This window comes from Colossoma macropomum, unplaced genomic scaffold, assembly GCF_904425465.1.
Source record: "Colossoma macropomum unplaced genomic scaffold, Colossoma_macropomum, whole genome shotgun sequence".
Taxonomy (NCBI): domain Eukaryota; kingdom Metazoa; phylum Chordata; class Actinopteri; order Characiformes; family Serrasalmidae; genus Colossoma; species Colossoma macropomum.
The window spans coordinates 22,874,667-23,017,941 of record NW_023494790.1 but is presented as its reverse complement, the minus strand read 5'-3'; the positions used below and the strand labels follow the sequence as shown (position 1 = coordinate 23,017,941).

Here is a 143,275-nt window from a genome sequence, read left to right as displayed (position 1 = left end):
GCCTTTAAACAAACCCCCTCCCCTGTGCATTGTGGAAGGCTAAGAAAGATTCATTAAAAGTAAACATGAGCTGGGTTTGAACCCTGGCAAGATACTGTGTGTGAAAGAAGAGAAGGAGAAACTGAATCAGCCACCTGCAGCCACTCCCTCTAACCCTGAGCAAGAGCTAATGACCTCTACTCTGAGCACACACACACACACACACACACTTCATGAATGCGTGAATGATCTCTCATGCAATCAAATGAATTACAAAACAGTATTTAACCCAATACTTATTATTCAAATATTAAGCTTAAGACTATTAATTAATTACTATGAATTAGTTTGTCAGTAACTACTATACATTTAGGGATAGGCCCTCTATTCAGGTCATAAACATCAAAAAAGACACCTCTACAATGATGCTAATTTCTGCTAGTGCCTCTACAGGATTCTAGTAGAATGTAAGCGCTAAACCAACAGTGATTCACTGACACTTTTTTGGGAATTCTAGATTAAACAGACATGTGAAGCTTGTAAAATACATACGCTGTTCTATTTGAAGCCTATAACAGATATATTAACATACATTTGAACTTGTAGCAATTTTACAGTGACTCCTTCATTAAAGACCCCTGGCACAGAGCTACCACCATGTTTCCATTTCTAATTTCTGACTGAAATGCACTGGTCAGGCTATCACTCTTATTTACTGTCAATGATGTATCTAGGCCAAAAATGATGTTTTATCTTACAAAATCTCCCACCTGTTTAACTCCAAAGTGTGACTGGTTGATTCCTCTCTCACTTCTTAATAATGTTAGTACTTAATCTGACATGCTAGACCTTCATTCCGGCTCCTGAAGGCCTAACCAGTGAGAGAGATTGCTAGGCTGTATCTATATAAATACTACAGACAAAAAAATACAGATTGGATTTTTATTGGCCATTTCAAAAGTGTAATCTTTTTTTGTGTCCAACCAAAATTTAACAATGAAATAAGCACAGTATTACAATACTTTTAATACAACAGGCATGATGATTATATTAAATCCAAATTACCTAAATATTACAAAAATGCAATTTTTTTATTTCATACAAATCATTAGACCTTTTCTGAAGGCTTAGAAAGCCCTCAGGTTTCCTTATTGATGAAAGTTACATATTTATGAGAGTGAATAACTGAAGTGTGGGCCTACATATAGGCTCTGGGGGTTTAAGAGGTTAAAATCTAGCTGTAAAATGCAAAAGCCAGTATTTTGTTCCTGACAACTTAGACAAGTCATTCCCTTTTTAGAGACAACTTATAATTTATGTTGTGCAGAGGTGGACTTTCTGTGATGTAAAAGTATGGGTACAGTGTAAAGTGCACTGAGCTCTGGTGTGGTCGCATGAAAACAAGACAGTCCAAATCCGTGGTCCCTGACCCACCACTCAGAACTCAGAGCTAAAAGATTACATCAAGGTTTATTATTACTCAGAAATAGAGAGAGAGAGAGAGAGAGAGAGAGAGAGAGAGAGAGAGAGTTCACTTTTGTTGATTAAGAATCAAGGCTGAACTAAAAAGCTATGTTTTTGTCTGCATGTTTGCTCCTATGTTTACGTACACGTATTTATGTGGTACCGTCAGAAAAGTGGAGGACAAGGGCAGAACTGGTTGATGGTAGCTTAGCTACGCTGAGAAACACATGGAGAGAAAGGAAATGAGAAAAATAAATACAAAGAGATAGATAGATACATAGAGAGAGAGAGAGAGAGAGAGAGAGAGAGAATGAACTGACTCTGGGCCAAAAGGAACACAGTGTGTATTAGCCGAAGAGTAATCATAGTCTGACCTTCCTGCTATTAAGAGCATTAAAGGCTGATTCGGCAGTCTTTAAAGTGGAAACATAACATTGTCCTGTCTGCCGGTGTTTGCCCACGCACTACACATACTTACAGCAGCATTTAACAATCAGAAAAACACAGAAGAGAAGAGAAGAGAAGAGAAGAGAAGAGAAGAGAAGAGAAGAGAAGAGATCTGAATCAGTATCACAGAAGAAGAGAAAAGAAAAACAGAGAAGAGAATATAGAACATCAGAAGATCCGAATCATGATCACAGAAGAGAAGAGAAGAGAAGAGAAGAGAAGAGAAGAGAAAATGAAAGGACCTGAATCAAAATCACATCAAGTCACAATCAAAGCTGCAGCAGACAGCAGCGACTCCTGCTCTCCTCCACGCATCCCCTGCAACTTTCATTAAAGCTCCATTAGAGTAAAGCACAGCTCGTAGCACTGGGGCTGAGGGATTACTAAAGCTTCCATTCATGCTTTACACTTGCCCCTTTTTCATCAGCCTGGACAGGGTCCACATCCGTGCTGCTGTTTGTGTGTGTGTATGTGTGGGAAGGGGAGATGATGGCATGGACTGTGAGACTCTGACTGCCCCTGTGTTGTGTCCACAGCTGTGTGTCAGGCTGCTGACCCCCAAACAAAGCTCAGCACAGAGGAAGCCCTATCTGGCAGGCGTGATAGAGGACAGGCCAAGCCAAGGCAGCCACGCTGAAGCCCTGGAGATAAAGCCAGCAGGACAAAACAACACCGGCAAGGCCTTTGATAACAACCGCTCACTGGAGCCAGCATTGCAAGACACGCACCAACAGAGACCAACACACAGCACACAGCATTCACACTGACACTCTCTCTCCCTCTCTCTCTCTCTCTCTGTCTCTCTCTCGCAGACTTGGAGCCAAAAGCTGCATATGTGTAACAAATGAATGACCATGCACATCACGACAATTAGAACAACAATTAGCTTTGTCTCTGTATCTATAGATAACATGAGTAGCACCAGCTACAAATATAATTGACCCACCATGCTCTGCCCACAAATGCTATCTTTTAGCAAAAATCCTATTCAACTCCAGTTTAACATGCTATGCTACCCAGCTGGACTATGTTGTAGTAGCTATTTAAAACTAGGCAGGCTGGAAATGACAGTGAATTTCCACCAAAAAAAAATAAAAAACAAGATCTATTCCAAGGCTTTTTTACACACATGCAAATAAATATTTTACAATTAACAGTGCACTCAAATTTTCCATATTTTGACAGAAACTCAAACTCAGAGTGCTACAACTCTAAAATGAACTGAATTTTTTCTATAAAACCTGTCCACCCTAGCAGCAGTCGTCATGACAGCATGCATTTGTGGGCGGAGCATGGATTGTTTGCACTGTATGGCATGTTTGTGCCCACTTTATTCTGTCAGTGGTGCTAAGAGGGAACTGCAAAACTGAGATCATTCACTGTACAAAGAAAATCACTTCTTTCTGCATATTACAGTACTTGAAAACTGATCATGTGGCCTTAACGCAAAACATAGAGGGAATCATATAAATTGCTGCAGTCAGAACAAAAGCTTGTATCTCCAAAATGATAACTTTACAGGAGAGGCAAAAAACATACTTGACTTTTAATGTAAGTCAATGGAACCAGATTTTTTTTCCAAGCCATTTTGGGTCATTTCTTCTGGTCCATTCATTGAGAAACTTATACACAGTGTAAAAAGCAACAGGCATTTTCAGACTATGTCAAAAACTGAAAAATGATGAAACTGAAAAATGAGGTTTTGTTCCGACAGAAGCGATATGTAACAACATGAATAGTAAAACATCCTAATTCCGTGCTAATGACAAGTAAGGTAAGAAAGGTAGAAAAGCAGAGCAAAGTAAATGAGTGGAGAGTGTGTAGGGTAATGAAGATGCAGGGAGCGGGTGCTGATGTCATTGGCATTAGTTGGCCCTATTAGGGAGCTCTGTGCTGAGTGTCACTATCCAGCATTGCTCCTCATTAATCAGAGGGCTTGTCTTTCTTTCCTCCCTCTCTCTCTTACTCTTCCTCCCCCACACCTTCTCCCTTCTGCGCATCCTCTCTCTCTCTCTCTCACCCTCTCTCTCTGCTGTATTTAATGTGCAGTCACTGTTTACACCCCAGACGGCGCGTACAGCACTTTAATCTCAGCAGTGTGTACATGACATCAGCACTCTCGCCGGTGCATAAACCATGGCCCCGAGAATGAACACACACGCACACACACACACATACACACACACACACACACTGCCTCTAAATACTGCATGCACAGCACACCCACCTCTACTGTGCTGCCAACTATAACATTGTGCTCTTAAATATATCACGCTTCATTTTGCATAATAGTACAAACATGCTGTATAATACTCAGTTTTATATGCTTGTGCACACTGTGTAATACTGTAAGCAAATCATTGGCTAAATTCTGAGTTTCTCACGTGGATTTTATGAGCAAGGCAGGCCTACTTGGCTTTAGAAGCAGGAGCTCAGCTTGGCTCTGAGTGCCCTCGCCACCCTCCAGTGTAGCCCCTGCTTATGCCTGCACATGAATAATCACCAGCACATTCAAAATTAGTATAATCATAAGTGAATATCATAATCGTAATCGAATGCACGTTTTGGTCTGGAATGGATTTGGCCTGAATAGATCAGTGATATCTAAGATCTATCTCTCTCTTTTTACACACATACTTTCTCTCTCACTCACATACACACATACATACATTCTCTCTTTCTCACTAGCACACACACATACTCTCTCTCTCTCTAAAACACAGTCTCTCTTTTTCCTTCTCTCCCTAAACCACAACAATAGTCTGTATCTCTTACATACATACATGGTCTCTCTCTCTTTCTCTCTCTAAAAATACACATACATACTTTCCACTCTAAAAAATAGAAATAGTCACTGTTTCATACACACACATGCATACTCTCTCTCTCTCTCTCTCTCTCTAAAACACATAGTCTCCCCTTTTATCTCTCTCTACCCCACAAAAATAGTCTGTATCTCTTACATACATACATTGTCTCTCTCTCTTTCTCTCCCTAAAATACACACATACATACTTTCCTTTAAAAAAAAAGAAATGGTCTCTATCTCACATATATACATACTCTCTCTCTCTCATGTTCTGGGTGGGTTGAGTATTGAAGGCTGCTCTAATCCTGCACTAACCAGCACTACGGCTCTTAGAGCAGAGCACAGAGCTCCACAGCGCAGAGAGAGATTACAGCAGAGAATGACACCCACTCCACTGACCTACACACACACACACACACAGCTCCAAACGTGCTGCAGTGCTCTGCCGACAGGGTTTTACATTTTCCTGTGTATGTGTCTGTAGTTTTTCTTCAAATTAACTATTAATGTCTGATCATTTTAACAGGGTCTGTCTTTCTGGGACATGGTATGTGATAACAACACTGTCTGAGAACACATAACACACACAGGCTCTCTGTTGAGAGTCATGCATTCCTGTTCACTCTAAATCACATTCATTATGTTGCCATGCTGATGGTCATTGAACATGTTTGCTGCCTAATCGAGTTGACTGGGATCATTACTGGGCGCCTCATGACTGAACCTGGGCCACATCAATAGTGCACTGCTTCAAAAGCACCAGTGTGAGAGCCGCTGGACGGATCAGGGCTGAGAGGGCTGAGGTGGCCAAACAGGGGGATATTGCTTTGGTTCGTCCAGCTCTGTGTTTCAGCAGTACATTTGAGGAATAGATGAGGTGAAGAGCAGTAAAGGGGAAAGGAGGGGAAAGCATCACTTTATTGTGCTTTCATAAGGAAGCCTTAACTACTTTTTTTACATCACTGGCAGATGCCCTTTATATTGTGTGAACATTTCATGAAACTATTTCATGTTTTTTAAATTTCATGTACAAATTTTTGCAGAGGTTCTGCACAATCAAACAACCAATAGAACACTTCTTCACCCTCAAAGGGCAATTGGTGGCAGACAGGCACAACACACTAACGATAATGCAATAATAATAAATAATACAACACTTTTCAGGGGTTTTTTTTGCACTGATGTCTTGCAATTACATCTATCTATCTACCTATCTATCTATCTATCTATATATATATATATATATATATATATATATATATATATATACATATATATATATATATATATATATATATATATATATATATATATATATATATATATATACACACACACACACACATCGATCTATCTATACATCTATACATCTGTCTGTCTGTCTATAAGAACGTTATTTTCTCCTAATCGTTTTAAATATACGAGCTTTTCTATAACAGCGATGAAGTCTGATAATCTAAGTGGTCAAATACTGCAGGGTTTTTTTTCGGTTAAAATGCTAAATTCTGTGCTTAGACTGGACAGCGTGGTCATCGTGGTCACAGGGCTGCCTCTTCCTTTGTGCGCCGCCCAAAATCCTCCTACTGAGCGGAGCTGAGAGTCAGTCAGAGAGAGAGAGAGAGGGACGCTGCCGGCGCGACAAAACAAACATGTTCTTGCCAAAAAAATAAAAGGCAAAAACAAAAATAAGACACGGGAAGACGATAAGAGAGAAATGAAAGCGAGCGAGGAAAACCCAACGAGCAATCAAAGCGCGGGTGAAAGACAAAGAGGCGCGCGCCGACGACAGTTTTGTTTTAATCAGAGAACATGAGAATATTCGGATACGCGCGCTGGAGCAACAGTTGTCCCTCCCGAATTAAAGCGAGGCTGCGAGAGAGACAGAGAGAGAGAAAGAGAGAGAGAGAGAGAGAGAGAGAGAGAGAGAGAGAGAGAGAGAGGTGGTGGGGGGTGGGGTGAGTGTCCCTCGAGACTGATTAATATTGAATTCCTGATGCTAATCTTTGTTTTGCACTTTTTTTCTTTACTGGTGTCGAAGCTGACACGTCCTCAAGAAGCATGCCTTATGTATATTTAATGAAGGCTCTGCATTCATTTAGCTCTTTTCGTCTCGCTGTGTGGCGTCGCCTTCTCATGAGCGCGCGCGCTGCTCTTTAGAACCCGCATAGGCCTTCCTTTATATGTTTTACCCTCATTAGTTTGGAAGTCATACACACTGTAAACGCTGCTGCATATACATCTGTATTTTGTTCGGTTTCAGCCTCTGCAGAAATGTGATGGGACTGAAACAGAAGCGAGAGAGAGAGAGAGATTAGGTCTACGCTGCTACTTGCGGGCTAAGTTAGGTGTTAGATGTCAAGGCACGAGCCTCATCAGCTGACATCACGTCTGCGCCTGATTGTGATGTCATCACAACACAACAACACAAACAAGGGTAAACATTACCCTTATAACCTTGGTCAAGACAAGCAAACACACATACGCATGCACACACACACGTTCATTTACTTAATTTCCAGTCAAAGTTATTTATTTTCAGGAGATATTTCTGAGATTAGACATTAGATAGTCCACTTGCATACACTATTACAAATAAAGACTCTGTGCAGGTACATTTTTCATTCATTAAGGTACAAAAAATTTAACTGTACCTCAAAGATACAACAGTGGTTTTAAGGTCAAATTGTGTACCTTAAATAAGTTTTATAATAAATAATACGTTTTTTTTTTCCAATGAAAAATACATATTTGTACCTTTTCATAGCTTAATGTTTTAAAATGGAACAATAAAATAAAAGCCTGGAGACGAGACGGGGTGTGTGAAGTCAACATAATTTCAATGGATTATGGTACAGTTATGTTCCCTGACTGAAAGGTGCTGAGATGTATCCTTGAGAGTACCACCCCAGTGACAAGCTAAGGCGCTTCTCCTTCTGGGTCGCGGGAGGAGCTGGAGCCTCTCCCAGCAGTCATTGGGTGGAAGGCAGGAAACACCCTGGACAGGTCACCAGTCCATCGCAGGGCAGTGAAAAAACAAGAGTTCAAAAAGAAATTTTAAAGAGTTAGAAAACGTGACTTCTAACAACCATGCAAGACCTGGTAGACCACCAAAACTGTCACCATCAGATAAACAGCGCTTAAAACTTGCATCTTTGAGAGAGAGGAGAAAATGAAGCCTGTCCAGAGGTGTTTCTGTCCAACCTTCCACTGTGTAAAGACAATTCAACACTATGGGTCTGAAAGGAAGTGTAGCCGACAAAAAAAATAACATAGACAAAAACAAGAACATTTTGCAAACCAAACAAAGAAGCTGCTGGTTTTCTCAGAACAATGGACTGACCCCCCAGAGTCCAGACCTCAACATCTCTGAATGTGTTTGGATGACTTGGAGCAGCAAAAAATGCAACTTCTAAGACTGAACTTTGGAAAACGTTACATATTCACATATTTAATAGAGTCGATGCTGACAAGGCCTTAAAGGGCACGAGAAATGAGTGCACACATGCACACACATATATGTGTGTGTGTGTGTGTAAGAAAGACAGAGAGGAAGAGAGAGAGAGAGAGAGAGAGAGAGAGAGAGAGAGAGGGAGAGAGCACTCTTAAGCAGACATAAAAGGAAAACTCTGTATCACTCAATACAATTCTCTCTCCCTCCACACACATACACAGAGAGGTGCGCAGACCCCATTACTATAGCCGAGCTCTCTCCTCATCCTGAGCTTTCTAATCAAGCATTCCCTCTTCTTCCCACCAGTACAAAAGCTCTTTTAGCGTTTTGTTTTGCAGCCTGTTTAAAATGTCATTTCTCTCTTGTTATCAGACATCAAAGCCAGCTCGGAGGGCTTTTATTTTCTTAGCCAAATCCCAAAATTGTTTCTGATTTAGAGAGCTGGCCACAGGCCTGGCAGCGTTTGGATTTAATAACAGCACAGAGAGAGAGAGAGAGAGAGAGAGAGAGAGAGGCAGAGAGAGAGAGAGAGAGAGAAAGAGAGAGAGAGTCCCCCTCATGGTTATGGTTAAAATGGGCTGTGGTAGCTAGGTTCATCAGCAAAGTGTCAAAATGAAAAGTAGCTCACAGGATGTAGCAAGCAGCATGTGCGCATGCAGACACACATACACACACACACATACACACACACACACACACGTGTGCGCACACACAACACACTTACAAAAGAAAGAGATTGTCCTGCCTGAACAAGACTAATGAACGACTGGAAATCTCTCTGTCACACATGCACGGTCACACACACCCAGAGGAAAGTTTTTATTGCTGAAATGTTGCTCTTTGATGGCTCAGGAGACTTAATGGTGATTCTTCTCAATAAAGTCCTTAGGAGAAATAGCATTAGACAAAAAGGAGACGTGAGATGAGGCAGAGATGAGAGTTCTGTTACAGGTAAAGATGAGTGTGATTATTTTGGTAAATCTGAGCACGATTTTTAGTGAGATTTCTACTCAAACTCTAGAGGAGGAGACACGTGCAACAGTACTGGGCTCTCTTGCTCAGGAGAAACATCTGAGCAGCAGGAGACTCTTCAGCAAAAGTCTCCTTTGTCTCTCTATCTGACTCCACTGTCGTCTAGGAGAAACTACTGAGACATTAACGAGATCTCATTTTCATTTTCTCTCCTACACTGTTATAAATAAAGGTACAATGCAGGTACATTTTCGTTCATCAAGGTACAAACAATGTAAATGTTCCCTCAAAGGTACAACAGTGTTTTTAAGGTCCAATTGTGAACCTTAAATAAGTTTTCCCAGGTGAAAAGTACATATTTGTATCTTTTCATAACCGAATGTTTTAAAATAGAGCAATAAATAAAACGGGGTGTGTGGAGTCAATACAACTTGGAAAATATAATTTCAATGGATTATGGTACAATTTTGTTCCCTGACTAAAGGTACTGAAATGTACCCTTGAGGGTCCCACCCCAGTGACAAGAGCGGTACTGCCCCAGTGACAGTTTTGTAGCTTTATTTCTGAGAGTGTATGGGCATGCTCACTCTCATTCTATCTAGAAAAAACAAAGGCAAATGAATCTGAATGGGTCAAAATGTAGCAGAATTGGAGCGGTAAAGTATACATATTTCTTTCACCAGCTGTCCAAACAGTGCGACTTTCTCAAGGAAATGTGTGTGAAATATATTTTAAACAGAAGCTTAAAAAAATGACACAGAAATGACCAGAAAGTGAGAATTTAAATAAAAAAAGGGAAAGAAAAATTGTGGGGTGGTGAATTGATGGAATCTAAACAGCAGTGCAGATGAATGAGTGGAGCTGTTTTCATGTGAAAATGTGAGCTGATAGACAAACAGTGGAGGAGAGAAGTGTGTGTGTGTGTGTGTGTGTGTGTGACAGCTGTATAAATGAGCTCTGAAGCTCATAGCACCCCAGTGCACCGCCTCATTGTTGTGCTGATCCAATGCATGGCAGATGAACCCGACGTTTAAAGGGCCCATATCCTACATTTTTCTTATATTTTACACAGGTTTATGTATGAAACACAACTGTAATTCATTTTACATGACCATTTACTGACATCTCTTCACTCTTTTGATTTAAAGAGTCTGTTTTTGTTATACTGAATATGCAAATGAGCTCTATTTTGATTGCTGACCATGCACTGTGCTTCATTCACAAAGCAATCTGTAGAACATCTAGGCTAGGCTGAATATTCAGCGGTGTGCGAAAGCTTTAGGCATCTGAGAAAATTATATTTAAAAAGCTGCTTATCTGCTCAGAAAAACACTAACATTTGAATAAATACCAATAACATTAATGCAATAAGTAGTGATTTGTGTGTGTGTTTATTTATTTAACCATTTCCAGACCTCTCCTCATGCCAACCAGATTTTAATTCTAGTTGTCATCCAATACCTGCTTCAATTAATCAAGTGATGGTGATGGAGTTTAACAAGCTCATCTGATATAAACTACTTAAAAAAGAAATTCTTCAGTTTTCACTGTTTTATGTTTATTTGTGTTTATTCTAATAACATGGGCAAGCAAAAACATACTTAGTACCAAGATAAATGGTTTGAAAATAATGTGTTCAGGTCAAGACTTTTTTGCAATATATGTAAATCTGTTGGGTTTTGTGACATCACAAAAATAATGAATTCAAAATTGGTTGTTTTCAAAGCTTGGTTTGCATATAAGGACTGTCTGACTGGGGAGTGAACAGTACACTTTGAAGCATTAACAGTGTTTACATACTACATCAAAAATGAGATTTTCCATGATATAGGCCCTTTAAGGGAAGAGGAGTGTGTGTGTGTGTGTGTTTCCATTATTTCTGTTTAAGAAAGCTAGTTTGCATGTCAGTGTGTCAGTGCGTGTGTGTTGGAGATAAAGAGCATGAGCGAGCAGGAGAGGGATTCTGACTTGTGGTTTAATGTCTTCTGCTGGCTGTGTTCATTCCGTGCATGTGCATGCACGTGTGTTTAGCACATTTATCACAGCCAATGCTTTTGTATCACTTATATAAATACAAGGTGAGAGGGTGACAATTTTCAGATTTGGTGTGAAAACACCAAGGTCGTTAGTTAGCCTGTGTGTTTGTGCACAGACGTAGGGTGCTGCACACTTCAGAATCATTCCTCTTTCCCCTCTTTCAGGCCTCCTCACCTTCACTAGGCCTGGCCCACTCCTTCATGAGCTCAGCTTTACTCTAATTTACACTTTCTGTGTAGTACATCAAACGCAATGACCTATCATTGATCACAAATCTAGTCAATAATTAATCAGTATAAACCAGGCGAAAGTGTAAACATTGCAAGAATTAATATTTTGAATATTTTGTTGCTTTGCATCACTCCAAAATGGTAACTTTACAGGAGAAGTCAGAAACATTTATTACTTGTTACATATTATATATTAATGTACAGATTTTTTTTTCAGAATAATTCTAGACCATTTTAACTCAGATGAAATGTTCATATAATGTAAAAAGGTTTTCACTTGGAGGAAAAGAACAAAAACAGAAACAAGATTGGAGTAGATTTTGATCTGACAGTGATGGCATATGTTATGATATGAAATATTATATTATGATAATTGATATGTCTTATGGTTATCTATCTATCTATCTATCTATCTATCTATCTATCTATCTATCTATCTAGACTACATACATAGTTTTATGCAAAGGTTTTCCGTGTTCTAACTGTAAATAAGTCAATACATTCTGTACTTAAATAATAAACATTTTTATTTATTCATACATTTTGCATCAAACAACTTGAGACAAAAACTTCACACTTTTGCTCATGCTGCCACATTTTTATTCATGTATTGATCAGGGTTTCAAAACCACATATGTATATATATATAACTGAAAAAAAAATATATATATATATATATATATATATATATATATATATACGTTTTTCAGTTTTTTGACATAATTTGAAAGTACCTGTTACCCTTTACATTCTGTGCAATTTTATGATGAATGGACCAAAAGAAATGGCCCAAAATTACCTGGAAAAAATTCTGGTTCTATTGACTTACATTAAAAGTAAAGTATGTTTTTCCTTCTCCTGTAAAGTTATCATTTTGGAGATATGAGGATTTGTTCTGACAGCAGCAATATACATGCATACAAACATACATATATACATATATACATATGTAAAAGCTTGTATCTTCATTATTGCCATTTTTAATTTTTTGCCATAATTTGAAAACATCAGCTACCATTTACACTGTGTGACAGACAGACCAAAAGAAATGGTTCAAAATGTAATTTAAAAGGTTTTTTCCTTCTCCTGTAAAGTTACTTTTCTAGAGATATACTGTTTTGTTCTGTATATATATAATTTTGACAGTATATATAGTTAGTATATCGTCATTGTCATCAACGAATGAAATATTCATAGGGTATGTCTCCAGGCATTGCTGATGTGCAGAGGCATTATTTGAGCTCAGAGCCTGTGGTTGTACACAAGGCAGAGCAGAAGAGCTCTTAGTGTGCTGGGACACATGAAAGCCCCTCGCCAGCACTGATCATGTGTGTGTGTGTATGTGTGTGTGAGTGCTTAGGAGGGGGACTGTGCCCGGTTCTGCCAGCACAGCTCTGCTGAATCATCCTCCACACGTGTGCACATACACACACATACACACATGCAGAGTGCTCAGCTGGCAGGGAGAGTGAGTGGCGACGGAACGCGCCGGGCTCTGTGCTACCAAGCAGAGGTAATTGGGCCAGATTACCAACCAGGTGGAAACATTCAGTCTCTTTCTTTTTTTCCTCTACCCCTCCTTCTCTATTTGTCCCTCTGTCCCTCCCTTCATCATTTTTCTCACCGTTGTTTTGTCTCTTGGTGTGACCAAACACAAGGCTGATCCTATTTCTTGCTTTATCCATTCAAAACAACTATACACACGTTAAATTCTTCTTCAAAATGTGTATATGTATCTGAAGGCTTTAATCCTTTGGATTGGATGTAGACAAAGACCCAGATAAATATAAATCATTCTGTGATCTTAATCTAATTATACTACACATTTCCACTCAAACGAATATATGGACAATGTTATCTGAACATCAAATGCAATTGCAGTTTACACCAGTATATTTTCAGTCTGTAAGTCAAACACATCTTAAGTGTAAGATGCTTTCAGTTGACAAAAAATCCTATAAACCTTGCAAAACCAGTTTTGAAGGACAACTGCTTTTCTTCACAGCCCTTTTCTACACTGAATAAAGAAGACACAGACCACACAACAAAGAGAAAGGGAATGAAACAGAGATTGGAGAGAGAGAGGGAGAGCTGTAAGCATGTAAGCAGACTCATGCCAGAACAGCGCACTAATTTAAACTACAAGCCCTATCAAAGCCTGAGGGGCTGCAGGCCGCTCCCCAGCACAGACAGCAGAACAGAGCAGCAGAGGAGGAGCAGGAGGACGAGTGCGGGAACAGAGCGGACGATCAGGAGGATCACTCACACACGACTCGGAGCAGAAGAACTGAAAGAAAAAGCCAAGCTGAGCTCGACAGGGTAAAGCTCTGCTTTTACATACACATGAATGAAAGTTCGCAAAGCCTGCACGGTCACACAATATCCCTCCCTTCAATAAAATAAAGACCGTGGGTGGGGGGGGTGAGGTATTTGCACGTGAGTGTATGTGAGAGAGAGAGAAAGAGAGAGAGAGAGAGGTGGTGCTTCTTAATTTAGAGTAAAGCTCAAGGTTCACTGCTGTGTGTGTTGTGTGTTTTGTGTGTCTGTATCTCTACCTCACCCACACTCTCACACACACACACACATACAGCACACACTGGTCCTCAAAGAGCATCCCAGAATGCTCTTCTCATTGATTTTCAGAAATATTCAGGGTCTTTTAAGCATTCCTTCCACCAACCATGTCTGTGCTCTCCAGGGAGGCGCACGCATGTGTGTGTGAGTGCGTGTGTGCGTGTGAGTGTGCATATGTGTCAGAGAGAAAGAGAGTGCAAATGACAGTGAGAAAGGGGGGGAGCAGGACAGTGACTTTTAGCACGTTCAGCACTGGCATAAACCAATTATGACACTGTATGAACCCTCCATAGCAAGAAGAAATCCCTCAAAGTAGGAATGTATGCATTTGCAACAGCAGGGAAATTTAGGTGTAGACTGTGGCTGTCCAGAAAAACAGTTGTCTTTTAAATTGTTTGAAATTTTTGTGTTTAATCGAACAACAGAAATGATCCAAAATTGATTGAAATAAAATCCCTACACTGACTTACATTTTTGCATCCTTCTGTAAAGGTAATATTTTGGAGATACTTGTTTTTCTTTTTTTGGACAGTGATGAAATGTTGTTAGTGCATGTAGCCCTTTTTTCCACCCATCTCAAGGAAAATCTGTATTTCTTTTATTTATTTATTTTAAAGAGTTTGATGTAGTAAGTAAAATGATTACACTTTCAAAACATGAATGAAATATATTTCCATACATGGAAATTAAGCTGCAAAAACAGGCCACTTTTTGTGATGTCATAAAAACCAGTGTATTTACATATAACCATCTATTCAGCCTAGAGCAGGGCAGCCAATAAGAACAGAGATCAGTCTTAAAGACACTGTAATGAAAACAGACAGTTTAATTGTAAGGGATAAATAAAGAGAGGTTAGAAACAGTCATGTACAATGGAATTGTTCTATTTGGTGCATAAACTCACACATATGTCCTAACTGGATTTGAGGAAATGAAATAAAGTACAAGAAAAATGCAAGATATAACCCTTTTAATGAGGAGTTCTTTTACTGAATTCAAAGTGAAGAAAACACACTTCAATTATAGCTTCACTTGGGTGGCCAATTTCCATTTCTGGTCAAACTAAACTATGAATAAAACAAGTAAACTTTATTGCTGTTCCAGAATTTAGCCATTTAAACCAAGGTGTGACCTATTTCCATTCCACGCAAAATGTGGAAGCAATCTGAAGCACTTGTTATGAATTACAATTTGCATGAATTGCAATTAGCATTAAAAAGATGCTCAGAGTGATTAGAGGATGCCTGCATTTTTTGGAAAGAGGTTCTGATATTTAGAAAAGAGCTGCACTGAAGCGGAGTCTGAAGCCTCTGTAGAAGAACAAAACACCCCCCCACACACACATGCATGCATGCATGTGCACACACACACACACACGCATAGAGTAATGATGCACCTGTACAGCATGAGCTGGCGTCCGCCTTCAGGCAGACGTTACAGACATCTGCTGAGGAGATGGAGCTGAGGAAGAAGAGTGTAAGGGAGGGGGAAAAAAGAAACAGGAGGGGAAATAATAGAAAAGGCATCCCACTGTACATATTATCCCCACACAATAAGAAAAGCAGCACTATTTGATCTGCACATGAGCCGAAATAGGTATGGCAGTGCAACAAAGTCAGCCTGGTGCTGCTGTTTAAAAATGGATTCAGGAAGACGCTGATATCAAAAAAAGGGACAATGGGCTAGCACAGCGCATTAAAACTTAACAGAAAGCAAACGAGAGAAACCAACGTTTGCTCAAGAGTGACCAGAAACGAGATGTGTGTGTGTTTTTGTGGAGTTTGCTCTGCTCGCTTTATGAATTAGACTGAGGTATTTGCGTGGGACAAACAGAAAGGATTTGGAGGCCCCAGAGGGAGCCGATAGAGCCCCATCAAGCAGAGCTCGCGGCCATCTGACACCTACCGGGGCATTCACAAGCGGCAGGGTTACAGGGCCTATAGGGCATTTCTGCTTTTAAAGGGCCCATATCATGGAAAACTGACATTTACTCACTTTTTTTAATAAAAGGGGTGCTGTAGAGTTACACTGTTAAACTATACTTTGGTAAAATTTCAAAACATACCATTCACCCCTGCCCCCCATCCCATCCCCACCCAGTCCACATATGGAAACGAAGCTGCAAAAACAGCCTGTTATGAAATGATTGCTTTTGTGACGTCATGTTGAAGTTACACGGAGTTTTTCAGCCTGGACTGTGAAGAGTCACAATACAATACACAATACAGCCTGGGCAGCCAGTCAGAACAGAGCTCATTTACATATATCACTCTTAAAGATACAGTAACAAAAACAGCTTGTTTAATTCTGAGCTAAGAGAGGTCGGAAACGATCTTGTACATTTGAATTATGATTTTTTTTTTTGACACAAACTCACATAAACTTTAAGGAAGACAAAACAATTGAAGAAAAAATATCATATGGGTCCTTTAATTGATACAAAGCAGTGTAATGTAGGAGAAAAGTTATGTAGTGAGTTCTCTAACACTCATAAACTGATGCAGCTCCATAACTGAACCAGCAATGAGCCAAGACGGTAAAAGGAAAACTATAACGGACATGAAGTGTTACTGTAGTACAGTTGAGCTACAGTCCCATTAGAGAGATCGACACACAGTCAGTCCAGCACGATGAATACAAAGACAACAAAACACACAATACAAACAGAAGGGCTTGTTTGGGTTATACTGTCCCACTCCACCAGAATGCCAGAAGAGAGGGGCTTCAATCTTTACAACAAGAAGAAAACATCTCACTTTCATTTCATATTCGCGTTATTGTACGCACACTTTAGAAAGCAAACATTAAGGAGCGTGAAAATTTTAAAATGCAAAAAAATACGTTGTGTATAAATTTAATTTAGCCTAATTAAGACACACATTTCCACTCAATTAAATACAACACAGTCCACTGACTCTGCTACGGCGATATAAAATACAGCTTCAGTTAATATAGATACATTTTCAGTGTTATTCAGTTCAGTTCATTATCAGTCATGCAGCCCACCTGGTTCACTTTGTAAGCAAATAACACGACCTTAAATAAACGCTGCGGAACTTTAAAACTCACATTTACAAAGTAGCTCGATGCAGCTGATCCAGAGATATTCATTTACAGCGAAAGCAGAAAAATAAACTACAGCTAACACAGCAGTTCAGCAGATGAGATACCGAGAAGAGAATGTCACCTTCCATCAAAACATATAACACAGGCTCAAAAAACCAAACCTAAAAATCGATCTGTAAAGCTGAACGAAACGGGTTTAGCGTTATTTATACTAGCCATCCAATTTTTGTCTCCTCTCAGAAGAAATATTAATCACACACATGAAGCCTGCGATCAGTTAAACCCTCAGCCTGTAACGCTTCCATTAAAGAGGAGCCTGAAACATCACGTCACATCACTCCGTCGGAATCTCTAAACGCCTGAGAAATTAAAAAACAGTGACACAGCTGTAACGAGCGGTGGAGGAGTGCAGGCTGGCCCCAAACAGAAAAGCTTCTCTCCTTTTAAGAAAAATAATGGCCTGTGTCTGCACTGCTCTGTGCATTTACATCTGATTAATAATGAATGTGATTTAACACTCGTGCCCATAGCCTTTCTGTGCGCGCACGAGGCGGACTTGTATCCTATCAGTGCGTATAAAAAACCGAGGCTGAAATGCCCTCGTGTCCCAAAAGCACTCGCAGTTCAGAGCCACAGCCACTTGTTAAATGTAATGCAGGCCATTCACACCCCGCCACACAGCGCTCAACACACACACACACACACACACACGGGATTTTCTGCTGTTACAGAAGCCTGTATTACCAAATCACACACACACACACACACACACGACTGACCCTAATCCTGGACACTCTACGATGAACTATAGCCTACGGCGCGCGCGCACGCACAAACACACACACTTTCTGCCCCATACACACTCCCCAAACTTGTGAGCGGTGTGAAGGCGCCGCGGCAGCGATAAGTAAAGCGGAGAGAGTGAAACAAAGGAATCGTTCCAGTGTGCACACAGCGCAGGAACATACGAGAGAGAGGAAGGCCAAACAAAGAGACAGCGCTCCCCTTAACACAGCAAAAGTACGACAACTCTAACATGTGGGGTTTATGAAGAATGCAGCACTGACGCTGACTTTTCACCAATGTATCTTAGAAACGCTAACTTGGCGTAACACAACTACACATGTTCATATGTTCAGGCGTCCTTACTTGTAGCTCATGCGTGAAATAAATATGTAACTGTATTTATTATATACACACAACACACAACCAGACGCAATTATATATATATATATATATATATATATATATATATATATATATATATATATATATATATATATATATGTATGTATATATATGCGCACTTCTGAGTACGTAAAGTGGTCAGAAGTGCGCAGTGAGACCATTCTCAAAACAACAATGACCACAATGCTTGACTACATTTTGCGTTCCAGTACATAACGCGCGTGTGTGAAGCAGAAGCAGAGGCAGCAGCAGTGTGGACAGACCTGAGTGTGGAGGCACAGGGAGGTGAGGGGGGTAGTATTTTCCAGGCTGGAAGTGGCCGGGGTGCTGCGGGGCGCTGTGTGCGGCGGCGCGGTGCAACAGCGGACTGCGCTCAGCCAGCACATGCGGCGGAGGAGCGAAATCCCGGCCCTCCATCCCCACAACAGCGTCGGATAAATCCCAAATCCAAAGGGGGGCAGGCAGAAGGCCGAGCTGCTGCTATAATCCCGTTAGGAGCTGCGTCTAGCTCTCGCATTCAGCACGGCTTTTGCTCTGACGGCCGGAAAAGGAGCGCGGCCCGCTCATAGTTTCTGCAACACAAAGCACACACACAGAGTCTTAGTCCCAACTGCAGAGGAAAGTGGAGTAAAATTCAGAGACGTGCACACGCATGATGAAGCACCCGCGCGAAGAAGTCGGTCGCGTGCTGGGCTGTAGGAGAGTCCGGCACTGGGCGCAAAGAGTCGCGAGCGCGTGTGAAATGCAGGCAGAAGAGAAAACGAGAAAACGTCTGCTTTCCTTTCTCATATTAGCTCAGCTGAAGGAGGCAGAAATGTAACAGACACAAACACACCCCCCACATACACACGGTTACGCAGGAAAATCAGTCACGAGCTTCAGGTGATTTACACAAAGGTGGAGCGGATCAATTTTGCAATTTCACAGAAAATATCAGAAGGAATTGTATCAATAATAATAATAATAATAATAATAATAATAATAACAACAACAACAACAACAATAAATATTCAGCTTTGGGTAAACAGGTAAGACTATCAATTTATCAATGGACAATAAAATATTGTGGGTAGATTTAATTTAATTTCTATCATATATATATATATATATATATATATATATATATATATATATATATATATATATATATGATAGAAATTATGATAGTAATTTATATATATATATATATATATATATATATATATAAATTCCAAGAAATTACTTTTATTTACCCACAATATTTTCCATTGATACCCTTTACTCTCTTAACAACAGCTTGATGGAAGCACAAATCGCCAAATCTTATTTGCAATTGATTTGGTCAGTCATTTTCTGTTAAAAGACCGTGTTGGTGTGAATTGATCTCTCCTCATTCTGTCTTCTTAATCCGGGTCTACGGGCGAACAGATTAGGCCTCGTCATCGTCACCTTTGGCCCTCAAATCTCAAAGTTTACTAGATCTCGCGTATTAACTGAAAACGACATTTCTTACGTAGTTATACTAACACTATTACTGTAAATCCAGTCAGGGTACCTTTTATACAGTAAGGCCGAAATTCACCGTACAGTGTGGATTCTGTACCAAAAACACTGTGAACTCACTCCAGCAGAAGCAGTGACTGTGGAGGTGAACCTGCCTTTATCACAGCATCTCAGATAAGGCAGCAAACACAATGGCAATGAGCTGCATCACAGACTGAACCTCTTTAGCATGCCAAGCTAAACGGTCAAAAAATGAAAGGAAAACACGTGCAAGTCTTCAAAATATATATGACCACAATAAGAGTGCAGCGTTGAGCGATCGGCAGGGTAGAAAAGTCGCCAGTGGTTTGTGCTGGAGCTGTGTCTGCTGCCGAGGCTTCTCCCATTAAAACAGTTGCACAGCCGGGATAACACGAGATTGGAAAACAGCGAATAGTGCAGCTCTGGCGGTTTCAGTGGCGATAAATGTGCTTTGTCCGCTTTTAGACGTAAAGAAGAACTACACACGAGCAAACAGAAACGAACAGGCATAAACAGCGATACACATCCCTATTGTTAGGAAGCCCAGAGAAGACGGCACTACCCTGATTCCTCAATGACAGCGAGATCCTGTAAAGCTGAGGCATAAAGGAGATAGTTCACCCTTTATGATCTGACTGTGGTGCTCTTTTGGGCAGTATTGGAGTGAATTTCGGAGCCACGTTTCCCTCGTGTTGGGCTCGTGTTGATCTCGAGCTGAGAGGGTAAGAACAGTGGTCTCTAACTGCTGTCGAGCAGTCTACATGTTCAGTCTACATGCGTATTCTACTGAAATCAGCCTGGAAAACAATGTGACTGTACGCGGTGGGAGAGGCAGAGTGTCACACGCTCAGACTGCACATCTGTGTGAACGACCCGCTTCTTTAGATCGCAGCGAAAACGCCAGCAAACGGTGGAAGCAGCAGAACAGTTCAGTCTCCGTGTAATACAATGTTGAACAATACACGAGGAACTAAACACGACCGACACTGTAGTCCTTTAATCCAGCGTTTAGAAACTACAGTTGGTTGTATACAATGGAAAAATGTACAATCTACAAACACTGAACTCGGTCGCAGTCTGATTATAGTTCAGTCTTAAATTCAGCTTGTTCATTATTATTTATTCTGTGAGGAAACATACTCGACAAAGTTTTTTTCTTACAGTTTGCTTTTACATGACAAGTCTAACTGTAGTTCTGCAGTAAATGCAAACAATCGCAGGCATCACGAGACGTACAAATAATCAACTGCTATTATTATTATTATTATTATTATTATTATTATTACGACTGTTATTGTTGTGGCTGTTAGTAATAGGCAGCTATTTGAAGCATGAAATGAATGGCTTAGATAAATTTCTTCCTTCGCTTATACTGTCATCATCACAGCCTCACAGACATTTAGAATAAAATCAGATATTCTACGAGGAAAAAACAATATAGTAAGAACAGCTGTTTAAAGCAAATGTTTATTATTAGACATTGAACTGTATACAATATAAACGAATTACTTACTGGTAAGTTATTCCTTGCATAACAATAAATGTTTAAAAAAACATAGTGTAAAAAATGCGTAAAAGAAAGCAGAGGCAGATTCTTAAAAAAAAATAAAAATAATAATAATATTAAAAAAGCATGGAAACGGTTACATCCTAGTTTGTTGAGTGCAGTGTGTGCGGCTGAAGTTCGCTGATGCGCCGTACTGAAGCGAAGCCTCGTCCATCCAGGCTGAGGCTCTTTCCTGAGTCTGCTAATGCTACTGGAGGAGAAGGAGGGAGGGGTGGTTGGGTGTGGGGGGCAGGGAGGGAGGGCAGTAGGCTCGCCCATTGGTCTAATACCCACACGGCAATAAGCTCGTGCAGCGCGCCCCAGCATAAACATGGGCTCTGATTGGCTGCTGGCTGGAGCCAATGGCATTTCAGCTACAGGCAGCTAAACAAAACGGCGGGCGCTACATTCAAGCTCTGCAGTAAAGCTCAGTCCACAGCACGACCACATGGCTCTCTACTACTCTGCGTATCTCTACAGCAAAGCAGCTGCCGAACTGCTGAATACACTTTTCTTATTGTAATAGAAGCCAGCACTGGAGCTGCTTTAGAGAGTGACAACATATTGACAGCAATTAAAGAAGGTAGCAGTTAACTTTTCCTAAGCAGGTCCTAAACAATACTAGAAAACAAAAGGATGGACCTGACCCTCTGAACAAAACAGACAAAGGTAACCAACACATTCTGTGACATCTTTTGCTTGTTCTTCGAGAGAAGACAAGTTTAAACCCATAACTGGCTTTGTAAAACAGCGAGCACGCTTTTCAGATCTGGAATAAAATAAAAGGCTCAAACTGACATAACTTGATCCACAGTTACAAAATACATCAGACTGAAAGTACGACAGTGCATCTCTTCACTGAACTGCATATTCAAATCTTTCTCGGTTCAAAGGCACAGAAAGGGTTAAAATTCTGGGCCTCAAGCTGGAGAGTGTTTGATTGGTTGGCATGTTGCCAGAACGGTGTCAATCATGGAGTGTAAACAAGGCTCTGATTGGCTGCTGGCCAGTCCGCACTGGGCTGCCTGAAAAAAGCAATTACTGGCCTTGCGGTTTCAAGGCGGCCCAGAGCTGGATGATGAAAGGAGATAAGGAGGGGCGGTTTCAAGGCCTCCCCCAGGCCAACCCAGCTGGCCCCAGAGCTAAAGCAGAGTCAAGAGTGACTTAATCAAAGGGAATACGTTAAAAAGGGGGAAATTACATGTTGTATTAAATATAGAGTCTAGATGCGCGGATTAATATAGCTTAATACAACAGCAACGCAATAAAACGAGCGGACAGCGCGAGGAACTGAGCGAACTCGAGGAAGAATATCGGAATATGAGTTTCGCCAAAAAACGCTGGCGCAAGCTACGAATGGAGACCAAAGAGCCGACCTCCAAATAAATGACCGCACAGGACGGAGACTTTTTTGGGGGGTGGAGGGGGGGTCTCGTTGCTCGGCCTAATTAATGTATTTTCTATTTGATAAACGGACATTTCTCAACTGTAAGTAGTCTGCATGGTGTTTTCAAAAGAGTTTTTACAGGAAAAAATTGTTTAATGTTTAATTTGTCAGTTTTACAAGAGGATGTTGCGTTTTAAAGAAATTTAGCAGAAGCAGAGGCTCAAATATTTCCTCTATTATTATTATTATTATTATTATTATTATTATTTTTATTTTTATTTAGTAGCAGTAGTAAAGGTAGTAATAGTAGTAGCAGGCCTCTAACCTGCATTGTGTATCGCGTACAGGGTGCAGATAAATGGAAATATTATAGGCTGCACACAAACCTTGGACTGTGTTCAAAGGTAATTTAGCCTACACTAAATGTTTATACAGTAATTAATTTTGGCTGTTCAGTCAAACCATTTTCTCTTTGCTTTACATTCTTTTAAAGTTGGATTAAAGAAGCAGCACTTTGAATGAAAGAGATAAATGCTGTTTAAATCGCCTGATCTGTTTTCTATACAAACGTTAGTGGACGGACAGATTTGAAGAAAAGAATAACGAAGAATGACAACTTCTTTATTTGTTATTTTATGTCCCCTCAGTCTCAAATAATCACAACATTAAAAAATAAATAAAAGCATTTATATTATTCAAACGAAGTAGGAACTTACCATGTAAAGCGCGTGTAAAACGTGCTCAGAGCTCAGTGGTCTACACGTCTATTGTTGCCCCCGTGTGGGACGACAGCAGTGGTTTAGTACTAACTACACACACACACACTCCTAAACCTGGACAATCTACAACTTAAAACGAGTCTAATACTGGACTTATGGGAAAGCAAGCGAGTACACAAACTCCGCATGTGGATCACAGAACACACACACACACACATACACACACTTTCCTGTGACAGGAGCCTTTCATTTACTTTCGTGTTCATTTACTTTGAAAGGCTTGAGAGCAAAGCACCGGCCAAATCTATTAAAAACAATATATAATAATAATAATAATAATAATAATAATAATAATTATTATTATTATTATTATTATTATTATTATTATTATTGTTGTTATTATTATACAAAACAATTATTTTTTTATTAGTTCTTTATTGGTTCCTTTAAGCAGACTAAAAGGTGGGTGTGGGCTTCGTGTTTTGGTGGTGTACGTAGAGCAAAACCCACGCGCGTTCTCTCTCATACACACACACACACTCACACACATACACACTCACACACACGCACCGTGTGCCAGCGCGAGCTGCCCCGCTGTGGGACGCGGGGATAATTAATGCGGAGTGACTGATTGCTCTTGAAACAGAGCAGTCCCACCAAGAGCATTGTCCAGGCTCAGTGAAGCGGCCCTGATTGACACTTTCCCTCCATCTCCCAGCCCCGGTCAAACTACCGGAACGGGCCGTTTGTCACCAGCGCGGGCCAAGGGTGCTGCGAGCCCCAGTTATTGTTATAGGCCGCGCTCGCGAACGCACCCTGCACTCTCACACAGGCCGAGATCCCCTCTGTCCGCCTTCGGCAGAGGACGCCGGGAGAGAGTCGATTGGCCGCTCTGATGGGAAAGCACCAGAGCAGCTAACATGCACATGCATGCACACACATGCCCATGTAGGTTAGAGGCCGCACTCAGCGCTCAGCGCCAGGCTGACTGAGGAGCGGGTATCTTTCAGGTGATCAAGAAACAGCAGTTTCACTGGAGATGAGCACGAAACTTCATCATCCTAGCCTAATAACTGTAGTTCACCTACGGGCGAAATAAGCAAACCGCAGAAACTACAACTCCAGCGTGCATGAATTTCATAGCAATTATTATTAGCAGTAGTAGTAGTAGTATTATTACTGGTGTTTTTCATTATTATTATTATTATTATTATTATTATTATTATTATTCGTGCTAAAAATGTTTTGAGTTTAATAGTGGCATTACATTATTATTATTATTATTTATTATTATTATTATTATTATTATTATTATTATTATTATTACAAATGTTGCTGTTAGTAATAGGCAGCCATTTGAGGCATGAAATGGACGGCGTATACACATTTCTCAGTCATCCTTCGCTTATTACTGCATCACCGCTTTAGACTTTCCTATTAAATTAAATTTAATATTAGTAAAAAACAGCTCTATAAATATTAGATATAATTAAATAAGCAAAGTAATTCAAGTTGACCTCTAATTCTTCCTAATATCATAGCTTTTTATCAGTTTTCAGCGTAGTGTTCTTTTCAGAGAGTTTAAGAGTCCTTGTTTTCTTTGTAAGTAGAAGTCATTTTTGATATCTTACAGGTTCGTATAAAGTGTAATAAAAAGGTCTCTGAAACACTGAATTACTGAGTTAGGGTGACTCCATGGCCTTGTGTTGTTGGTCTTCACCACTTGTTTTGGGTCTCTGCTGCTCATCCTTGCAGTGCTGCGTAAAATGGCCATTAGTGGTCAGTAGTCACGGTATGAGAAATCAGGCTTGGGAGATGAGTGTCACAAAATGTATCTATAGCCTGTACACATAGGCCTAATTCAAATGTTTTTCGCCATGTTTTTTTAAACGTGGGTGCATAGTTGTATGAACACGTGTCAAACTCGGTACAAACTGTGTATAACTTTAAGGGCGAGATCTCACTGTGAAGAACAGAGGCTGCATTAAAAGACTGGGTGCTTTCCAGTACGTTGCTGCTCCACGTAGCAGAAGTGTGTAAAACGCAGACACTAGGCTGTCGTGTGTAACCGAAAGGAAGGGTTACGGCCTAATGCCACGCATAGATCTTCACCCGAGCTGGTACACAATAAAGCGTGTTAGCTCTCATTTCTAGTTACAAGGTGGAAACTCGGTGCACTAGGGCTGTGTGGCGGCGCCCTATTAGAGCACTTGACTTAATTGAATAAGCATACGCGCCCATGAGGGAGACTACAGCCCAATCGCCATCTATAATTTCCACAGAACTGCGTTTCCGACGGCGAGGTTATCAATAGGAAAACCCATCTGTGTCCAATTAGGCCGAGTATGGACTCAGCCCCATAAATGACACGAACCTCCCTCATTACGACCTGTTTTATTGAAAAAGCTAAAAGTCCAACTAAACGGGGCTAAAGAAGTGTAACAGAATACACTACACATATGGGCTATGTTGGTTTGATTAAAAAAGACGTTCGTTATCGTCTTTGTATCAATGTTGAGTGATAAAGGTGTTTGGGATAAACTAGCAACAAACTGTAGAATATGCAGCGTGTAAGGAACAGCGTGTGAGGAAGCATAAAAGAATAAAAGAATGTGTGTGTGTGTGGGGGTATATATATATATATATATATATATATATATATATATACACTCCATGTGAGGATCTAAGAAAGATAGAGCAACTTTAAACCTTAAGCAAGAAAACTGAATGATAAACGGGTGGTGCCATTACGAGTTAAAGTCGCTGCCTAAAGCTGATCGATTGCATTTACATTGAGATAAAAGAATTTCTTCTGCCCCACACTGCTTTTATTTATTTATTTATTTATTCATCTATTTATTCTAGATTAACTCATTATCGATTTAACCTGTTATGCATTAATATGAACTCACGTAAAATTATACTATCCCATTTTTATGTCGCTGAACGTAAAATCCACAATGTAATCAGATTCCACATTGGAGGCCTGAATTATTTCGTATTTTTTTATTACTTTACATTAGTCTTAGCAAATGGGCACAGACGTGACAGTCCTAAAGCACGCCTATAAAATGATCGTGCACTATCTGCTTTTATTGATTTTATTTTTTTTATTTTTTTTATTTATTTATTTTTCCGCCATGTAAGGTATTGTGCTGTTTTACATTGAGTGTATGCTTTTGTGGAGACCTGAGCTTCGTATCACTGTTTCTTAGCTGTGGAAATTCTATAGCGAGCCTTCAGCCGCGATCATGCTGTTGTCAATCAGCTCCACATGCACATCGAGCCTACAGAGGCCTAATGTGAAAACCCGAGTCAGGCACTGGCTTATAAGAAAAGAGCGGATTAACGACGCGTTTCGATTGGGGGTCTAAACAAATTCAGAGTCTAGCAAAGCCACAACACACCGCTGATAAAAAAAAATACCACTTTACAGCACGTGTTTCACGCTACAGTAACCGCGCTCTGGCCTTGTGAACCAATAACCTCCAAAGGCACAACAGCTCATGATTTACCTCGACAGAAAACTTCCTAAAATGGTGACGGCAGAAAACTCTGCATGCAAAACTACCGTCAGAAGATCAAAGTGTGTGTGTGTGAATCGCCGTGTCTTTCTGTGAGCCCTAAGGTGTCCGTTTCAGCATCGATTATTTATTAACGCTGCACGAAAACGCCAAAATGTCTTAGCAGTGTGTGTGCAAAAGTTAAAGAAAGTTTAACCCAAATGCAGAGTGAGGCCGCTACGGCCATGAGACTGATTTGCTTTTCTGATTAAATGGACTTCTGATTAAACCTAAGAGCGTGGAAAAAGCTTTTAAAGTGATCTCAAAAAGCTCCATAAAGAGTGCAGAAAAACCTGGTCTTATGGCCCAAAATCAGTCACCGCTGAAAGGAAAATACTGGGGAAATATTGCAATATGACGCAAAGCATGGGCACTGTGGATTTAAAATACTGCGATAAATGCCTAAAATAAATGAAATCTATTTAGTGTACGCTAACCCACACAGACTCTCAGATTTACGAGTTGTCCTTAGAATCTGACACAATTCTTCGTCAAGCAGTAAATAATGCGCAAAGTGGGTTCATTTCCATGAAACAGTGCTTTGTGGCATCACTTTTTCTTTCTGAATATATTCATCACACCTGCGTAAAAATGACACAAGCGCGTGAGCCCGGCTTCACAGAACACAGCATTCTTCTCTGAAACACTCGGGCTAATTCTGGGCGATTGCGATAAATCAGAATGTGAAGAGTAGAAAACACCTACCTATAAAAACGCCAATCCGGACAACAAATCCGCTCGAACAGAACAGAGCAGAACAGAGCAGGAGAGGGGCTGCCTATTGATTTACGCCGAGTGGAGCAAAACGCAGAAAGACGCCAATCCCGCACATTCAGCTCTGATAATGAAAAGCCTTCTGAAGTTCTCCCTCTCTCTCTCTCCCTTACATCATACTCAGAGCCGAAAACCCTCAGTGTTTAGAAAAGAAGTGCTTCAGTTTATGTTCTTGGTTGTATCATTATCTCTAAGTCAGAAAAAAACTGTGCTCGGCCCCTCTTCTAATCGCCAGATAACAGATGAGTTGGGTTCTGTGCGCTGCTGTCGCTGTTATGTAGTCTAGTTCAGAGCGCGAAGCGAATCCGTCCGAATAGAGCCAACTGCCTCTTCGAGCCTCTATAATCACAAATTTATGGCTGGATGACGCGTCCTTGTCTCCCACAATGGAGCTCAGTGACATTAAACAGAAAATTGATGGAGATACTAACGAAATTTAATCTCTTTTCTACATGCACACCATTCCGTTTGGTCTGTTTTTAGTGGAGGGCGCACACGTACATTTCTAAAACATACCACCACTCCCTGACACACCTTATGCTGTTATTATTTTTTTTCCCCTCGCAAGATTGCTGTAGTGAACAGGACCTTGGAAGGGGCTGCGACCCCCTTTCTATCTCTCCGGGGAGACCTGGGACGCATTCAATCACTTCTGCTCCTCCATATTGGACTTTTCAGTCCCTTTTAAAAAGACCCCACCTTCATCAAGCTAACCGCGGTAGCCTAAGCGTTTTTCTCTCAAAATGTACACGCGGACATTCACCCAGCACGAGCGACTCCCTCACTAACCATCGCGCTGTTCGAGCATTCGACGCGTGGCGGAAAACTTCGAGGCTTTGGGCACCAAAAAACCTCATAAGGTCACATTCAAAGCAGTTCTTCTTGTTTTCAACACGCTGTAAAACATACTGCCGTACAGGACAGACATACGTTCTTGTTTGCTCGTTGAAAGTCTCATCAGAAACGGTTAGCACAGACAGAAACGTTAGGATCACTAGTAAAGACACCACAAACACATTTTAGCTTCGAAGAACTGTTTACTCAAGCACTTACAGGTTTACCTTGGAGTAAAAATATATATCCATTACAACAGACACTGGTTATCCTTAAATAAAAGCAATGCCCGTCTCTAACAGCAGGTTAGGAAAGAACTCGTATATTTTTACATCCAAAATAGGTGATTTGCCTTGAAAGCGAGGCGTGTTTTTCCCACTCTTCCCCGGAGCAAAACTCTGGCCCCTCCCCCATATCCACGAGCACCGCCCATCGCGACTGACGTCACGCCATTAACCCTTTCCCTCCCGGTTCACTCCATGACCGAGAAAGAGCTCCGTTAGCCGAGAGTTTAACTCCCTACACACTTCAGTGCTGCGTTATTTCATTCCACTTGGCTTCAAAGTGCCTGCAGATCGTTCACGGAATATTACAGGAGAAATTAAAGTTAAAGAACACAATTTAAGTTGTGATGGGTGTGGGCCGTGGGCGCACTTTCTTTCTTTTTTTCTCAAGATTTCAAGGCACAAGTGAAACGGTAAAACTTGCCTTGTGCAAAGGAAGTGCACAACGTTCCCTTTTAGTTCATTCTTCGGGGTCATTAGGCTACGGCGAGTCTGGCACATTTACGAGGCCCGTGCTTCACTGAGTTTCCAAGTGCCACAGGCTCCAGAGGCTAAAAAGTGCACTGATGGTAAAATAGTGAGAGGATAAAATGGCCATGTAGACCCAACTGTAGCTCAACTGAGAACAAACATCATGTGCTATATAATGGACATGAAATTAAACCCCACTCTGATTAGACATACAAGGCTCTGAATTCAACTTCAAAAAGCACCAGTGGGTGGGCAACAGGGACAGTCTAATGCCTGGCATTATTTCTATCCTTCTGCATTAGAATTTGGCTCTGACTCAGCCTCATTACTCGCAGTGACCTAAAACTACCTGCAACAATGTCAATATAAACAGCATCACTGTAAGGCCTGCAGTGCCATAAGACACAGCAATCATTTGCTTAGGAAACAAATACTCTTAATGATTGTGTGTTTTGGGTGCTTCCATGTTTGTTTCCTAAACGGCATCTGAATGTGAAGGGTTACAATGTGTGTGCGCCCTCGAATAATTAACACCATTGTCTGAGTTAAGTGCAGCCAAGGGGAAATAAAAGCTTCAGTATAAATAGACCTATCCATACTCGCTGCACATAAATATCCTGACCATTGACCCAGCCCCTGTTTCTTTTCAGTTACTTATCTGTGTTTTTCTATTCCCAGTTTGTTTGGGTGAGTTTTGGCCCCTTTTTTGCAACATGATGAAATCAAAATTAAAACACTTTTCCTTAATTAATGGACAAAGTTTCTGCAAAACTCTCCATCCACACAGTGTTTTTGTTGGCCCTCATTTATATTGTTTCAGGTCTAAGATGCCTGAAGTGATCTAATAAATGTCTAAACTATTCAAGGGAACAAGTCCAGGCGCTGTCCGGCCTGTCAACCCAGAGAGTTTGATCCTTTTCCGTAATGCAGATTATAAAATAGCATACATTTCTAGAAATTCTAATCAAAAACTGACAGCAATGGTCATTTTAAGACCCTTAAATAAAACAAGACTGATTCACAGATCCCCCCAATCCTCAAACAAACATATCACATGCTATGAGAGTAACCTAGGTCATGCTAGAGAGATCACAGCAAAGCCTTTCTGTTTAGTCCAATGTGATCACAGCTGTAATCTGTTAGAAAAATACGCCTTAAAACTTTTCTGCCTTCAATCTGCACTCCGATAAAATTGCATACTCCTGAAAGGTGAGCCGGTGGCCAAAACAGCAATGGTTATACATTAGAAGGTAGAAACCTTCTGTAGACCTGCCCCGGTCACATGAGCAAGCTGTGGGTTGAGACAGGCCTATGCATACAGAGTACCTCTGGGAAAGCTGCTCTCCTCTGCCTGTTCCAAAGTGCTGAGAAATGCAAAACCTGTCATGTCAGGTGCGCCAAGAGAATAAAATATGGTGGCCAGCAATTTCTTGTGCAAGAACTGAATTTTTCATCTGAAACAAACAAACAAAACCTGCAGAGAGGCTTATGGTGTGGAAGCTGCCTGAAAGATTGCAGTAATGGTGCAATATTCAGTAGATGCAAACAAGTTTTCATTGCTTTTGCAACTACTTTGTAAGCAGCGGTCGAATTGTTTAAAAAAAAAAAATCAAGAGGTAAGGTGGGTTCAAATGACTCCCTGGCAGCAGGTCGCTCATGATCTGTAGCTATATCTCCTTTTTACACAGCGCTAGTCTTACACTGTGCATAGACTTCTCATTTCTAGTTTATAGAGAACAAAGCATATGCTCATTGTAATTCTACAGTCATTGTACTTTTTCCACAATGAAAAAAGTGTAGACTATTTCCCCTTAGTGTGCACACTACTTCCTCTGATGGTTAGTTTGACATGAAGAACTCCTGCCAAGTTAACTTGTGGAGTAAATTTCAAATATGGCTTCAAATTAAGTTAGACATCTTGGGGTTTATCACATGAGGACTGTATCTTGAATATATCAGGGTAGATCACACTCATCCAAAGGGGATGGAAAGAGTGGATAGTAGTTTTATCACCACCAGGGAGGATCTTTTATTTATTTATTCACTAGGAGATGGCAACCCCGCCCCCAGAAAAAACCTCACTGCCTGTTTATAAACCAGTAATTTCTATTGATTCTTCCAATTTGTTTTCTATTGATTCTTCCAAATGTTTTGCATAAGTTAATCATTGAGATGTAAACAAAGTCATTCGGAGTGTGAAATGGTGCACTGTAGAGAAACTTACCAACTCTGATTTCTTTACAATGGAGGTAAAAGGAACCAGGGATTCAATTCATAATACCTAACAACTGGTGAAGCTAAACTTGTCTTCCAAGTTCATATATGTAATGCTGATAATAGTAAAACTGAAGTTAATCTGAAAAAATACATTTTCTTTAGATGCTATTTGCCTTACATCACTCTGTATAGACCTCCCTGCCATCAATGTATTTCAAAAATACATTTTAGGCCAAAACCATCTTTCAAAATGATCATAAAACAATGTCTCAGATATCAGTGAGGTAACTTTTAGAGGTAGAGCTGAAAAATTGATTGTTTATGTACTGAAATTGTAGTTTGAATGAGCTGCAATTCTATTATAGACTATTTTAACAACAGCATTGTCTTAGCAAGCCTTAAGTTGGGAAAAACTGAGCTTATATCACAGAGCTCGTGAACAGCCTGTAGATGAGTTAGACCAATCAGAAGCAACTGAACACTGATGTACATGACAACACCACCACAGCTAACTGGAACATTAAGTTCAGTGTTTAAGCCTCAAGCTAGAAAAAGTGCATATGCTGGTCTTCACAGCCAAAAACAGGCCTGGGCCCTAATTTAAAGACAATAATCTCACCTTAAATTTCAGCTACAAAAGAAAAAAAAACACAATTATATATTTTACCCAAATCATTCAGCCCTATTTAGGAAGCATTAAATGCTTTGGATATCTGGTTCCTATCACCACCACTATGAACAATTCTGACTCTGTAAGTTTCTCTAGAATGGAGCATTTTATATCAAACCTCTCTAAATTACTTTTTACATCTTCACCATTTAATTATGCAGAAATTGAAATGGTGAAATCCCTTCAAGAGGTGCAAGATAATCTCTATGAATGCTTACCCTTGAATCTTACATATACTTATATCATGAAGAAAGAATGTCTTCGGTCACTACAATTCAAAACCTCTGACATATCAAAGTGAGCGGAAGGTCAGCGGAAACGAACATTACATCTGAATTTATTGTAAGGAAGACAGAAAGAGGTCCAAGTCTTATACTCGCATACATATGCATGAGGCGTTAGATGCTAAAGTACAGAGAAAAAAAAAGAAAGCAAACAGAGACATCTCTTTAAAAACTCGATGGCATTCACTACTCTTTACATTTTTTTCCAGGGTTTTCAAATAAGCCCTTTTATTGCAGCTGTTAAATACAGCAGCTGGGAGCAAGAGACAAGGTCTGTATTGTGACCACCCGGCCGATTCTGACGCACTTACTTTTTGCCCCGGCTGCTAAAAAACTGCCCTCCTCACATCTGCAGCGCCATCACGTGGCAGGGCAGGCAGCTCATGTGATCCCTGGCGCAGTAGCTGTTGTTGTTGGGGAGAAAAAGGGAAGTTTGTGAGGGCACCAGAACACAGCTGCAGGGTTGGGGAGTACTTCAGTCAAGTGGTGGATCTGCCCAGTCAACAATGAACCATCTCTTTCTCTCTCTCTCTTCCCTCCATCACACTTTTTTTGCTGACTCTTATCTATCTCCAGGCCCTGGGCATCTTAAAACAGAAAAAAGCCAGACAAAACTAGTGTTCACACAATGCGTTCACACAATGACCTATGCCAAGATCCCGAGACCACGGCCAAATCAGTTTTGTGAGAACAATAAATAACCCATTTGTACGACTCCATAAAGATACCATTTGAATCTCGTCATCTGTTCATCGTTCCAAGAATGACTTTAAGCGTACATTCTCCCCATCACCTAAAGCACAGGGCAACAGACAGACAAGAAGGATGACAGTAAAGCACAGTATTAGAGAGAAATGCAGTAGCTGCAAAGTGCAGCTTTGGCAGTGCAGACATACAAAGTTTCTGGGAAACCACAGCATGCAGTTTATTGGCCTAGCAAGGTGTAAAGCACATGTACATACAAATGTCATTATCTTAACACAGTCAAGTAAAAGACATCAGAGTGCCCTGACCTTAACTAGAATCGGAAACTTTATTCATAAGCATGTCAACAACTTACCCTTCGAATGACAGTATTCTTTGTAAAGACTGCTTTATGTGACATGGATTGGTTACATTACATGACGAGTCAAATTAAATACATCCTGCAGGGGGGTGAAATTATGGCTTTCATTGTGCCTCCCTGTTCTCTGCAACAGGTGGCCTCTCCTTTAGATTAATTCCAAATCCTGATGGCTGTTTTACCACTGAACAGGAAGCCCATGAGTGATATTTCATAGGGAAGGCTTATAAGGTGCCCAGACATTGAGTTTTACTGGTTACAAGAGCAAACACCGCCCTTGGCAAAAGGTAATAGAGCCATCACACTCACACACACACACACACACACTTGCACAGTTACTCCGTAACCTGACAATGTGAGCTGGAGATAAAATTTTAGTACCCATGGTCATAATGTAGCAGTATTGCTAGAGGCCTGTGGACGTCTGTACACTAACGGATACATGGACGGATGCATCCTCACCTTCCACTGTTCCCATTTCTCCCCCAAAATTCATACAACTGTGTCACTATAAACCAAACCCATAAGTACACATGGGATAAAAATCTAAATACAGAAGCGGTAATGTGTTTTAAACAGTTTAGGATGAAGAAGAGCATGAGAGCACAATTTCATTCCTCAGCTTCCATTCAAAACCTCTATTGTGTAAAGGTCAAAAGGTCACTCAGCTCAGAATGACCAGTATTAAAAAAAAACAGTTATTGGCATGAGTGGCTGAAAACATCAAACAGCATAAATTAGGTTACAGTGAGGATGACTTCTTTCCTGATTCACTACCTCATCCTCTACTCAGACAGAGAGCTGTTTATGGCTCTTAAAGGGAGACCTTGTAGGTTGCTGCAGGGATTCTGCCATTTGCTTGGGGGTAAATAACGATATTCCTAGGAATTAAATGAATGTCAAATGTCCAAAATGAAGACAAGACTGAAAATGTTTAGTATACAGGAGTGTTATAGTTAATGTACCAATACATTTTTAACAGAAAGGCCTATTACAGGCCTATTAATTATTTGGTAACTACTAGTAGTTATAAGAGTGAGAACCTGAAGGGGTTAAAATACAACACAAGCGTTATTTTGGCATTCTCCATGATAAAGTAAAAGTTAACTTTGGGTATTGCCTAAATGAATATGCATCTCAAGCTATTAATTAAGATTTATGGTGACATTTCTTTAAATAATAAAGACATTGAACACAGGGAGTATATTACATGAGGACATTATATAGCAATGCTGGCAAACTTTATAGTATTAAAGCAAATATAAGAAAGAAAAAACTAAAGAAAGAAATATATTCAATGTAGATCTTTCCTCATAGTTGTAAAGGTTGCTGATTAAGCAGTTTACAGTGGAGACACCTCCGGTTAATCTCATCTCTCTCTCTCTCCAGTGGGACGGAAACGCGCATTCAGAGTGGGTACGTCAAATTATCAATTGTCATGTAGTTGGTGACAGACGGGCTTGGAGAAAAGCAGATAAACCCGGGCATCGAGTAATCACCCCTCTACGGAGTTAGCCATTAATTCAGGGTTAAAGTCTATTTGCATTTAGACAAAGGCAGATCGCCCATCCATCACCAAGTTGAGGGGAAGAAGGAGGGGTAAAATACTTCTCTTGTTGTCCTCCTGGGTGCGTTTACATAGGTGCGAGCTAGAAACCCCCAGAGTTCCTCATTTGAAATTCGACACTTCACAGAACATTTCTCCAAAAACCAGAAATATTACTCCACATTCTTCTGCCTATTTCAGGGGAAAAGGAGGCCGTGTAGCCAGTTTCTCATGTTGGAGGTGGTTGTGAGGGACATTTTAAGGTGAACTTGTCCAGATTTAAGGAGTTTCCTGAGTGCAATAATTAAAAAGAAATAAAAAAGGGAGCAGGACATTTTGTACTACGCAGACAGATTTAAACGCCAACAATAGTACATGAATATGAAACCAATCTCTTAGTGTGTTATGGACATGAGCTTGAAACATTCAACTAAATTTAGTGTACTAAAGGCTTAAGAACGTGTTCTGATTGGTCACAAATAATGTTGTATAAAGAAATGTATATTTGTATGAATATATTTTCATTACGTGTGATTTTCATACTTTTATTCACAACCATCTTTGGTATTTCTATTGGTTTGTTAAAACTAGATCTAATATGATTAAAAAAAACACTTTTAACCACGTGGTTTGATCGTGTCCCTCAGATTTGCCCAGGCGAGCTTTAATAAGGGCGAAATTTAAAACATTCAGATTGAACTTGACACGCAGAAACAGCATTCTGTACTAAGTATCTGTGATACAGCGGTGCTGCTATTGGAACTACATGGCAGTGGCTGCTTGCGTGTCTTGCATATGCAGGTCCCCCTTAAATGTGCGCAGTGTTTGGTGGGAATTCCTCGTAGCGCTTTTTTTGTGCAGTTGGCCAGGGGCTCCCTCCCTCCTGCCTCTGCTACCCCTCCCCCCTCTGCACCTCCTCGCAGCGTGGAGATCCCCTGCCCGCTTCTGCCGAAGCCCTGCTGGCCGCAGGAGCGGCGCGTTCGCGGCACTCCGCACCAAACGGACGACGCGGACGCGGCGGATGCGCGGCGTAGAGGACAACAAGGCACACGAGCCGCACATCCTCGCGTGCGGTGGGCATCTAGAGCAGAAAGGTGCAGCAGAAGCAGCTCCATCAGCCCTCGGGAGAAGGGGGAGGGTTCTGGAGCTCCGTTTTCCACTCTTCAGCTCCAAAAGACCGATAAGGACGCGGGCTGCCGTCATTAACGACCATCCAGCACATATTAGAGCGCGTGATGTGAAGTTGCTCTGCAAGAAAGCTGCTTACTGCTTCTAAATCAGCTCGCGCTGGCTCTTTTTTCTCCAAATTCCACGTGGAGATCTCCGTCGTGCTACGTAAGAGCCAAGAAGAGCTGCAGAGATTTGGCGCCACTTTCAAATCTGAGCTCGGCTTTCAGTCACACTCAGCAGAGAAGGAGAGAAGGAAAACAGATGAGAACCCGGCGCTTTTCGCTCAAAAAAAGAAAGAAAGAAAAAGAAAGAGTATTCGCAGACAGGACTGTTTATTCTCTAGGAATCTGTGTTGGAGATTGCGAGAAGGTGGGCTAAACCTTTTAACATTTAGACTAATCAATAAATAATTCAGCCAGACTAACCGATAAATAATTCATTACATTATTTATTTATTTATACATTGTTTTTTTAGGTTGTAATTTGATGTAGCTGTAATTCTCATAGAATCATATTGCAATAGATGTAATAGGGCAAAAAAATCTATACTAAATTCAATAATCTTGGCTTTGTTGAGAATCCACTGTGTGATTAATTCAGGCGAACAGGTAATATTTTATAGACAATCTTTTTTATTTTTTAATGACTGTAACTAACCAGATTATTTACCACATCGTTATTCTATGTTCATTATTATCATTCTCACTTTTCAAAAGTGGTTGTGTATATGCATAAGAATTCTAGATTCCACTTTCTTCACTTCTTCGTGTTGATTTTCTTAAAATTAATTAATTTTGTATTTTATTTACGTTATGTTACGTTATATTTATTTTCATTATGTTAGAGTCACACTGAAAATTATGTTTTGTAGTACCATTCAGTGCATCATTTAGAGAGCAAACCATACTAAGGCCCGGGGGGTGGGGGTGGGGGGGTCAGTCTCTAAATCACTACACATTTAACCGTTTAGGACGCTAAAGCTCCCGTATATGCAGAAACTAAAAACTCCAAAAATCGCACTGATAAATGTAATGCATTTGTAGTCATGGTTACAGTCTGCTTTACGTGCTTTAACTGTGTCTAATGACTCTGATCGTTCAGGCGATAAGAAAACTGTTCCGATGCTCCGTATCGAAGGAATTTCATGAAATATCAATCTGCACAATGACAATCAATTTTCTATAATTGTGAAATATCACAGTTTTACCAAAAGCTGCTTCACTAAATGATGCATTCCTATCTGAATATTAATTTTAAGCGCATTCACTGCATTCATTTGGCCCGATTCCATATTAGCAACGCATCATGCATCTCTGTTATACAGTGACATCAGTGCTCTCCTCTCTGTCTGCATATGAGATATGCAAAAATAAAAATCCTTATGAAATGCATGTTTTGTCGGTGAATTTTTTTTTTCATTTTGATCACTGTTCCGAAAATCATGTAGATAGGTGGGCGCTCTTCTGGGGGGGGGCGCTTACTAACACTAGTCACTAAACAGAGTGAAAGGCTACGAGGCCAAAGCAAATCTCCGTTTTTATTTTTGTATTTCAAACATTATTCTAAGACAAAATGAGATGCGAAGGAATGACTAAAATCTAAAGCTGAATATTAAAATTTCTTAGATTAAGCAAATACTGTAGATCTGTTTGATTTAAAATTTAGTACACATCAACAGGCCACATTAAAATAATTAGCTAAAAATATTACTGTAATTAAAGCGATATAAAACTGTAAATTCATGACAAAATTAATAGGACATTGTAAGGATCCTGTTTTGCGCTCACAATGAAAAAAAAAGAGTTATTTGTATCATTCTTTCAGTTTGATCTGGGAAATAATCATCAGGGAGAGTTTATGTTTATGGAGTCCATTATAGACCAGCTGTCATCAGAGCACGCAGAATAAATTTAATGTATAGAACTTCAAATGTGGTAGATTAATTTCACATGGACAAAATAAAATATTAAAAATTATGTATTTCTCTTTACTTTGGAAATTATTGTGTTGATGTAATATATTTAATTTGTGAGGAAATTATGTGCACACTTGAATCAAGTAAATTCAGTGCATGACTTATTTCTCAGTGAATTATCAACCAGTGGCGAAAATGAGGCTACAGTATAGCTGCTCTCAGAGAGGCTTGATCTGATACAGACTGCACAAAAAGAAATAAGAAATTCTCTCGTAAAATACGAGTCACAAGTATTTCAATGTGACCGTTTAAAAATAAATACATTGATGATAATAATAATAATAATAATAATAATAATAAAGACATATACGACTCTGACTAGTATTATTATTATTATTATTATTATTATTATACTATTTAGTTTTTGTCGATGCGCAGCGTCCACGTGCTGACCACACCAGGCCCACTGAAAGCTCGTTATCGCGATCTAAAAAAACGATATGCAAAGCTCTGGACCCACTTCTTGAAAATAAGACCAAATGCTCAGGTAAACCACACAGGCCTGTTCACTCAGCCCGCCTGGTCCTCGGCTGCCGGTCTCATGTTGGCCTTAAGCTGGAGCGCAGTGGAGAGGCGCTGCAGCGAGGCGCCCACTCTGTGAACTTAATCCATCCTGACCAGAGCAGGAGGGGGAGCTTTGGAGAGCGAGCAGGAGGACGGCCATAACAACAGCACTAATAATCCTCCAGGACGGAGCCAAATGGAAACTAAATCAACACAGTCGCATTAATAATTTCATTAGGCCTTGTTATGGTTAATATGCGAGTGTAATCTTTTAGAATCCCTCATGGCTGCACAATTGCACATTTCCTGCTCCGAGCTCGACGCGGTGCGCTATAAGAGAGAAGGCAAGTTTACAGGCCGCGGCTATGGCAGCCAGAGCAGCGGCCAAACAGTGGTTTCCACATGTCTGATGGGCAGGAGCTTAGCCCTGGCAGAATTACAGTGAAGAAAAATGGAATAAAACATATTTGGGATATTTACAACCTTAAAATATATCCGTCTACAGCCCTTACGTAAACCCCAGTCTTGGCAACTGCTGGGGAACGTCGACTATTTTTTTTACTACACTAATGTGTTTAAAACGACGTTTTTGTGCTTGTAGCCTACATTTTTCTAATAATCCCCGCGTTTCACACATTATCAATTGGAGACAACCTGTTGGTCCGGTTTTCCGGACGCTGTGAGCTCCAGCGAAAAAAAAAATATTTAGACTAGGACTAGGACTAGGACACTTCATCTACAGCATGTTCTTCAAGGAACCAATAAATGACCAATAAATATCTCCAATAACAATAACCATGTGGGGGAGAAAACGAATAGAACGATCGCGTATAAAATACCAAAAGCTACATTCACAAAAAGATGGAAGATAAAAACTAAAAACAGCACGATGCTAAAATGCCACAGCTTAGTCTGTCAAATAAAATAACCTTGCCATGAATATGAACGCGGGCATGTAATGTATTTGAAACGAAGAGGAAGGTTAGGGTAAGACACGCACGGGTCAACTGCGTGGACTCTGCTGATGGGCTTTTCACGTGTAGAGCGCATCGCTTTCACAAACATGTAGACCTGCAGTTGCAGACTGTTAAAAGTGGAAAAAAAATTTCTGGCCTGGTCATTAAATCCAGCAGTGCTGGTACACCTCCACCACTCTTACAGTACGGTACAGTGTGATCATCGCCCTGCGCTCAGCCCCCCCAGGTGAAGTCACACTGCAGTGCAGCCCAAAGCACCCAACACCTTCATACTCTGTATGGGGCGTTTTACAAGAAAGTAGGGTTAGCGTAGATATGCGCTTCTGTCATAGCCCTAATATCACTGAGCTCCTCGACGTTAATACGATTCCTAGCGTGAGTTTTGCCAAACTCTTTCCAGGTTTAAGACAACATTAACCTGTTGTTGGGCCTGTAACACCTGAACTTTAGTGACTGAATATTTTTTTTCTCTCTTTATAAAAGCTCTTGCAACTAAAGTCGAGGAAATGTCCCTTCTTTTGACTGTCAGCTCGCCCCATCGTGAAGCCCTGCTCCCAGGACCGAGTCCTCTCTCGCCCCCCTGCGGCAGCCGCATGTTCCGCCTGCAAAGAAATATAATGGAGCCCACCGTGGGGAAAGTGGAGCCGCCATAGCATTTGGCTGCGTCGTGTATCTGCACATTTTTACTTTATTTTGAAAGCTTTTTTTAAATGAACAGTTTTCCATGTAGTGTGTCTGAAATGCTGCTATTATTGTCCCTATAATCAATAAAATGTATCGCACCGTGTAGTCTTATGCCTGCTTAAGTTCAAAAGCTCGACAGAGATATAGAACTACGGAAACGCAAAAATACAAAGAGCTTAAAAACTGAAGCAACAATTATGGCTTATAATGTGGCATTTATGTCCTTTAAATATGCTGGAGATGCACGTTGGGACATGAAGAGAAACTGCATATTGCCTAAGTGTTTTGCTGGAGAGAAACAGTTAGCAAGTTAGCATCCGCTTAGCCTATACGCCTCAGTTATTTATGGAGGCCTAACATCTGAGCTCCACCATCTTTCGCCTGGGTTTTGTCGACTTCCTTCTAGGTTTAGGTCATCCTTAGTTTATCACTGTTAGCCTGTAACTCGGATTGTCCTCCCAGAGTCTGCTAAAGCAGATAAACAAGGAAAAAACAGTAATTCAGTCCAGTCAGATTCACTTTCGCAGTCATCTTACCTCGTTATGCTTCGGCATGCATTAGTTTTATGGGCAGTTAAGTTGTTCAAAGCGAACATGGGTCTCAGTTTCACCTCATCATGTGAATTTTTGCTCCTGGCATAGGTGATATGTGGAATTGAAAGTCTGGGCAAGTGAACCGATAAAGTCTATAAGAAGGTGCCACAAAGAGTTCTCTGAGGGACGCCATAGTAGAACCACTTTACCTAAAAAAACGTTTGAAAAACAGCTGCGAGTGTGAAGAACCTTTCAAAGGATTTTAAGAACCTTCGCATAATATGAAGGTTTTTTTTTACCAATTTAGGGGTTCCTCCAGGGACCTTTACATTATGTGGAGGTTCTTTAAACTTCATAAGGGTTATTCAAACTGACATATCTCATTTACAGAAATGGTTCTCTACAGAACCTGGCTTGTGCAAAGAATCCCTTTTCACGCCTTCATTTTTAAGAGTGTATAACTCAAATATTTTGATATTTAGCAAATTATTGGCGGTGACAACACATGAAATATGAACTGAAACAGTATAGAAATTAGCACAATATATTGTGATCATATACATCTGATACCTTCTATTAATAATGAATGCCCAATATAATAATATTATTGTAAAATTGATTTTCTTGCTCAGTGTAACATAGACTCACCAGTGTGTCCAGACAACATCATAATCCTTATTTTTAACTTACTATTTGAGCTTTAATGAAATCAACACTTTAAAGCAACAGTCAGATACATCACGTTTTCAAGTTAAAACAACAAACCATTGTTATGGTTTATAGGGCTAGATATAACTGAGAAAAAATCTCCATGTAAAGAAGTCCTAAGAGAGTTTAATGAGTCAATAGGATTATAGAATCTAATCCTAATATACACATAGCCTATATTTTAAGTTTAAATGTATGGTTTAAATGTTGATTATTTTTGAACCGTTATGTCTAGTGCAACAATAAAAAAAAGACAATTTTCATAATTACTAACAACCCCAGTAAAGCCCATCTAAGATATAGTTTTGCTTTGGCTAACCATGAAAGATGAACGTACCCTGCTGTAAGTGCGTTTGAGGCTTGAGCCTCACCATTATATTATTTTAAACACAGGCTGGACAGAAGAGGAATGCAAGTTTAACATGATAACCTGTGTCGGTTAGGGTTTTATGTGAAAGCAGTATTGATTGATGGCCAGTGATGAACTGAGGCGATGATATTTCTTGCAGAGATTGTCTTTGGTGCTGCCCTGCCTCAACATTTCTCTTTTGTGTCCATCAGACTGCGTGAGGCTCTGTATGGAGTATCTTGCCGTAGCCCTAATTTATGCTGGGCTGGATTCCCATTTAAGACCCCTGCATTGAATCCCACAGCAGATGTTTTGACAGTAATAAAAATAATTTGCAAAAGATTATCACATATGAATCTGCTATGCCAACATGGATACTATTTCCTCATACCATCATATACTGTAACAAATCTCAGGCATCCACGCTGAATGATCCCTGTGCTGTAATGCATTTATATTGGAGTGTTTTTTACATTTCCTGCTTAAATGCACTGTTCTTCTCTAGTACCACCATGTTAGAGCTAATACTAATATTGAGGTGGCATATTAAGGTACTTTTTTGTCCTTGCTGCTCTTCCAATATCTACTTAAGTAACAGTTATGAGTGAAGATTAGAAAAGGTCAAACTTGATTCAGAAACTCAGGCCCAGTCTTTCCTCTGGAGTAAAGATGCTGCGCTGAGTGGGTGTTCCTGCAGTGTTTAAACACTATTCTCACTTACTATGCACAATAAAGGCTGAGTATGATTATTTTTCTGGATAAATAAAGGTTTGGTGTACTCTTAAAACTAAAGGTGCCAGATGTGGAACTCTGCCACCATAGAAATAGAGAAAGTTAGGTTCTCTTCACTCTTAAAAAAGATGGTTCTTTAAGGGTTCTTTAGTAAAATATATATATATATATATATATATATATGTATTATATATGTATATATAATATATATAGATGTAAACTAAGTCATTCAGAGCAGGCTTGGTATAAAATGTCCCATTTTAGAGAAACTTTGGTAAACTCTATTTAAACAGAAGATTTTTCCATGCAATTGAAGCCCCAAACGTCCAAAGTGCTTAACACCTCTCAAAGCTCCCTCACACCAAACAAACATGTTGTTGTTTTACAATAAAACTTATAATTTTTTTAATCCATTCATGGCAAAGATGTATCTGCAGTGTGTTGTAAGGCAGATTTACCATTATTATACCATAATCAACATTCCATGTAATATGTGTGGGCTCACTGGTCATTTTGGAAATAAAATAACATTTGTGGCTTTTCTCAAAAATGAGAAATAGAAAACAGCACAATTTCCAGGGTTGTTAAAAAAATATTTGATCGCTGCAAAAAATAAAAACTTGAGATGGAAGTGTCTCATGGAATCGTGTAAAGAGTTTTAGAAAAATAGAAAAAAATTCCATCATCAGCTTCTCCCTAACAGCTGGTAGGGAGGTAAATGGCCAGGCCTGTGATTTAAAGGGCTCTGGGCTAAACTGTGCTCTCTGGGCTCTCTGCAGACAATACCCCACTGACGTGTAGGCTACCGGCCATATCTGAAGTCTCAGCCCCCTTCCTCTGCTCTTTGGTCTGCTAGCACCACCTCCAGTGGCCCATGGCTATGACTGGCAGACAGAGGCACAGGAGAATTCAGTGGAAAAGCTCTCTCGCTCGCTCTGTCCCTCACTCTCAGTGAGGAATGAGTATTGAATAGGGGTGGGACGGAGAGTTTGAGAGTGCAGGATCTGTGGGGGTAGGGAGGAGTTGGATTGGTGCTTATTTAATTGGCTGTCGGACCTCCAGCATTTCCACAAAATAGGATGAGCCCCCTCCCTTACACACACTTACCCCCAACATCTTTTCCACCTAATGTAATTACAGGTCCCGGGCTTGCATCACGACGCATCGACTCAACATGCATGCGAAGAATAAAGAATAGCGCAGCACACAGCACAGCAAACCTGAGTTTAACCCTCTCTGCTTCCAGCAATATGACATTTAGGGCAAGCGAAGGTGCCATTATCATCTGAAGTGCTGTCTCAGTCCTGAGGCTGGCCACGTCTCAAACCAATACGCATATGACCTTTGGACTGCTTGGTTTGTATCATATAAGAAATGCTAACATAGATTTGTGGTGTGTGTAGTGGTGGGGGAGCTGAGACGGAGATTACGAGGCAAAGAAGCTTTTCCAGCTCATGATGTTTCTACTTTTAAGAACTTCTTAATCATGTCTCAGTCAGCTTCTGTTGAGGTAAATGTATGTTCATTAGTGCATTGTTCAGACAGTTAATTATTTCATTATGGTGAGACTTCTGTTGCTCTACATCAAGAAATTAGCGTTCATTATTAATAATATCTCAATGGGAAAAGATGCTTACATGAAGTTATAGCCTATTTAAAGCCACAATCTGGGAATTCAGACCACACTGAGTGACATCCCTGCAACTGGATTTTCTAAAGACCTGAAAAGAAGAGGTTTGGGGGGGCGGGGCAGTGCTGTCCTTAAATTCTTAAAAGAAAAAAATGACAACAAATCAAAATCAAATAAAAATATACCTACAAATATACTGTCTAATTGAATGAACAAAAATATAAGACATTTGATGTGGGCAAAACTCTTTACTATAATTCTGACATGTATGGAAAGAACACAATGGGTTTATTGACACTCTTTGGACTGACTGATTATATTTGTTTATTTCTGTGTTTTAACTGTGACTGCCTTCTAAGTGTGTAAAGACTGAGGGCTAAATCCTGAATAATACAAAAATGAGCTTTATCTCATATGCAGTGGTAGAGTAATGCTCCCATTTCATCTTGACATCAATCTGAATATCATCGTTGTTCTCATATATTTAATGAAAATCGAACTACATCCAGCGAAGCAACATTTTTCTCCTGGCAGCATCTTAATGGGCCTTAAACCCTCATATTTCCTCAATATTATGAGATGCAACCTGGCAGGGAGAGGCTCACTAGGGGGCAGAGTGTATTTCCATGGACATTTTCTCTAAGCTCTGTCCCAGACACTGCAAATAAAGGGTTGGAAAAGTCTTGCCTATGAAGTGCAGTAAGAGATCAAGGGGGCAGGTGTGTCAGCCCCAGAGGAAGGAAGGGCTTTGGGGAGAGCAGTGAGGTTCTTCGTGGAGGAAGCGAAGAAGCAAGATTGGGGAGGGTGCAGGTACACACTTAAAAATAATGTTTCCTAAATATTTCTTGGCTTGGATGGATGGTTCAAGGAAAAATCTTTACTTAGAACCATTACATTAAGGGGAACTCCATCTGTTTTTCAAAATTTCTGCATGTTTAAATGTTTACATAGCATTAATGAATAAACAAAGTCATTTAGAGTGGTTTAATCTGAACTGTTGCATTCTAGAGAAACAAACCAAATCAGAATTCACAGTGGTGGTGATAGAAGCCAGACGTCTAAACTTAAAGAAAGCTATTGCATGAAATGGTTGCGAATATGAGAAATTGTGTTATGAAAAAAGGTTTCATTCTTCAATATATTTATTAAATCCATTGGCAGAGAGATATGGGTGTTGTAAGGTACCATTATTTTTTCTGATTTACCCTTATTATGGCATACTGAACATTACATTTAAAATTTGGTTCACTGGTCATTTGGCATAGTAAGTCAAATACACACACAGACAATTCATAAACCACTTATATATATATATACTTTTTTATCACCATTTTTTGCAGATTACAGCTAACTACAGCTTTGTACCTGGAACTGGAAAACAATATCATCTTGTCTTTATTCAAATAAATAATGACATGAACAGGAAGACTGATGGGCATTAGGAAAAGAGTCATGTTTTGTATGTACAGTGTCCTGTGTTGAATAAAGTAATTCGTATGTATGTGTTAGTGTTTATGTGCCAGAAGCAGCTCATATAGGCCTAAGAATGGACAAACCAGATGTTAGAGCAGAAGGGGAGGGGGTGAGGAAGGTCATGCAGGCTTCCTCTCTCGTCCTTTGAGTCCCGCCGAGTCTTTAGCCTCATCTCATTCTCATTCTCCACCCTCTCCGCCTCCTGTACACACTATACGGTGTTTATGAGTGTGCGTGTGTGTGCGCTGTGCCTCAAAGCACACAGTAGCCACAGTTACACGTGCATGTGAGGACCTGTGCTCATGACTGGAGTCTGCTCAGCTGCTGTAGTTGATCACGGGCTGTTTACTGAGGGTATGTTCACAATCACTGAAGGTACTGCTTGTAAATTCACCTTTTGTACAAGATACAAGAGTTAGATAAAGACAGAACATGCTTATATTTGCCAGAAACAATGCTTTCGTGCTTTATTTTATAGGACTTCAAACCAAGAATTAAAAAAAAGAAATGTGTTTAATTACATTTAATTACCAGGAAGGAAGGGCTTTGGAGAAAGGAGTGGGGTTCTCAGAGAAGGAACAGTAGGAACGAGATGGGGGAGGGTGCAGGTACACTCTTAAAAGATGCAAGGAAATGTAGAGAATTTAGAGGAAAAAGAAAAAAGATCCACACTCTTACAAAATTAATGTGTCAAAAAGGGACTAGTAGCAATCCCATAGAAGAAAGCCTATAGTTCCCAAACGTTTTAATGGATGTAAAGTTAAGGAACTAAAAATGTATTTTTGATGAGGCATGTGAGCACGAAGAACCTAATGACATTTAATGTTAATTAAACATTCTTCCTAGAAGCATACATCCAAGCTGAGAACCATTTAGAACCCTTTATTTTTGATAGTTTGGACATCCCTGGAACAATGTATGGAAAAAAATTGGAAGATGAAAAGCTGGACAGAGCTTATGTATCAAAGTTAGTTCTGCGATACCTAGCCATGGAAGCCCTTTGAAGGCTCCCCCTAATGGTGTGATAGCACATTGCAAGCTTATCAAACACTGAGCCACAGTTGATCATCAGATGAAAAGACACAGGAGGTCTAAATTTGTGCCTCCTCTATGCCCAAAATCTGGCCAGCAGTAAAGAGAATGCGCTGGTGGGAGCCCCCATCAGGGCTAAGGAACAACATGGGATGAATGGGTTATCATATGCTTAAGGAGCTGGAATAGACTGTTTGAAGTGCTAGATATGGTCTGAAGAACAGGGCCTCTATTGAGCCTAACTGAACCATGTGCAGGACATAGATAACTGCCAAGCAAAAGGGAACTAAATTCCTGTACAAGGTTATGATTAAAAAAGTGTGCATAGTGAATGTCAGAATTTGTTAGCTCTTTTAAAAATGGAACAGCCATTGCTCATGCTTTTCTTGTTTTTTTTATTATTATTATTTTTTGTTTGTTTTATTGTACATTTATCCATCTTGCATGGCTTGTTAAATATGCTATAACCAAGATTGAAAAGATAATGAGGCTTTTGGTTCCAGATTGTGCTAGTTTTGTATGCGCTGAAAATGCATGTTTTTTCCTGATATTAGAAACAACCAGATATGCCAAGATAACATAGTTGCTAAAGACTTTGATCACATTATGACTGAAGTATTATTCAACAAAACTCTACATTCTTGCGCATCCTTGACTAACTTTTTTATAATATCACAACTTTTTGGGGCCATCTTGCTCACATACTGGAATGTACGTGTCTAAACTGAGTGGAGCGTGCCACATGGTGACATACAGGCAGACCTCAGCGGTAAACAGTAACACCTGCTGTATGTATAATTCATACAAGACACACATCCTCACCAGACCCACATACACAGACACACATCCATACATACATATACGGAAGATGCAAACATCTGCAAGGGATTTGTACTGTGAATTGATACCCAATCATAAATAACGTGAACATTCGAAACTCATTCGGTTGGCTGGCAGTGACCTAAGAAGGGCTGAGAGGAGCGGGGTTTCTTAAATGGAACAGAGAGGTATAAATAAGAGGGAGGAGGACCCTCAGAGCAGAGCTGAGTGACTCCAAATGAAATGGAAGATGATCTTTATATGGCAGCTGGTTTGTTTAGAACTGGAGGGAACTCAGTCCCACCCCCCTCTTCATGAAAGCAATCATGAATACTCAGTGCTGCATTCAAACAGCCCTGCTATCCAATTAAAGCTTCTGATAGCAGCGCCTTGGAAAAAGAGAAAGATATCCGTAAGTCACTAACTTGAGGGTCATTAAGAGGCATCACTTTTTATAGTAGCGTTTGTTGTTCTGTCATGATAAAACGGGATGCTAAAGGAATGCTATCCCAGTCCCCATTTATCAACAAGTTTGTTTAGAAACTGGTCTCAGAAGAAGGTAAGTTAAAACATAAACATTCATGTCTCTGTAAGCCGATCAAATGTCCGTGTACAGAACACACTTTATGTTGAAGCGTATATTTCAATTTCCGATATGTTTCCGAGAACTTTTCAAGCTGTGTATGTAATGTTGTTTGTTCATCCTGACCTGACAACATTTAAATTGTTTCTTTCACAAATTCAGCTCACCAATAAATACAATTCTGCTCTTATAGCTATGCTATTCACAATATGGCATTTAGGATGAACCCTGAAAAAAATTTAAGTCAAATGTGTGCATTGGTTGCACATAGAATGAAGTATACCACATCAACACAACTACTACTACTCTTTCAGTTTACTTCTTTTTGCAAGAACTGTATTAATGTTATATTTCACTGCTGTTGGAACCAAACGTCTTATCTCCATTTTTATTGTTTTTCAGTTTTTGACATAATCTAAAAATGCCTGTTGCCCTTTACATTGTGTGTACATTTCATGATGAATGCACCAAAACAAACGGCCCAAAATGACTTGGAAAAAAGTCTGGTTGCACTGACTTACATTAAAAGTAAGGTAGGTTTTTTCCTTCTCCTGTAAAATTATCATTTTGGAGATACAAGGTTTTGTTCTGACAGCAGTGATTTGTTATACATGTGCAACCAAAGTACACTCTTCATACACATTAGACCTTTCAGGGTACCTAAAGGGTGCATCTTCAGTACCTTTAGTTAGGGAACATAATTGTACCATATTCCATTTTAAGTTGCATTGACTCCATACACCCTGTCTTGACTCCAGGCATTTTATTTTATTTTTCTACTTAAACAAGTTATGAAAAGGTAAAAATATGCTCCTTTCCCCTAAGAAAGTGAATGTAATGTACCTTGAAAACTCATTTTAGGTACACAGTTGCCCCCTAAGGACCATGTTGTACTTTTGACGATACATTCACATTGTTTATACCTTGTGGGGCTGAAATGTGCTTGGACAGTAACCTTTTTCTGTACATATTTAATTCAAATAAATTCAAAGCAGTGAAGATGACTTATAAAGCCACAAAGCATTTTGTTAGGTGTTTTTTTTATTGTGCACAAATTACAGGTTGTACCAGTTAGTAGATCTAAGCTGCAGACCATCGTTGGACATAGTGAGTCAACAGTCACCGATTTAAATGGGATAGAAAGAGACAAAAAATGGCTGATTGGGATTCCTCTGAACACTGTTAAATTCATACACATCCATTCTGTTTTTAGGATTTCAAGCTATAGATTGCTGCTGTTAAAATAAAAGCTTTTTGCAGATTTTTTACAAGCTCACTTTATATCCTCTGGGCATTTTATAGCTCAGGGATCAAAAAATAAGCTCTAAACACCTTGAAGTGATTTTTTGAACACACTTTTGTGATAATTAGGCCAAAACTGTGAAATGCCCAGATGTTTTCCTTCCCTTTTGAAAAGGGGGTTGTTTTGGAGAGGTTTTCTCACAACAGCAATGATATTACGCATATTGTAACACACTTTGGATAATGACATGATTCAGGCTGTCCCGATACTGAGAGATCTGGCTGATGGAAAGCTCTCTGTAGTCTCACCTGTTTCCCTAATTACCGTAGCGTCTTTCGACCTATTTGAAAACAGATTTTGTTGCTTGCTTCAGTTGCATCATCAAAGATTCCTTTCTTGCTGAGCGTTTAGGCAGGTATCTCGTGGGGCAGCAGTCATATTCCTGTGGATTTTAGTTCAGCCTGGGCTGTGTGGGCTTAAATATTTTGACAAAGCATTCTTTAATCTGAATCAGCTTGTTTATGTTCTCGCCTCTGCAAAGGGAAACATACAAGAGGAGTCGCTTTGACGAGATTGCATGTGTTTCTTATCAAGGCATCCAGACACACACATGCCCAAACTGCTCAGAAGGCCAGACGGTGCTGCTCCCCCTGCCTGTGAGAGATGGAGCTGTTGCTATATCTGTACATTAGGCCAGTGTTTGTCAAACCTTGTCCTGGATTCGCCCCTCGCTTGTACAGTTTAGTGTTTTCCCTGCCGTAACACACCGGATTCAACTCATCGGCTCATTAACAAGCCTTTCCTCACCTGAACTGAGTGTATTAGAGAAGGGAAAGCAATAAATTGTGCAGGTCAGGCACATTCCAACATTGAGAATTACTGCAATAGCCTTTTCAATGGATTAAAGTTACAGGCTTAATCTAAACTCTTAAAAATAAATGTGCCAAACATTGTTCTTTAGAGTGATGCCATATGATATGCCACCTTTGGTTCCCTAAAAACTTTTCAATAGATGGTTCTTTGAAAAATCATTTTTGTAAATAAGAAGAATCTCACTGAGAATGAAGAACCTTTTAAAAGTTTAAAGAACCTCCACATACTTAACTAAGCAGGGCAGAGTCATTCCAACATCCAGACCCACTGCATTAGTCTGTTCCAAAGCAGTAAACCCATCAATTTTAGGGTCTTACATACAACCTACGCTTTAAATATCAAGGTACCCAAAAGGGTTTTTGGAGCGATGCCATAGAAGAACCACCTTTGGTTCCCTGAAGAACATTTCAGTGGATGGTGCTTTGAATAATCATGTTTGTAAATGAGGAGAATCTCACTGAGAGTGAATAACCTTTTAAAAACCTCTACGTACTAAACTAAGCAGGGCAGAGACATTCTTACAACTGCTGCATTAGCACATTCCAAACAGTAAACTCAATAGTTTTAGGGGCTTATATGGAAACTACACTCTTAGAAATGGAGGTGCTTTTCAACAGACTTCTATAAAGAACCAATTTGGTAAATGACTCACTGAGAATGAATAATTTTTAAAAGTAAATGCACAAGTTCCAATTAAAGTTTCTCCTCAAACTATATGACCATGGCCAGTAACTATTTAGGAACCTAATCATAATACTCATAATATCATGATTCTTAATGTCTAGATATCAACACATCTTTTTCGTTTTCCAACCGCTCCCTCTACCTACATAAGCTCTTCAAAATCTTTCCTGTTCTGCTTTTATTTTCCGCTCCCTCCCGTCCTCCTTCTCTGGTCAGCGAGGCTTTTGCTGTGTTTCTATCAGTAGCTGACTGGAGGCAGGTGGAGGGGAGCCCATGTGCTTTCCATTTGCGCAGGGGGGCTGAAACGGCCGCTATTAAAACCAAATGCGCAACCTGTGGCTCGTGCATGCAGCAGGCAGCGAACCAACACACACTCGCGCACACTTTACACACACACACATACCAGCGAGGAGCATGGCGAACGAAAGCACTTCAGATTTATTGCTTGGAAATAAAATGATTGCCTGAACTCTCAATGTAGACACAGGCAAAAGCTCTGCGCAAAAAGCTCGGCTGTTTGAGGAGAACAGAAGGCTAGAATGTTAAAGTTCTTCTGGTCCAGCGCTGGAAGCTCGAAGGCTGGGGTGAGCGAGGGGCCAGCCTGAGGTCACCAGTGAGGTTCAGTAGAAAAAGAAAAAAAAAAGAAAAAGAGAAGTTTATACAAGCGAGTGAAGTTTCTGTGCTGCAGCCAGAATGTCTGCTGACCACACTGCATAGCTTGAGGACATGGAGGCTGTGATTAGAGCAGAGCTGCTAGGGCAGGGCCGGGGGTGAGGCTGGTCAGGTCGAGTGTAAGTACACCCACATGTTCCTGTGCTGCATGTCCCTCTGCCCAGTGGGCAAATTCACCCTACCTCTGACATCCCACAAGCCCTCTCTCACCCAACACTCTGACCTCACACTGCTCATTATCATGCCTGATCCTCACCCGCCTTCAATAAGCCCCAAATAGCCCCACTGACTCATTACGATTCACTTTCCTCACCATTAGTGCAGAATGTTGTGGTAGAAATGGCCTATGTAGCACCGGGGCAATTAAGTTTACAACTTTAAATGACACAAAGAGGAGAGGGTGGACAGCAGGGGTACAGTTGGTAATGGATTCCACAAGAGGAGCCAGGTTGTGTGGCAAAAGATACCGACCTCTGCAGATGACCGCAAGTCCATTTGTCCTGCAGTATTATTCTCAATATCAGTTTTAGGGAGCCCCTGTATGTTTCCAGTAAGAGCACACATAATTCAGCTAATGCAGTTCACAAATGGCTTGATAAGAAGCTGACATGTTGGATTAAGTGCTTTAGAGTAGGACAAGCTGTGCAGTACATTGCAGTTAACTGCAGGTGGGTTGAGACATTGTACCTTATGTCTGTTTCCCTTACTGTCAAAATCACAGAAGTTTTGAGAGAAAGCTGTGATGTGTCAACAACACTAGGTTTAAAAATCTTATTATGAAAAGGTTTACGTGTATGGTGAACTTTATTCACTTGTGCCATTTTTCTATCTTTGTAATTATAAAGGTCTAAAGTAAAAGTTACGCCATCTGACTAGCTTGGAAACTTAATGTTGCTTAATTAAGTTTGATTTGTATTAACAGTTAGACATGAGTGATAATGAGGATCTGAGTGCAAGTTGTATTTGCTTTTTTTACAAATATGCTACATTATAGACTGAAAATAATCAGAAAAGAGCCATTTATGTATTTATTTGAACCCATTTAATCCCATTGATCATGGCACCATTTAACAAGAAGGCTACTCTTACAAAGTGTTTATGATTGGTTTAAAATTTGTTTGTTTATGGTTATTAATTAAGTCGTAAACAACAGGTCAACAGTGAGCTGTTACATCTGATGAATATAAATATCTGATGAAGCTAACAGGTATAATGCTGACTGAAGGAGAAGACAAAGTAAGATTAGTACACAGCAAGGTCTGAGGTTTAACAGAATAGAATGTGGGCTCACTATTTGACCGGCAACAGGTCACTGCTGCCCTTTTCATTTATGTGTTTTACCTGCTTCTTAAAGATTTTTACAGTGTTTATGACCTCATTTATAATCATGAATAAATTAATTCTTAAACAATTCACAAATCCTTTTTATGGTAGTCTTATTGTGAAGCTTTGCCCCAGTTACAATTGTGACAGGATTTTTGATTTGGCTGTGTCCAAAGTTTTGGACGTGCTCGAATATGATGAGCCAATACGGACTACAGGCAATATTTACATCATTATATCAATATGTTTCCTCAGGTGTTTTTATTTTAATGGTTCACTGTTTATCAATTCAGTTATATTTATTTTATTTTATATTATTTTTGTAATTGGGTTTAATTGATTAACTACCTCAAATTTTCCAAAACAATCTCTGTAAAAGCATATTGTTTTGAAATGAAGCTGTCTCTATTCAAAATGAAGGAGTATATCTGAATACCTGAACAAGGTCTGAGCTTTAATGAGTTAATTATGTATGTATGACCAAGAAAATGTAACTCATCATTCCCTACTGGTTTATACCAATATAAACATACTATGAGTTCACATTACAAATAACGCATGTCTGTGCATGTGTTTACTGTTAGAAAGTGAATGGTAACTTGCAACTTACTTAAAATATTTGTGTTAAAGCATTTGTGTATTTCTAAATCAGAGTATATTTATATTTCACTGCATGCAGCTAGCCTTCCGCCCAATGACTGCTGGGATAGGCTCCAGCTCCCCCCGCGACCTAGAAGGATAAGCGGCTTAGAAAATGTGTGTATGTGAAGGGTTGCATTTTGCTTCTACTCAGGTCGCTTCTTTCCAAAGTTATAGTATTTCTACTGGAATATAGTTTTACAGTACTCTTCTATTTACTTTGCCTACTTTCAGGCAAAAGTAGTTTGTTGCCTTTATTAGCCTGTGGCTGTATGTGGTCAATTTCCTCAGCACTAATTAGCCAGTGAAAGTGTGGTTGGTAAGTTGCATGGTTCAGATGGCACCGGAGAAAACGGATAGCTCTGTCTCTTTGTACCCATGTCGATGCCTGCTCCCTGTCAGGGACAGAGAGAGCCACCCACACTTAACCCTGCACTCAAATATTTACGTGCACTGCAGGCGTTTTTCCTCCATTGTGTGGTTTCCAGCTCAAAGCCGTGCTGAAAAATGTGGCCTTGGCGCGGGCTACACACGGCAAAGCAAATAACTACCATTACAGAAAACAAAAGAGCGGCCGGCCTCTTTCAGGACACTTCAAAAACAGGCCAGGGAGGACAGCGTAATGACAAAGGGAAAGCAGTTTTATTCCATAACCACACTGGCCACCTCTGCCACACTCCTGCCCAAAGCTCCTTACCCTGACCCTGCTCCATCCACCAGGCTGTCTCCCACAACAACCAACACACATCACACACTGCCGTTCACTCTCCTCACTCATGCCACCCTGAAAAAAGAGAAAGCATTACAGAGCTAAATTTCAGACAGAGGAGAAGAAAGCGAGGGAGAAGACACTAAGGAGAAAGTGGGTCCAGGGAGGGCTGAGGGAGCCCACAAAGACTGCCCTTGATCAGGCCAGTGGAAGAATAAAGCACAGATTGGGAAGACAAGTGCAAGCTTTCATGTGGATGGCTGCTGTCTGTATGCAGGGCACTCACTCGTGCACAGTGCTACGGCCATTCATTACACGCAAGCAAATACAGATACCACATATAGACTCATACAGTACTTTACATCAGGGTTTCCCAACCAGGGGTTTGCAAATGCCTAGGGGTTTGTGGTGGCATTGCAGGAAGTCTGTAAGATGGATGAAAATGTCACTGTCCAATTATATTAAATGTGAAATATTTTGTACAAGTTAAAAAATATACACCACCTCAAAATAGTAGTGGGCGGTATGGGCAAAAATATATATCATGTTACAATTAAGATTACCGACGGTTTCGGGGTATATCATGTTTTGGTGTATTTCTGTAATCAATTAACAGTGGCTTATTATTCTGGATGTTCTTTCACTTGTGAAAAGAACCATATTCAACTGGTTAATGTAAAATGTTTTTATTGGGTGAAATAGTAAAAAAGAAATTAACAATATATAGGCAGATGTCAATATTGCTTTCCAACCCTAACGAGATAAAGGCGAGTGTATGTAAAGCCCACAGTGGCTTCTCTGAGCCTGGCAAAAATTATGCTAAATGTTGTTTTACATCCGAAGGTCATTTGTCTCATTTGTGTGTCCTTTACACTCAAGCTATGACCGTCATGAGATGCTGCTGGAATTTAGTAAATATGAAGTTGCAAAGCCTCTCAGCTTGTAGGCCGAGACTGTGGCATCGCCTGAAGCAGCTGGCTAAGCCAGGAGCGCCATACGCAGTGCACACGGAAAGTCAGCTAGTCTCCATGCTAGGCTAATAGCTTACAGACTAAGAGAGTGACTTTTCCTTCCACTCTCTACTTCCTTCCCCTCATTAACCCCTTAAAATCCCAGGCTTTTTACATACTAAGGCTTATTATGCAGTTACCACAGTTACTTCAATGCAAACTGGTTGAGCTATTCTTAGGCTATAAAAGTGTGTAATAAAACTGTTGGGCCTGCTGGTAGGCCCTGGCTATTTGAGGGGTTTAACTAATTAACTCATTACAATCTGATGTCTGCTCCTTTGACAACAAACTTGACTAACTTATCTCAGACTGGAACTCACCACACAAGAGGTGAGGGAATCAGCATGTTTTGCACTGTTTGTACATCACATTATCTGCATTTATGTACATACCAGTATAACGATAATCACAAAACTAATGCCATAAGAAGATTTTCAGCTGGTATACCAGTCAACAAGTTTAGTTCCAATCAGTAGAACAGTTGATTCTTGTAGTCGGCATGCTGGTTGAAGTAGAGATGGGCAGGCGTGAAGACCTGAGCAAATCTGACAAAGGCCAAATCTTTATGGCTGGGCAAGGCTAGGCTATTGGAGTGCTCTCAGTCAGCAATGGTGAGTACCTCCAGACAGTGGTCCAAGGAGGGCCAACCAGTGACAGGGTGTTGGGTGCCCATGGTTCATCAACGCGCAAGGGCAATGAAGGTTAGCCCTCCAGTCTTGTCCAAACCTACAAAATGGCTACTGTTACACAATTGCAGAGTAGACAGATCGACCCTGCTAACCACTGTCCACTGTCAAAAATGCATACAATGGGCATGCATGTGTCAGAACTGAACCTTGGAGCAATTGGGGAAAGTTGTTTGGTCCAATGAGTGCCATTTTCTTTAATATCATGTTGCCAGGCAGGTACACTGTGGGACGAAGACAAGGCGGTGAGGGAAGTGTGATGCTTTGGGCAATGTGCTGCTGGGAATCTCTGGCTCTAGCCAGTCATATGGACAGCAATTTGACATGTTCTACCAACCTAAATGTTGTTATAGACCATTACGGACCAGATACACACCTTCATGGCAGTGGTATCCCGTGATGGTAGTGGCCTCTTTCAGTAGGATGATGTGCCCTGCCACACTGCATACATTGCTCAGGAATGGTTTGAGAAACATGATGAACAGTGGCACCCTGGCCTCCAAATTCCCCAGATCCCAATCCAATCAAGCATAAGCAGGATGTGCTGGAACAATCCGCAGCAACTCCACCTTGCAATTTACAGGACTTAAAGGATCTGCTGCAAACACCTTGGTGCCAGATACCACAGGGTACCTTAAGAGCATCTCAAGAGGTCTTGATGAGTCCATGTCTCTGTGGGTCAGAGCTGTTTTGCCAGCACTCAACAGAATGTTAGGTTAGGTGGTCATAATGTTTTGGCTCATCAGTGTATATAAACCTATTCATTCTACAGCAATTTAGCTCCTCTCATTCACAGTTAAGCTCTAAAGAGCGTTTCAGCTCTTAGTGCTTTTTAAATAAATCACAGCCAATCAGAACAGAGCTCATTTGTGTTATATTAGTCTTAAAAGCACAGCAACAAAAAGTGCCTGTTTAATTTTAAAGGATAAAGAAATATTAGAAAATGGTAATGTAAAAATAATCATGATCATGTTTGTTACATAAACATACGCAAATGTTGGAAGTAGACCTTCCAGTGATGGAAGTAGAGGGAAAAGAGTAAAATACAAGAAATATGTAGGATATGGGCCCTTTAAGTGTCTGATATGTTTGGAATATTTGAAAGCTTTCTAATCAACACATGAAGAGACCTTTGGAAACTATGGTAACCTGGCTGTAGGACTAGTTCATTTAGAAAATTTGTTTGCTTTAACATTACCCTACTTAAAATCTCAAGCAGTAGTTAAGGCCAATAATTTAGGTTGAATTGGTTCAGTTGACGCTAAAGGTTGCAAACCTTTGCACTACAGTATCCGAAATCTGATAGGGAATTGCTAGTTTTGTGAGTACACAATATATATACTGTTTTTCTGCAGGAAGTACAAAAGTAGCATGTTCATAAAAAAATAATTACCGTGTCTAAATTGTATTTATTGCTATTTTAAAAAAAGACATTTCCTGTTTAGTGTAGCATAATGTGTTTTTCTTTGGCTAACCCCAACCCTCCAGCCGCCAGCTGTCCTATAGCAATCTCCTCACATTTCTGAACGACAGAACGAGGGAGGAGGAGGACACAGAGCAATAAAAAGTGAGAGTGAGAGAATGAGGGAGCACGAGGAGGGGGTCTGAGATTCCAGTGTACTGGGAGCATGTGCGGGTGACTGTGAGCGCTGCGAAAGGATGCCGAGAAAATGGATGAATGTTGATTCTAACCTGTCACCACTGTGTGGCCATTCGGGCCAATATAAAATCCCTGATGTGTCTTTGATTCCTGCTCACTTCTACTGCTGGCTCGCTGTGAATGGGGAAAGGGGGACAGGCAGAGATTACAGTGAGAGATATGTAAACTATGCAGAAAAGGGAAGAGAGTGTGCGCCAAGGTTTACATTGCGAAAGAGAGAAAATGGACCAAAGGAGAGGAGAAAACGATTTATGGATGAAAGAAGAAGAGCAGTGCGGAGTGTGAGAAGTGTGAGCTGGTGCCAGTGAGGACAGTGCTAGTGCAGGGAGCAGGAGACTGTGGCCCTGCCAGCATGTCTTGTTTGTTGGTAATTAAGTAAGTAGAAGTTTGTGTCATCATGTGCCAGTGGGCCGTACACCAGACCTAGAATAATCCCAGCGCACATCTAGCAACTATCAGTATCTTTACAAAACCCACTTATCCAAGCTTTTTCATGATTCTGATAATGCTACCATTTTATCAGAAAAATAGAAGTGATAATATATTACACAAAAAATTTGTAGAGACAAAAATCTCTGTGATTTTACTTCCTGGGACCCACTTCAATACTTATATAAACATGTCCACACCCACTTCGATTTACCACTTAGATGTGCGTCACACCTACATTACACAAGTGGCCATTGCAGCAAAACGAGAGGAGGGGACAGTGAGGAGCAGAACAGAACGCATCACCCTTGGCAAGGTTAGCCTCAGTGAACTAATCGCATAACCATGCAAATTTTTCCAATGCAAAATGTTACTTTGAGAAGTTTGAACATAAAATATGTGAGCACCTGCTTTGTCTGGCTATGAACTTTGGTGTAGAGCCATAGTTTTGTTATTGTTAGCCGTGTAGCCTTTAGTATGCTAACTAGCAAGCTAGCTGAGTAAAGTGATGAAGTTGTGTCAGCAGTCATAAATAACAGAAGGAGTAGTTTGCAACATTAAGCCTTTCAAATTGAATATTATGGTTTTGAAATATTGCATTTTAAAGGAGTTTATTGCCATGGCTCATAAACATGTTTGTCCACCATTTTTAGGGAACATGCATCAGGTCAACATGATTTGGAGGCAGGTTCTGCTGCTGAACTTCGCACTCATGCTCACTTGGTCATCACCACAGTAGGCAATGATCACTAATATCAGTACTTGATCATTCTATTGAATTGGTTTAAAGTCAGAGTTGAAAACACATTTTGGACTTTTACCTGATTTTGACTTTAGGCTAAAATCCTTTGACTTTCAATGGCCCTATAGCTTAATTATGGTTTATTAAAACAAATCATTTAACATTTTGTTTTGTCATTACCAATACAATAATGATGCCTCAGAAACTTTACCAAATGTTTTGATAGTGATTGTTTCGGTAGTGACAATTTTAGCTAATTTTGAGTATGACTCAAAAAAATACTATAGTACATGACTAGCAAACACAGCTTTGAACAAAAACTCATAATGTTTTTGATTGAAACACAAAAATGTTTACTTAATTGCAGGAAATATGCATTTTGGTAGTGACAATTCTTAGGATTACAGACTGATTTTCAGACTTGCGGACACATTGATTTCAAAACAATGAGATCTAACTTCTCACCATGTGGCCATGAGGGACAGGGATGCAGCCTCACTTCCTGCTCCAAAATGCAGGGCTGTGGCTAAAATGAGGCTCCATATACTATTTATGTTTCAGGAGTGATATGAAAATATGGTGTTCACTTTGAAAAAGAACATTGAAAAAATTGCAATTTTTTTTTCACAAGTTGAAATTTAGGGGTTAGACTTTGAGACAGCCACCTCCTAACAGGAAGTACTCTATAAATGACTATTGTGTATAATTTTAGCTTATTACTATTTCTATTAATGCTTTGGATTAATCCTTGCAAATATCTAAGATCTTAATACTTAGTTGTTTTTTTAATAGCTTTTTTTGACTGTAGGTCTGCAGTTTGAACTATATTGGTAGAAGGGTTCATAGAGTTAAGCACAGACCATACTTCTAAATGCACTTAAATGTATTAAGCCATGGCAGTGATAAATCAAAATGCCAGTGTTCAGGCTAGTTGGCCTTTAGCAAGGCAAAAATTAAAAGCAACATCGTATTCTTATTCATTGTCAGTGCAATGTATAGCTGCCAGATCATTATGATGAGGTATGACTGAAGACATCTTTACATGTGGTCTGTAGTGACGTTTTTGAAAATGTTTGGACAGGTTTCCACTGCAAGCTATCATATAAAAGATTCAAAAAGTAGTGGGGACAAAAATGTCCCCAGAGTAAATTAAGCCTATGTCTGGCATTAGCCCCAAGCCATATACATACTGTTACTTCATTGTACATAGAAAGCCATCTATCTCCACCCTTCGAAGGAGAAAGCATAACTCAGGAGTTAGCAGTCCATAAAAGTTTAGGAGTGTGGTATGCAAATGTAGTTGAGGGATACATTGAGTGAAAGGGAAAGAAGAGAGTGGGGTATTCCTGAGCTCCATCTGTTCCTCTCAGTCAGAATGAAGGAGAGTCAGGGGCTGGAGTCAGGTCACTCTCAGGGCAGCACAGCTATAGACAGCATCCAAAAGAAATTCATCTGTAGTACAGGGACAGGGGGCATGAGATGTCTACATGCATTTCCCCTCACTCCTGACCAGCTGTAGGCCACGCTTCATGATGAAGAGATGCTAAATTGTGCTATGTAAAGGTCATGACAGCGTGTCTGTTCATTCACATTAATTGCCTGTACTCTGGGCCTCCCTCACCTGGTGGTCACTTCCTGCACTTGATTACATACATGATAATCTCTTGGTGATTGAAAAATGACTTAGGCAGTTCTTGAAAGAAGCAAGGCCAAATAGAGCGAACTAACAGCAGAAATAGCTCTAGTGATGAGTGGTGTTGAGGGTTCTTCCATGGTAAACAAATGGGTAAAGTGAGCTGAAATCAAAGTATTTTTATCATAACATTATGCTTCTAAAAAGTTTCATCCATAAAGTCCTCAAAGATCTCTTATTTCCAAGCAATCCAATACCTCCTCCACATACCACCACTGCACAGTCATGAGATGCCTCCTTTCTTTACGAAGGCCCCCCACCAAGGCCGTATATAAAAAAATTGGTCGGATGTTGGCATTCACACACACAACCATGCTTCATGGAGAGATTTTAATAGGAGCGACTCTACACAGGGGCTCTTTTTGCGCTTGCTGCAGGTAACAGGCCCAGCCATTGACGCCGCTCTGCATCCCCAGTGGCTGATATATGGTGGGCTTGAAGAGCTAGCCGTAAGCAAGCTGGGGTGGAGAGGCTATATAGATCAACCCATCAGCGCAACTCTTGTCACCTCTCCTTTTTTATGAGTTTGTCTTTTTCTTCAAAAATTTATGGTCAGTTTTTTGACTACTTCATGGGTGTTTAAGTGGGGTTATTTTAGCCTAAATCAGTATGAAGACCTAATTGAGATGCACTCACAGTCCTCATAGTTGGAGGATATGGGGGGGAGGTGTTTAAGGTATGGAAAAGCACAGGAGGAAGGAAGGAGGGAGGAGGAAGGAGGGAGGCCTTCAGACCTGTAAAATAGCTGCCTGTCAGGCACAGACGCCTGCCATGTCTGTGTAGAGAGCTCTTTAATGAAGAGAGACATTTCTGCTTTCTTTGAAATTAAATTTCATCTGCACTTTCTCACACACTTTCCCTTAGCGCAATTGCAGATAAACAACTGATAAAAGGACCAAATAACTAATCTGAAAAGAAAACAAAGTTCCATTTTAATTAACCCCCACCCTTGTGCTCTTAAGTGGCCAGAATTATAACTGTCAAACACTGCACTTGAATGCACAATTTTCCCTATACAATAACTATCATTTGTGGAAGGTTTGCTGGCCAGTCTAAAAGCAGGATGAATGATGTGGAGGATTGAGTTGTACCAAATGGTGTAAATGTCACACTGACACTTTTACTGTCCAGTCACACATGCCAAGGAGATGTGCTATGCCTGAGTGTGACTTTAAGAAGACAAAATCATGTCAGCCGTCTGACCCTTGGTGAATAATATCTCTATGACTCTGTGGCTTAGTTCTGTTCATGAATAGTTTATGGAACTCTACTTGAAACACACACAAAGAAAACCTCACATGAAAAATCCCATAGGGCCTAAACATTAAAGGCCCCATATACTACATTTTCCTCATGTTTTATTTTTTTTCCCTGAGGTCCACTTATTTGTGTAGATTTATGTACCATAACAGATCTATTTAACCCGATGCAAAATCAGGGCTATTTCTGCCATGCTGAGTTCATGTGGTTAAACAAGCTGTTTTTGTTACTGTTACTTTAGAACTGATATATGTAAATCATCTTTGTCTTGATTGGCTACTTTGTATTATGCCTCATTTAAAAAAACTTCAGGCTGAAACACTACTTACAACTTCAGTGTGAATGGGTGGGGCTAAACTGCGTGAACTGATAGGTGGATAAGTATAAATGTATTCATTTGAGTGACATCACAAAAGTGACAAATTCAAAGTGGGACTTTTTAAAATCTTAGTCTCTGTAGGCAAGGCAAGTTACTTATATAACACCTTTCATACACTGCAATCATTCAAAGTGCTTTACAAATGAGAAAATACAAAAACAATTCAAATAAAATTTAAAAAGATGTAGGTGAATAGAAATGAAAAATATTATTAAAACATGATTATGAACAATAGATTAAATTAAAAATCGAACAAAAAATTCAAGTGCCATTACAGAACAGAAGTGCAGTAGATCTAGCAGTGTTTTAAACTGAGCTGAAAGCTTGCTCATATGGACTGCATGTACTGCAAAGTGAATGTTTTGAAACTTAAACAATGCCAAACACTATATCAATCTCTTTGGTTTAAAAAATAAGGAAGATTCAGTTTATTATAATATGGGCCCTTTAAATTCTAAAGTTTAGGTTATTAAATTGAGCACTTATGTGATAAAATATGCTGGGATGCACCAATAAATGTACGACACTTTGCTATTATGCATCATAACCTGTTAGATAAAATCAGAGAGTAAACAGTCTGGTTTATGTGAACAATAATTCGGTCATAAATCAGTTGTTTCTACTATGGTTTTATATAACATCATTTTTTTTCATAAATCAGTTGTTTCATCTCTGGGCCTTGACTGATCAGAACCCCTTGACTAAGATTATAGTGCCTTTGATTGAATTTGGTGCTAACATTCTCTCAGGCCTCCATAATAAATGGTACTGACCTTTGGTTGAATGGCATACCACTCTTGTTAAAAAAAAAAAAGCCTTTGTTCCTTTTATTCATGATTATCAACATAATAGCCGTTATCTGAAGCCCTTTAGCACTGCTGATGGTTACGAGAGAATGCTTTAATAGATTTGAGGAGGACAAAGGTAGGCAATGTTTAGCTGGACATGTCAGTCTTTTTGTGTGCTGAGAAGTCCTGCATTAAAACCCCCTTTCACAGGCCTGGTTGATGTGTAATTAAATGTGATTACTGAGGCAGTTTGTGTGTGTCCTTTCTGAGGTCACACACACACACACACACACACACACATACACACACACACACACGCACACTCTCTCTCTCAGGGGTTGCAGCAGGTTTCATCCCCCTTCCTTAGGTTCCTGGGGGAGTCTGTGAGGTTTGGTGGCTGATGGGAAATTTTGTACATGCCTTAGCTCACAAAGACTCCCTTTCAGTCGCGCGCATGCTTGACCTCTCACAGTTCAGCGCTCTGCTTTGTGCTGGCGTGACCCCGCACTGACCAGGGGTTTCCCCTGGAGGTCAGCAGTTCAATCGGGTGCCTGTGTCTAATTTCATCCCAGCTAGAGTGTACCCCTTGAATCTGCACAGCAATCTGCCCCACTGGTCCACAGTCTTGCCCCCTGTCTCCCCTTCTGCTGCAGGGACCTAATTCCAATCTTCAGGGATTAGGTGTGGAGTGACAAGACCCTCCAGCCAATAAGCTGAATTGTCAGTTTGGTTAGGAGGCCAGTGATACACAATAGCCAGACTTTTCCTGTCTCCCATCTAAACCTGCCCCCTAAAAACAGCCAGTCTCAAATCCTGTCCTCAGAGACTTCGTTAATGCCTGGTTCGTGCACACTGGTCACAACCTCGCTCCTCCGGCCGAACCACTAACAGCACAAGAGAAGCCTGTGGGCCGGATTCCACAAAGCTCCTGTTGCAGATCAACATCCCTCATTCCTGCTTCCCTTTCCTGCTCAAATCTCTTTCCAAATAAAATAACATCATGTTTGATCTGTGCAGAGTTAAGCAATGACTGACAGACACCATGATCAATTGTAAAATGTATAATATATTAGTAGAATGTATATAAAAAAATATGCATTCTGCAAATTATAAATTCTACCATATTCGTATAAGATGCAAGGTCACAGGACTGACAAGTGTACTACTGACTGTGTAAAGAAAATGAACATGAACTCTGCAGCTGCTTTGCACAGAACAAGAGGTAAATAAGTAGATTCAATGCAATTCAGTTCAATTATGTTTTATTATTTTTTTTTTTTATCTGTAGCCCTTTTTTACCTACCGAACTTGTCCCAAAACACTTTCTAGAGATCTATAGGTCCAAAATCCTAATGAGCTTGCCGAAAAAAAAACTGCCTAAGAACATGAGTAAGACTCCCCTGCTAGGAAAACCAGCACAGACCAGCATGGCAGGTCACCAGCAAAACCTGCATACATTGTTTCTTGCATGCTTGTATGCTTGTCAGCAGCAATGGAAGTTATCAGGCTGATCATCAACAAAACCAGCATATGTTGTGCTTTGATGCTGGTATGCTGGTCAACCAGCATGTCCATGCTGGGGTGACCAGCTAAACCAGAACCAGACCAGCACTAGACCAGACCAGCTTAGACCAGCACAAAATGCATGCTAGTTGATGCTGTTTTTTTTCAGCAGGGTCATGTGAGCCCATCCTTGTAGTTAAGTACAATATTAAAAGTAAAGGCACCAAATGGAACCAGAAGGCATTCTTGGAAGCAATGCCATAGGAGAACCACTTTTGGTTCCTTAAGAACCTTTAAGTTAAAGTTGAAAGAACCTCCACATAAGCTGGGGTGTCTAATCTTATCTGCAAAGAACCACTGTGGTTGCAGGTTTTCATTCTAATAAAGCAAGCAAGCAAATAAATAAATAAATCAATAAATAAATAAAGACCCTCTCACTTTTTATATAAAATACTTTGATGAAATAAGTAAACATTGTTAAAGTTTCAAAACATAGCTTTCTGAGATGTCAGAAAAACCAACACACCTACATATCTGCCTGTTCAACCTACAACAGTTTAGCGTGTTATTAAGTGTGTTTTAGCACAGACTGCTTTTTGCATAAGGCAGAATACAGTGCAGCCAGTCAGAACAAAGCTCGGTTAGCGGCTTTATAACATGCATAAAACAGTCTGTAGAGAGAGGTTGGAAAATTGATGAAAATTAATAAACCGCTTAAATGTCATAAGTTAATTTAAAAAATACACAAAAAACACGAAGATACAGAGAAATGTCAGTGTAGACAGTGTAGCCCATCAGAATTCACATTTTATTCCTCCTCCTGTCCACAGGGGGCAGCACATAACGGAAGCCTGTCGTGTGTACTTCCTGCTTTCGCATCAGAGAAACTGAGTTTGACAGGGAAGAGTGAATTTTCATAAGTTATTCCTTCTGTCGCGGATCTGTCTGAGCTGAGAAAAATTCCGGAACACACTGAAAACATCAGCGCTGCCGATGGTGACCTCGGACATGAGGGAGGTGAGAGTGAGGAAGAGCTACGGGCCCAAACTTCGGCGGTAGCATCAGCTGTCGTGGCAAGCCAGGTAAGGTTTACTTAGTCGTTTACTTTTAAACACAAAACCTGAACATACTAGGTCAAAATAGCAATGTTTACAAGCTATTTATGTTATGTGAGAAGTTTTACAGAATGTCCACTCATTACAGCCTCAATTTATGCCTCCACAGTGTGTCAGTGTGTCTCACTGTGTCCACTGTGTGTGTGTGTGTGTGTGTGTGTGTGTGTGTGTTTCTGCGTCCACAGAGCGCCACGTCACTGAACTAACCCGTGGAGACCAAGCTGAAAGAGAGGGACCGGACTGGCCATATTATATTCAGTATTTAAGTTAAAGATAGCAGACGCTGACCATTTCTCCTTCATCATTCGGATATAAAAGTTGTAACCCACTGAGAGCAAAAATGACGTCGTCTAACTGGGGTTTAATCATGAACGTTGTGAACAGCATTGTGGGTGTCAGTGTGCTGACCATGCCCTTCTGCTTCAAACAGGTAAACAATCCATCATAACGGACAAGACGTGGGAAAATGGTCTTTCTACAGTCTTACGGTGCAGGTCCATATGCCGGACTCTGCCATATGCTTATTTACCCACGTCTCATACTTGGGTGGTTATTCTGATATCCCTCCTACAACAGGTTATTTAGACTAGATCAGTATTTGTAATGAATTTGCCGTTATTGTTCCCCATGAGAACGTCTTTTCCACAGATCAGCACAGAGACAAGGTACATTTATTGACTGTGCACAACATAGAAAGTACAAACATATAGTTGCACATATTCCATATCCAGACAGTTAGAAGACAGTTGGTATCATACAGTGAACAGGACTTTCTACATTTAAAAGGGGATGTCATGTGTGATGATAGTGGGAGTTTATTGTTAAGGGCATTTATGGAAGATGGAATGAAACTTCTTCTGAAACAGGCCTAATAATAGTGCTCTATATCTTGGACCAGATGAAAGAAGAGTGAAGTATGGGTTTGCTGGATGTTTAGGATCTTGTGCCATAATGTGGGCTTTGTGAGTGAAGACCCTATTATAGAGCTGGACCATGCTAGGTGTGGGAAGACCTGTGAGCTTGGTCTTTCATTTGTGGCCATAATTTTGCCTTGCTTCTTTTATAGGGTAGTTCTTTTTTTAATACCAACTTAGCTTCAGTAATTAATATTAGACTACTGATCTACTGGGTTTGAGCTTATATGAACAATGAATAACCTGTGTGCATCTGATCGCTCACTTGCATTAACAGTCATTTACTCTGCTTGTCTAATTTCTTTTTTTTTTATATAGTGTGGTATAGTATTAGGCACTCTGCTGCTTTTCTTCTGCTCCTGGATGACCCACCAGTCCTGTATGTTCCTGGTCCACACAGCCAGTAACACCAAGCGCAGGACGTACGCCGGACTGGGTGAGAATGATAAATGCAGTGGTGACCTTTTGAAAATGACAGTTGGCAACGTGACTGTATTGATTTTGTCTAGCATGACTATTACACTGCTTATTTATTTATTTTGTTTTATTATTCCTTGGACTGTAATGATACAACAGTTATGAAATGAGTATTTTTTTTCCTTTTTTTTCCCCACAGCTTTTCATGCTTTTGGTAAACCAGGGAAGGCTCTTGTTGAATTAAGGTGAGATATTGCTGCCTTTGGAAGAAAACTTTGGGTGTTTTTTTGTTTTGTTTTTTTTTGTTTGTTTCACAGAATATGAAAATGCTAGCTGCCATTTGCACTGTGTTCAAATTTCAGGACAAATGGGCCGAACATTTTGTCACAACAGGGGCATTATATTATTTTGAATTAAATATTTAATATCCATTTTCCGTTACATTTTTGCCATTCTCTCTTTTTTTTCTCTCTAGTATGATAGGCTTAATGCTGGGAACATGTATTGCCTTCTATGTCGTCATTGCAGACCTGGGGTCCAACTTCTTTGCTCAGCTATTAGGTTTAAAGGTAAGCAGTGCTTGGAGACTAAGGTGAAAGGAAGGTTCCATTAGTTTACGTTGTATCTGATGATGAAAATAACAGTGAATTACCTTTAGTTTTTTCCCCCCATAAATGTGCTGTTATTTTCCTGGCCTGACTGCAGGTGTGGATTGACAGTCTGTACTAATGTAAGGGGATATCTCTTTGTTTGAAATGTATGATGTATACGATTCCTCTCACCCCCCCTCAGGTAACGGGCAGTTTCCGTGTCGTGTTGCTGATTGCAGTGTCGCTGTTCATTGTGCTACCTCTGAGTCTGCAGAGGAACATGATGTCATCTATCCAGTCATTTTCAGCCATGGCACTGATTTTTTACACCCTCTTCATGTTCACGGTGAGTCGCCCGCTGTGTTATGTGCTTTATAAAAGCCTCCTTTTCCATAACCAAGACAGCTGAAAAGTTAGATTTTACCATAGCTACATAGATTAAATGGCATTAAAATGTTAAGAACTGATCTGCTTATTGTAATTCTTTTGAAAGAAATTTAGGATCATTTAGTTAAAGAAATACTTAAAGAATATATTACTATATAATATTACAAAAGTGTATGTGTGTGTATATATATTTAACAGGTTGGTAATGATAAAGACAGCACTGATTGTAATGGAAATTGTTATGATGTTAGTGTAACTATATTTTGTGGTTATTAAATTGCAATGTGTCACTTTTTTGTATTTCAATCCAGTCTGACCTTTACACTCCTTCTCTTTCTGTTCTGAGTGGTTCCATCCGTGGTCCAGTGTGTTTTGAGATTAAGCATCATACATATTTGCTGAAGTACAATATTTCCTAAAATAAGTTTCAATTGGCTGCTGTTGGCAGGAATAGAACGTTTTAATCATAGATGTGAGTATTTGCCTTTGTGAGGGTGCTAATTTTTGACAGGATCTCTTCACATTATGGCTGCCATGCACAATGTACTGATGCATAGTATTGTTTTCAGCCTGTACAATCTTGTACTGCCTGTATAACACACATTACATGTTCATGGCGTAAGCCACTTAGAATGTCTTGCTTTTTACTGCAGTGACCATGTCAGCAGGTTACAACGTTCACACAGGCTGCATGAGCAGAACATCTGTGTGTGCACAGCAAAATACAGTGAACAAAGCTATGAAAACCAATGAAACAACACAAAAAAACAAATAATAAACATCACAACATGAGTTATACAGTTCATGTCGTTATCAAGCAGAATGCTAGTTAAGTATTTTGTGCTGCATTTAGACCGACTTTTTTAACATGCCCTTATCCAATTGGCCTCGCCATGTCTCCTTGGGGAGTCCTCGATACCATCTTAAGGGCTGTTCCATTGTTTTATTACCTCAACTGAAGTGTATTCAACGAGACAGAGTAAACAGATGTTGCTTTCAGCAGCAGAACTTGACCAGAAATCACAATTACACTACAGCCTTAATTTCCTGACCCAGATTATTATTTAGAGGTGCACATATTTGTGATGTAATGATCTTTTCTCTATAACCGAGTGTTTCAAAACACAAATCACCTTCAGCTCAAATGCTAGGTCCTTATGCATTGAGGGACATGATGATGCCCCTTTTACTCCCACTCAAACCTCCCTAGTGAAAAACATTATGCTTGTATTAGTGCAAGTTACTCTAATTTTCAGCAAAATCCATCACAAGCTAATGAATGTTTCTCTGTCACAGCTAATGCATCTGTTTCATTTAATGTAATGGCCTGGCCTGGCATAAATGACTCATAATTCAGCCTTGATAATGGTTTAAAACTGCTGTAATGTGCCCTGGCGGTGCTGCCAACTGCAATAACAGCGCTGCTACACTGTTTTTACAGAGTTGTATTTGATACTTAATGTTAATGTCATAACATTTTTATGTCCTCAGCGTAACAGTCACATAATAATTTGACAGATTTTAGTGTCTTATGTTTTAATGCCTAGATTCAAACTGTGTTCGTAGTTGCTTAATAATGTGTAGGCACCTGAGCCGGCTCCATGGGGCGTTGAACCCTTGCAGGCCTCTGTCGGCCTGGCTTTTAACCCTCTAACCAAAATGTGTCTTCCCTTTGCCCTCCTTTCTGAACCACCCCACTCCCCTCACGCTCTGCTTCCCTGACGGGCGCTGCCTTGGCTGCTTCTAGATAGTGTTGTCTTCTCTGCGTTACGGCATTATCAGTGGGTCATGGGTGGAGCGAGTGCACCTTTGGCGCATCAAGGGGGTGGTGCAGTGTCTGCCAATTATCGCCACTACCTTCTGCTGCCACCCGTAAGTAGCCCACGCCCTGGACTGGAGCGCACTACCGTCACGGACTCAACCCGATCATTGCATTACCTCAACTCCCCTCTTCTCTCTTCATTTTCACTAAATCAGCTGTGTGTGTGAATGTGTTAGTTTCATGTTTTTGTGTGTGGCGTGTGTGCATGTTTGTGTGTGAAATATTTGAACCATTTTAACACCCTCCCACCGCAGTGAGGGCCTATGACTTGCTTAAGAGGGTTTGTGATTGTGGTTCAGTGGACAGCAGATATTCTGAATTTTTAAGGGAAAGTGGTTACTTGCCACAAAGGGTTAATCCTTTATCTCCTCTGACTTTTCATTCACTCATTTCATCTTTTTATCCTCCTTGATATCCTGCGTGCTCCTGAGATTCAGTATGTCCTTATTATATTATTATTCTTATCTTTGTGTCATCAGGTTGTATGTAAGTGAAAGTCCTCAGAGTGTGTTAGAAGGCTTAATTTAAAGACTTTTTTGTCAGTCTTGGCAAATGTAGAGCTGATTGCCAGTAGATGACCCCTATCTGTATAGGCCCATCCGACTGTCAACCTGGGCAATGCAAATGCAGTTTTAGTGGTCACTGGCCGTAGTGTGGAACAGTATTCCATTAGCCTGCCATTTCTTTTAGCTTCTCTTTGTCACTATGGGTTTCCTTTCTTTCCATTGGCCAACCCAATGGCCTGGTCAAAGGTCTTTCTCCCTCTCTCCCTCTCGGCCTTTCTGTCTTTTTGGGACGTGCTGTAACCCTGCTGCTCTCCCCTCCACCACAGATGGTGCTCTCCTCCTTCAAACACGGCCTCCTCAGTGGCCTGTGGCTCAGCAGGGTCATTTACGTACGCTGGGACGGCGTCTTTCGCTGCATCCCTATCTGTGGCATGGCATTCGCCTGTCAGTCGTAAGTACTCCCCTACCCCCCTGCTCAATCTTCCTCTGCCTGTCTCCCTGTCAGGTAGTGAGGTTGTTGTTGCCTCAAACAGAGGGACAGATAGACAGTAATAGAGGTAATAGGGCTCCATTTTCATTGTGCAGAATGGCCCATGTCAGTCATTTAGTTTATGTATTTTTGTATTTAATTTTTTTTTCTAAGACTTATCTCAGAATTTGTTAAAGGTATGACATAAAACAGTCAGCTGTAAGCTGCTGGTGTGTCAAGTGTTTGCACTGAGAAAATGGACCCCATCTACTAGCTGGGACTGTGCTAAACTTCTCCTGCAAAATTCTTCCCTTTTGATCTCTCTCTGTCTGTGGGATATTATAGTGTGGCACTAATGGTACTAACTTTCTCACTGTGGTAAATGATTTTTGCTAATGCTCTCTCATGACATACTTCGACACATCAACTTTAACAAACCTCAAATGATGTTCTAGGTTCTTTTGCTTTTTGTGGATCATGTAAAAGAAAGGAACCAGAACTTTTGAAAAGGTTTTTGTTGCTCTTTGCTCATTAATAGCAAGAAAAAACAGGATGATGACGTAGTTAAGTATAATTGTAATATCTGTCCACTAGGGGTGTACAATTTATCAATAGCCAATATATTATTTGTCAGTAAAAAGGGGTGCAACAATGCATCATGACATTATGATATTGCAATGCAAAATTTCAGATGTAATAATGCACCATAGTTAATCATAGCTGTTAATGTTAATGATGTTCATCATAGCTCTAGTCATTATAGTCGTCTTCATTTTCTTCTATGAGCTTTGTTTAAGATATCATGAGAATTGTAGGCTGGGTCGGTAAATGAGAAAATGTAATTATTTTTATCAGTTCAGTATTGGAATTACAGCCAATAATTCTTGTTAAATTACTATTCTATTTTTTTGTGCAAATGGATAGTGGATAACTAGTGAAAAATGAAGAAATGCAAAAAGATTGTCGGTTATTGATATCAGCAACAGTAAGTCTTAATTACCAGTTGTTGTTAAAATTCCATATCTGTGCACCCTTATCTACTTTTGTTTTTATAGTTATGCATAAACTAGGCAATTATTGGTGGTTACAGCAGTTTATAGATGTGATGACCTGTTCATCAGCCACATGATCCTGACCTAATCTTCATAATTAGTGTGAGACACAGCTGTTTTTTAGTTTATGTGGGATTTGTGACTGTGGATTTTAAGTCATCGAGGTCCATGAAAATCATCATTAGGATCTTTATCACGAGCTTCTACATTTTATAGCAACAACTTTTTTCCTTGTTTTGTAACTTTTGTGTGTGTGTGTGTTTTCTTCTTCTTTTAAATCTGAATTTGAACATTTTGTTAAGGAGATGTTAAAGGCCCAGGGAACCTAAATATGTGTTTTTTTTCCTAAGCATTTTAGTCTTGCTATTGTGGAAACAAAATGTGCAAGTACAAGGTATGTACTGTCAGTAACTTTCCAATGTGGATGTATTTTGCTAAAATTCTTTTTCCATGTAAACCTCATTTCTAATCTTGTGTCACATGTACATAAGCAGTAACCTCACCAATCACAAGGCTGTGTGGGTTGTCCTACTCACACAGCTTTAACAAAACTATGTTCCTCTGCAGTTTCTCTGTTTGAGTCAGGAAAAACTTGCAGAGTGAAAGCCACCAACTAAGCGAAAGCTAGTCTAGCAAACATAACTGAGCTGTCAAGCTGTCAGTCTCCATCTGCCTGTCATTTATCTATTCGTATATTCAGCTATCCACTCCGGCATTCCCTAAATGCACATCCGACAGGCAGTGCTGGAGTGAATAGCTGAATATGAAAGTGCATAAGGACGCTACCTCCATGTAAAAGCTGGATAATGTTTTAGCACAGCAGACTAGTGTAACACCATCTGTCTGTGTAGAGCGTGTTTCACTCATTTTCCTCCACTCGCACTGTTTGCTTAGTTCAGCTTCAGTGGGAGTGAACTGAGGGCTGTCAATCACAGGTGCTCATCAGAACTTTCTGACAACACCCTGACAGTTCTCATATAAATCTGATATGTGATTTTTAAGCCATGTTTTATTTTATTTCTAATTTGTTTTTGTTTTGCTTTTTTATTTAAACTTTGCTGGATGTTTAGACTAACACTGACTAACTGATTTTGGTATGATGCAAACGTTTTTAATATTTTACTTCATGTTCCCTGGGACTTTATCTGAGACTGCAGTCAGCCATGTTGTTATTTGAAAGGAAGAGCCATTTATTCATCCATTCATCTCTCACTCACTCCAGTTCTCCATCTGCATGTTCTCTCACAGCCAGCTTCCCTCTGTCAACATGAGGGTATGTGTGTGCCTGGTGCGTGGAGAGTGTTTGGGTGTGAAAGGTGTGTCAGAGTTTCTGGATGCTGGAGGACTGTGTGTATTAGTGAGGGTGTTGGGGTGGAGGAAGTGTAAGTGGTGGATTACAGTGTTAATGAGTACAGTGATGAAGTAATGCGGCTGACTGTTACCTTCTAACGCTCACTCAGATGGTGATGAGTGATGCTTGGCTCTGGCTCTTTGGACAGTGGTCAGAAAGTGTGTCACACGATGCCACTTAAGCCAAATCATTATTGGAGCGGCGAGCCTCTGCCATGTGAGGACATTTGACTCCTAATCTGACCACAAAACAGCCCTTTCAGCACCTTCACATATACTTCCAATTAGCTTTACTTACACTAATATGCCCCTTGTGCCACATAAAAGATCAAATACTGCTTATTCGAAACCTCATTTTCAAGTGAAATGAGTTCCCTTTTTTCCATTCTTACCTTAGTGGATCCTTACTGTACCTTCCATTCTTACCTTAGTCTCAAGACAGTAGTTAGATACACCGAGGTCAGTAAACCTTAACTGACTCAATGGAAGTCATTTTTTATTATACACAGTAAAGTCCAGATTTTAGTACTATGAGGTGTTAGCTTGGCACACAGAAATGATGTTTAATGTGTAAATACCACTGTAATGTGTAAACACCATAATGGTGTTATTTCTGTCATAAAATTGTCATGACAGCTTATGGAAAGCCTCAAGTAACAGTTTTCAGAGCAGGTGTCATGATCATTTTAGTAGTATCACAAAATAATTACGGTGTCAACACTTTTCCATTTCTTATAATATAGACGCTCTCAGTTCAGTGGCATTTTGGTGTATGAAATCATTGCTGAAATGCACAGACCCAGCCCACAGCCTGTAATTCTGTAAAGGGAGGTTTTACTAGGTCATTCTCCATGTCTCATAAGAGATAGTGAAAGTCTGAATGCTGTGCTTGTAGCATGGCTGTAAAAGCTATTGATTGTCAGTCCTACTCAGCCGAAGCCAGTCTCTCTCCTCTTTTCTCCTCCCTCCCCTGGTTTTTATTGCTAGTGGGCTCCAGCTATGAGATTGGCTGGCCTTTGGCTTCAGACCAGGCTTTGGCTAAAAAGCACATAACACAGTGCTGTATATTCCAATAAAACCGAGAATGGGCTCAGACTATGTCTGAGAGAGAGCAGCGAGTGGGTGAGAGAAAGAAGGCCCAAACAAAAGCCCAGGCTGCCAAGAAACTTTATAACGTTCTAAAATCTGACTAGCACTTGTCGCTAATATATAGCCATTGTAAATTCCCCATTTAATGTTTCATTGGCCTCCAGTTTTATTGGTTGTCCTGATGACACATATGGATTTTTTGTTCTTTTTGTGACTTTTTTTGGTTCTCAGAGATAGCCAGCTCTTCATCATTTGCCCATTCTACCCTTCCCTCCTTTTATCCATTTTTCCATTTTGCCTTTTGTGCGTCTGAAATAAATGATGAGCCTCTCTATCACTTTCTTGCTTCACTTCGTTTCTTGCATGTTTTCCTTTCCCTCTAGTGCTTAAGCTCACAGTTCACTAAGTAGAGTTTGTTTTATTTGAAGTGGATGTATGTAACCAGATTTTTTATGACTTCTAGTATTAAGATGATTTGTGATCACATTAATTCTAAAGCGTAAAATACGATGCATGTCATTAATGATCCTTCTCCCATAATGACATATTGTAAGAGAGCTCTGGAGTTCTGAAGTGTTTGAGAGGATGTGTGTGCGTTTTGTGCAGAATAAAAGCTCCTCTGTTTTATAGGCAGGTGCTGCCAACATATGACAGCCTGGATGAGCCCTCAGTCAAGAGAATGAGCACCATCTTTACCTCTTCTCTCAACGTTGTCACCACCTTCTACATCACTGTAAGTATGTGTGTGTCTGTGTATGTGTGTGTGAGTGAGAGAGGGAAAGATTGATTTATTTTCCTTTTGTTTCATTTTGAAGGTTTAAAATTTAGGCCTTCTGTGTTCATTTGAATGTGCAAGGCATACTTATTTCTGTTGTGTATATACCTTGTATTTACAGTACTTTTCAAACTGGTCTTTGTTTTTACTCTGATGCAACTTGCAACACAAAAATGTGGACTGTCTAGCGATCCGTTTGAGAACCACTGGTATGTGTGAAAATGATGTGTGAGAATTGTCATGGGACAGGGTTGGAATGATTAGGCTGACAGGTTGGTCCAGGAGTGATTTCAGTCATATTTCTCGTTTGGAATGCTTTCAAATAAAATGAATGTTTGAAGCAGTGCACAGACATGAATACATGCCCCTCTGTCTGTTCTAAGGGGTCCTTATTTGAACTCTTGCAGAAACCAAACCACTGTCAGTGATCAAAACTTTGCAGCTGGGTGCATCGTATAAGAGTGACGTAGAAAGGGTGAGCGGAGCGGTTATGATACACACCCACACACAAGTGACTTTTAAATTCTAGGGAGAGAGATATTAGGGGATTATTTTGTTATAAAAAATAATCGAAATTAAAAATAATATGTGTATCGTGCACCTTCTTTGAAAAGAAGGTTGACTTTAGGTGCTGAACTGAACATGTGCACGGTCCCTCTGTCACTTTTGGCCCTTGACTAAGGGAGAGAGCAGAGTAGCAGGAGAGAGAAGGAGTGCCAGCATGTGTTCACCTCTTGTGTCCTGTGATTTCCATCTAGTCCTGCAGGTGATTAGTCTTCTCTGGCTCTGTGTGTCAGCTCCATAGTGCACATTGATACCCTGAAGCCTCCTGCCTTTTCAGTGTAAACAGAGAAAATAGGTAAAGTGAGGATGACTGGATGGATCTGAATGGCATTGTCTCCCACTCCATAAACATCAACCCACTTCATCAGTCGCAAACGCCACCTTCCTTTAGTCCTTCATAAATGTTTTCAGGAGAGCTGTGAGCGGAATGCTATTTAAGATGCTGTCGGATTGTTCTTTGTCCCTTTCTCTTTTCCAAACGACAGAGTGTAAATGTTACCTTGAGAGCTAATAGTGCTTTCATGTGTTTTTCAGTTAGTTTGTGCACATTCCCCCTTTTATATTTTATAGCCTCTCGCTTTCTTTCCCTGAACAAATGCAGGGAAAAAGGGGGGCTGTGTACAGAGTAGCAAGGGAGCTTTGTGGCGCTCTCAAGGACTTCTGTCTGGTGTTGTTCCTGGAGGATCCCTCTATTTGCCTCTGTGGATAGATCAAGGCCAATTTGTGGAGGGAGGGTCCTGCTGCTTTTTCTCTTTACTGTGGGGGAGTAGGGGCCAGTGGGATCAAAAAGACTTAGGGAAAAAAACGTGTTCCCTTACATAGTTTTCCACCATTGTTTTGTCAAATAAACACAATTTTATTGCGCCATCTGGAGAGGTTGAAAGGTCATCAGAAATGCCATGACAAACTGAAGCTTGTGATGCTGTGTTGGACATTTAGCAGTTTCTTACCAAGGCCACCATGGAGATATCGGTCAGTAGCCATGCAGGAATTTTTATGTAGAGATAAAAAAAGAAATTTGGTAGTCTTTGCTGTTTCTGGCATTTATTTATCTATTTATTTATTTATTTATTTACAATTTCTGCCTTTGCTTCTTTCCCTGTACTACAGGTGGGATTCTTTGGCTATGTGAGTTTTACAGACACGATAGCTGGAAACGTGTTGATGAATTTCCCCTCCAACCTGGTGACAGAGATGATCCGAGTGGGCTTCATGATGTCTGTGGCGGTCGGCTTCCCCATGATGATCCTGCCCTGCAGACAGGCTATCAACACCATGCTGTTTGAGCAGCAGGTGAGACTGGGCCTCATCATCAACTCTCAACAGAGGAAACAAAACATATTATATAGATATCAAGAATATAAAACGAGTATGACTCCAGTATACACTAACACAGTGGTAACGGCGATGGTGTTTCTATTTTTTACTGTATATAAATTCTTTACTTTCTAAATATTTACAAAGTATGATTTTCTTTCTCACCCTATAAAAATAGGCCACATCCTCGTGTTTCATGGGATTTGTTGTTCTCAAATGTCAGGTCAGATGGAACCATAAGTTGAGCATCGTTTGTGAGACAGCACCCATAACTCGGCTCTTCAAAATCAACATAATGGTTAACCACGTGTAATTATGTCTAAAACTATTACGGTGTTTATGGGCCAAATTGCTACATCAACAAGTTGTTTACGGAAAAACAAAATATGCAGTAATGTTCTGTTACATGTATTAAGACACACAAAGTGTTAGAAGCAACATGGCTCCTGTTGTTTTGTTGCACCATTGCCTGTCACACCAACAAAACTTTGAAAGAGATCAACACTGTGATAGGCACATAGTGACAGGAAACCATAGAGCACATAATGGTTCAGTTCATTAAATCGTAGTCCATAGATTAATTAATTTGAGAAATAATCATTAGCTGCAGCACTTTATTATCACTTGACCACCTTACAGTTGTCTTTGTGCCAGAAAACTTTTGGGAAAAAACAAAAAGCAGGTCACTGAAGATTGTTCGTCGTGAATCCTACTGCATATCTGAAAGTATCTGACAGAGCCAGTCTTTTTATCTGCTGGTGTATGATCATATCTTCTGATCCTTACCTTCTTGGTGGATCTTACCAAGTCTAGTGTGGCTACTCTCAGACTCCAGACAGCACGTGGCTAGCCATGCTTGGGGCAGTGATATAAGCCGTTAGCCAGCCGCTAGATAGAAGACAGATTCAGGAGGGAAATAAAAACGTGGGATTGATGATGAGAGGGAGAAAGCTCCTCCATAAAGCTACTGAGACACTGGCTCTCAGTCTTACTGCTGCTGTGCTGAATCAGCTGAGATGCCACCACATAGACACAGGCTACAAGTTTTTGTTCAGTTGATAAAACTGTTACTTTTAAGCAGGTCACTGAAGATCAACGTTCATACTAAATCCGGAATCCTCTTGTATGCGTCATATCAATGTTTTACTGCATATGTCTGATCCAGAAATATTTGTTCAAATATTATGTAAATTTTTTAAATTAATTACTGCTTTGGTGGTTTATCCTGTCTCTTGTTGGTGTTTTTCAGCAAAAGGATGGCACGTTTGCTGCTGGTGGATACATGCCACCCCTTCGCTTCAAGAGCATTACACTCTGCATCGTCTTCGGCACTATGTTAGGGGGTATCTTAATCCCAAATGGTTAGTGTGTGCATACAATAATATGTATGTGCCTTTGTTTGTGTGCCTAGCTACTTGTTTAAATTCCTTTACCTCCAGTTTACTCAGTTTGACCTTAACGGCACTGTCACTTATGCTGATGTCACGCTTCACTTTATTCCATTCTTTAAAATAGCTCTCCATCAGATGCTCTGTCACACCATCTCCTCCCTCTCTGCAGCATTCATTCATTATCAGTAAAGCGGGATAATAAAGACGTGCATTTTTAGGCAGAAGATGGTCTATGTTTTATTCATACTTTGTGGAGATTGGCTACTCTTGGCATGGATTCTGCTTGGCTCTGTGGACCCAATTAGGCTAATAGTGTGGGAGAGGGTGAGACACACAAAGGGGATTGAAAGGGGAGGCATAGCTCTGTCCTCCATGATGGCTCTACTGCCGCCAGTGTCCTCATGGCCACAAATCCAGCCATAGGGAAACAGACACTGCAGGGCATAAATTTGAGTGAAACAATATGGCTGCTCTTAGGATGAAAGATGCGTAGCGGGCCCTGTGCCCAGCCCGGCAGTGTGAGGGCAGCGTGGGGAGTAGATGGCAAGAGGTTTGTGGAGAGAGCAATGAAAGTGTGGTACAGCGAATCAAAAGATTAGATGTTTTCCACATATAGGACTCAGTGTTGTTTAAACAATACTAGTGTTTCATTTTACAATACAGCACTGCAAAAGTCAGAGACTACCCTTCATTTATTTTCCAGTCAAAATGGCCATTAAGTAGCATCAAGATGAAAGTAGAAAGCATATATTTAACAGAAAATTACACAGAACTTAACAACTAAATACAGTTTTAAATGTTTCAGTATTTAGTGTGACTGCTTTTGCCTTTATTACAGAGAGACATGCTTTCTGTTTTTCACATAATCTTTCAACACCTCCAAAGTTCAGTCTTAGAAGTTGGTTGCATGTTGTGCTTTTCATGATCCGTGTAATCCCAAACACATTTAGTGATGTTGAGGTCTGGACTCTGGGGTGGCCAGTCCATTGTTTTGAGAACACCAGCAGCTTCTTTGTTTGATTTGCACATTTACACCTCTTTTGTCTGTTTTTTTTTCTGAGTAACAGCTTCTTGACAGCTACACTTCCTTTTAGATAGTGTTGTCTTCTCACAGTGGAAGGATAGACAGTAAAACTGGACACTCCAGTTTTTTCCCCTTATTTTCCTTTGACTTTGCTCTACATTATGCAAGTAGATTATTTTATGTCTAATCTCCTCAGAAATATTTCCTGAAACATAAAGAACTTGTACTCAATGGCTGTTTTGACTAGAAATAAAAAAAATGAAGTCTCTGAGTGTTGCACAGTACACAGTATAATATATATAATATATATCATTATTACATTTTATAACATGCGGCATAATAAAACTGTATGTGTTTTTCAGTGGAGACTATCCTGGGTCTGACAGGAGCCACAATGGGCAGCCTGATCTGTTTTATCTGTCCTGCTCTCATCTACAGGAAAATCATGAAGAACGGGCTTATAGCTCAGGTACTAAAGAAGCACATCAGTGTTCACGTTTGTCTCTCTGTAGATACTTATGAACGATTAACATTGTATGTTGATTTCAGATCGGTCTAAGAGCCCCATTTAAACTGTAATCAGTCAGTACAGCTTTGATTGAAACTAAAAGCATCAGAGCGTCACTCTCCTGCACTGCTCTGTAGGAACTGATGGAGCAAGACAGTTGGGTTTTTCAGCCTACAGTGAATTCACATGGCTTGCATTTTGCTGTATTGGGCTCATTGAAGCAGGAGCAGAATATGAAATGAGAATGTTTTAATATCTCCGCATAATCTCTGCTATTGAAATGAGGAAACAGTGGGTTCACAAGTGTGAGAAATACGTTTACACAGCGGCTGCGTGTGTACTTGAGCTTGTGCACATACATACACATATACCAGCTACTTTTTTAATGACTTCTTTTTAATGTATATTGTCATTAGCTTAGAGGTGCCCACAGCTGTTGACTTTGTGTTTGTGTGAGAGTGTAGCCAGCGTCTGTCTTATTGAGTGCCTGAGGCTGATCTCCATCTTTAGCTTTAATTACTCAACTCCACAGAAACAGACTGATTAAATAAAACTGAGGTCCATCATATTGTGTGTTAAATAAACTGTCACATTTCTGCCAATATGATCCTTCCTATTTTGTCCATTGCCCACATTTTGCTCAGGAGGTGTGGTCACTAAACAGGCAGCAATGTGGCTTTCATCGTTATTCAGGGCAGTCGTGCCGATGTGACAGCACCATGCCATGGGCGTCACAGACCGATGGCCACTCTCTGTGCCTCCAAGATTGCCCAGTGTCTTTGCCCAGCCAGTAGAGTCTGCCCAAAAGGGTGGTACTCCTAATTTGGGGAATACACAAAAGAGAATTGGCAATTGTTGTTTTTTTCCCCCTCCATAATGGCCACAGCAGATGTTTGGGTTGGCATGAGAGAGTAATGCCCCCCTGCCAGGATAGTGCCCCTTTTTCATGCCAAGTGGCCTGAAGCGTCTTATGCCACCGGTGCTGAAAGAATGCACACAGAGCCAGGGGATATCGAGCTGGTCAAAACCTGTTTTAATAGATTTCACCTCAGTTCTAAATGCTATTTGTGAATATAAATAAAACATGAATAATGAATACAGTGGCCTTTATTGAGCCTGTGTCTCATAGTATTTAGTGTTTAGTGACTAAATTAGATAAATGCTATGAAAAGGAAAAGGTTCAGTTTTGTATGTATCAACATTTTATGTTTATCAGCTTTCTCTGATTCTCCCTCTTTTTCTGCCTCTGTTTAGCTAGTTTTGTGGGTTGGCCTTGGGATTCTGCTCTTGAGCACCTTCACCACTTTGTCCATCTCCAGTGAGACGACACAACCAGGTCCACCTGCTGTACCCCCCAAAACAATCGACAAACAGCCTGGCTTTGCTGTGAAAGAGCTGCCCAAACATCTTGGTACGTCTGTGCTATGGAGGGAGTGAGAGAAAAGGGACAAATGTAGAGAAAGAGAGAAATGGAGAAAAAGTGCATGGTGTGTAGAGAGTGCAGGATGAGCAGAAGTAGGCCTTTCAGTGGTGGTGTGACCTGAATGATGCCCTTCAAACCTGAGCGCGCACCGTCCCACAGCAGCAGCGAGACGGCCGCTGGCGTTTTCCCGTTCTAGCTCCAGTCAGGGGAGGGGGGCAGGAGGGCATCCAAATACAGGAGAGGGCAAAGGAAATGACGAAGGGACTCAAAATCCCCCCACTGTATAACGGGACAAGGATCGTAAAGAAAAAAAAAGTGCACAAGGGCAGTTCAGACAGCTTTATGTCCCAACAGCCCTTTTCTTTGCTCTCTCTCTCTCTCTCTCTCTCTCTCTCTCTCTCTCTCTCTCTCTCTCTCTCTCTCTCTCTCTCTCTCTCTCTCTCTCTCTCTCTCTCTCTCTCTCTCTCTCTCTCTCTCTCTCTCTCTCTCTCTCTCCCTCCCCACCTCCCCCGTCCCCCTCTCTCTCACTCACTCACCGCACCCCCTCCCTTCCCCCTGACTGACACTGGCATTTATCACTGAGCGGACACCCACTTCCACACCTGTTTCCTGTTTACAGCGTGCTGGTGAGGGCAGCTGTGCGGAAACGCAGGACTCAGGGAGTGAGTGAGTGAGTGTGAATGGGGGAGTGAGTAGAAAAGCCTGCAGCCAAGTAGAGGTGTGTCTGCAGGCGCAGGACTGCACAAACCCATGCTCTGCTTTTCGCTGTCTTACTGGCTCTTGTTCTTGCTCGCTTTGTCCCCTCTGTTGTTTTAATCTCTTCTGAAGCCATGATGGATAGAATGGATTCCTTTGGAAGTGTGGTTTATCTTGACTGTGGCTCATGTGGTGTTTAATTTTAGTAAATCAAATACAGCTTAATTAAATCTCATTTCATTTTATTGCATTAAGTAAATCTCATGAGCAATGTGGCCTTCCGAAAGTATATTATTCTTTTACATCCTTAACAACGAAGGTGCCAAAAATGGTGCTTTGGAGTGCCATAGAAAACCACTTTTGGGTCTCTAAAACCTTTCAGTAGATGGTTCTTTGGAGAACAGTTTTTTAAATGAGATGTGAGAGTGAAGAACTATTTTTAAGGTTTAAGACCCTCTACATAATGTGAATATTCTAGGAAGAACCCTTTTAATTGCTTAGTTTTTTAGCCACTGAAAATGGTCAAAATGGTGCTTTCTGTTTTCGAAAGAGAAAAAATAACAATTTTGACAAAAAAAGAAATAATAAAAATAATAAGCCTACAACTAGGTGTCAAAATTGAATACTTTACAAATAATTTAATGGTTATAAAAAAAAACATAGTGATTCAGCAGACAGCACAGAAATGTTTGAACAGTTTGTACGGCAGCAGAGCAGCTGTGTGAAACCATTTCACAGTTTCTATGAGGGACGTTAGACAAGCGATTTGTAATCACTGTTTCCACTTGAAAACATCTCTGCAATATTCAGAATACAGCAAACAAAGCAAGTGAAAAGTCCCTGCTAGCACACCAATGCTGTCTTTCCCCTTTTTTTTTTAAATGAAGAAAAAAATTCACAAATGAATTTGTGCTGAAGTGCAAAGTATAGCTAAAAGCGAAGAAATTCATTGGCTTGGATGACCAACCGTTCTCTCTTGTCAAGGACATTTAATTTTGTGGTGTATACTGTAGCCTACTACTGTAATTATTTTAGTGAGTTTATTTTATGTAAACTGGTTTTGTTTCAGTTTTCATCCCAGCAGAATTTTCATTTTGGTGCAGCACTAAATACTACAGAACCTTTACATTTTGTGATGCCTTTAAAAGTTTCTTCACATTCACAAATTAAACCTTTTTTTGGGTAGCCAGAAGTGTTTCTTCTATGGTATTGCTCAAAAATCCTTTGTGGCACTTTTTTTGTTTTGTTCTGAGTTAATTATTCAGAATGTCTATATTTTTTCATGCACCTGTGTCAATAATGTGGTGTGTATGAATCAAACTGATGGAGCTGAAATATGTGGTATATTATACTGTGAAGAAAACCAGAGCTATAGGATAAAGGAAGGTGCGGATAGTGTAAATATTCAAAAGCTATTTTGCTCAAGACAAAGGCAAGGTTATATGGAAAGCACTATGCATCCATCTATCTCTTATCTCCAGGAGAATTCCAAATGCAGTGCCTGTGCTCTGTGGTCACTCATACTCTGCTGCCCTCTGCTGATCAGTGTTGTGTGAATGACTAGTCTCTCTACTCTTTGCTGTGAATTGACTGTGAAGCGATGGACAAACAGGGTTCTATTCTGAAGTTTCAGCCATTTCTTTAGGAGACATGCTCAATATAAAAGCCATTGTGATACGCCAAAATGGTGAACAAAAAGCATAAGCTAAAGGTTTTTGGAGCTGCATTATTGACTGTGCTCTCTCTGTTCAGCTGAAGAAAGCCCAGTGGCTCCAGTGCCAGCAGAAAGACTGGACAAACTAAATCCTGCTGTGGACCAGGTCCCACTCGCAGGGCGAGAGTTGGGCCCAGAGGAGAAGGGCCCGGCTGAGCAACCACAGATTAAAGGGCCTATAGAAGTGGAAAAGAAAGAAGCGGTACAGTTGGAGCGGCCTGAAGCAGGTAATGCAGTGGAATTAAATGACTGTAGACCTCTTACATCAGTCAGCTGTTTAGTCCATGCATTTAGGAGCTTTTAGTACAACATACATTAAACATATTATAGTAAATGAATATATCATTCTTTTTCTTTTTTTTAATTATTTTTATTTATTTACTTTTTTTTACATTTAAGTTATTTTTGCTTTTAGATCACACCAGGTTTATGTTTGTAGTTTTGCTTTCCATCTATACCTCTTCCTTGTATCAAACTTTCAAACAAACCTTTATTTAGATCCAGGCAATATTCTGTACAGACTAAAATATATTGAAGATGAATAAGAAGAGAATAAAAGTAGACTAAGAGAAGTTTAATTTTAAAGATGGTCCACATCTTGGAAAAACTACATTTTCCTCACTCATTTTAAAGTAAAACTGTTGTAGTATGTAAACATCTTTAAAGTTTTAAAACATACTGTTCACTCCTCAGTCCATGCAGTTCATATAAGGCAACTGAGTTGTGAAAATGATCGGTTTTGAATGAATCATTTTTGTGGTGCCACGAAAAACCAATGTATTTACATACATATGGTCAAAAGTATTGGGACACCTACATTACACCTACAGGAGCTTTTGACATCCCATTCTAAATCCATGGGCATTAATATGGACTTGGTCCCCCCTTTGCAGCTATAACAGCATCCACTCTTCTGGGAAGCTTTCTACAAGATTTTGGAGTTTGTCTGTAGGAATTTCTGCCCTTTCATCGAGAAGAGCATTTGTGAGGTCAGACACTGATGTTAGACGAGAGGGCCTGGCTCATAATCTCTTATTCTAGTTCAGCCCAAAGGTGTTTGATGGGGTTGAGGTCAGGGCTCTGTGCGAGCCAGTTAAGTTCTTTCACACCAAACTCACCCAGCCACGCCTGTATGGAACTTGCTTTGTGCACTTGGGCACCATCATCCTGGAACATAAAAGGGCCTTCCCCAAACTGTTCCCACAAAGTTAGGAGGAACACAGTTGTCCAAAATGTCTTGGTATGCTGAAGCATTAAGATTTCCCTTCACTGGAACTAAGGGTAGGCCAACCCATGAAAAACAACCCGATAGCATTATCCCTCCTCCACCAAACTTTACAGTTGGCACAATGCAGTCAGGCAGGTAATGTTCTCCTGGCATTTGCTAAACCCATACTCGTCCATCAGACTGCCAAATAGACAAGCGTGATTCGTCACTCCACAGAATACGTTTCCACTGGTTCAGAGTCCAGTGGCGTGGTGCTTCATACCACTCCATCCAACACTTGCAGCTGCTCAGCCATGGAAACCCATGCCATGAAGCTCCAGCACAAAAACTGTGCCGGATATTAATACCAGAGGAGGTTTGGAACTCTGCAGTTATTGAGTCAGCAGAGCATTGCAGACTTTTATGCACTACGCGCCTCAGCACTCGGTGACCCCGCTCTGTAACTTTATGGGGTCTGCCACTTCGTGGCTGAGTTGCTGTGGTTTTTAAACACTTACACTTTTAAGTAATACCACTCACAGTTGATTGTGGAATATCTAGGAGGAAAGAAATTTTGCAAACTGACTTGTTTCACTGGTGGCATCCTATTACAGTGTCACATTCAAATTCACTGAACTCTTTAGAACGACACATTCTTTCAGAAATGTTTGTAAAGGCAGACTGCATGGCTAGGTGCTTGATGTTATACACCTGTGGCAATGGAACCAAATGGAATACCTGAATTCAGTGATTGAGAGGTATGTCCATATAGTGTATATTTGCTCATTCAGCTCAGGAAAGTGTAGTTCCTCCCATTCAAATTGAAGTTAAAAGGTTCATTGAGCCCAGACTGCTTTTTGAATGAGACACAATGCAGGGCTGCCTGTCAGAACATAGATCATATACACGTTGTTGCTGATTTGAGAAAATAAGTTGCCCTTTACATTGTGTGAAATTTCATGATGAATTGACTAATAGAAATGCTCCAAAATTGCTTGAAATAAAATCTCTTCAAATTAACTTACATTAATAGTAAAGAACGTTCATCCTGTAGCGTTGCTGTTTTGAAGAAACTTGTTTATCTTTGAAGAGTGACAATATTAGTCTTAAAGGCACAGTAAAAAAAACAAAACAAAACAACCTGCTTAATTCTATAAAGTGAAGTTGGAAAATTGTTATAAATTAATTATGTATAAATGAATTATTGTTGGTTTTTGTACATAAAACCTCTCAAATGATCTAAGCTGACCTCAAGGAAAATATAGAATACAAGAAAAACTAACCTTATTGAAGTGTTGTTCAATACCAGTCTGAGAGGTTTCTGGTAAGCTTTAATGAGCTATTTTCAATTGCACCTCACTTAGGAAGGTAGTAATCACTCAAACTCAAACTACTCAAACACTATACTGACCCCACAGGTAGAATTATATGGCTAACATCACTTCACACAGTATGAATGAGTATTATTTCAGGCTAGATTTGTTACAGAATTGGATCAGATAATCTAGCATTTTCTGCTAATATTGTTCTGCTATTGATACCCACCCTTCTGTAATCAGAATGCCGACAAAACTAATATTGAAATTGACAGATTAAAATGAAATTAAGATATACAGATACAAATATCCCTTTGCAGAAGTTGCAGTGCCTGATGGAGAGGCCCATCGCCATGAACCACCTGTCCCTCATGATGAAGTAAAGACAGACGAGCGTAAGAACAAGCAGGAGCTTGAGGAAGAAAAGAACCAGCCTGTTATAGAGGAACAGGAGAAGTTAGCCCAGCAGGAAGCCGGGCAGGTACCAGAGATCCCACAAGAGAAGGCAGAGGTGGTGCCTAAAAAGCAGGAAGGTGTAGAGCACCGTTTGGCCAAGGATGTGGTTGATGAGGCTAAAGAGATTGTAGAGGAAGAACAGAAGCAGCCGGACCCAGTGGTGGTGCGAAAGGACTTAAAAGATCCATCTTTAGTGAAGGAACAACAAGCTAAGAATGAAGCAGCTGCTGATATGAAATCAGAAGAGACCGTTAAAAAAGCAGTTGAACCTGAGCCGGGAAACAGTGAGTACCTTTGATCATCTTGAATTCAAAGTCTATCAAGTATTGTTGGTGTACATTCTTAGCAAGGACCTGGTATCTTATCCCGTACTATTTGTTCTGAAAAGGCTTAAGCACACTCAGGGTTTGAGATGAGCTTTTTGACCCCATTCACTGATTCACTGTACAGAGCCTGTGGCTGGGGTCCCTGTGCCTGAGGTGCATGATATGGCTCTTGATCAAGAGCATAAAGAGGAGAAGAGCCAGGATGGGAAGGATGGAGACGGAGACAAGATGGAGGGTAAGTGATTTTGTTATCCAGCTGAGAGTTTACTAAAGTCACAGAGATGTGGCCAAACCCTCAGTAATCTGTTTTCTATAATGCAGAACTATGCCTGAGAACAGAAAGCTAATGTAGCTTAGCGAGCTGGCGTTACTGCTGTTTATGTATAAAGTGGCTTCTGACTGTTAAGCCTAAGGCCATAAGTTGAAGTTTCTGTTTTCATAGTGTTTCATCAAAGCGTCAGTGGCAAAAAGTAGCTGTGTTGCTTTTCAGTGCATATGCTACCAACAAAAGCTGTCATTCTCTGTGCCTGTATTTTTATTTTTCCTCAGGGTGGGCATAGCTGTGTGTGTGTGTGAGTTGAGTGAGAGTGGGTAATTGCGTGTCTGAGTCTTCTTTTCCCATTCTCACATGACCTTATACAATAAAATTAGTCAGGACCCGCCAGAAAGAGGCCTTTGTGACTCAGGGAATGGAAGAAGATGTCTGTGTCTTGCCTTAAGATATTCTGACCCTGTTTACACTTGGCTGTTTCATGCGTCTTGAGAATCAGGATTATATTCAGATAGGGATTATCCACGTATGCAGGTGTAAAGTGCACCCAAGACACGTTTAAAACAGATTTAAACCTAATCACTCAATCCATTTCAGGAAGCTGCATTTTAGCCAGATGTTATACAAGTGTAATCCATCTCTCCAAGCCCCATTCGACAAACAAAATCCCTCCTTCAGCTGTTTTCAGGGAAAAAACACCCACGGACTGCTTTACTTCATTATTCAGTATCTGCATGGTCTGTGACAGGTGAGGAGTAATACAGAAGGCTAAACATATTCTAGTAAACGGTGGTGTAAATTAGGGCTGATAACGTGAGCAAAATTTGTAATTGTGAACATACTGATAAATATTGCAGCTACTGTTTTTTTATCCATGAAGAGGTCTGGCTTAAGGCTTGAACAAGAACAACTAGGAATTACACAGGCAATTGGTTGAAGTATATGAGCTGATTTGCATATTATGCACCATACACCAGTCAGATTTCAATCGGACTAACCGGAGGTGTATTTGATTACCAAGCATAAATGTGGTTACAGTCTTATCAGGTAACAGTGCAGATACAAGCCACTTGAAACGAACAAGTGTAAACAGCATTTCGTTTTTTTTTGGGGGGGGGGGGGGGGGGGGGTGTCTGTGTCTGTGCTTACACATTTGTGAGGGTGAGTGATTAATGAATTGTTTAGATTTAGATAGAAGTTAATCCACTTGCAAAAGAAACAGTAAAGTCTAAGAAAAATAAGTGAAAAAACATGAGTTTCCAAAACTGGAGGAAATTGGCCTTCTAACAACTGTGTAAGATCTGGTAGACCACGCAAACTATTACCATCAAATAAACAGCACTTAAAGTTTTTGTCTTTGTGAGAGAGGAGAAAAATCAAAGTCTTGCAGATCTGAAAAAATCAACAGGTGATCCTGTCTATCCTTTTTTTCTGGAAAAAACCCTGAAAAAAAGCTCCCAAAAGGAGTGTAAGCTTAAATGAAGGCTAAGGTGGACATACTAAATATGGAAAATGTGATATTATATTTAGGTGTTGAGGCTTCATTGTAATTTTCTGTTGAATGTTTTCTGCTTTTGTTACTGATGTTGAAAAATGAATAACTTGTACTCAATGGCTCTTTTGACTGGAAATCAAATAAATGAAGGGTGAACTCTGACTTTTTTCTTTTTAAAGAGAAAGAGTTTGAAAGTATTTGTGTAAGTATATAGTTAGAAGTTAAACTTGCACATCTTGCACTGCTGACTTGCTGTAACCTCCACTGGTCAGTAGGCCTTTCCTTCGTTTTTTTTGCTCTTCAAGCTTCAAACAATTTATGCTGTTTTTCTGAAGTCACTCCAAACTGACCATGCATCAGCATTTGGTTTATCATGATGAAATATCATGTAAAAACACAGTGAATCTTATTTCTCTTTTCTCTTGCTTGGCTTGTTTTTTTTATTATGGCACTCTTTGCTCTGTCTGTTTTTCTCTCTTTCTCTTGCCCCACTGCTCTGTTGTGCCACGGACTTCTGCCACAGTGATTAAAAAGATTGTTGCAGGTATGAGTCTCTCTTTCCTTCTAGCTTGCTGTTATCTTTCTCTTTGTCTCTTTTTCCTTTGATGTCTAACATACAGTCATGCTTTGACATTAACAGTCTACCTTAAGACCCCTGCTGTTAATAATGCTCGACTTCCTTCCACAATCTCCTTTCTTTTACTTCTCTGTAGTTTCTTGTGTAGGGTACTATGGATCTGGAGAATCCAAAATTACAAACATGTTGATGTGATTTTTAAATTGTTTTTCCATTTGTGGTAGAATCCCTGAATTCATTTGTCATGTTTTGACAGAATCCCAGATATCAACTGGTGTCCATTTTTGCAATGCAGATTTGCAAATTCCATAAAGATGATTTAGAGTGACAGACATGAACAACCTCAAGTTAACTGCACTCAACTTTAAATGCAGAGTGAAAATAATAATTGATTTTACCCAATGAATCAGCTCCAACTATCAAATCTGCTGTCTGCACTTCTAATGACTGATCATGTAAATGCTGGCCCCTGATAATTGGGATATTTTAAATGTCTCTTTCTGCAGAGGGGGTGCTCGACCATGCCGTGTTGCTGCAGGTGATCAAGGAGCAACAAGAGCAGCAGAAGAGGCTGCTGGACCAGCAGGAGAAACTTCTGGCTGTGATTGAGGAGCAACACAAAGAGATTCATCAGAAGAAGGAGGAAGAGGATGAACCCAAAGCTCCTGGAGGTCAGTCTGAAACCTAAAATACTGTTCAGTGCCAAAATTGTTATCGTTTTCATTCATTGTATTGAGCACCGCATCAGTTGAAACTTTAATGGTGTCAAAATATGTTATGAAATTTGAGCAATCCTGAGTATGTTTGTCTGGATCCGGTACAATAACCCATCATGTTCTGTGTTTAGCTGAGGCTGCAGCAGAAGTGGGTAAAGGTGTGCAGCAGCAGCCTGATCTAATGGAGGGAGCAGGGAAAGTGAAAGCTCCAGAACCAGGCTCAGAGCACCATCAGAAACTTGCACATGTCCAAGAACAGCAAGCTCCTGGTGGGAAAAATGCAGCAGAGGAGCTCGACAAACCTGCTCAACACAACCCAGCACAAGATGACGCTGTGGTGAATCAAAAGCAGGAGAAGCAACCTCCCCAAGGAGTGCACAATGTGGGTGTTGGAGAAGCACTGCCTGTAGATGGAGACTCGCAGAAAGAGCTGGGTGCGAGAGGGGTTCCACTGCGCCAACATGAGCCTGACCCTGCCAAAGATAAACTAGAAAAGCCCAAAGATGACCTGGAGCAGCTAAAGCCTGAAGATATTGCAGCAGAAGAGGAGAGAGTAAGACAGAGGCTTGCCCAGCTGGAAGCTGAGAAAGAGAGGATAGAGAAAGAAAGGCTGGAGAAGGAGAAGATTGAGAAGGAAGTGCAGGCCAGAGTGGAGAGAGAACGGAAGGAGAGGGAGAGACAAATGAAGCTGGCACAAGAGCAAGAGCTGGAACGTGCTCGCCAAGAGAGAGCGCAGTTAGAGAAAGAGAGACTGGAAGCAGAGAGACTACAGAAAGAGAAGGAGAAGACTGATAACGAGCTTGTAAAACTGGCTGAGAAGGAGCAGAAGATGCAAGAGCAGATGGAGAAATTGGCCCAGATGCAGCAGGTGATCGACGGTAAGCAAGATGCCAATCAGAATGAGGTCAAGGCTAAACAGGGACATGCGCCTGAACCTCTGAAGAAAGGGGGCAGGGACCTGAAGGAAAATTTAGTTCCTGAAGGACAAGAGCCTCAGAAAGATAAGAAGAGCAGAGAAGAGGGAGACACAGACCTGAGGAGGAGGCGCAGGGCGCTAGGGGCTGAGGAGAGAGGGGTGCCGGGACTCGAGCCCTTGCTGGAGCTGGGAGGGTCAGACCTCCATGCAGCACTAGAGGGTCAGCTGTTGGCTGGAGCTGTTGTCCAATCCCGCCAGATTAAACAGACTCCACAGAGCCAAAACACTGAATAGGAGGAATACAAATAATGTCTTAAGCACAGATACATGCACATGTAAACACACAGAGACTTCTTTGGTCCAGTTTTTTCCAGTTTTCGGACCCATTATATCTCTCCATCTTTGTCTCGTAGTAAAATACTTTTTTTCCCTCCAAAGATACAAATCTTTCATCAACAGTTCCCAGTGCAATATTAAAATGTATACAGTAAGTTAAACTTAGTTCAAGACTGAAAGGTATTGTCAGTGGAGCATGCCCACTAAAGGATTTACTCCACAGCCAGGCAGAGGTGGAACTTTCTTAGTAATTATACTTTTCAAGGGTTCTGTCTGTGCTTTACTTTAGTAGGTCTGCTTGTGTTAATTTAAAAGTGAAATCTGAATTTTTACTTACATTTACACACATTCTCTGATACACATTTTACAGAAAAAGAAAACAGCCCTACAATAATATTTTGCTCACTTACTCCAACATAAATGGACATACTGAGGATTCCTGTTTACGTGGACCTCAGAAGTCATGTCATCATTCTGCAGTCAGTGTCCTGCCCATATACGGTAGTTTTTCTCTATGGGACAAATCAATGGCATGTGCCCTTTGGTAAACAGTAATGTTCCTGACTCAGTACGTTTTGCCAAACATACATTTATCCTGTGAATGTCACTTGATCCTCTAAATTACAAGATCATTAAAGAGTCGAAAGATGACTATTACAACATCCAAACTAACACTGCTGTGCATTGAACTGACATCATGCATAAGACTGGCAACCTCTCAAAAAAATACCCCACACAACCATTAAGTGGGAGCTGTACATGAGACAAGAGGTATCAGGTTTTGAACATATTTCTTTACCACAAGATGCCTTGACTCAGTGTTCCTAATACAGGCATGACTCTGACTAGACAGAGGTCTATTATCTTTTGTGGAGTAACAAATCTGTGTTTTTCCAAAACAACATTTTTATGGTAAATGACACCAAGTGGGTATTTGTGTCAGGGCCTGTGTTTTGATACTTTTGACATTGCTGATTATATACCAGTTCTTGGTACTTGTATACTCTACGTTCATCCTAAATAATAACCTTGGGTCACATTGTCTTGAAGTTAAGAGACTTTGGATATGAAAGAGGAATGAATCACAGAGATATCCAGCAGCTTGGGGTCAGATGAGAGTCATAAACTAAGCATTTCAGCAAACCTTCTGATAAACATGCTTAGTTTTACATTTAGTGGTAGAGGGTCACTTTGACACATGAGAAATTTTAAGAACATCTACCACCATCTCAACTAGGCTTTGTAGCTGTCGGCAAAAGCATCCAGTACATATACACCTATGCTTTCTTCTGCTTCTGTGCAGCAGACGTTCTGCACTAGACTAAGTCATGTCCTAGAACAGCCCAGTGGTTGCGGGAACATTATTACACTCTTACTGTAAAGGTTGGGATGTATGTTCAGTAGTATATTCCATCCAGTTGCCTTTATTTCCTCCAAAGATTTGAATCCATCATTGTTGCATTATTTATATGAGGTCAGGACTTGTTACTTGTTACAAATGTATGTAAAACATTCTCTGAAGTGAGATATAACTGAGTGCTGGAGTTGACTGTTTATAATCCATATACATTTGATTACTGGACCTAACACTGTAAAAACACCTAAGTTGCCAGCTTTACCCTGTTTAAGTAAGTTGTTTTGTGGAGATGGTGAGCTTGCTTTGAACCTAAGAGTCATGTGAAAGGCAGTATTTGGAAGGCTGCAAAACAAAAAGTAAAGGGGTTTCCTCATATGCTGCCTCTTACAGCACTCCGTTCAATTGTGGCTCCAACATTATGGACATTAATGTGCACACAGATGAGGGCTTATAACTTTAAAGGAGATCAGCCTACATGAGGTGCCTGGGTCTTAATTACACAGCTTGAATAAAATTGTTTTCAAATGCTTGGAGCACTTTGCGAATGTTCCTTTAATAGAAGGTTATACAAACATAAATGTTACATTACAAAAAAATGTCAGTGAAGTTTTATGAAATTCTATTTTTGTAGACCTGAATGTTTTATAATTTATTTTTCTCCTTTTCAGGATGGCTGTGCTCAGTACAAATCAGCTTTCCCAACTGTCAGTAGTTATTTTGCTAGTTATAAATATTGTAATGTAAATGTCCAACAAATATAAAGCTAGTGTATCTTTATTCTTGCTGAACAGAGTTTGTCATTTGATGTTTAAGTTTGTTTCTTATTACAAAATGTATTTTTTCCTGTGTTGGTGTTTTTTGTTCACAAGACCTGAAAGATACTGTGAGGACTTTTTTTCTATAGGCAGAGGTTGAAATTGGACCATTTTAACAAATACAATTTCCATTTTGTTTGGGTTTAATCAGAAGTGCTCAAAAAGTGTGCAGTATATTTCATGGTCTGGTTCTACATTCCTTGTTCTTATCTACAAATGTTTCATGTTCCCAGTGCCTTGTGGGTCTGTCACACCCACACTGAGTGTTCTTGCTCCTCCAGGCTATGCCTCCTATAACTTGTGGTTTTATTCCTTCACTGAGTGTACTCTGAGTGACCCCAGTGTGATTTAAATGCGAGTATTTTTGTTTAGTCTGCTTCAGTCACTCTGTTTTAACTCTTCTACCCGTTGTCTATTTATCAAACCTGATCTTTTAGATACCTGCAGGAGTTTTGATAAGGACAGCATGTGTTTGGATGCTCGACTAAGCAAGACTTTTGTTTTGTGGAGGATATAAATGACATTTTTCACTCAAGCAACCTTCGAGTGGAAATATTGTTTACCACATCCCACGTGTTTCAGGAATAAAGTTCTGTGTAAATAACTCATGCTTGGAGTTCTTAATCATATACTCTACATGTATTATAATGCTGCCTTCAACTGAATAGCAAAACTAGAGAAATGTAATTGCTTTTCTCTGAATTGTTTGCTGAAAATCTTAAATGTGTTAATTTCATTCTTAAGAAAAAAGTTATGAAAAATTGCTATTCTTCAAATAACTTCTTAAGAACTCTATTTTCTTAAGAATAATTCTAAGAACAAGTGGTATTATTGAAAACATTGTTCTTAAATGTGATCTCAACCTTACAATAGACTATCGTATTTTGCAGGAATGATTTTTTTCCTCTAGTTCGTTTGCTATATTTTAAACATGCAGTTTGATGTATTTCCTTCATTTTGCTGCTCTGAGTGGATTAAATAATGGAAATAACAGTTAAAAGAATTAACAATGTATTTCGCTGCATTTATGTTAAGCTGTAAAATGCACCATAGAATGCATAAGTAAATGAAGATTTTCCTAAGAAAATCTTAAGGAACTGATTATCCTAAGAGAATATTTGAGAACATTTTTTTCAAGAATTGCACTTAGGAACATTCCTACAAACTTCTTAGTGTTTGTCTCAAGAACCTTCACAAGTTTTTTCTTAAGAAAGCGTTTGTGAATCCGGCCCCAGATTACTGTAGCAATTCCCCCCTCAACAAATGTTACACAGTACTAAAATCATGCAAGTCACCCATCCAATTATTTGTAGGTTTTCCTTTGAAACATAACTCTGAAGTATATTGATTCAAAGGATGTGTACTGGAACAAACTCACTGTCCAAGAATCATTCTTTAGTGTCCTAACATTATCTGTACACACTTAAAAAAAGATGGTTCTTCAAGGGTTCTTTAGTAATGAAAATAGTTCTACATAGAACCATGATCACTCAAAGATCCCTTCGGACGATTAAGAGTTCTTTGCATCGTGAAAGCGTTCTTCAGATTGACAAAGAATGTGTTGTAGATGGTTCTATATAGAACCTTCTTGAACACTCAAAGAACCCTTTGCATGATGTGCTATAGATGGTTCTATATAGAACCTTTTTGAAAAGGGTTCTTCTATTGTTACTGTCAAACCTGTAACAATAGAACCCTTTTCAAAAAGGTTCTATATAGAACCATCTACAGCACATCATGCAAAGGGTTCTTTGAGTGTTCACGGTTCTATATAGAACCATTTTCTTTACTAAAAAACCCTTGAAGAACCATTTTTAAGAGTGTCGAGTTAGATCTTAGATAACTGCAGTACAACAAATATTAGAATCTAGGCAAGTAAATGTAAAAAAGTTAAATGATAACAGTATTTGTGTGTGTAACTTGTTTGCAGACAATTACAAAAACAAATTTACCAAAACAGCGTTTTACATGTAACATCACTGCTGTTGTGGAGTTTGGCTAAAACAGTATGAAAGGTTTTTGAACTCTGATAATCGCGCATTAATAATCAAGACTGTAGCAATACATTATTGCCAAGTGCAGCATATACTCAAAGAAATTCAAAAGTTCCCATCTAACATTAAGGCTAAAGGCCAGGTTTGGCAGAACACAAGCACTTACACAGGGCCAGACTCTTTTAATTAACACCTTGTACACCACTGAAAATATGTGATTCACCACCACATGAAGACAAGCCTCAAACAGTGATTCAGCCAGAGCAGAGTGAGGTTAGGTAGAATTTCCATAACATGTTTTTCTATAGATTAAGCAGAGTTTAGCCCAATTCCTGGCTGCAAATGTTTATATACTCAAGCCTGTTGCCCATTCTCTAATTGGCTGTTTGGACTGTATGTTGATCCCAAGTCATTACTGACTTGCCTTTATGGTCACTCCATCAATTAACATCTGGCTAACAAGGGTGTGAGTTCTCCAGCAGGGCGTCAATAATACTGCTGCAGCTTGCATTACCATATGTGGCAAGCTGGAGCACATAAGCTTTTGGGGTGCCAGTGACATGAAACCCATGGCAAAACATTAATCAGCTAGCCTTTTTATGTCCATCTCTTGTTCTGACTAGGCTAGGACCAGTTCTTCAAAGCTTTGTCTTTTAATGTATGCATTAAAAACAGATCCAAGTGCAGCAATTAAGGCTAGACTGTGCCACCCTTAGAGCCGTAACACACCTCATCACTCATCCTGCCTGTTTCGGCCCCTACATCCATCTAGCTACGCCCACCGCCCCTCAGTGTAAAACCAATGAACAGTCTGGTTATGGTTAGTTCAATTCTTTCATCCGTTTCATGGCCTAATCTATTAAATTAAAAAGTATGACTGTCAGATTTTCTCATCCATAATTTACTGTGGCTGAGCAGAAACTCATCATGCAGTCAACCTCATGACAAAATTATTTCTCATGTTCACCAAAAAAGATGTGCCATACAAATAGTTTATTTTTTTGCAGTAAGACAATATAAACATAAGTTAAACAAACATTCATTTTCTATTTAAGTATAAAATATACAATGTCTGTTGATTTTGCTGAAAAAAAAAAAAAAGTCCCATAACAGAAACTGGTCATATCTATACAGCCTACATTAGTGTATATATACACTATACAGAGTAAGGCTGCAGTTCTCCCTTTACTTCAGACCCCGCTTTGCCTGCAAAGACAAGTGAATAATCAGACATTTAGTTAATTATTACTTGTAAGAAATTAAGTTAGAGCTCCTAATTCAGCTCAAAGTTAATTATGTTTGGAATACGAATGACAAGAATACAGTTTTGATGGTATGTTGGAAAACACCACCCACTAATGAGGGAAAACTCTTTTAGGGGCATACTTTTATACTTGTATTTTTATCCTTAATGTGAATTTATTACAATACAATTACAGACTGCAGTCCATCTGTTTCTCCAGCAGCACTGCTGTGTCTGATCCACCTTAACCAGCGCAACACACGCTAACAGGCCACCACCACGTAAGTGTCATTGCAGTACTGAGAATGATCCACTACCCAAATGATACCTGCTCTGTGGTGGCCCTGACCGTTGAAGAACAGGGGGAAAAGCTAACAAAGTATGAATAGAAACAGATGGAGCACAGACTGTAATTGTAGAACTACAAAGAGCTGATAAAATGGACAATGAGTGTAGAAATAACGAGGTGGTTTTAATGCTATGGCTGATCGGTGTAAATAATGTTTTAGAGCTATTTCACTGCAGAGTTCAGTAGCTATTACTCACAGCAGAGACAAAGCAGGCCTTCAGTGCTTCAAACTCTTTTACACACAAATCCTTCTTCAGCTCCTGCTTGCCTGTAGTCGTGGCGACCACACATTTGCCATAAGCCGCTGCCTACAGAACAAAACACACCACAGTTTACTGTGGAACAGTTCTCTGGCTTAACCATAAGAAACTGCAGTCAGCCTCTTATTTGAATTATCCCGTTCCACCTTAAAACGGCGCGGCAGTTACACTCTGGCGCCTCGTGCGCCAGAACGTAACCGCGGCACTACTTAAGGTGGAACGGGAAAATCCGAACAAGAAGCTGCAGAATAGGAATCCAGCGTCAGCCTCGTCTTAACAAACACCCATATGTTTCTTCATTAACTGTTATGAGCTAGACAGACAGCTAGTTGAGTCTCGTTTTTTTCTCGAAATACCTCTGTGGAGCAGTGGGCAAGCAAGTCGGGGAACCGCCTCATCCTCTCTCGGCTACGAGTCCAAACGTTTGTCCCTGACATGACTGCACAGCCTCAACTCTCACCACAACTCAATGTTATTACCTGACGTTAGCTTACTTGCTAACGTCTAGCCGTAGATAGATGACGAGAATGAGAAAGTAAAATTATGTTCCAACCAACATTTCACCGCTGACGAGCGATAGGGCTTTAAATGTCCACAGGCCTCACTGCTGTGACATCCAGTTTAAAACTGTGAATCATCTGAAAGTTTGTTAAACACAAATCACTCGCCACAAACTAAAGCACGCCAGCCATCACCTCGGAGTGACCGCTGTTCAGGTCTGATCAGTGATTGGTCGAGCCTGCGTGTGCTCCGCCCATACAGTTCAATTCTATTCGCTCATTCGTTGTCGATGATATTTCCGTCAAAGCGACGGACCAATAAAACGCGCAGAACGAGTGTAGTGAAGAATTTGACTTATGTGACGGTGGCTCAATCTACTCAAACGATTCCTTCGAACTGCTTGTTTCACTGAACTGAGTGTCCGAGTCAACCGTTCGTTTTCATACCAAGATAGTGGTTGCGAAGATCAGTCCAGCCAGGGCTATTTTTATTTTTTTCTTCTCCGCATACAACCTGACATCATACACACTGTATACATACCAGAAGGAAGAAGCCTACAGAGAGAAAATGTAAGCAAACCCAAAGACGCTCTTCCTAAAGCACTACGATGTTAGCTAAGTTGTTTTAACTATTGCCATTTAAATTGCAGTTTAGTTGTAAGTCGGTTCGCGATTTGCTGAAGAGTCGGTTCAAAGGAGCGATTCATTGAGGAGTCGGTACATCAGTAAGTGCACGGTCATCCGCCCAGTCACGTTCAGCAATGGTACACAGAGCAGCGGCCTCATCCACAGCGGTACGAGATGGCTACGTTAATGGAACGACTGGCTTTCCTTCAGAAAGTAGGTATCATTCATGTCATCCGTGTAGAAAGGCAGCTGAGCCCTTGGCCGTTTGAATTTTACCTTAAAATGTCCATGGTGTGTTTAGCCGCAGCTAACTGGCTAGTAAGCTAACGTTAGCAAACTCCCTTGCATGAAACATAAACATCTATTCAGCTCGTCGAGATTTCAGGTTTATTTAGTTAGCTGTACACCCTGATCTGCCTCCTGAATGGAGGTGGATCCAGAGAGTTTTTTGCTAACTGCCAGCTCTGGCCTTTTCTGACTGTTCAGGTGCCGACACTTATGAAGGCGACTGCAGATGACGAAGCGCCCTGCCCCGGATACCTCTTTGAAGAAATTAACAGTATCCATTTTCCAGCAGTTTGACACTAATGTCTAGAGATTACGAAAACTGTTGTCAGTCAAAGTCCTTAATGTACATAAAATCCCAGAAATTTCACACGAGTCGGTGGGCTGCTGTCAGTGTCTTCTTGAATACCTCCTGGAGCGTTTGCAGGTGGAGTCCTGTCATGTGAAACTGAAGGTGAATGAAACTGGGTGTACCTCATGCTTATGTCCCATACACATCCTGTGATATAGAAGTGATGAAAGATTATGTAAGTTGTTCTATTTCTTTAAGTTACCTTGATATTCAAGCTCTCTAATCTCTGTCCAAGGTTCTGAAGATCCTCCTGCATCTATGTGGCCACGGTCCTCCTCACTTTCTCACAGAGCTGAGGCGAAATGCTACGTTTATCCAAGAAGTAACAGGTAAGGAGCTTGTAAATGCATCTAACCTCACAGCATCAGGAAAAAGAGAACGAACTGTTGTCCCAAATCTCTAAATCCAGATGTGCAGTAGAAGGATGTACATGTAATGTTCCTTTGAGTAAAAATAATGCTGTTTACATATGGGCAAGATAGAAATAATGACATTTCCAAGAAACAGTTTAAGCAGTACAAAAGTATCTGGTCAAAAAACCTCTTAATGTACTAAGTCTGTCCAGCATCTGTCAGCATTGGAACTGAAGTTTGATGCAGTCTCACTCTACAGTGCTAAAGGTCAGATATCGATTGTTTGACCAGTTGCAAAACTGTTACCAGTTGCAAAGATAACATAATGAAAGCTGTTTCATTATGTTATATTGTACAATATAACATAATGAAATGAAATATAAAAAGCAGTAACTAAATGTTAATGACTAAAATGCAAATATACTTGATTAAAAATAAAAGTATTATCATTTGAAATTTTTTTTTCAGTTTATAAATGCAGGCATAAGGATGGTGTTTATGTCTCTCTCAGTTTACAGTGGTCCCCCAGACCCCATTCATGGCAACGCACCTTTTCAAAGAGTCCGTGTCTCAGCGCAGGTGAGAAATAAGCTCTGTTTTAGCTGTTGAGAGAGGTGGGCAAATCTGCATGTTTTCTTTTACAAATATCTGATTTTTTAAATAATCATGTCCTTATAATTGCAACAGGGGGAAAATCACATCAACTGGGGCTATTTCTAATGTCCCCAGCTGCTTACTGTGTCCACATAATGTGTTCATCAAACTCCATTCCGAACTTATGTTTATCTTGTTTAGCCTAAATAGTCTTTGTGTGAGATTACATAGGATTGAATGGAAATGTTTCTTGCCTATTTGTAAGTGGTTTAAAATTCCTTCTATACAGGAACTGGCCAGTGTGCTGTTCAATGATACATTGTCTGCAAACACTGGACTCTCTCCATGCAAAGCAGCAACTCCAAGCTTGGGTAAGAAAGTGCTCATGATGTGAATCATTGCTGATTTGCCCCTTTCTTGTCCAGTGGTTACAGTTAAAACAAACAGTATGTTTTGTGCACATACGGTACGTTTCATTTAAAAAATAAAGAAGAAGTTGCCATGATTCTTGATGAAAAGTGAATTGCTCATGGTCTGTGCATGTCTGTTTGTTCATGCACTTTCCTCATCATTGACACCTGACTATTTATTTACTGATGAATTTGTCCATTTGACTTTTTAAACTGTGATGACCTGTATGTTGGCCCACACTTCAGTTCCTCACTCTTATAATACAGAACTCGTATGTTAATTGTATAGTAGTGTCCAAGTAAATCATAGTAGTTACTGAAGAATAACTACTATGAATAATAAGCCTGCCATTTTAAGGGGTTAATATTACACCTCAATGCTATTTTATTTAGTAATTACATGACATTTTTATTCTTTAAATGATAAATTATTCTTAAGGTATAGCAGTGAGGAATGGGAATCTTTGACGTGTCAGCAGCACCTAAGCATTTTTGTTAAACAAAAAGGAACATTTGATTGTTTTGGTGCGATTGTTCATTTAAGGACTGGCTATCTCATTAACTGCAGTTCAAATAAAGACTTCTGATCTGTCATTTTCCATAATTTCATCTAGTAATGCATTCTGTTTGTCAGGAATGGGATCAGAGTCTCTCAGGTCAGGAATGCAGGGGTTTGGAAACAGCCCTGGGAGGAAACCATCCAGTAAGAGACAGTAATCTTGCTCATTTTTACATGCTCAAGATTGTGGAGCTGACCACTGTGTCCTTTTGCAGCAGCTGTTTCTGATGAATGTGTTTAAATACAGTTGATTTTGTAAGTGATAATAAGTTAACACTTATTTATTTTCTCATGTTAACATATTGGGAAGAGATAAAATCTAAATAAAAATGTGTCTAACTTTTGCACAGGCCATGTTTTGTGTTTTATTTTTTTCCAATAGGCTACATTCAGCAAATAAACATTAACTGGGCATTAAATGTTACATGTCACTTGACCAAGTGTCCCCAAGCTTTTGCATACTTCTTTTACTTTATACAGCATCTTTGCTTTCTCTTCCCAAGACAGAGCAACTCTTTTGGATAAGATTCAGAAGGCTGCAGAAGTGGTTGCCAGTGCTGTCCTTCCACCCACAGAGCAGCCTGGTATTCGTCTCCATGACAACCTCTACCGGGCTGTGGTTGCGCCCTCTGCTGCTGTGGAGGTGGCAGTGCCAGCATGTGCTTACAACGTTTCCTCACACAGCCACAAAGGTAAGCTAGATGTACAAGCCCTCTACATGACAGGTTAAGCCAACCCATTGATTCTCTGGCTGTGGTAACAAACTCGAACAGTGCAAACCTGTGTAAAAGATATCTGCTTTGCTACTTTAATTATTTTAAAATATATAAGTAATTAATGTTCTGTGTTCAGAGTTGTGTTAATAATAATAATAAGAAGAATAATCCCTTAGCTTTAGCTTTTCTCAGCCTCTCACAGGTGCCCTGGGCAGGCCGGTGGTGGCTGGGAGGAGACCAGCAGTGGCCACAGCTCCTCTCACAACTCCTCTCTTGAGATTGAGCCACTAAGCCACACTTCCAGGGGGAACAGCAGCAAATCTGGTGAGACAGGCAGCCACTCGGGGGCCAGCCGAGAGAGTGGAGAGTTGTCAGAACGGTAAAGATCCTGATTAGACTATAATTGTAGGGTTCTGTAAATAGAGAGTCTTTAGTGATACTTACCGGCTCAAACACCTGGATTCATGAAAGCAAGGTCAATGTGAATAGGGGAGGAATTTCAGTGTGAACATTATCACATAGGCAGTTATTTGCAATGTACTTTGAATTAATATTTTGCCTAAAAAGTTAATAAATATTGCTAATAGATTAAATCTAGCCAGAGCTTTAATTTAACAGTGAAATCATGCAAATTCTTTAATCAGTAGTCATGTTACCATTCTTGGATAGTTTTCCTTAATTGCTCATTTCTGTAATTACCATAAAGAGTTGAAGGAATACTGAAAACATTTCCCTTTCAAATACATGTAATACACCTTGATGACATTTAAATAAAACATTCTTAGCTCTGTTTTCAGGTTACAGTTATCTCAGACTTAATTAGTCACATTCAGAAGCCTCTCAGATGAGTACAGTACTCACTTTTTTACCCTTTTTTTTCTCAGTGTGGAGGCTATGCAGTTGGGAGATTGTGGCCAGGAGATGGCGCTAATCAGCAATCTGACTAACGGTTCCAAAATCTTCCTGTCTAGAGATGAAAGCCAGCATTTCATCAAAGAGTAAGCAGCTGTGTTAGAACCGTTTGGAACGTAGTAGATAATTAGGGGCTGAGAATTGTGTAATTACTGCAATGCTACAATGTATGACACAGTTATGAAAGGTTATTTAGTATTTTTCTGGTGGTCAGCGAAGTTCCTTTAATTAGTGTCTTTCTCCCTTCGCAGGTGTTCTATTTTAAACTGTGAGGTTGTGGTGGAGCTTCTCTCTCAAAAACTGAAGGACTCCACTCAGACTGTCCAGATGGTACAGCTCTTCTTATTACTCCTGTTCAATAGATCTGACATGTATGACAGTATTGTCTCATAGCACACCATCTTGTACTACAGGGGTTTCCAGCTCTGGTCCTGGAGGGCCTTTGTCCAATACGTTTTGTGATTTCCCTGCTCAAAAACAACTGGTTTAACTTTAGGCGGTTTAATAGCTGCATTTGAGCAATGAGATCTGAGCTGGTCTGTGACCCCATTCTACTGTATGTGACTGCCAGTTCGGATGTTGTTGGAAAAAGCAACTGTGATCACTTCTATCTTTTCTCTACAGAGGGCACTATGTGGCCTTGCCTGCCTGATGTCTACAGATCTTCTCTCTCTGGACCAGATCTTCTGTGTCACACACAAGCCCCTAGCCCAGCTGAGCGAGGGAGCAGCAGGACCTGTAGCAAACAAAGCAACCAAGGTACTGTAAAGTATACACAAGGGAGTATGTGTCTTTGTGTCTTCAGTGACAGCTGTTTACAGTCAAGCATGACAATAAAATTGAGATGTGGATGTTTTGTGTCTTCCAATAGCTCCTTAGGCAGTTTGAAGCTCTACTGGGCAGTCCAACGCCAGTGACAAAGAGTGACATTATGGTCTGTCCAGAATCATCCAGCCCTTCACTCTCAGGGCAGCCATTAGATTCCACCCTCGCCAGCCCCCTTCTGCCAACACCATTGGATGCTGTAGCACCATCAGGCATTTCATCCACACATTGCCCACAGGCTCTCTCTTCTAGACTTGGCCTGGAGCAAGAGAAGGCTGATAGTGTTGCTGAAGAATCTGCTCATGGAGCACAGTTAGAGGAAAAAGCAGAGAACCAGCAGGCTATTCATGAGGACAGGGACAGACCCAGAGAGCCTTGTGAGGCCCCCGAGCCCCTCAGACACCATCCCACACTGTCACTGTTTAGTGGCATGGAGCTGGTAAACAGAGGGAAACCCGTGTGTCTGGTTGAGCCTGTTCCTGTGGAACAAGATAGCCAGACAGGGGCAGAAGGCTATACGGACTTGGCTGTGAAGAGAAGGACAGAAAAATCTTCAGATTCCTCTAGCAGTGAACTCCAGCACAGCACTGGACAAGTATCTGCCTTCTCCTTCCTCAACCTCTGAGCGTCTGACAGAAGAACACCATGATAAAGGGTGCAATATTATTTAATGACATGAACCTAAACAAAACCTCTGAATTCCAAACACCTCAATTCTCTAGAACCCAGCCTACAGTGGTAGTTTTTTTTTGTTCTTCTTTCACAGTGGTCCCATCACTAATTCTGAAAAAATGTAAATGAACAAGCTTGCAATTTCCAGAAAGTGCACCAGAGACATTAGTGCATGTTGGGTGCAAAAATGCAATTAACACTTACTTACACTCTTTATGTGTATTTGAATGCTGCTGTGGTTTACAACCAGGGACTGAGCTTGACAAGAGTATAATGATTCTGTTTACAGTTTGACATCAGAATTATGTAGTACATTGTCCAAATTACAAAGTTTTCACATGGAGACATAATGCTGTCCTACAAATTACACATACACCCAGAAATTCTGTTTTGGCCATTTGCAGAACAATAAGAGTTAAAAAAGCAGAACAGCTGGAAAATTTCACTGCCTGGAGTTGCTAATCTACATCTACAGCTAATCTACCTGACTTCAGAATCCTGTTACTTAACTGTGGTGCAGTGTATGTGGTTGAAGTGTTCAGAAGGTCTCATGTGTGCTGCGAGTTCTGCCCTAATTAGCCCAGGTTTGCTTCATAACTTTCCTGGGATTATATGAAAAGTTCTAAATCATCCATATTTCTCCAGCACATGAAGAAAGGCATTGGTTTAAAGGTGTCTTTATACACTTTGGTGCAGTTGTACACCCAATTCCTCACATCACTGTCTGGTCTCTTCGTGTATTAATTATGAACAAAAACTAATTAAGTACTTGAGTGTTTTACTTTGAAGGCTAAGACAGAGATACCTCAGGATTCATATAATTAGTGTTACGTTTGGATTTTGCACTATGGAGTTAATCTTCAGAAGCACCTGTGTCTTCCAATCTTATATGATCAAATAACAAACACAAGCATTAACACTTTTAAAGGGAATTCCACTGATTTCTTTAAACATCTTCATAACTAAATAGTAAAGATATACAGAGTCTGTCAGAGAGGTTTGATATGAAACTTAGCGAGAACTGCTCACAGCAGTGGTGATATGAACCAGATGTCCGCTATTGTGAATATGCTGCCTGATGGCTGACATTGTTTTACAGTAGTTTTGAGAACTTTTTGAGAAGCTTAATCAACATTCAGAAGATGTAGGTTCACTGGTCGTTTTTGGATATTAAATAAAATGGCTATATTTTTGTTGTAGACTTCCACTATAACAAAACCAGAGCCAGCACGTTTCTCTACAATGCAGCTGTTCACATTAAACCACTCTGAATAACTTTGTTTACATCTCAGCAATTGACTTACGCAGAAATTTGAAAAATGGATGGAATTCACTTTAAGCATTTACAGTATAGATGTGGGTTTTTGTTTGTTGATTTATTTATTTATTTTTTTTTTGTGGCACCAAATCTCAGGGCTTGTATTCACAAAGATTCTAAGAAAGTGCTGATTTAGGATCAGGTTCCTCTTTTATTTACTATGACTTTACTGACAGGAATAGATCCTAGATCAGTGCTCCTACTTTGAAAAGCTTCATGAAAACTGGTCCTGAAGTATTAGTTAACTACGTATGTCTTTGCAAATTATGCCATTTAGTTGATTAAACATTTGTATGTCATGGATGTGTGACAAAAGCCATGTAACAACAAATGCAGGTTCTAACAGAATATCTGCTCTATTACTCCAATTTCTGCATTTTATGTATGGATCTACAAACCAACACAATAAAAAGATACTTAAAAAAACATTTATTTTCAGTATTGTTAGAGGACCATTTCATAAAATAACAATGATTCAAAATTTGTAAATGTGCTAGCTATATGTTGTATGTACAATTCTACATACAAAACATGAAAGAAATTGTAATGATTATCCTCAAAAACTGATAGTCTTTCACATGGACAAACCACAGTGTTTCAGAATAGTGCATGACGAGTAAAGGGCTGTATCAGTGCCCTTCATATACAAGCACAGACGCTCACACAAATATTTTGCCTGGACACTCGATTATGGCCTCAGGTCAAATACATTTTACTCACACCGTAATCGTGCTAAATGTTAGTGGAGCTCGGGTTGGTCAGAAATTGCAAGCATTGTCTGAAAATTATTTTCTGTGAATGAGTCATTTTAAACAAATTGCAGGCCACTGCATATCAGTCAAACACATAAAAAGCATATATTACATCACAAAAATAGCCAATGTATATATGTAGCTAAAGCCAAGTATTCATGAACATGTAAAGCTGTAGGTACTAAAACCATCCCACGCTTTTCATGACTGATGGTGTTACTGGAGCCCTGGGTGCTATGTTAAGAAGGCTAATTTTAGGGCTGAACGTTTCCATGGTCTGTTCCTAGGGGATTTGCGAGTCCTATTATTACAGGGAACCCAGTGACCTTAGTAAGACATGTTTCACTTAAGGCTCTTCAAGTTATTCTATGGGTCAAAATTAAACTATGAGCACCTCAGTTTTCAAACTTTCACTGTGCAAAAGTAGTCTCTGAATTCTTCCTTGCTAAGACCTCCTCACAAAAAGTACTTCAAAACAGACCTGAGTCTAACATGTATTTCAAGATATTCACAATCCAATAATCCCACTGCACTACATTTACAGTGTGGTGCTAGCTTGTACATCCAAATGCTAAGATAAAGCAAAATAATAGCTTGTACTATTCAACTATTTACAATTAGAAACCTAAACCACATACTTGTTCGACACAGGTCTTTACTAGAACTAACAGCTTGCCATCAGTTTGGCTTCATGGCACACATGAAGGAAATCCCAAAGCCTGAGTTTTTAATATGCAAGACATAATTGAGCTCCAAAAGCTTCCTGAAAGAGTCAAAAGACCAGTAGAAACTATGGCAACACAATTATCCTTCAGATCGTCTGTGAACAGATTACAACAGGCAATTATTATTGTGGAGTGATTCCGCAATCAACTACAGAAAGACTGCAGGAATACTCACATGTGCTTAGGTACACTTACTACCTGCTCCCAGAGGTCTGTAGTACAAAAAGGGTAAAAAATATATATGCATCATTTCTCCACATACGCCACCCCTTCCCACACCTGGCTTTCTACTCATTGATCTTCATCAACAAAAACAGCCTTATGCAACCCTATCATTTAAGAAAACATGACCTTTTACTGAATCATTTAGTGTATAGCACCATGTATATCTGCCTGATTGAGTAAAAGGAATAAGGTAAGATCATATCACAAGCACATAACATTAAGTGCCATTTGAGGTTTCTTTTTGTACTGTAGCACCCAAGTGGAGATCATGATAAACACAAGAACAACAAAACTCCACGCAAGTAATGGAATTGGAAATGTGCTAGTGGACAAGAACAAAATCAAGCCAAAGAAACTGTGAGAAAAGAGAGCCTCATGTTGTGCCACAGCTGGAGATATACAGTGACCAAAGTTCCCAATGCACTGCCCTTTTTGCCTTTGGGTAACTGGGTGTTAAAAGAGCCAGGGATGGTCATGTTGGACCTGGCTGGCCACGAGTTTGCAGGCTGCTGAAGTGGGCCTCTCTAAGGATACGGTTGATATGACTGTAAGAGGAATCACATTCACTCAAGGAGAAGGCAGACTCTTCAACTAGGTGAGCACAAGTGCTAGAGCTGCTGGAGCCACAGGAATCCTTTAGGTTGCATTTTCCCTTTTGGTCTGTAGACTGGCTGATGGAACTGGTTCCTGCCAGACTCTCCGAACTGCTAATGCCACTGCTGTCACTGCTGGAAGACTGGTGTAAAGAGCAGAAACAAATGAAGTCCTTCAGATATCTGACCAATGGTCATCTGCATTGCATCATTTAAAAATACTGATTAAACCGAGGACACTGATCAACATCCTCACCTCAGAGTCCCAAACATCACGGCCCAATTCAGGGAGGAAAGGCTGGCTTACCAGCCGCTTAGCCTGGGGCAGATGTTGTACATCCTCGACATCACAGCTGTGACGCCGTTTTCTGTTGAGATGAGAGGATGACAGGTTACTTTCTGTGGTCAGTTGCACCAGTTTGTCTTATACACATGACTGGAATAATTCACCATGATAGGCCATGTTATGGTGTTTAGCCTGGTTGAGGACATTATGCAGCTTTAACCGTGTATGGATTAATAGTAAACTGCTGCTGCTATGTGCTGCTTTAATAAGTGCTAAGGTTGTTCATTCCTTCAGCAATAGAGCAACATAAGGTAGTTCATGGTCATTAGTTATCAGTGTTCACTGCAAAATTATGACTCAGCTACTTCAACATAGGATCATATCGACATGAGTAGTCAATAATTCAGTGTCAGTCGCAACTGCAAAGAATATTCTTTGACATTGTTATTTACAATTCATCCTTTATAAGAGGCCAAGCCGAGCTCTCCTTTCACTTGGCTGAAAATCTAAAAATAGCTCTCGGAGGGCTGGCCGTCGTATTCACACAATATGTACAATGCCAGTGTAACATGTCCTATATGCCTCATGGGAAAGAGGCTAAAACAGAACATATTTAGACAAAGAGGATTAAAAAAAATACTGCTGAGAAATCCTACCTGCTTTCTGTCAGCATCGGGAAGCTGTGCATTTGGTAGGCAGACAGTGGGAAGGGAGGGAGACTCTGTGCTCAGACTCGTGCGTCTTCTAGTGGATCCACCAGGCTCCAACAGCTTTTCTCAGTTTTCCCTCAAACAGTTAGACATCTAACGACACACAGTCAGCATTACACCAAATCTCTGAGGCTTAGCTGTCCTGCTGTGTGGACATTCATGCTACACCCAATACCTTCATCCTGAACAATGATAACATTCAGAACAGTTTCAGCTGTAAGATGTTGAGACAGATATAGATGGTCACAGAACTAAGGAGACAGCGCAAGATATTTATACAGACTCTACGCTCTGTGGTCCGGCGGGCTATCCAGTTAGCCACACGCTCACCTACCTACTAACTTAGCTAGCTAGGTTAGCTAGCTAGGTTAGCTAGCACAAACACGGTCGCTGTTACCCGACATTAATGACCTGTTCGTCCTAAGTCTGATGCAGCTGTAGCTAACATACTGACGTCTCAGACACAGTCAGTGCTAAATGTGTAATTAATTATCTAACAGGTCAAGTTAGCTTAGTGGCTAGCCTGTACAGTTCTCTGTGTGGTACAGCCCACTGCCTGGCGGCTATGTTACTCATTCTTTTAACACTCCAAAAAATTTAATTAGGTAAGCACTGCCACATTAGCTGGCCATAAAAAAAGATAATAGCTACCACTCAATTGAACGTCTCAGACGCGGGTTGCTTGAGTAACTCACTCCTGACAGCCAACATTTTCTCTACACTGGACTGTATTAAGTTAGCAGGAACCCTTTTCCATCTGCTGCTGTTTACGTGACGTTTCAGCCGTTTCAGCTGCGATGGTGAATGACGTAACTCTATCAGGCGACTCTATCAAACGCAGCCTGTCATCTGCTTTCAGTTTTAACCTGCTCTCACACATTGGCTATGGAAGAATGTGTACATTTTCTGCACTCCAACAATACCTTTTAAATAAAAAGTTTTAACTTTATTATTTATACGCAGGCACTGTCAGTACAGCCAAATGGGTCTTTCAAATGTCTTCGCAAAAACATACACATGGCAGAAGTTTGGCTGTGCAGCCTCGCACCAGAGAGGATGTAGCGAATTTCAGTAAAGTTATTTTGAATTTAAGACTGCACAAACTGTTTCATCAAAATTTAGAGAAGATTTCAAGATGAGCTTAGGTGAGTACCTTACGTAAGTTAAGATAAGTCCAAAGTAGTTGGGCGATATACCAGAAATATAATATCACGATTCTTTTTCTGTTACTTTTCACGACACATAATATGGATCATAATATTTATTTTTTCGCAAAGTTGGAACAGAAAAGAAAAAACCAACAGTGCCACATTTTAAAACATATTACCAAAAACTACGAATACAGTGTTTTTGTCCAACGTTTCACATAATGCACTGCACTAAATTCACTTAAACACACCTAATTATGCTCGTTTTTGTAATTATGACTTGATTGATGTAATGTAAAATACTTAATCATGTTAACAATAAATATTGTCACTGCGCACCCCTAAGTTTGATCCAGTAGAGTCAGGGACTTAAAAGGGAATTACACAGATTTTCACAATTTCTGTATAATTCAGTGGTTATGAAATCATTCACATTGGTTTGATGTGAACTGGTTCATTTGCAGAGAAACCTACCAACTCATATTTCTTTACAGCAGTGGAGATTGAAACCAGGAGTCCTGATGTCTACAATGCAAATATAGACCACCAGTGAACCTACATGTGTTTTTAATGTAATGATAGTAAAACAGTGGTGAATCTGAAAAAAAAATTTCTTTGGGGGCTATTTTGTCTTCATGTGTCCACCCACCATGAGTGGATTAAAAGAAATTGATTAAACTATGTTTTAGACCAACACTTGATCACAAAACTGCTGTAAGACAATGTCTCAGAGATTAGGCAATGTATTCATTACCACAATACCAGAAGCATTAAACTCCTCAGACATCTGGTTCCTATCACCACCACTGTGAACAATTCTGACTCAATAAGTTTCTCTAGAACAGAGCATTTCACACCAAACCATTCAGAATGATTTTGTTGAAATGTTAACCATTTAATCATGCATACATTTAGAAAAAATGGTGGCGTTCCCCTTTAAGTTGTTTCTATACTGCAAGAGAATTTAATTAATAACTCCAAGAAACATTCCTTACAAAATTGTGCTTTGAATACAGAAAACACCTTTTTTGTTGGTAGTTTCTATTTGGAAATATCCAATTATTTTTTGTTACATAATCTGAATTAAGCTGTCATTCTTTAATCCTCTTGCAGAGCCATGTCCATATTGTGGAAAACCATTCAAAAGGCTGAAATCTCACCTCCCTCACTGTAAAATGTCTCCTGGTTCTGAGACCACCAAAAACAATAAAGCCCCTGAAGAATTACTCACTACTACTCCTAATGACACAACTCCAAAAGAAAAGAAAAAAAAAGTAAACGGCTTTGACAAGAGGCTGAATGACTCATCCTTTCAGTCTATCTCAAAAAGCTTGGCAAAACCGAAGGTCAGTATGACAGCTGAAAAGGTAAATATGGATGAGCTCACTGTGGCCAAAGTCCTGTCAGCAGAGCAAAGGAACCCAGCCACTGTGAATCCCAAAAGCAAGTGGCTTGCAAAAAGAGAACAAGAGATGGCTAAACAAGCTATACTTTTAACACAGAAGGGAAGCAAATTGATCTCAGACTCTCAACAGGAGAAGGATAACTGCTTATCTGAAACATTGCAAGGCCAAGTTAAAGAAACACCTCAGACGGAAGGCCAAAACCAGAAAACGCTTACAGGGACCAAACTGACCTCACTAGTAACCACCAAGAAGTTCACTGCCACTGACCTTTTGCATGTTACATGGACCACAGGCTCCCAGGCTGAGAGAAGTATGCCAAACTGTAAAGCAAAAGGAAATATTTTGGAAGAAATACAAAATAGCCCAAAGGCTTTGACCAAAGATCATGCATCAACTCCAACAGTAAAAGAGCAGGCAGATTTCAGTTTCTTTCAATCCAAGACTTGTGTGTGGGACCACATTAAACATGGACTTTATGCCAGGAGATCTGGTATTGTGTCATTGTTACCCCCCACAGCAGAAACACATGAAGCATCTATTTCTAAATGTGAAAATACTTCAGTCTTTGTACACAAGACTCATATAGAAAATAATCAGAATGCTGTTACAAAGGCATCCTCTGCACCCTTGCTTGCATCTGCCCAGACTTCAGTCCAAAGGCCTGCTGAAGACATGCTTACTTCAGAATTACAAAGCAAGACTATCATGAAACGGACACCTGAGATGGCAACAGGTTATGATGGAACACTATTCTCACCATTCAGGAACTCAGAAATGTCCTCTAATGAAGATTTATGGACAAAGTGTGAATCCTCAAGGTCTCCTCCACAAAGTCAAGGTAAAATATCATATGTAGTACAAGTTTATAACTTTATCCTAGCATAAAAACTCAATATCTAAAATATAGAGAACTGAAAAAAGACTCCCAAATTAGCGGATTAGTGAAACTGAATAGTCTGTTTTATTGTTATACCTGCTGTATTACAGAACATTATTATAAAACACTCAATTAATTAAGGCAAATCTTAGTATCTTAGTAAGGCAAAGTATCATTACTTCATATTTACATCAGGTCACCCTAAATCTATCAATTATACACATTCTTGATTGACTAGGATTAAATGATAGGGTTACACATCCTTCAGCTTGGTTGTAAAGAATCTTTGAAGTAAGGATTCATTATCTCTAAAACTGACTGATTAATCAACTGATGAACCTCTTTAATTGAATTCACTTCTTTTATTTTTGCAGCTGCCCAGCAGTCCCAATTCTCTTTTTCTCACAAGCGATCTTCTCAATATGTATACAGAATAAGTGTAGTAGAAGGCATACTGTGATTAAACTCTCACTTATAGATTCTTTATCTACAGGTCCTGGGACAGAGCAGAGACTAGGAGATGTAAGACTCGGCGAGCTTGCTGCCTGGCTTGGCACTCGGACACCAAAATCACCCAGAGAGGCTGTGACCATGTTGAGCAGAGGTATTTGTCTAGTTCACATATGTTAATGTATGAAAAAATGTCCTTTAATATCAAATGTTAGGACAAAGGTGCACACTCTCAGTCCTGAGTGTCAGAGTGCTGCACAGTTTAGTGTTTTCCCAGCTGAAAGATACTTGATTCAGTTTAAGAATGGCTCTGTAATGGCTTTGTAGCTGAAAACTTGAATTAAGTGTGTTGGAGCAGGAGCTCTTCAGGACTCTGACCTTCTGACTCCCACAACTGGAATTGTGCCTGAAAATGTCCAAACATTCATACTAGACATTTTAAGTACTTTAAAGCTTGTTTAATTGTAGAGTTTTCTAAACTCCTGTTCCAGTTCTGATGACTATTTCTGTGTTCTTTCATCTTTGGTGTGGTCAGGTTGGCAGTGGTATTACAGGAAGTACATTGACGTGCAGAAAGGAGGAATTGGTGGAATTACGATGCTGATTGCTGGTTACTGTGTGCTAAGTTACATATGGAGTTATCCCCATCTCAGTAAGTCAAATTGACAGATCAGTCATTGATTGTTTTCCAAATTCCCAGGTTGTTTATAATGAGTGTAATGTGTGATCTGTCATTTTGCAGAGAAAGAACGCTGGAGGAGGTACCACTAGAGTATTTGGAGGATTTTAATATTTCAGAAGTGTTTGAATCATACTGGAAATATGAAGGGATACAAAATGACACATTTAAGAACATATTGATATGGTTATTTATTTAGAAAATGTCTATTATTATTCTTGTTGTTGTTGTTATTATTATTATTACTATTATTATTATTATTATGATCATCACTTTTTAAAGTTTTTTGTTTTTTAATTAAATGAATTTCTGCCATACTTGCAGACATACAGATAGGACCCTCTGTGAGTCCTGATGAATGCTTATCATGCTGCAACTTTAGTATTAATTTTGCTTATTTAGATGTAGATTTTTAATTATTTATTTATTTTACATGATTATGCACATGTCTGGTTTAAAATAGACTTCAAAATATTTTGACTTTGCCACAAATACCTACCAACTTGTTTTGGTGAGTTCATGAACAGTGCATCTATCAAGGGCAGATGTCTTGTATTTGTCTTGTATTTGTCTACCTGAGGTCCACTTATGACATTTGTGTAGTTTTCTGTAAAAAACTGTCATAATACATTTTGCATCACCATTTTCAAACCTCTCATTTTCCCTGTTTGTTACTGATCCTTTAGGACTTGTTTAAATAAATGAGCTCTGTTCTGATTGGCCTGCCCTGTATTGTACCTCATTCAAAAAGTAGTCCAAGGCTAAAACATTCCTTGTAACTTCAGCAGAGCTAAACTGCTGTAGGCTATATGAGTGTATATACAGTACTGTGCAAAGAAATTTTGACCTAAAAAGCTGTTTTTGTGCAGTAAATGTTTATTTTGCTCAGAAAAAAGACTTTTCAACAGTACTGTATGTAAATGTGACATTATTAAAGCAATTATTTCAAAATGGGTTTTTGCAAAACTAGACCTGATGGACTGGGTACATTTTACATACATTTACTTATTTTATTAAAAAAAATAATAATACAAATTTGGTTTTCCATGACATGACAGTAAACTGTTATTTGTTGTTGCTCAAGTATATTGTGATGTACTTATTTATTTTTGGATAGAAAAAATAGCTTAGTCTACACTTCAGACTTTTCAAGAATTCCTTTGTTTATTTTATGGGTTACACATAAAGCAGTAACTTCTAGTTTTGATACTTAAGTACATTTTAATAAAAGTACTATAATAAAAAAGGGTTTTGGATAAGTTATTTCTACATTTACTCAACTTTATTCCCTGATATTCTCTCCTGTCCAAACTACTGTAAGTCATAAAATGACATAAGACAACCTGAATTTTAAGTTCCAGTAATTCCAAAGAATCAGGCACTATGAAAGACCACTGTATTCAAAATGAGTTTAATATTGATTGATCTTTGCTGTTGTAGTGAACACAAAAAAAATCAAGAGCTGACCATATATTTCAATTTGACAAACATGGTTTAACGAACATAATAAAAATAACTTCATTTTTGTTCATTTTTACATTCTTTTCTTTACAAAAATTATAAATATTTTGTGTTTCACTTTTTTCACATTTTGTCATATAAAACAAATGTTACAAATAAACCTTTGAGTGATGTAGAAAATGAAATGTTCAAAGCATGGGAACCCAACTTCAGTTTTTACCACGGGGTGTTAGGATTCAGTGAAGGCCACACTCACACAGTACAATAAACAATATTCAAATCTGTGTTTTCACATACACTCTCCTAAGGCAAAGAAGCCCTTCAAACAAAAAGGTCTTCTGAGTGAACCCCCTCCACACACACAACAGCTCAGTTCACAGAGATATACAACCTGAACTTCTTTCATCCATCATATTTGGTTGAATTGCTGGGAAAGACGTAAGCATTTAGTGTTGCTGATTAAGGAAACTGATATTTTAGATGCAAACAAGCAACAGTTCAACACTGAAATGCTAAACTGAAAATGTACATACACTTAATCAGCCTTCATTAGATACTCTTTTACACTGCAGTGGTCTAACTCTTCCTGCTGAAGTAAACAGGTCTGTTATTAACTTGTTATAAGCAGGGTTAAAGCCACAATCAGGAACTGCAAAGCCACAATCTGGCAGCCCCAGCACAGAACTCTGAAACGCTACTGGGTGGGGTCGTGTTTGCCACTTTCCATTCCTACAACGTTCAATGCCACGGGTTTAACTGATCTAAGCAAATCAAGTATAATTCTATTTTCTGTAAATATCAGAAAAGCCATGTTAAAACAAGTTATAAAAGGCATTACCTCTGAAAATGAATGGTAACATACAAAAACAGATCATTTCAACAGCTTTGAAATTTCCGATTTTGGCTTTACTATGTTCTCAGGTTAAAATGACAAATGCTTTAAACAAAGTTTGTGGTAACTTGTCAGTCTCCCTTAAATAACAATGTGCAAGCAAAGCCACAAGTCTCATCTACATTACCTAAAGACCTAAAGAGTTCTTGGTATCTAGACTACTGGCTGCAGAAAACAGAGGACTACTTGAAAGAGACAAACATGTTTGTGTGTGCAAACATTAGTTGCTACCAAGACTGAAAACCAACTGTCACTGAGAGCAATGCCTGACCAGCAGGGGTCACCATCCACAAGGGAAATGAAAAATGTTTAAGACAGCATTTTTCACTGTAGGCTCACCCAAACACATCCTAGAGGTACACAACAGCAGTCTTTTTGTCCAGGGCTAGGAGCAGCACAGACTAACAAAGTCATTAAAAAATGAATTATTAAAAAAAACAAAAAAAGAAGACAGAAAAAGTAACATTCCTCAATCTGAGGACTTAAGTTCCCCCTGCACAAAACCACTCAGGATGAGCTTGTTTGTGTGGAGAGGAGTTGCATACCTGTAAGGTATAAAACCAAATGCTAAATACAAGAAACACGAGCACAGGGAATGCTCTTGCAGTGGTATTCAATTCCCTCACCAAGACTGTACTGTTTTGTGTTTCCATCTGATTAGCTAATTTCCAAACCCTTTTAGAATTGATTCAGGATTGTAAAAGCAGAGAGAACACAAGACGTGCAGTGCAGGAAATTTACAGGACTGGGATTGAATACTACTACTTTAAATCAACCATCAAAATCTAGGAGGATGTATAGCCTTAAGTGCAAAAAAGATCCACAAAGGCTGCTTTTCCAGACACAGATGAAGCCTAGTCTTAAACTAAAAAGGATTTTCTCGGTTCTCGAGTGGCACAAATGGACAAAAAGATTCATCCCAAAGTGACGCTGGCCAGTCATGACCAACCGTCAGGTCACAAGCTCAGAACTGGGAACTCAGGTGCCCTGCAACAATGCCCATCTTAAAAAGATGCAGTGATTTGCAGCGTCACTGAGGAAGCACGTGTTAACCCACCATCTCATGTTGCTAGCTAGATAATGGCTAACAACGAAGTCTACAGAGAACCTCTATGGACAGTCTAATTAGTTCAAGAGTACACTACAGCTGAAGCTGGAATAGCAGATCTATGAATAAGGATGTTCAGTATTGATGTACAAGAGCTACAGATATCAGTAATGGTTAACCAGAACTTGTCAGATATCACTGCCTTGTGTGTGACATGAGGGCATGTGTGTGTGTGTGTGTGTGTATGTGTTTGCAGTGTCGAACAAGGCTTTCTAATGTGAATGTTTCCAGAATGATAGGCACAATAGATCATCACCATCATTCTATTTTTCCCTTTCCTAATTACCGCTCACCTGAAGGGACACTTTGTGCACAAACCTTTTTGTTTTGTTGAAATGTGTTCTCCAATCTCACAAATCATGGGATTCTACTCACATCGTCACTGTGATGGTATGAAATGCAATCTCTCGAACACAAAGAAAAACATGGCACTAACATTCTAATATGCTGTTCACCGCGGCTTCAAGCACAGAGTCTGTGTCGGCCAGTGAGACGTGACTATGGTCTAAAGACAGGGCCTGTTCTGGAGGATAGGGCTGGGCAGAGCTGTGCTGAGAGTGGCTAGGAGATGTGGAGTGCTGAGCATGGTGAAGGCGTTGGTGGTGCTGACTGCTGCTACTGATGATGTTATTGGACCTCTTTTTCTTCATGTCTATGGTGATCTTGATGGCAGTCTCTCCATATTCTCCCTGTTTCCCACCCCCTGGATCCTCAAAAGCTGGATAGGATTCTGTCCTATAAGCAGGCTCCGTACATATATCCGTCCCCTGTGCACCTCCCATGTTTGTCGTGTCTTGGCTAGGAGATGCCCCCATTAAACTGGGGAAGCCCTCATATTCAACTGAATCCATGGCTTCTGAGCGAGAAGTCATCTTCTTAGGCCCACAGCAAAAGTCCTCTAGGAAGCCATCTGAAACAAGTAGGCAGTGTGTGCGTGTGAATATTTAATGACCAACAGAGATAATCCAAAATGGCTAAGAATAAACTCGTTACATTCATGTAAGGAATGTTTGTCCCAACAGCAAGAAAACATGTCAGTTGCTCAGTTTTGTTTTACCTGGGTCTACAAGTACCATTCGTTTGTCTTGAGTCAGCGTGCTCCGCTCCTCTTGGTTGAACGTTCTGTCAATCATCACTATTTCTGATGATGGGCTGGACCGCTGTGAGAGAAGTAAGTACAGATTTTAGGAATGTTGATAACTCTGTAGAATCATTTCATTGGGACTGCTGGAAGATTACTTGTGTTTAAAATGTGGGAGTAATCCTACCTCAGACTCCACCATGAGCAAGCGCCTGTATTTGTTCACCATGGCTTGCGTTCTCTTCAACACTTGTGTAGCAACTGCCTGAAATTCTTCATCCACTGCAAAGACAAAGAGCACTTAGAGCTTGCATTCAAAATGTCCTGTGTACTAACACTATGGACTAAAAGCACAGTAAATCATACCTTTGGTAAAATCCTCCTCACAAGGTGGTGCTCCTTGGAACACATGATAGGGTAATAATCTGTCAATGACATCATTCAGAGAAGTGAAGGGTGCTCGGTTTGGAGACATCACTCCGGTATGATCTCTTCTTAATTGCTGGAGGATCCTGCAAAAGGGAGGCAGGTTAATCTCAGGCCGGTCATGCTGCCTTTTAGGATAATAAAGAAGAATTCCATGGATTTTTCAAAAGCACTGCCTAATTCAATCACTGTGATGTAAACAAAATCATTGAGAGTGGTTTGATGGGAAATGCTCTATTTTATAGAAAATTACAGTCAAAATTGTTCAGTGATAGCGAGAGGAACAATGTCCAAGGCTTTTAATGCTGCAAAAAGCTACATAACAGCACGTTATTACACAAAATGGTTATGTATGTGCTGCCTGATGCCTAAGACATGTCTCTTTTATGACAGTTTAGTGATGATTTTGGTCTAAACATGTTTTTTCCATTCATTAATCCATTCCTTGATGAAAGATACAGGGTGCTGTAAGGCAAAAGCACTCTTTTTTAAAACACTGTATTATCACTATTAATGTTACATATAAAACGTAAAAGACGTGTAGGTACACTGGTCATTTTCAATAGCAAGTAAAATGGCTATACCTGTGTTGTAGATATCATGACCCCTGGTTCCTGACACCAACATTGTAAAGAGGTGCGAGCTGGAACATTTCTCTACGATACACCTCACAACAAACCACTCTGAATGACTTTGTTTACATCTCAATGACTGAATTATGCAAGATTTTTTAAAAATTGGTGGAATTCCCCTTTAATACACTGCTGGTAAAAGTGAGCAAGGATAAGTTCATTCTACTGGGACACTCACATTCCTCCTCTGGTAAGCTGCTGAGTTGCGGGTCTCTTCGAAGTGGTTGTAAGAAGAGATTCCTGGTTAGTGGGAGTTACCGTTTTCATACCTGTGAATTTAACAGTTAATATTAGCTCACCATTTAAAGTTGGTTACCTTAAAAAAAAAAAAACAACATAACAAACTCATACCTTTGGTACCAAGAAGATTAACCAATTGTGTCTGCCCTTTTTGTGTTAGTAAAGTGGACTCCTTGGAAATTGAAAAAAACATTTTTGCTTGTTTAGAGGCACTCATAGGCTTTTCAGAGAAAGTCAGAGAAAAATCAGAGAAAGGATGGGAAAGCAAGAAAATACTCATATACTACAACATCTTACCTGGTTCAAGGGTACCTGCTGCTTTTCAAACTGTAGCTCTTGACCTGCAACATGTGAAGAGCTTGTGGCGTTCTGTGCCATAGGCACTAAAAGGCGCGGTACTGCACTGACAGATATCTGCTGGTGTGCCTGGAGCCCCTGGGCTGCAGAGTTAACCATGGTGAGACGGCTTGGAGCCTGGGAGGTCGGTATAGTTGCTGGACTCTGCGATGCACTGGCGGTCCAGACTTTGGCTGCGACACCAGGCCTCTGGGAGACCTGCACAACAGCTGTAGGAGAAGCTTGCCCTATCTGACCTGCACTAACCATACCTTGATTAACTATCAACTGCCCCCCAGCGGCAAAATTCTGTCCAGCAATTATCTGTACTGCTGTATTCTGATTGGTCAAGATGGAGTAGGAAGTAGTGCTAGTTAAGGACGAGTCACCTACTTGTGTGTTGGATTGGAGAACTTGTCCATTCACTGCCTGGAAGCCATGGACAGTGCTGCCAGTAGTGAGGGCCAAAGAACTGGGTAGCAAAAACTGCCCCTGGGGCAGACTGGGCTGGGTTTGTGGCTGTCCTTGCTGTCCTAATGGAGAATGTACTACAATGCTGGTGCCTTGACTAAGTACTTTTACCTGCTGGGTAGTCTGAGGAGATCCATTGACTGTGTAGACATTATTTCCTGGATTTGCAGTAGTGGTGGTGTTTTGCTGGATCCCTATGTTGCTGATATTGTACACAGTTTGTCCACCTGTCTGAAGGGGCTTAGGCTGAATGGGCCTAACCAATGTCTGTGGTGCAGGGCCCCTCTGAATGATAATATTCTGCAATGGTATTGCACCTTTATTAAAGGGAACTGACACTTGTCCAGGTGCAGCAGGGGCGAAGGCTGCACCCTGGCCAGTACTGTTCGTCACTGCATTTCCACCAGGCCTCAACAGGATCTGAGGCCGCTCCAGGCTGTTGATAGTCATCATGGAGGGGGCACCTCCATTAAACGAGCCCACTAACTGAATATGTCCTGCTGGTCCATTTGCCAATGGCAACTGGGGAACTTGCTGAATAAAAGCCTGAGGTTGCGCCCCAGCAAGGGGCAATGGGGCCATCACTCCGGCTCCTGAAACGCCACCGAATCCCCCAGAGACCAGCTGCTGAGGGAAGGTGGTAGTGGCAGGGGCTAAAGTAGGCTGGGAGTCCAACAAGGCCTCTTGAGCCAATGTCTGCTCTGTGATATCTGCCTCCAGCAAAGACTTCTGAAGGATGTCAAATGGCTGGTCCTCACCACCAAGATCAATTCCACTGGGGGAGACGGTCCCTTCAAGCTCATCTTCGATGAACTGAAGACTGTTGGAGAGCTGAAGTCCAGCTCCACCAGCCTCCCCAAACTCTTCCAGGTGATTGTGGTCATCTTTAAGCCCTTCATCTGAGCCACCCTGGACAAGAAAATAAAACACCAATTACCTTTGAGTGTCATTTACAGTGGAACCAACTGACTATATAGGGTCTTTTGCAAAACATACTCACTGTGTCACTTGTGAAAAAGGAGCCTGCAGACCCATATGTAGCATTTGTTAGGTCATCCTCCTCTATCTGCTCAAAGATCAGAAAAGGTTGCCAAAAAATCAGAGGGTTCCAATCCTAGTCCTGAACAACCACAGCACTGCATAATTTTACTTCAAATTCTGACTTTATAAGATGACAAATTAAACCAGGTGTGTTAGAGCAAGGAAAAAACAAAACTAGGTAGTTCTGATCTGAATCTTCCTGTAATAAATAATCCACATGAAGTACTACCAATCCTTATAAACGTACCGACTTGTTATCGTCGCCATGAAGATATTCATTCAATTCTTGCACATCTCTGTTTTGAAAAGAAAAGGGATACAAAGTGCTGTGAAAGTGAACACTAGCATAGACAAGCTTGTATTATTTTGTGTTCAAACACTTCTATTCACTTTCAAAATTAAAAAATTTAGATATTAATTATTAAAGGCCTAATCCAACTTACCCTATAAAATCCAGAAGACGGCGATCGTCATCATCATCCATGACACCTGTGGTTACATGGTTACAGAATAACACATTTACAGATGCCTTTAACAACAACCAGATACCAAGTGCCACAGCTTTGCTGTACGCTATAGTTTCCCTGTGGCTAGCAAAGTGGTGCAGTTTAGCTATCGGCAACATCATCAAAAGTAATTGATGTTACTGAATAGAATGAATGTCCTGAAATGGGAAGTTTGGGATTTAAAGAAACTAGGCCTCTAATAAGATAAGCTTGACATGTAAATAGTCCTCTAAAAAGTCACTTAGAGGTAAGACACTGTTGATGAGTGAATGCAAAGAAAACATGTTTTTAGGAAAAGTACATTTTGCTATTATTTAAAAATTATTGATTTATTTTGCTTTCTTAGTTTATTTGTAAACATTTGTTTACATCAGGGTGTGAAATGTAACCTTGTGTGGTAAATTTTGTCAGCTTTTGTGGAACAATTACAACAGAACCATAAAATGAATTGCATTTTAACAGTTTTGTAGAAAGAAAAGTTGACGGTTAGAATGTCATGTCTTTTTTGAACATTACGTTCACTTCACACTGAAATGCTTTTAAAAGAGTATATGGGGAACTGTGTTCATTTCTAGATATGCTTCTGTAATGCCAGCGGACACAAAGCACCTCTTCTCCACACTGAGTTAAAATGGCGGCTGGTAGCGAAACTGCGCCACTCTTCTAGCCACAGGCAAACTGAGTATAGCGAGAGCCGAAGTAGAGAGAAAGCTCCCAAACTAGATAATAAAAAGAGACGATTTGAATACTGGGGGAAAACAGTGTGTACTGGTAAACAGACAGCTACATAATCGCGTGATGAACCGTTCAGCACAAAGGACTGTGACTAAAGGGGAAGTGTGGGGGGATGGGCAAAACCTGTTTGGCCAGTATTCATGATTTGGACGTTAACTGAAGAAACTGCTAAATAAGGTTATTTTTTAGCAGAAACATGATTATGACAGTCTCTCGCCGACTTACAGTCTCACCGACTGGAAGTCGACTGATCAATGGCGAAAATGGTGATTTGTGCGTTTCTGTATGAATGTAAAACTACATGTTACATGACTTACAGGACGCAGATCTGTCCTTCTAACAATACATTTATTCGATAAAGAATAAAACCGCTCGAATTATTTTTCACGTTTTACACCAGAAGGTAGAAAACAGATCAGCGAATGATACACTGTCTCATCTGTTTCTGTTCGGTTCCTGAATCATTCCTTGTCCTTCTGCATGTCAAAGTTGACTTAAAACATTGCGTTGGAAGGTCAGAGATGAGGTTTAGTTAGATGGTTTTAGTTTTTGGCTTTGTATTCTGCACTTGAGGGAAAATACTGTTTCCAGTTAAACAGCCACATGACGGCTAATTCACACCGCCGTTAACGCTACACTAAAACAGCGTTCAGGTTTAAAAGAAACCTCTGAAGTAGTGCACGAGTCAGACTCGAATATATTTTACAAGTACCAATCTGGCCAGTTCCACTCATACTTTACTGGCCAAATAAGGGAGGAGAAATGTCTCTTTCCCTTCCTCTCTGAAAGACTAGCAAAAGGTTAGCCGTGCGCTTCGATTGTTGAGGCAGGGGGGCGGAAAGGAGACGCAGCAAAAACCATCGACCCTCGATGTACAGTCTAATTTAAACCGAGTCTGAGCGAGGGCAGGACAGGACAGGACAGGACTGTTCATTCAGCAGCTTCTGGACTGGACGAGCTCGCAAACAGGGGCGGTTAGAGCCAGGAAATAAAGCTTTATCAGGGTTTAGCTTAGCCAGAGGAGTCCCATTTTCAGCTCTTAGGGGGGAAAAGGATTACAGCCAGCCAGAGACCAGCCTTTGTTTTTTGTTTTTTTTTTAAAAGAGCGAATTAACAGACGGCGGTGGGCAGATCTGGGGAAAACGCTCCCGCACTGCTCTGTCGGTCCGCGAGGCGGACACGGAGGACGCTGGTCTCGGCCGCCGTTTGACTAGCGGCCGCTGCTCTGGAGGCTGAGCTGGCGGAATGCAGACGGTCGGCTCTAACAGTACTGCGGACGTCTTGCTAAACAAGCGCAATCTCCGTTTGCGAGAAGCAAGCAGATTAGCTGATGTGTCGTAGCATTTTTACAGCTAATGGCCTCCTCTGGTAGTGTGAACGCTAGCTGGCTACAGGGACGTTTCCCCACCTCTCCAGAAACGGGTCGAAATCGTCGACAAACATAAACGAAGTAAACCGGTGTCGAACCATAAATATTTATTTCGATTTGCATAACATAAAGACGGCTGAAAAAGAGGCAAACCCGTACTCCTGTCTCACTCCTCTTGAAACCCAATATCTCCATTTGGCAACTTTTAATTTGCTCCCCCTCCTCCTCCTCCTCCTCCTTCTTCTTCTCCCTCTCCCACTCATCTATTTTTCTCACTGTCCCTCGCTCTGTCTCAGATAGATTTTTCTCTCCACGCTCACTCTTCCCTCCCCGAAGGAAGGGGAGGAAGGAGGTTGTGTGTGTTTTTTCCTTGAAATTTTTATCACAAAATTATAATACACTCAAAGGGAAACTCACCGTCATGAAAAAGCAGTGCCTTGTCAACGGGGTTTCCTCGCCATCTCTGCACGGGCCGGCGAAGCAGTGCCGCTCCAGCAGAAGGCAGCATCTGCAGCCCAAGGGAAACCACCACCGACTGTAGTGCATTACAGGAGACTCTCTCAGGAGCATAGCAGCACCTCGGAGACAAAAACAGAGCATTTGAGATACGACTGTACAGGACAGTAACTCAGGATAATGTGAACTGCTCAGTTGTGCAATCAGTATCCAAAGCACCTCGTTTTCTCTAATTGACATAATTGTTGAATTAAAACAAGTACCGGCGATAGGGGGCGGAGTGTCAGCTGCGACCACACCCAAAACACACAGGCTATGTGATGCAACTGGTGATACTTCAAACTGTACCTTGTAGTAATGTAAAAAGCATACGCTGGTGTATGTACACATACACACACACATGCGCCTATACCACTACATACTATTATGCTACCACTCTATATAAGTTCACACTAAGAATATTGAACTGGGTCCAGTTTCCCAACAGCCTCTTATTATCTTTACTGGTAAAGGGAGGGATCAGTGCAATGCTCAGTCTACTATTTAAGAATAATCTTGGTCCGAATTTCTTTTTTTTTTTCAGGGAATCCAGTCCAGAGCTCTAGATGATTCCTAAATGACAATACAGCATTGAAAATGAAGCTACGCTAAATTTAACATCTGACATGCCTTGTGTTTGAAAAGTGATGATCAATTGTCGATGCAGATAATACATATAAATAAATCATGACTATATATTTTTTATCATGTCTTTGTTCTTAAAAACCTTAAATTTTGTATTGTGACAGTATTTCTAATATTTTTTGATAGTTTTGCTCAAATGCTCAACAACAGCAATAGAGAGCATGAATTGAAAATGACACTGAAATCTTTTATAATCCTTTTTGAGTGTGATTTTTTTCTGATACAGGATGATTGCATGGTGGTGCTTGTAGTAGCTGTGTCAGATAATGAAAGAAGCACAAACAATGCAGTAGCGACAGCCACATTTGTGGCTCTGGAAATTCAAAAAGACTCTTTTTTACAAGAATTGCAACCATTTTTATTCAGTGCAAAGTCACACTCATTTTCATGTTCTTTTTCAAAACAGTGAACAACAATACATAACCTATGCTTATTATATACATATATAACAAAACACACATAAAAATGTACATTGAAACAGAGAACAACAAAAAAGACTGTTAGGGGTTAAGATAATTCAAAATCAATAAAAAAAGATAAAGAAAACAATTTAAGAGTCTTGAGTGCTTTAGTTTTGGTTGAAGCAGAAATATTATGTAGATATAGTTTAATTTGTTGTTCAAAAATAAACAAGAGGTCACACAGTTAAATTTATTTTTGTGAATGTAAAACTTTGCAAAAAGTGTAAGATGAGTGACCAGAGAATGCTCTATCTTCCTTCATATATATATATATATATATATATATATATATATATATATATATATATATATATAACCCAAATAAAACATCTTTATAAAATAAAGAAAAAATATTATAAATATTGGCAAACAAAAGTAGATTTCCAAATCATAACAGTGAGGGGACAATTCCAAAATAAATGAGATACAGTTTCTACACCTGCATCACAAAATGAACAACTACATCAATATCTTTTTTAAAATCTTTGCAAGAAATGTTTACAAAAATAAATATGGTGCAATATTTTGTAATCAATTTCTCTCATTTTCTTTTTAATAAAATATTTGAAGGAAACAGTCCAAACTTTTTTCCACTGAATATCCGCCACCAAATTCTGCCAATCACTCTTGTTTTCATGTTGTCGTCAGCGTGTGCCTTTCACTTACGAATCAGCGTGTACACCAATGAAAACGAAGCTAAGATGAGAGGGGCTTTTTCTGTCCAATCACAGATGCGTTTATTGAGACACGCCTACGATGCGCTATTTACTTCCTGCCGGAGGACTAGCGGCACTTTTCCATCAACATGGAGGCTTTCTCAGTGGAGGTGGGTCCCAGCGAGTCTGTCAAGATCCCTGAGAGTGTCTTACGGAGGGACCAGGCGAGGCAGGAGGAGTTGGAGCGCCGGAGAAATACGAAGGAGAGTCAGTCAGTGTCGGAGGAAAACACGGCTTACTTCAGCGCTGCCTTCAGCGCGGAGAAGGCCGCGATAGAGGAGCTCATATCCAGCTGCTCTAGCGCTGACCACGAGAAGATCACCAACATGCTAGAGGAGGCGACCCTCAAAACCCAACAGCTCCAGAAGTTCCTGAACGACAGCACGATGTTTCTCACGCAGTACGAGCTGAGGCAGGCTCAAGCGGCTCTGCAGAAACTCCAGGCTTCAATCACAGAGCTGAAGCCTAAGAAGAAGTTCGCTTTCCGGTCTCGTACCGTTACGGCTGGGTCGAGCCAGCAGCCACCAGCAGCCGCCGCGTCTTCAGGCAGCACCGAGAAACGGGCTGGGCTCGGCACTGCTGTGGATGGTGGTGCAGTCAGTGCCGCACAGTGTGGCTTCTCAAACGTCCAAAATGAAGTTTTGATCAAACGCTCAGAAGAGATGCAGCAGCGAGATGTGCTGTTGTCACACCTAACCAACTGTAAGGTGCGGCTTTATGGCTCCCCAAGCACCTTGCACATCAAGAACGTCCGAGATTGCCAGATTCTCAGTGGGCCAGTGTCCAGCTCTGTGTTTGTTGATGAGTGTACAGGCTCCACTCTTGGCTTTGCCTGCCAGCAGCTGCGCACCCACAACACCACAGACACTCAGATATATCTCCATGTCACCAGCCGAGCAATAATAGAAGACTGTCAAGGAGTCCGTTTCGCCCCTTTTAACTGGACATATGATGGAATGGACAATGATTTCAAAGTGTCTGGACTGGATCCCGAAAGAAACAACTGGTCTGAGGTGGATGACTTCAACTGGCTTGCTGCTGGAACGCCCTCACCCAACTGGACTGTAATTGCAGAGTCTGAGAGGATATGTTCTTGGGAGCCAGCCTCATGAACTGTGTTATTCTCTTCTAAATGTTAGATGTTTTTACTAATCACTACAACATGTAATGCAGTCAAATTCTGTCATGGTACACTCACAGATCTCACTGATTAATAGGATGGAATAAAACTCCATTATAACAACAAGATCATTTTGAATGTTCTGTTATTTCTCCTTAGTATTTCTCTTTAATATTCTTTTTACGTTTGGGCAGCGCTTAATTTAGGGTCCAGGAAGGAAGTTACTGTTGTCCTCATGCTCTGGTATCATTTGTTTTTTGTATTGTTCTAGTTATAACACTACCTGTGGTGGTTACATAAGCAATCATAGATGCTTTATAAATGACTTATTAGCACCTTGTGCATGTGTTAGGTGTTATGAATTTTTAATAAAGTTATTCCACAGGCTGCATTGAGCTGCAGTGGTGACAACATTTCCTGTCTACACAGATATGCCATGGAAATGAAAATTTTAATACAAATTTTAATACCTGCTACAATCTAGCCTACACAATCATACATTTACAAACTTGAATCCTGTAACAAGGATGTGTCACAATGTAAAGATGGTTAACGTGCATTCAGTTCAGTCAGGAATCCCAACATGAAACTTAAGTGTAGGTATCCTCACTCTATTATCTACATAGGTGGTTCTTGAGACAACTAAAAGTAATTTCAGATTAGTTTAATTGCAGATCATAAATGTGATGTCAAAAAAAAAAAGTGCAGTTACATGTTACTTTCATTTTTCCCACAGCTAGATTACACGGTTAATATTTCTATACCACCATACACCATAACACCAACCAACAATGTAAAATCATAATTTGGCAAAATGTGACTGAAGGTCATCTTTGTTCAATGACTTTAACCAATACTTAACAGTTTTCTTGCCTTTCGAATTTGATAAATGTTCATTTTTAGCCTATTATGACCAAATCACCACATGCAGGTAATTAAAATGAAACAAAAGTAATAGAAATAAGCAGGGCTTATTTACAGGTGTTGCTACTGAAATAACAATTATTGTTCCATCTTGATTCACATCAAATATAAATAATTTGATGAATGATGAAATATATTTATACTGATAGCACAAAAACCATATTATCCAGATGTCAGCCTCAGCTCAAATGAAGATAACATGGATGGCTGATGGAGCAACTTACTAACATCAAATGGTGGGATGTCTTGTGAAAGACGGGTCTTGTGTACTAGAACTGTGGAAGCTTGTGGAATGTTTGCCATGAGAAATTCCATCATTACCTGTTTTTCTGATGATAATGGAAAGCACTATCTGAGTGGCTGCTCTAAAAGAGGTACTTTAAAAAAAAACAAAAACAAATAGGAACACATTTCTCATGTAAATGAAACATTATTTACAATACATTTGTGTTTTCAAAGGACATATCACCGTCCAAAAAAACTGTATGTGTATTTTTGTGTATTGTATTTTTCTACATCTTTTGATTACGGCAGCTGCCCTTTACATTGTGTGAAAATTTCATGATGAGTGGACCAATAGAAATGCCCCAAAGTCACTGGAATAAAACCTCTTTACATTAACTTACATTAAAAGTAAATTATGTTTTTGCCTTCTCCTGTTATTTTGGACACAAATACTTTTCTTTGGACAGTGATGATGTGATACATGCCTTTGAGCAAGACTAAATCACTTTATCAGATACCCTCTGTTCTCTATAGCATGTAGTTTATTAAACATATTATCAACAGACTGCACAATCACAACTTCACAGCTTTACCATAATGTATGTCCTTGACTTTTGTCCTTGTCCTTCACAAATGTGTTTTTAAGGGTTCTTTAGTAAAGAGAATGGTTCTATATAGAACCATGAACATTCAAAGAACCCTTTGCATGATTAAAGGGTTCTTTACATCATGAAAGTGTTCTTTAAATTGATTTTTAATTTTCTGTAGATGGTTCTATATAGAACCTCTTTGAAAAGCATTCTATAATAGCACCAAAAATTTTCAAAAAACCTCTACACAAAACCATCTACAGCACATTCTCCATCAATCTGAAGAACCTTTTAACAAGGCAAAGAACCCTTTAATTATGCAAAGGATTCTTTAAGTGTTCATTGTTCTATATAGAACCATTTTCTTTACTAAAGAACCCTTGAGGAACCATCTTTTTACGTGTCTTGCTGTCATATCACTGAAAAAATGCACTGTTGTTTCTTGTGCACTCTAAGACCCCTGCAGCGGAAGTAACGTGGTCTTAAGTCCTCCTTAGTTTTTTGGTCTCTGGTGTCTTTCGAGTGTTGCTAGTCTGACCATGTGACCAATCAAACCAATCACATACTACGGCAGCAGCTTACTGATAGGCTCATCTGCTGGCAAAGGATTTCTGTAAATGGGATAAGGCTGATTAGCAGGGTTTAGGATGACGTACTGTAACTTTGGGTTTAATCATTTGAATCCTTGGCCGTCCACTTCCCTATGCAGTAAAAAGGGACATTAGCATCACTGCCCATCAACGCCACTGCTTTCCTTGTAGGTGGAAACCCATTTGTCAAGTGAAACGAGAAGAAAACTCAGCGACTTATGCTCACCTTTACACCTGGACTTCTATTATGGGTGAAGAGAGGACCATGAAAAAAACTAATGTGACCCCACTTCACTGGAATGGATTACAAATTGCTGCTTGAAGACCTGTTTGAATATATACACCTGAGGAAGACCAAACTCTAGTTAAGACAATTCATTGGGATCTAACACCTGTTGGTAGGGGTTAAACAGTGAAGAGAGACAGTAAACAGTATTCAGTTTTTCACTATTAGGATAAAAACTAGCTGTCAAAGATGGCTCTTTTGAAGGTGAAGTTTGACCTGAAGAAGCGGGTAAAGCTGGCCCAGATGCTATGGCTCATGTACTGGTTCTCCATAATGGCTGGGGTGCTGGTTCTCAGTTTGGGCCTCTTTTTTAAAATTGAACTGCGTAAGCGAAGTGAACTTATGGACAACAATGAAAGCCACTTTGTGCCCAACCTGCTTATAGGAGTAGGACTGTTGGCCTGTGGTATCAATGCCTTTGGTGGCAAGATCTGCTATGATTCATTGGATTCCTCCAAGTTTGCCAAGTGGAAGACAGTGATGAAGCCCTTCCTTATCTGTTGTTTGCTTTTCAATGCTCTCCTCTTCTTTACGGCACTTTTATGCTTCACCATGCGCATCCCTCTGCAGTTTACGCTGGCAGAAGGCCTGAAGAATGGCATGAAGTATTACAAGGACACGGACGTACCCGGCCGCTGCTACATGAAGAGAACTCTGGATCTAATGCAGATGGAGTTTCGTTGTTGCGGCAACAATAACTACAAAGACTGGTTTGAGATCCAGTGGGTTAGCAATCGTTACCTGGACTTCAGCTCTAAAGAGGTCAAAGAGTAAGTGTCTCTCAAGTGTTCAGAGAATATAAAGCTAACTTGATACTGATTTCTTTCTATTCATGGTAATGTCTATAAAGTTTGATTAGTTTGATTAGTTATAGTTGACTTCTACTGATTTTGAATAAATTATGATAATTACACAGGTGCACCTGAATCTTAATATTTCAGTCTGCACCAACAATTACAGACGGGTCATGTTTGATTTATTTTTATTTTCTTTTGGTGATTGTGTTTTCGCTGTTCCAGTGTAAGTGGTGAGTTTACAGTGTAAAGGTGATCTAGGTGGTGAGTTTGCGTTGTAAGTGGTATCAACCGTGCGAGCCAGTTCAGACTTAGTTGATAATCTTCTTGGATCACATTTCGATGTCCTTTAGGGCTTACTGTCCTTTCCAATCACTTGAAGGCTAAGATGATTGGCTCGGAATAGATCATGGTGTCACAGGCCGAGTCCTCAAGTCTTAATGTTGCTGAACATTTAATCATGTTTTGATATAGTGGAATTGGGATTTGATGTTCAGTATGGTCAGTAAAGTCTCAGTGATGTAGGAATAAATTCCTAATTTTAGAGGTGCTAAAAAGAAAATATACAGTATATGTGCCCTACATCTTTGTGTGTACATGCAAAGTGTATAGGAATGTACAATTACCAAAAAAAATACAATTTCTACTCATATACACAAATGACTAATGACCGGCTCTACGGCGCCAAAAAATCTCATGATGGTTTCCTCATCTGTAGCCGAATTAGCAGCAATGTAGATGGACAATACTTGTTGGATGGAGTCCCGTTCAGCTGCTGCAATCCCAGCTCCCCAAGGCCCTGCATCCAGTACCAAGTGACCAACAACTCAGCCCACTACAGCTATGAGCACCAAACGGAGGACCTGAACATCTGGAAGCGTGGCTGCAGGGAAGCTCTAGTTTCCTACTATGGAGGACTGATGAACACTATTGGTGTACTGGTGCTGTTGGTTACTATCCTAGAGGTAAGTCTTAACTGTACCATGTACTTTATAAAACTCCTCTCATCACAGACCACAAAGCATAATGGTAGTCTCTTATACTTAGATACAAATAATAAAAATCAAGCCCCCAAATTTAACACTTAAAAATGAATTGTCATAGTTCAATGCACATAGCAAAAAATCACCCCACTGAAAACTGATTAAGTAAAATGCAATGGTGGGGGCTACGGATAAGAGACGCTACTTTCTCAAGTAGTTTCTCTTATGGTGTTATGGCATTTGTGGGAAATTGCCCTGGCAGGACTTGTCTTGTTGTGAGCTCTTAATTTTTTTTTTTATCTCAAAAGGAACTTGTTTATGCTTCATGATTTGAGTTTGCCCAACTCTTCATAAACCAATAAGTCATAAGCAGCATGGAAGGTAAGGTATTCATAAATACTAACTGGGCTTGGCTCATGCAGTACAGGCATGTGCAAATATTGACTCATAAAATAAGACAATGGAGACTATGAGGATAAGAAGCTGCAGTGAGCAGAAGATCCATGATATATCAAATGCACTTTCCTTCTTGTAAATGAAAGCAGCATTCTTTCCTGTCATGTAGATGTGAATATATAACCTGTTATTATTTACTTGGGTTGAGTTTAACTGCATTTCTGTGACTTTGCAAGTTATTCAGAAGACATAAGAAGCACTAATCAGGACAAGAAAATTCAGTTTAACCATAACATGAAGATTAATAGTCTCCTTACAGCATAATAAGATGGATCATATTCAGCTGTGTCCTAGTTACTTACTGAATGTTTAACTCCAGGTAGACAGTTTAGGTTACAATCTTTCACACACACTTCATGTAAATCTGAAATACATATTTTCTCACTCTCATCCCTCAGGTTGCTGTGATGGTGGGACTACAGTATGTAAATACTTCTCTTTCCACACTGGTCAACCCAGAGGACCCTGAGAGCGAAAGTGAGGGATGGATCCTGGAGAAAACTGTCAAGGAAACCTTCACTGATATCATGGCCAAAATGAAAGCCATGGGCAAAGGCAATCAGGTAGAGGAAGGGGCAGACGAGCAGGCTGTTGCTACGGTGAGCTGAGCATGTCCCACCCACTAGAACTTTGGCCACTAGTGATCTGTGAGAGACTTCCTTTCTGACAACTCCAGCACATCCCTCAAACTACACTGCATGAACACACAGTCAACCAGTGAGCTAGAGGTTTGGTAAAAGGCATACAAAAAAATGGGTTCCTTGATAATTGGTATGATTTTTTGATAATTGTTTTAATCTAATTCTTTGTAAATTGAAAATACAGACAGAAATTCAAGGAATTCGTCCGAATACAAATTTGCTTCCTCTGCAAGATCTCGTTCTGCTTTATCTTCATTTTTTCTTTCCTATTGTAGTTCACCACAAATGCACTGTCTAACTTTAGTTATTAGTTTTATTTGCTAATGGTTTGAATGTGAGGCAGGCTAGCAACAGCTGCCGCTGTTGTAGTGAGATGTATAACAGAGCAAGAGCATATGTATTATCTTCTCATGGCAACTATTCCTAAGTTGCTAAACAGCAAATACAAAATCTCATTCAACAGTTTTAAAGCAGTTACACAAAATCAAATGTTAGAATCAAAGTATAACATTGGTCTAAGCACATTTGAAGGCTATACTGGCTTTTCCCCATGGAATAGAAAAGCCTGTAAAGTAGAGCCAGTTAAAAGTGATGTAGTAAATTATATTTGCACCTGCTCCAATCCCCAATCTGACCAAGGCTTAAAGAACTTTGCACTGCAGGTGACACGTTGGCTGAGCCAACACTGTCGTTAGAAGTAGTTTCCTTTTCATGCAAAAGAAGGCATGTCCCAAATAGCCAAATCACTGCGGTGATCACTTTGAAATGCATGAACAAACATGGAAGGTCAGTGAAGCTGCACTCTCAGCAATGAGGCATCAAAGCAGCTTTCTTTGATTCTTCCATCTGCTATTGTATCAGAATTTTGTAAGTCTCCAAACAGTACTGAACACTATGGGTCACTATATTCACCAGCATGAACGTGAGATGCTAACTCAGTAACATAGCAGACTGTGTGCAGCGCATTTTTACCAATCCTTCCAGAATATGTTTAATTTTACAAAAGCTGCAATATAGCATGTGAGGATGGCTGGAGAAAGTACCTCAAGGCAAGCTGTCATTTTGTAACTGACCCATTTTAACTGTTAAAGTACATTATATATTTTATATTACATGAAGATAATCACCAACATAAATTCACACCTAAACCTGGTAAAATTTGCATAACTATTTTAACCATGGAACTCTCAGTAACTGCACCAATGATGATCCCATTTCACCAATCTTCTTCCTTTTTCCCCTCTATATATTTTCAAAATTCTTTAAATAGGACTTCCCTAGCTCCACGACCAGCTTGTGCCATTTTACCTCTCATTTTACTCTGGTATGTTGGTTTAACTGTGGTGAAACACCTTAATGCTAACACAGTTTACGTTTGAATCTTGCCTGACTCACAGAGAGACATCAGGCAGGCTTTTTTCACTTTTTTGACTGACGGTTTCAATAAATGTCTTTTATAAATGTATTATCATATTTTTGAAGTACCAACCATGCTCATGGACAGAGTAGGGGCTGGGACTGAGAAGGGGACAATGATTTGGGTTGTTTTCTTTTCTTTGCTTTTGGAAATATTTTCATCATACTGAGATATTTTTGTGAATTATCTTTTCAGAATGATTTCTATTAGATCATATTTACAGGTTCTGTGCAGATTATACAAACCACTGACTTGAGAAGAAACATAAATATTTAAATGGCAGTTATGAAGAAGTGGTCTTTTTCACAAATGGAATGAGCTGATACAAGTTTAGGAGACTAGAAAGTGTTTGAGGCCGCTTATGTGATGCAGAGGGACATCTAGTGACAGGGTGATGGGATGCCTGCAAAGACCCCTGGAGTTCAGGAGGACACTTTAAAAGTGGCAGCTAAACCCTGACCTCTGACTCTGAGCTCTGCACTGTGAATGGCTCACCTGGCTGTTGTTTCATTGGCTGTTGGGTCCTCCCAACCTTAAAAACCAGCTTGTCTCTGTGGTGTCTCCCAAGCAGCACACTACAAATTACTCTAGTACTCGTAACTGTAAATAGTTTAGAATTGTTATATATTTTTCTTTATTTTTTGTAAATATTCAATTGAATAAATGTAATTATTCTATTTCTTGTAAAAACTTAATTTTAAAAGTGTGTTTGTGTGTAGCACTTATTACTGTAAATAAAGTGTAGATAAAATGTAGTCTATATTATAATAAAATATAGACCATAAAATGGTTCAAGAGTGTCGTGATTATATTCTCTATTGCTAACACAGAGATCAAGGACGAAAGCATTCTGGGAACTCCACAGGAGGTCTGATTTAGTCATTGGATCAGCGTGCGAATTATGTGATTATTGCATTAACATGTTGTCTGTCCTGTTTGGCACATGGCAATTAGAAGAGTAAAGAGGACATTTTCACTTGTTTTGTGTTCTTGGTTACCGGTTATCTGTGAATATGCTTGGACATCTTGCACAAGTGTAATAGTTTTTACTCTGAGTTTGAGAACAGTCAGGATTGTATGTGTTTAACTGCTGTTAATATCTCGCCATGCTTGAAAAAGGACAACCACAGTTTTAACTGGTATGGAACGTTTACATTATTTGGAGATTCTTTAAACTTTGACACACAATTAATTTGCAAAAATGGTTCTTTATAGGACCATCCATTGAGAGATCCTTTAAAGAATGAAAAGTGGTTCTTTTGTGGCTTCACTCCAAATAACACTGTGTAATTGCCTGTCTTCTTATATATTATTTGGATTAGGCCTGAAATTAGGCCCAAAAGATCTAATTTGCTTATAATACACTGTATATTTTAGTGCTGTACAGTAGAAAGCCGATCTAAGTAAGGAAAAAAACGCATGAGAAGTGAAGGGGGCTAAGGAGGACAACTTTCTTCAGGTATTTTAGTTTGCAGCAAAGCACATAAACAGCAGCTGAGCTGATAAAGACAGTAAGCTGCTTTAGTATGTGTGCAGCTAAGCCCGTTGGCAGGTGATCTAGAGACATGACCTGGAGAGATGCCACTGGCATCCACCTGAACATGGTACTTCAAGGGATGCCTCAGGGTGAGGACAGATACAGGGCAGAGACAGTTCCAGTACATTCCTTACGGGTTGTAAAACTGCTTCTCATCTTTGATCCTATACCTGTTTTCTTCCACTCAAGCCTTGGGTTTGTTATTATTGGCAAAACTGAAAAAATGATGCTAAAGCATCAGGCAATAAAGTCTGGTGGCGTTAATCCGGATGTTGTGTGGATGCTGATTACAGTAGATTGCTGTTGTGATGTAAAAAGCCAGATGCTGTAGGAGGAGGGTAAGGAAAGTGTATTACTGAGAGTTTTTTAATTAGAGTTTTTGATTGAGAGTTTTTATGTGTATTTATTTTTTTTTTTTTATGTGTATTGATGATGTCATCAAGGGTCATCAACTACTCGAATTTAACAGTCATTTATTTCTCAGGCATAAAGACAAAATGGTCTTATAAGTAGGTCAAATACCTGACCCAAAGGTCAAGATTCTCAGGTTTATCTGGGGTTAAATCCTTCCTCCACCAACCAGCACAGCAGGAGTCAATGACAGAAATGGGCCAGTAAGAGAAGAAACTTCTTGAAGCTCCAGAGATGTTCTTAACACCAGTATAAACAAGCCTATCAGAGAAAGAGGAGATCGGGTTGTGCACAGTGGGTGGGTGGGTAATATTATGTTATTGTAAGTTGCAATATGTTTTTTCTTATGGTTACACCCTGTTCCTGCTGAACTATTGCCCTTAGCTGTAAAAGTAGTAGTTATCTATCTATGCTTTCTGCCTGATGATTTCCCTGATTGCTACTTAAGCAGAAGTAACATTATAGCTGGTGAGGATGAAAACAACATTCTGAGAGCTGTGGATTCCCAAGAGTAGTAATTTCATTTGAACTTCATATAAACAAAGCGAACCTTAAATCATTGCTACAATGTCCAACAGTTTTTGGTGACTTCATCCAAAACTAAGCTTTGACTATGCAGGTTTACACTGGGTTTACCAGCCAATTAAAATGAAATTAAGGTATAGTAATTCCATATTTTGCATTTGCGATATTTACAAAATTTTTCCAAACAATGCCACCTATGGGCAGAGGTGGGTCATAATTATAAATGCTATAATGATCATTATACTGAAACATCTACTCAAGTATCTTTGTGATGGAAAGAATCTACTTTTACCCATAGTGAGTTACTAATTTTGTGTATAGTTTAATTATTTTACAAGATAGAATCTACACTGCTTTACGATTATTATAACAATACTTTTACCTTAGTATGGGATCAGGCTGCTTTACCCACCTATGTCTGTAAAGTCAAGGTGAATCTGAAATCATAACATGTTTTCCTTTCATATACCATGATTATTTTAGCTTTAAGCATAGTATTAGGAAGGTCTCTGAGCTAGCTGAGAATTTCACTTGATGACAGATGGGGGGTGGTGGAAATGGGAGATGAAACATGACATTGCTGGTTAATATTACTTTTCCTTGTTCACTGGACCACGACGATGTAATCAAAACTCGTTTTGAGACAGGCAAAAGTCACTACATTTCTATCAAACTTTACAGGCCGAATGTTCTGATTTGATGAACCATGCTTATGACCAGAAATATGGTTTTAAGGTACAACCCCGTTTACAAAAAGTTAGGATGCTGTGCAAAATGGAAATGCAGTGATGTGCAAGTCATTTATTCCTATTTTTAATTAAAATAGTACAAAGACAACATATCAATTTGACAACATTTCATGGAACTTGATGCCAGCAACACATTTAAAAAAAAGTTGGGATGTGGCAACAAAAAACTGGGAAAGTTGTGTAATGCTAAAAAAAACCTGGTAAAACATCTCACAACTTATTGGGTTAACTGGCAACAGGTCAGTGACATGATTTGGTATGAAAAGTCTTTCAGAGTTTTTCGGAAGTGAAGATGGAGAGGGGTTCACCACTTTGTGAAAGGCTGTACGGGCAAATAGTGCAACAACTCAAGAATAATGATTCTCAACAAAAATAGCAAAGAATTTGGGCATTTCATAATCTATGGTATAATATCATTAAAAGACATGATTCTGTAGTGGAAATCACTGCAAGGGCTCAAGAACACTTCCAAAAACCATTGTCTGTCAACATAGTTCATCACTGAATCCACAAATACAAGTTAAAGCTCTACCATGCAAAGAAGAAACCATATATAAACAGGATCCAGAAACGCCGCCACCTTCTCTGGGCCCAAGCTTTTTAAGACAAAGTAGAAAAGTGCCCTGTGATCCAACGAATGAACATTTAAATTTTTTTTTTTTGGAAATCATGGACGCTGTGTTCTTCGGGCTAAAGAAGAGAGGGACCATCCAGCTTGTTATCAGCACACAGTACAAAAGCCAGAATCCGTGATGGTATAGAGGTGCATTAGTGCATGTGGCATGGGTGACTTGCACATCTGTGAAGGCACCATTAGTGTTTGATCTTTACAGGTATTGAAGCAACACATGCTGCCATCCAGATGACATATGTTTCAGTGAAGACCTTGCTTATTTCGGCAAAACAATGCCAATACACATTACTAAACTGCCCTGCCTACAGTGCAGACCATTGAAACAATTTGGCACATTATGAAATGAAAATTACGACAAAGGAGACAATGAACTGAGCAGCTGAAATCTTATCAAAATAACTTTCAAAACTACAGCAACTGGTCTTCTTAGTTCCTAAACGCTTACAGAGTGTTGTTAAAAGAAGAGGTGATGCAACACAGTGGTAAACATTACCCCATCCCAACTTTTTTGAAACATGTTGCTGGTATCAAATTCAAAATAGATATAATTTTAAAAAGCAATAAAATTTCTCAGTTTCAATATCTAATATGTTGTCTTTCTACTATTTTAAATGAAAGTCTGTTTTACGTTTTGCATAGCACAACTTTTTTAGAAATTGGGTTGTTAAAAAATTGTCAATTTTGATTTCAAGGTGACTCATAGGGGAATTCTACCAATTGTTCAGCATTTCAACACATTCAATAGACAAATGTGCTTGACAGATGTCTTTGTGTGATGTCTGCCTCCACCTCTGATTGCGCACTGGTGTTTCCTCTGTTTCCTCTCTCCTCTGGCAGTATAGGCAGTATAGACAGCGTTATGATGAATGGTATGTTCTCTCTCTGGGGAGCTCTGCAGTTCAGTCATTTCCTCTCAGCTGGAAAATTGCCTCATCTTTCCTCCCCTCTGCCGCCGCCAGGTCCGCAGGCAGCATTCAACTCCCCTTTTCCTGCTACACACGTGCACACGTATTTAATGTGTCTTAATACATGCGCTTATGTGCTGCTGACCAAAGTTTTCTCTCCTTCATATACATACATCATCATGGCAGCATGTGCAATGACAGTCTCTACTGAAAGGTGGGTGAATGTTATTTATTGGGTTTCCAGTCAGCGGTGAAAGTGTTTGTTTGTTTGTTTGTTTTGTATACACAAAACCATTTACTCACACTGGTGGTTAATAAAGCAGAACTGCAAGTCTCCACCTCATCACCCAGACATCACTTTGCTCTCACTGAGAGAGAGCAACCCACACACACTCAGCTAAATGGGATCATGATCTCTGTCTGTTTGAATGATACAGGAGCCAATGAGGAGTGTGTGTGGTATTTATTAAGCTCTGTGCATCTACCCAAACACACACACATAATCTAACATATAGTTTTTTGACTGATTGTCATAGAGTCTACTATATAACATTCACATTTGTAAATCTGAAGCTCATTAAACCCTTACATGAACACACATGTATAGATCGCTCTGTGCACTTACTGCATGATCACCAGCAGATGGCAGTATTGCTGCTGTATTTATTAACATCGCTGGATTTGTGTTTCTGATTGACTTGTCATTGATCTGGTATTAGGCAATCTGACTGAGCAAGAGAGAGAGAGAACACAGAGCTAAAGCCTTACTCCAAATAAAGGAGGGTGTGAGAAAACTGGGCTCCAAGATGAACTCCTTTCACTCTATATGAGAACTGTGAGTTGTGTTAAAAACCTATTACATGGGGATCAGTATCAGGGGTTACACCGCATGACACATGCAGACTGAACCTAAGCTATCAGGGCTGGTGTTCATAAAGCCTCAGTACGTGGGAGTGCTGATCTAGGATTTGATTCCTTCCCTGACTCTGGTGGCCTTAGTCACTCACACAGATCAGCACTCCCCCGATGACTTGTGTTTGGAATATTTGCTGGTCTTTTGCAAGTTTTCAGATTAAGTAGCAAGGCTGTCACAGAGACTCGGTTAAATTTGATTACTTCAATACATTCATTAAAATGGACTTTCTAAGTGAATCTGCAATGATTAGTCTGCAATTTACCGCTACTACTGCTCTCTCCTACAGTAAGAAAGAGAGCTTGATAGACAAACTTTTTTATTTTTTGCCACATAGTGTCTGTATAGTTTGGTTTTAATATTTAAAAGTTTTTGAAAACCATTTTATTTTTGTAATAAGAGCTTGATATAGTATGTGAATTTTGTTTCAAAGCATACCTTTCTCTCTTCAATCCATATGGTCTTTATATGGAAATTGAGCTGTAAAAATATGCTGTTAGAAATAAAGGTTTTGTGCAGGTACATTTTTCGTTCATCAAGATACAAACAATGTAAATGTGCCCTCAAAGGTACAACAGTGGTTTTAAGGTCCAATTGTGCACCTTAAATAAGTTTTTCCAGGTGAAAAGTATATATTTGTATCTTTCCATGACCTAATGTTTTAAAAAAGAACAATAAAATAAAAAGCCTGGAGACGAGACGGGGTGTGTGGAGTCAATACAACTTTCAGTGGATTATGGTACAATTATGTTCCCTGACTAAAGGTACCAAGATGTACCCTTGAGGGTACCACCCCAGTGATGAGAAGTGTACTGCCACAGTGACAGTGTCATGCCTTTTTTTTCTGAGAGTGTACAGTGGTTAAGACATGTCCATTCGCATTGAAGTTATAAGGAGTGTTTCAGCCCACACTGCCTTTTGAATGAGGTACAATACAGGGTAGGAAACCAGAGCAGAGATCATTATGATACAGCAGTCTTAAAGGCACAATAAAAAACACAGCCTGCTTACTTCTAAGGGATGAAGAAAGATTGGAAAAAGATCATGTAAAAATGATTCTAAACATCACATTTGGCCTTCAGGGAAAAAATGAAATTCAATAAATTTGCAGGATGAATGTACTAATTAGTTTTTTGATTTCTTAAAGGTGAAAAGAGAAGAAGTGATTTATTATTGCTTCATTAAGTCCTTTTTGTATTGTTTGGCCTAAAATGTGTTTGATAAAGGATCAGAATAATAAGTAAATTGCTCGATTGCAATATCATTAGTGACAGCTGTATTTGTAACAGTAAAATATTCAACCAAAATGCATTTATTTAAAATTGATCATTTGACTGATCATTTCTCAGGAAGATGAGTAGAAATACGGTGATCACAGCTCAGTGTCACTGCACACTTCCTGTGGGTTTCCAAAAATATTCAGGATGGAGATTTTTATTTGAAAACACTATTACTGCGGATATAAATTTATTCATAACTTTGTGTGTATGTTTGTGTATATTTCATAAATATTAACATAGTCTTCCTCAGGGGGGCAGTGTCCACATGGCTTCAGTATGATATCTAGGCCTCTGTTGGTCAGGAACACACACACTACACAGGTATCCATAACCTGATTGATTACTTAATGCATACATCAGTGTATGAATTCTAGACACCTCATTTCATTCACAGGTAGTTCATTTGGCTAGATAATAATTAATCTCATGGCCATCAAATATTTACACGTCCCTGACCTTAGACACATCCCCCACCAGTCTGCACTCTCTGCTTGGCCTGAGTTCAGGGCTGCTCTCATTCTACATGACTCAGACGCTAAAGCTAGGATGGAGACACCGAGTGACACCGAGGGAGACTTCAGGGGAATGCTTCATTAAATGATTTACAGCATGGCTGTCTGCGCTGTACTGCTGACTGAGGCATAACCAGGAGGCTACAGCAATGCTACAACAGGGGTGACTGCAGCTTACTGTGTGTATGGTGGCATTCACAAATCCTCCTTCCCCTGTCCTTTGAATGAGCTTTTAAAAATCCTCTCCCCTTTCTGTGTCAGCATTAAGAGCAGTTGGATGTTTGTTAAAGGGCCTGCACCGCGAAAAACTGAATTTTTCCGGTTATGGAGTTATGTATGTTTAGCATATGACAGAAGGGGAAATAAACAGTTCTACTCTCAAAGCATCCTGAGCATGAAACTCTAAAACCTGCATTCAGTTATGTGGCTGCAGCTTTTAAAGGGCCCAAAATGTCAAAAACTGAATTTTCCTCACTGTTGTGAAATAATACAGTTTGATATAGTATGTAAACATTTCAATGCGTATCATTTGCTCTGTAGTCCGTAAAGTCCATTTATGGAACTGAAGCTGCAAAAATTTTGAATGCATTGTTTTTGTGATGTCACTAAAACACAATGTATTTGCACATACATCCAAATATTTACACTGTAGTTATAAGGAGTGTTTCAGCTTAGGTTTTCTTTTGAATGAGGCACAATACATGGCAACCAATCAGAACAGGAGTTATTTACATATATCTGTCTTAAAGGCACTACAACCAAAATAGTCTTAAGTTCAATTGTAATGGATAAAAAGAGATTTTAAATGTTTGTGTATTGAATATTTTTTTTTCCTAAGCATTGCCCCTATTGTCAAGAGATCACAAGTTCTATCCCTGGTGATGCTAGAGCCATCCGGGTCCAGGAGTCCAAGAGAGCACAAATGGCCTCGCTCTCTCTGGGTGGGTAGGATGGCTCTCCTGTCTGCCCCATCACCCAGTGCGCAACAGATCTGGGGGTTGGCATTCTCCTCTGAGCACGTTCAGCTGTCCAATGATGTTGCATTAGCAGCAGCATCGAAAAGATGTGGTGGCACTTCACAGGACTCTCAAGCTTTTGCCCTCCTAGCGCTGGTGGTATTGTGACTGGGGGAGTCCTAACTAATTGGTGGAACTGGATACCAAATCATGTTTATTGTCACATTACATTTGTACAGGTGCGGAGGTGAGTGAAAATCTCAGGTGTGTAGCCCCCTTGTAGTACTTATAGGTCTGCTCACAGTACTGGAGTTTTCCTCTTTTTAAATGAACTTGTTGACCTGTTAAAATTAATTGCTCAACCTTTTCCAACTGTTAGAACTTAGGTAGGATGTGGTGGCTAGAGAGTAAAATCTAAAAAAAAAACTCAGTACAAATGCCTTACATAGACAGAAAAGGCACTGTGTAGTCTGTCTCAGGTAGAGAAAGAAGAGACAAAATGTTCGCATCCTCACTGGAGAGACATGTACCTTCACCTTCATCTCTTACATTAGTGGCCAAACAGGGTTACCCATGTGAAAGGCTGAAAGAGGCTCGCTCTGCGTGAACATCACTGGGAGTTGTTATCTGGACCTGGACAGCAAGAAGGGCATGACTATCAAATTCCATCTAAGCACACACACACACATGTAGAGAGAGTCCATTCTCATAGCTCCATCAATCAATCCCACTGGCAGGCTATATGTCCTATTTCACCACCCACATAACTCAGGTTGCCAAGAAAACAATTTCTGTTTGTGTTAAATGGATTGAGAAAGAGGGGATTGTTTGGAGGGGGGTTGCGGGGGAGCGACAGTAACAAATGTATGTAGAGATGAAATAATAGTAAGCGAAGGGCCTGGCAAGATACAGCCTGTATTGTTCTAAAGGAAGAAAGCTGT

The 143,275-nt window shown here is 40.0% G+C and overlaps 9 protein-coding genes across 17 annotated transcripts in view; 5 read left to right on the top strand and 4 right to left on the bottom strand.

The window, feature by feature from the left end:
• bahcc1b (BAH domain and coiled-coil containing 1b) overlaps positions 1-27,864 on the bottom strand; it is a 115,775-nt gene extending 87,911 nt beyond the window's left edge. The window contains 3 exon segments of the mRNA XM_036572604.1: positions 18,481-18,637; positions 18,639-18,789; positions 27,641-27,864. Of these exon segments, the coding sequence (XP_036428497.1) occupies positions 18,481-18,637; positions 18,639-18,734 (253 nt within the window). The 5' untranslated portion in view covers positions 18,735-18,789; positions 27,641-27,864.
• Positions 27,865-65,382: 37,518 nt separating this feature from the next.
• slc38a10 (solute carrier family 38 member 10) lies at positions 65,383-94,055 on the top strand. 5 transcript variants are annotated; one of them, XM_036572600.1, is made up of 18 exons: positions 65,383-65,622; positions 65,841-66,085; positions 66,888-67,005; positions 67,186-67,231; positions 67,462-67,555; positions 67,779-67,922; positions 70,618-70,742; positions 74,882-74,984; positions 76,701-76,883; positions 78,157-78,268; positions 79,685-79,791; positions 81,085-81,241; positions 83,702-83,890; positions 86,507-86,926; positions 87,093-87,203; positions 89,258-89,278; positions 89,818-89,982; positions 90,159-94,055. In XM_036572600.1, the coding sequence occupies exons 2-18, from the start codon at positions 65,996-65,998 to the stop codon at positions 91,235-91,237; spliced, it is 3,264 nt and encodes a 1,087-aa protein (XP_036428493.1). In that variant the 5' UTR covers positions 65,383-65,622; positions 65,841-65,995; the 3' UTR covers positions 91,238-94,055. The 5 variants fall into 5 exon arrangements, with proteins under 5 accessions (XP_036428493.1, XP_036428492.1, XP_036428494.1 ...); XM_036572599.1 differs by lacking the exon at positions 70,618-70,742 and adding an exon at positions 69,711-69,835; XM_036572601.1 differs by lacking the exons at positions 70,618-70,742; positions 89,258-89,278 and adding an exon at positions 69,711-69,835.
• A 2,445-nt stretch (positions 94,056-96,500) lies between these two features.
• Positions 96,501-98,010, bottom strand: ndufaf8 (NADH:ubiquinone oxidoreductase complex assembly factor 8). The gene is made up of 3 exons (XM_036571715.1): positions 97,654-98,010; positions 97,235-97,345; positions 96,501-96,651 (listed from the first exon to the last, which is right to left on the bottom strand). The coding sequence occupies exons 1-3, from the start codon at positions 97,732-97,734 to the stop codon at positions 96,631-96,633; spliced, it is 213 nt and encodes a 70-aa protein (XP_036427608.1). The 5' UTR covers positions 97,735-98,010; the 3' UTR covers positions 96,501-96,630.
• Positions 98,011-98,462: 452 nt separating this feature from the next.
• Positions 98,463-105,819, top strand: tepsin (TEPSIN adaptor related protein complex 4 accessory protein). The gene is made up of 13 exons (XM_036572592.1): positions 98,463-98,637; positions 98,911-98,983; positions 99,072-99,163; positions 99,297-99,390; positions 99,926-99,993; positions 100,298-100,379; positions 101,053-101,121; positions 101,481-101,669; positions 101,886-102,072; positions 102,578-102,691; positions 102,857-102,935; positions 103,230-103,364; positions 103,477-105,819. The coding sequence occupies exons 1-13, from the start codon at positions 98,599-98,601 to the stop codon at positions 104,053-104,055; spliced, it is 1,800 nt and encodes a 599-aa protein (XP_036428485.1). The 5' UTR covers positions 98,463-98,598; the 3' UTR covers positions 104,056-105,819.
• Positions 105,820-105,834: 15 nt separating this feature from the next.
• On the bottom strand, positions 105,835-111,173 carry si:dkey-21c1.1 (protein FAM104A-like). Of its 4 annotated transcripts, none has more exons than XM_036572598.1 (4): positions 111,020-111,173; positions 108,658-108,804; positions 107,972-108,083; positions 105,835-107,858 (listed from the first exon to the last, which is right to left on the bottom strand). In XM_036572598.1, the coding sequence occupies exons 2-4, from the start codon at positions 108,687-108,689 to the stop codon at positions 107,595-107,597; spliced, it is 408 nt and encodes a 135-aa protein (XP_036428491.1). In that variant the 5' UTR covers positions 108,690-108,804; positions 111,020-111,173; the 3' UTR covers positions 105,835-107,594. The 4 variants fall into 4 exon arrangements, with proteins under 4 accessions (XP_036428491.1, XP_036428490.1, XP_036428489.1 ...); XM_036572597.1 differs by having other exon boundaries at positions 108,658-108,893; positions 111,020-111,163; XM_036572596.1 differs by lacking the exon at positions 111,020-111,173 and adding an exon at positions 109,363-109,511 and having other exon boundaries at positions 108,658-108,893.
• Positions 109,564-113,988, top strand: si:dkey-21c1.4. The gene is made up of 5 exons (XM_036572593.1): positions 109,564-109,856; positions 110,973-112,103; positions 112,636-112,746; positions 113,128-113,244; positions 113,335-113,988. The coding sequence occupies exons 1-5, from the start codon at positions 109,847-109,849 to the stop codon at positions 113,361-113,363; spliced, it is 1,398 nt and encodes a 465-aa protein (XP_036428486.1). The 5' UTR covers positions 109,564-109,846; the 3' UTR covers positions 113,364-113,988.
• A 684-nt stretch (positions 113,989-114,672) lies between these two features.
• Positions 114,673-124,088, bottom strand: bicral (BRD4 interacting chromatin remodeling complex associated protein like). Of its 2 annotated transcripts, none has more exons than XM_036572590.1 (11): positions 123,987-124,088; positions 121,403-121,448; positions 121,207-121,255; positions 120,919-120,984; positions 119,409-120,827; positions 119,223-119,283; positions 119,050-119,140; positions 118,180-118,325; positions 118,001-118,095; positions 117,790-117,892; positions 114,673-117,642 (listed from the first exon to the last, which is right to left on the bottom strand). In XM_036572590.1, exons 1-11 carry the CDS (start codon positions 124,075-124,077, stop codon positions 117,164-117,166), a joined length of 2,646 nt encoding a protein of 881 aa, XP_036428483.1. In that variant the 5' UTR covers positions 124,078-124,088; the 3' UTR covers positions 114,673-117,163. The 2 variants fall into 2 exon arrangements, with proteins under 2 accessions (XP_036428483.1, XP_036428484.1); XM_036572591.1 differs by lacking the exon at positions 123,987-124,088 and adding an exon at positions 123,729-123,964.
• Positions 124,089-125,924: 1,836 nt separating this feature from the next.
• Positions 125,925-127,134, top strand: tbcc (tubulin folding cofactor C). The gene has a single exon (XM_036572588.1). It carries the CDS (start codon positions 125,976-125,978, stop codon positions 126,996-126,998), a length of 1,023 nt encoding a protein of 340 aa, XP_036428481.1. The 5' UTR covers positions 125,925-125,975; the 3' UTR covers positions 126,999-127,134.
• Positions 127,135-129,810: 2,676 nt separating this feature from the next.
• Positions 129,811-132,462, top strand: prph2a (peripherin 2a (retinal degeneration, slow)). Its single transcript, XM_036572589.1, has 3 exons — positions 129,811-130,391; positions 131,134-131,380; positions 132,253-132,462. Exons 1-3 carry the CDS (start codon positions 129,811-129,813, stop codon positions 132,460-132,462), a joined length of 1,038 nt encoding a protein of 345 aa, XP_036428482.1.
• Positions 132,463-143,275: the final 10,813 nt, after the last annotated feature.

What these genes read in the sequence shown, in the direction of transcription:
- slc38a10 (XM_036572600.1), top strand. Translation starts at nt 65,996, where the DNA reads ATGACGTCGTCTAACTGGGGTTTAATCATGAACGTTGTGAACAGCATT. An exon ending in AGAGCTGCCCAAACATCTTG is followed by an intron (nt 81,242 to 83,701) that starts GTACGTCTGTGC and finishes CTCTCTGTTCAG; the next exon opens with CTGAAGAAAGCCCAGTGGCT. An exon ending in GATTAAAAAGATTGTTGCAG is followed by an intron (nt 89,279 to 89,817) that starts GTATGAGTCTCT and finishes CTCTTTCTGCAG; the next exon opens with AGGGGGTGCTCGACCATGCC.
- ndufaf8 (XM_036571715.1), bottom strand. Translation starts at nt 97,734, where the DNA reads ATGTCAGGGACAAACGTTTGGACTCGTAGCCGAGAGAGGATGAGGCGG. An exon ending in TTGCCCACTGCTCCACAGAG is followed by an intron (nt 97,346 to 97,653) that starts GTATTTCGAGAA and finishes TTTGTTCTGTAG; the next exon opens with GCAGCGGCTTATGGCAAATG. An exon ending in AGGCCTGCTTTGTCTCTGCT is followed by an intron (nt 96,652 to 97,234) that starts GTGAGTAATAGC and finishes TTGTCTTTGCAG; the next exon opens with GCAAAGCGGGGTCTGAAGTA.
- si:dkey-21c1.4 (XM_036572593.1), top strand. An exon ending in GTCTCCTCCACAAAGTCAAG is followed by an intron (nt 112,104 to 112,635) that starts GTAAAATATCAT and finishes CTTTATCTACAG; the next exon opens with GTCCTGGGACAGAGCAGAGA. An exon ending in ATGGAGTTATCCCCATCTCA is followed by an intron (nt 113,245 to 113,334) that starts GTAAGTCAAATT and finishes GTCATTTTGCAG; the next exon opens with AGAAAGAACGCTGGAGGAGG.
- si:dkey-21c1.1 (XM_036572598.1), bottom strand. Translation starts at nt 108,689, where the DNA reads ATGCACAGCTTCCCGATGCTGACAGAAAGCAG. An exon ending in CCGATGCTGACAGAAAGCAG is followed by an intron (nt 108,084 to 108,657) that starts GTAGGATTTCTC and finishes TCATCTCAACAG; the next exon opens with AAAACGGCGTCACAGCTGTG. An exon ending in GTGATGTTTGGGACTCTGAG is followed by an intron (nt 107,859 to 107,971) that starts GTGAGGATGTTG and finishes TCTTTACACCAG; the next exon opens with TCTTCCAGCAGTGACAGCAG.
- prph2a (XM_036572589.1), top strand. Translation starts at nt 129,811, where the DNA reads ATGGCTCTTTTGAAGGTGAAGTTTGACCTGAAGAAGCGGGTAAAGCTG. An exon ending in AGCTCTAAAGAGGTCAAAGA is followed by an intron (nt 130,392 to 131,133) that starts GTAAGTGTCTCT and finishes CCTCATCTGTAG; the next exon opens with CCGAATTAGCAGCAATGTAG. An exon ending in TGTTGGTTACTATCCTAGAG is followed by an intron (nt 131,381 to 132,252) that starts GTAAGTCTTAAC and finishes CTCATCCCTCAG; the next exon opens with GTTGCTGTGATGGTGGGACT.
- tbcc (XM_036572588.1), top strand. Translation starts at nt 125,976, where the DNA reads ATGGAGGCTTTCTCAGTGGAGGTGGGTCCCAGCGAGTCTGTCAAGATC.
- bicral (XM_036572590.1), bottom strand. Translation starts at nt 124,077, where the DNA reads ATGCTGCCTTCTGCTGGAGCGGCACTGCTTCGCCGGCCCGTGCAGAGA. An exon ending in ATGGCGACGATAACAAGTCG is followed by an intron (nt 120,985 to 121,206) that starts GTACGTTTATAA and finishes ATCTTTGAGCAG; the next exon opens with ATAGAGGAGGATGACCTAAC. An exon ending in AATGGTACTTGTAGACCCAG is followed by an intron (nt 117,643 to 117,789) that starts GTAAAACAAAAC and finishes TACTTGTTTCAG; the next exon opens with ATGGCTTCCTAGAGGACTTT.
- tepsin (XM_036572592.1), top strand. Translation starts at nt 98,599, where the DNA reads ATGGCTACGTTAATGGAACGACTGGCTTTCCTTCAGAAA. An exon ending in AGCAGCAACTCCAAGCTTGG is followed by an intron (nt 100,380 to 101,052) that starts GTAAGAAAGTGC and finishes TCTGTTTGTCAG; the next exon opens with GAATGGGATCAGAGTCTCTC. An exon ending in TTCCTCACACAGCCACAAAG is followed by an intron (nt 101,670 to 101,885) that starts GTAAGCTAGATG and finishes AGCTTTTCTCAG; the next exon opens with CCTCTCACAGGTGCCCTGGG.